The following is a 102377-nucleotide window of genomic DNA, read 5'->3' on the forward strand; positions in this document are numbered from 1 at the left end:
ATAAGAGGGTTCAGGTGGTCATTCTAATGATCAACTTTCAAGCTCGTTAGAATTGTACAAACTCCGTTCCTGCTTTATGTACGGTATCCTATGCTAACTTGCTTTCAATAATTTATGTTTAAATGTAGCCTACATGCTGTATGAATACCACACGAATAGTAAGTATAGTTTTAGAAATCACATCTAGGATAGCAATAATATGTTAATCATTTTGTGCAGAATACTGTAACTGTATCCTGTCAAGTTATGGGTTTGGCAGCTGTGTAACATTAGAGCTAAAGATATCGATTGTATCTGGCACTCTGCTGCAGAGGGCCGGAAGCCTCCTGGGAGTGAGCTGTATATGTGAGCTCTTCGTCCTTTGCTTTGCCCTCACATCCTGTTCATCCCTGCTTCACCATCCACTCTTCCTCCAACCCTCCCCACGCCCCAAACTTTCTAACTCTCGCCTCCCTCTTTACTCCCCACATTCCATTGTCTGTACATCTCCCTGTCTTTCTGCATGTTTAGCTTGTCTTTGTCTGTGAGCTCAATGAGCTCTCGATCGTGCGGCCATAGCTGTGGAGTGACCGGGGCTCACAGAATGCAAGGTAGGAAAAGAAATGTGCCGCTGCAGTTCTGTGCTGCAGTGCCTATAGCGTTGTCATGATGCAGCAAGATTTAGAAGCAAGATGGAGCAGTTGAGAAGCTTGTTCTCTATTTTTACAGGGCGGAACTACTTCAGGGGGGGAGCAACACTGGTGATTTCAGTGAACGAGTTAAATTGGCAATTTAAAACGAGATGCAGTGGCAGAGGAGTAAAACAAAGGTATTTATATACTTACTACATGTGCTATGACTGTCTGTATGAAGGCACTGGGGCTATCTGTTTATGGACTGGCTTTTGTAAAAGTCTTATAACCTGTCTTCCTCCCGAGCCCCTACACCTGTTACACAATGAGGTGTTAATTTACCCAAACAGGGCAGATTACAGGCTTTACGGCCTGCTGCATGCATGTGTTTGTGTGTGTGTGTGTGCTCTTTTAAATCCTTTACGTCACAGCTGGTGTGAGTCAGCTCCTCTCTTCCTTTCCTGAGTCACTCATCCAGTGGTTGCTTGGTTACAGCAGAGCGGTGAAAGTTTCCTATTGCGTCTTTGTGTCTGCAGATGGACAGGCTCTGATATTTATTCAGGATCAGCAGTGAGTGGCCAAACAATGTATGTGTTTGTGTGTATGGGTGCATTTGTGTGCGCTGTTCCATCCAAAATGGGCAAAGACTGACAAATCTGTTTCAGTGCATTCTGTTATTAACAGACACTTGGGGAGTAATCTTTTCAGGAAATCCCATTTGGACAAAGCCTGTGTGTCATTTTAGGTCAAAGTGCCCCAACTTCAGCTTCATCATATTGTGAGACGTAAGCAGCTTCGTGATGCAGAGGCAATATCTTAAATCAACAGTGCTGCATCTCCACACAACCCATTATGCATTATGAACAATCAATTACTCTTTGGTTCTCAACTGGTAGTAACCAGTAACTGGTTGTCTGTCATATAGAGCAATGTGAGTCCCTGTATGTACAGATTAATATCTGAATTTATCCCCTATTGTCAATTTTGAATCCTTTTGTCATATCCACGTAATGCTGATTATAATTAATGAATTTGGGAGATCTTCTCAGGCCCTCACACATTTTCTATAAAAGGTGGATACTGTATGCATTCTATGCATGCATTTTGCAGGGATGTATGATTTAGCTGAACTAAAACTAAATGAGAGTCACATCTGGAACTTGTCTGTCCATTGGGAGATATTCATATGGCCGTGTTTTCTTTTGTTCATAATTTGACCTGACAAAGATCCCAGCTGGATCTAGATACTGTCAATTAATAAATCATTTTGGCCGTACAAATATAGGCATTTCTTAATTGTAATGAGATTCTTTTAAAGCCTGGACTTTGATCTATGAGGCTTGCATGTGACGACGTCCTCTTTTTCAGCATCCAAACAAAAATATTCATGATAGGTAGGGTGAATGCTTCTAGAGTCACTGCATATTAATTGTCACCGTTTTGAAGAAATGAACCGTGTGCAGCTTAGTTCCGGTTTATTACAGCTTGGATCTTAATTTAAAGGTCTAATTGCTGATCTGTGAACACGTCAGTCATTGCGTTGAGCCGCCCTTTACAGTATGAATGTCAGTGTGGGCGTGGAAATTTACCTGTCATTTACCAGATCCACTACTTTCACCAAAATTAGACTCACCTGGAGTTTTGCAAATAAATTCTCATTGCATGTTGTAAATAAACCTTTTAACAATCTTTCTGTTGTTGGTCTTTCTCCTTGTGCCCTCCACTTCTGCCATGTAACAGTGATTAAAATCCTAATCATAAAAAATTATTATAAATTATATAAATCGTATTTAATTTTAGTTATACAGTTAAAACTGTATGGTTTGAATTTAGGTAACGATTGCAAGGAAACCATGCGAGTGCACAGCTATGGCACCGGCAGAGGGTCAAAGTAAAACCAGACTAAGTGTTGACATTTTACACTAACCTTAACCATATTCATTTAATGCCTAATTTTAATTCGGTCATTTCCATTTCAAACATCAAGAAAGTACTTTTAATGTTTCCTGAAAATTTACTGTAGTTGAGCAGGGTAATGAGGAGTGGAAGTAAAAATAAGTAGTGAAAAAGGTTTGTTGTAGTATAGTTCTAGTCACCCTACCTCCTTACACAACTCATGTTGTGTACATCCCTGCACCCATAATTTATATTTTCTTGTTGCCATTTACTTTTGGCACACCTCTCCCTGCAGAAGGATTATTGACAATGTGAAGCTGTTGTGCATTTCCCTTGTGTGTCAGAAAATGGTAGATAAAGGAGCATCCTGTGCATTTAATGATGGCTGCATTCCACTTAGGGGAAGGTCCTGTTGTTGTGCATGTTGCTTCATTGTCACAGTTTACCAGCGCATCGTCAATGTCAGTCATTGGTTCATACTGCAAGAAATCAAAGTGTCTCAGTGAAAAAAACAATTGTACATTACACAGATTTGATGTGTCTCAGGGAGTTATTGTGAATCATTCACACAGGGATGAGAACCTCCATATGTCGATGACCCCCCGTCAGATGATACAGACTGATGAGAGGCAACAGCCGGTCACCTGCTTCTGTATCCTTGACCAAAAAGGAATTGCAACTCTGAGGTCAAGGAGAAACGCTGATGGTGGATCAAACTCGCAGATAAAATCTTCATCCTTCTCTTTCTCTCCTCAACACTGTCGTTCTCTAAACGACAACATCAAACAATCAACTTTTACTTTTCTAGATCCCACTGTCAAGGATTTCCTTGAGACAAAAACTTGGACAGGTCCTCCATCACATATAAGGGACATTTTCAGTTTGATTACAAGCAATCTGAATGTGGTGACACAACAGGACAGCATCACAATGGATACCATCTATAGGTTTATCATTTGCTTTGAGGATTGTATACCTGCACAACTGTTCAGTGACACTTACCCCAGTCAGCATTGGAAGACGTTTAACGGGCATACTGATAACAAAAATATGTCAATTATAAAGCACACCACCACCCAAAGGCCCTTTGAATCCATCCCCAGCTCTGAGGATGTTGGGAGCGAAACTTCAAATACACAGAACCTTGGAAACCATCTGAAATCCCACCAAAACAACAATCCAAAAGAGGCCCTGGGCAAAGACGGGAATGTGAAAATGAGGAAGAGCGTGTCCTTCGATGAAGATGTCCTAGTCTACCTGTTTGATCAGGTACTAATCTCCAGTTATTCTCCATTTTGGTGAGCCTTAGATGTATTTTTCTAGGGAAAGTCAGGGAAGTAACCTACGTTTCCAGCTCATATTCATTCACTGTGACCTGTTAATTCGCAGGAGAGTCCCACTGTGGAGCTGCACTCTGAGCACTGCATACTTTCGCCGTGCAGCTGCTCCGGCACCCCGCCGGAGGTCCCATCAGAAGACGCTGGTAATGTTTGGAGGACTCGTACTGCTACCATTTACGTGTGTTTTATTCCATCTACCAAAAATGACCATATTCAAAAATTGAAAATGATCCTAAATAAGGGGAGCGGAGTGTTTTTTTTAATTCCACGAGAACACTCGATCACTAGATTACAGTCAAGTTGAGTACTCACTATCATCAAAACAAGTTAAACAGCATTTTCTGAACAAAAGGAGAAAAAACATCTTCATTTTTACTGGCGAACATTTGTTGGCTCTCAAGTTTCTTTGCAACAAAACATTTCTTTGAAGAGACAGGAACTGGAAAACACTGAGTTATAAAAGATTATGCAACATGCTTATTAGCTCCACTTCCCTCAGCTTCAAAAGTAAAGTGGCAAAAAGGTGTCACCTGACTCACAACTCTGCTCGCACGTAACGTGGACTGCACAGTGGACCATAATTTCATCCATCTTTACAGTTTTCTTCAAAAAAGTTTGAATAGGATAAATGAATTTGTCCCCTTGATATTGTTACATATTCCTCTTTTAAAGCATGACCATACATCGAGATTTGTTAAAAGCTTTTCGGCTTTGCTTCCTGAGTTTTCCCTGACTTACAAGTGAGGTACGTATAAATGTCGGGAAACTCAATTAGTTAATGTCCGTGGTTCATAGATTCTTTGGTAGGTCACAAAGATTCCAGTGCTGAAAAACTAATCATTTATGATGATGTTCACTTGTTATACTCCAATTCCAACAACTAGTAAGGAAGGCATGTTGAGAACAGGAATGTACCCTTTACTGATCACTGTTTTGGGCACAATCTTGTAGTGAGTCATGTGTTGAACAGACACAGATTGTTAAAACACAGTAACACAATTACACAGATAGGAACACACAGCATACGGGATTTATTAAACAGTAGTTCCACCACAAATTCTTCTTCATAACATAGTTTCTTATTACATGGTCAAAAGCTTGTATCGAGCCATGCTTCCGTGATTTCCCAAGTTACGAAAAAGTCTGCACAACCCTTTTTTTTACATTTACAGCTTGTCACACATCAAACAATACTTGTACTTTACAACAGACAAAAAAATACATAGTAAAATAAGTACTTCTACCTTTAAAGAATAAACTTAGAGATTAATTGTGTAAGATTAAAATGCAAGCAACATATTTTAACTATGTATTTACAGAGTAAGAATTTGTACTTGATTGGCTCTTACAGTCTTAATTCCTCTGTCACGTAACAGCCTCTCAAACCCTGGGCTACTGTTACCCAAGGTTTGTGTTTCTAATGGTACGGTACGGAGTATTTGTTGACAAATTGCAAATCCAAATTTCCAGAAGAACAACATTAATTACAAGTCAGATTTCCTGGTCCGGACATAAAACATTAAACAAACCACAGATGGAGCATCATTAGCTCTTTTCTTTCCTAAGTCAAGTTAGCCATGAGGTGCTGATGAGAATCTGGAGTCAGAAGCAAAAAGCAAAGGGAAAAATGTTTGATTGTCCCAAAACTGTGGTACAGCAAATGAAGCGAGATTTGAACTTAAAGTTGGGAGGGGATAAAGATGAAGAGGCTGGACAAGAATACTCTGAGCTGTGAGTGTGACATACCTTTCCCCTGCATAATTATGCACTTTTTGCTCTTGAAGTGTGTTACTGTCATATGTCCCTTATAAAGTTTGCAATTCCTACTAAACCCAGGCATTGCACATTATTACAAGTCACTAATTGCGATGTGGATTTTTTTCCCTGCAGGCCTGCAGTGGGAAGACGACTTCTGGGCATTGGACAACAATACCAGCCATTTTCAGTATGGCAGACACTCTCACACCCTTTCTTTGCCAACATGGGGCTGGTCTGCACTGTCCAGGCCAGAGCGTTGGTCTCTCTCCCAAACCTGCCTGTTCCTCACCTATGTCACCGAGTCAGACCTTGAGCTGTGAGATAAAGGGTGAGTGACACACACGCACACACACACACACACACACACACACACATACTGAGCTGCTTGTGGGGATTTTTATGACACAGCGGTGGTCAAAGCAGCCTCTCTATCACAACGTCAGCCTTCGGCCAAAAGGCCATCTCGCTGTCACCATGGCCTAATGTGACATCCACACTTGTTTTTCTTTCAGTCGGCCAGCCTTGGTCTAATGGAAAAACTGACTAATCGTCCAGATCTCGTCCTCTTCACTTCAAACTCATCTCCCCACCTCCCTCCACTTTTATGAGTCATGGATTTTAACGGTTGTTTTCCCCTCTCTCTGCTCCAAATGGATTCAAAGCACTTCATGTTCATGACATCACAGCCAAGCAGCACTGTGTGTGACACTGCATTCAGCTTTCACAGCCAGTGGCATGACATTGTCGGCAATGATGTGATTAGAGAAAAAAAAAAAAAAAGAAGCCAGTTGCGTAACAGCGCTGGTACCTTTCCAACTGAAAAACCAGACATTTTGACCAAACTTTTAAAGTTACTCTATTTGAGAATCTTTAGTGTGACGGCTGCACAACAAATTCCAGGTCGATTTCAGTGATGTTAAGCGTTTGTTTTGCTCAAAAAGAGCCTGCTTTGTGGAGACCCCATTTGCTTGACTCATTACTGAGGCAAATTCAGCCCAGAATTTATCAGCAGCTGTGGCAAAATAAACACAGCAGGCCTTTAGAGCCGATGCAGGCAGAAACTGAGCAAACTGAATGTAAAAGATAGTGTTTCCATAGACCAGCATCGGCCTGGTGCGGTTGATTAGATACAGTGTACCTGGGGAGAGATGGAAAACTGGCAGCACAGGCCTGTGTTCATAAAAAACACCCACTCTTACTTTTCCATCTCTTTAGAAGACATTACATGGATTTGCATTCATTTCTATGGGGACTTAGCTCAAGCTAGAATCAAGTCTTCACCTGAATTGGCAACTTGCAGTCGGTGCAGTGGGTCACCACAAAGTGACTGTGTAAACACATTTATGTTCCCACAACAGGAATAGTCCACGTGCACTCACCTACACCTCCCTCCACTCACACGCGCACACCCACGCGTACACACAGGCCGTTCAAGGACAGCAAAACCAAAAGTTTGAGGCATTTGCTTCGGAGAGCTGGAAGCGAGACACCTGTACGATAGTGTGCTTGTGAAATGCCAAAACAGTTAGGATTACTCTCGTTTTACTCTACTCCATTCAAACTTTTTTTTTCTTTCTTACTGTGTGCTGCTATAAAGTTTGTTTTTATCACCGCCTGAATAATCCCTCAGTTTTCAGGTGTGTTTGGTTTCCTTTTAAGCCAACTCCTCCTCGACCGGTGAACTTGGGAGAGAATATTCAATGCTTCTGATCGAGTGTAAAACCAGTTACATTTGCTACAGTTTCTGAGAATATATTTCCCTGTGTTATTTTTATACCTTGAAGAGACTGTGAGGTCTTTTCTTATTACCACTTGACATAACAAAGCATTATTTAAAGTAAAGCAGGCTCAGTGTATCTCACTGAAAATGACACTTCACTATGTGTACTTCACTATCTACAACAGTAGAAGGAGGCCAATAATCCCAACTGCCAACAGCTGCAGGCAGGTGCAACAGCCACTGTGGGATTAGTGCAGATCGCACAGCCATGCAGAGCAGGGGTGTGATGGTGAATACAACGAGGGGGTAATTATTTTAGTGATGTTTTACCACTTTGTCTGGTATGTTTGTTCAGTTCTCTAGTGGTTTGAGGGTGTACACCAGTTTGTATTGCTCTCTCAATACAGAAGTGACAGAGCGCAAGTTTAGAAAATATTTGTCTGGCTAAAAGCAAATGTTGTGTCATAGTTTAAACAAGATCAGCTCCTGTAACGTCCTCTGCAGCCGTCTCGACTGTATTCAAATGAAAGGGTGGAATGTGATAAAGCACAATGGAAATGTTGCTATCTGTTTTGACTTACCACCAGCCCCGCTGCTCACACGTGGCCAGAAAAGTTCAGGTCATCTGCTTGAAAGGGTTCCCTGACACACTGCTGCGGAATTTGACAACACAACGGTTAACATTTGGGAAATGTTAAGCATCATCATCTAATATGATGAACGTCTGTAATGTTAGCAACAAATGGAAGCGTTTTTTTTTTCTTGATTACTGTGGGAAAGAATCAGACGCTGAAAAAAAAGCATCATCCACCTGCTGTTTGGAAAGGTGCAAACACGTAAATAATTCCATACAAAACTGAAACTACTACAGTTTCTACGACCTTTAATTGTGTGCCAACTTTCATTGATGTTACCCTAGGATCAGTAGGGAATGCTAAGATTCATATTTAGGGATTATAGTGTCTTTCTTTCCACAAGCAACACACAAACATCAGCTGTCATTCATCGATAGATCATCGAGGTATCTGTACCATCTTATGAGGGTGTAAGAGCTTGTCATTCCACTGCCTGAATCTAATGGCTGTATTTGGGGGGGGGTTGAATACAAAGCATTTGATCAGTCTAAATCATAGACCACATATATAATTTCAATAATACACTGTAATGCTTATGTGAAGCATCCCTGATGGTGGAAATGATGCTTTTTACACTTTACACTTTATGTAGATCAATACTTCTGTACTTGCACAGCACATTTTGAATGGAGAACTTTTGATCTCAGTCAACTATTTTTTGGAGGCACCTTGTGTTGCTGTGACACCGGGCAGCAGCAGCAGCAGCCTGTCTTTTTTTTGCTGAGGGGCAGAGCAGGGCTGAGTGGGCTGCCTCTCTGATTGGCTGAGCAGCGCGACGTGTACATCAGTTACTTAGCCACAGGTAGCGGCACATGTGACAGATATCTGCGTGTGTCCGCCGCTCAGTGACGCTCCGCCGCTTCACTCTGCTCTCTAATTGACTTTACGGCGTTTATGATGACCGGATGCGTTTCGCTGTAAACGCCTGTTAAACTTCCACGGTAAGTCCTCTCTGTGCTGTTTCATCCACTTCTGGGGCTGCTTTGTGTGTCACCAACTGCACTGAATGAGCTACAACGCTGCCGCTGGGATGATAGAAGTAAGGTTAGGGAAATAAAGATGGGGGGGTCCCTTCTCTAATCTATGTAAAACTGCTCTATCTTGACAATTTTAATGTTGGCATACTTGGTGATATACTACAAAAACTTTTCCATTCTGTCTCAGGTAAAGTAGCTGCTGTCTGAGTAAGTTTCTGTGAAAATGATTCCCATTAAACGAGGCCAGGTCAGAAGAAAAAAAAAATGATAGGGCAGTGGTGTTGCTGCGTGCTGGCTTCTCTCTGTGTTTTTGTGAGTGTAACCTTGAAGTGGACATTATCTCAATAGTGACTGGATAAGAGAGGCGTAGATTAACAGAGCAACATCATGAAGTTTTCACACTGCAAGAGTCCGATTAGATAGGCTGCAGCAGGGTGCAAAGCTGTTTGAACTGGAGAGGAGCTTTTTTTCTTCTCCTTCCTGTAATTGGGGGGTTACTGTCTGACTGAGAGGCAGCCGTCTAAATGACAGGTTTCAGTAACACAACTTCGGCTGTTTCTCTTCCATCTTAACGGTCATTTCTCGCCCTCCAGGACTACTGAAGGTGTGACATCTGAAGGGAGGGCCAAGGGATGAAGTCTAAAGGAAAGGCTGCTAAACCCTCCAGGAGACCCTGGTCTGACCCGGAGCCAGAACTCGAACCAGACACGGAACCGGGCTCCAGTGAGCAGGAGGGCTCAGAGGCATCGGTCCGGATCGGGGGCTCCTGGAGGGGTTCTCTGAGGAGCGGGACCGGGAGGCGGCAGGGGGGAGTGGGCGGAGGCCGACGGCGCAGAGTGCATGGCTCCGGCACCAAAGAGCGCAGCACGCGGCGCCTCGAGAGCAACGAGCGGGAGCGCCAGCGCATGCACAAACTCAACAACGCCTTCCAAGCGTTGCGCGAGGCCATCCCGCACGTGAAGACAGACAAGAAGCTGTCCAAGATCGAGACTCTGACCCTGGCAAAGAATTATATCAAAGCTTTGACCACAATCGTCCTGGACATGTCAGGGGCCTGCCTGCCCGCAGGGGAGGTCCCCTCAGAGGCCAGCGCTGCCAGGCTGCTCCAGTGCTACCAACAGCACCTGCAGGAGGAGGGGGAGGACGATCTCGCCCAGTACCTCACCCAAATGCAGAGCTTAAGCCAGGAGAGCTAACACTGACACTACTGTGGTTTGGATGTCCAGAGGAACCATCAGGGAGAGCGTTGGGATGCCCTGGGATCTGTTCTCTGCTGCAGGACCTGGATTGTCTAACCCACGTTTGAACATAATGACAGGCAGGCTTTAAGAAACTTGCCCTTTTTTTGGTTTTGTTTGTTTTTTATGTTGCAAACTACAGTGATTTGATGAGCATTCATGAAGCAGACATAAAGACTGCAGTGCTAACCGTGGGGACCATGCTTAAGTGAAGTGTAATTAGAAAAGAAGGGCTCATCTTTTGCAAAACTGGCTTTTTGTTTCTCTGTTGTGCCGTGGTCAAAGCCAGGGAAGGACATTGTTCTGTTTTGTGTTATCTTGTCATCTTTTTGTGTGTCATCTGTTGGGAAACCTGCTGAGTGCAGCCTCTAGTCATAACTGCCGCACCTAGGAACCAGAGAAAGCCAAGCAGAGGGCCTATATAGTGAAATGTTGCAAGAGATCATGATGACTCATGATGATGATGATCCACCGTTAAGCTGAGAACACATATTACTTTCCTCCTTTCTGCATCCTGAGCTGAGGTATGGTGAAAAGAGAAAATATTTGAAGCGCTGTTACCAATAAACGCATTTATTTATTGACATGGACTTCTTTGTTGTATTTTGTTTGTTTATTACCATGCACAAATAGACCAGTATGTAATTACAGTAGCACTGCTGTGTTGCACAATACATTAGACAGCGCAACGTCCATTATTCACAGATAACACACAAAGAAGTCTGTACATGTTCCACATTTGCAAATGTTTGAGCAGACTGAGGCAGTAGCTCGTTACACATGTTTCATTAAACCACCATTTAAAATAAGCCAATGTCTGAAAAGATCCAAGTCACCCGGAAAACTTTCCTTCGAGTAAACTGCTGCAAGTCAAAAGTAAAAATGCTTTTCCATCTTAATACAGGATCAGTTTTAACAACAGTACCAGGTATATATATATATATTACTAATATCTTAAAAGATTTCTAACAAAAATATATATTTTTTTGTTTTTTCCTCACTGCTCAGTCATTCTGTCACCATCTGGCCAAAGGAAGTAGACAGCATGCAAATGAGAAAGCTCCCCTGAGAAAGAGGAAGGTTCAATTTAAGCACTTCAACCACAAGACTTTTACAAGCGATCCCTTCTTTTCCTCCATTTACAATGCTAATAATTGCACATGTGAAAACATACACTAGCCTAAACATATTTAAAGGGCAAAAAAAAAAAAAAAAAAAAAAAAAAAAAAAAAAATCGGAATCTTTATGGAAATTGAAGTCAAATGCTCTTATAAGCAGCCACGAGAAGAGAGAGCTGACATGAGACCTGTTCCAGCTCTAAATCCATTAAAATCATTGGCTGAACCTCAAAATTCCCTCCAGTTTGTAGATTTAATTTTCAGCTGAAGTCTCAGCTATTTGAATTTGACTCATCAGGACAGTTTAAATTTTTTAAATTTTATTTCTGGTGCTGTTTATGTTCTTAAAAAGTTCTGGATCTGTAATTGTAGGGTTGTATCCTCATTTTTTTGTCTTCTCTGAAGTGAAGTAATAGTGAGTTGGATCAGCAGACACCAGAAGCAGGTGGGAAAACATGGATAAAACCTTTACTCTGTTCTAAAGTTTTACCCTGCTGCATGCAAGTTTAACATGGTACATCATTTCCCTTTTTTATTGAATACCAGTCCTGAAGCTGGTAGTTCAGCAGAAACACAACAAAAATTCAAGTACACTTATATATTTTCCCTTGCAAAAAATAAATAATCTTGATAAAACTCTTTTACCCTCACCATGATCTGTTACATGTGGGGTTCTATACACAGAAACAACACAAAAGAAAAAAAAGCATTTAGATGAATAAATAATAAAAAGTTGCAATGAGCCCATGAAGTACAGTGTGAGTGACAAAAAGAGAAACAGCACTAGCAAAAGATAACTCAGAAATGCCCGTCCAAAGGAGATAAATGAATAGTAAAATGACAGATTCAGATAAGCCTTTAAGTGAGAAGAGATTGCTCTAACTGTAAAAAAGTTACATTGATCTGCTACAATGGCTAGGCTTACGGTAAGACGACGACCTGCCCTTAAACTGTTAAAAGTAAAAGTGGTTTTAGACCCAAAAAAAAAAAATCACTAGAAATGCAGTCCAGTTTTGGATGGCTTTGTACGGTAAATGTACACAAATGTGCGCATCTAGCTGCCCACAGCGCTGCCGTTGACCTCCGTGTTCCTGACTGAGAGCTGAGGGCTGCGAGGAGACGGAGCTGACGGGCCTGTTAAAGAGGGAAGGTGGAGGCGGGTCGGCTCCATGGAGTTTCCTCTCACTGTGATGTGGTCCCATCCACCCTAAAGAGTGGCGACACAGAGACGGGAGGGGAGGCAGCTACATTAACTTCGGTCTGTTTGGGAGTAAACTTATTTACAATGTGGCTTTTAAGCACTTAAACTCAGTTAAGCTCTTGCTCTCACAATGAAACACGCCTTCTTGTTGTTACAGTGCACAATAGGAACGAGTACACCCTAGTTCATCATCACTTCAATGATTCAAAATGGCTCCATCTCGCAGTAATTGCATCATAATTTGACTAGTAGATTATTTTCTCTTGTGATCAATCAGAAACAAATTAGTTGTGGGTGAAACTTATTCAAATAATACAAGCCCCCATTACATCAGTGAACGCTGACACTTAAGTTGAATACATCTGTGATCTCCAAAGAGCCAAACTGCACAAACAAGTTGAACCCCCCCAGAAAATGATACATATAAAAAAATCACATATGCCCACGTAGTTCATTACAAAGTTTAACATTCAGTCCAACAATAGTTAAATGTAAGGGTTTGGGTGAGACAAGTTCAATAAGACAGACAGCTTCTTTGCAGTCTTACCCCAATGCCATAGTCCCATGACTGTCCCTTTGGTTCCATGGGTTGGACTCCGAGTCGATGGCACACCGTCCCACAGCTCAGACTGTGGCTGCCCTGAACCTTGTCTGCAATGATCCACACCTAAATGCCCATTATAACGACACATTCATCATGAAAAAATACGTTACATATTTCGGTTGAAAAAAAACCAACAAACAAAAACCTCTAAAGTTGTATAAAATCATTAAATGTCTACAGGATGCTCAAGTTGTACCAAAATGGCAATAAAATAAAAGCCTTCAAATGTGACCTGCATGCTGCAGGACTAACATCCTGCTGCCTACCTGATCAAGGGGCCCAACAGAAACTCTGCGCACATTGTTGGAAATGTGTTCCCAGTAGGAGCCCTGAGGGTAGCTGGGGGTCACGCCCTGTCGGTACCACAGGTTACCTGGACAGGGAATGGCCACATCAGACACCTGATCAGAGATACTCTACCAAGAAACATCTGTAAGAGTCACTTATTAGCACCGATTCGAATGTAGATGTTTGTAAAGTTTAGATGTCGACTCGAATGCGGCGGTCTTACCGTTTTCATCAACAGTATAGACTGATGTCCTCCCAACAGACACCTGCTTCAGCTTCTGCTTAGCTGGAGAAGGGATGTGGTACCAACTGTCTCCTGCAGAGGGAGACACAGCTCACATAACAATGTAGAGGTAAAAGTCCTGTCTATATATATATATATTATATGTATATATGAAGCAGACATGCTTTATTTTTTATGAATTGAAAGGACGTTTTTTTTTTGTCTTTGACTGAGAGCTGACGTAATTAATAGTATACTGTGTTTTGCAGACTATCAAAGTTTCTCCTGCAGACCTGCTGGACTCTGTGGGGAGACAGATCCCCTGTAGAAGGCGGAACCGTCCCTGGCAATGGCCCAAACCTGGCTGGCAGCTCCGATAGAGATGGACTTAAAAGGCTGGTCTGTTCCTACGTGGAGCCACGAGGATCCCTGAGACATGAACAAGAAGATGTTACAACAGTTAAGTCTCTGATAGGATAAGGTTTTTCCACGTGTTTCCAGATCGCCAAAACGTAACGCTTCTCATTTCTGTTCTGTTCTCATCTGTTGACTAAACATTTTTCCAGCACCGTTTCAGATTGCCCTCGTGATCTTCGACAAACTGGCGGGCAGCAGCTTTTTCTTTAGAGACAACTGGTTTTGTCTTTGTATCCCTGGCATGAGCATCATTGTTGTTCAGTGTTCCCCTGATTAACTGTTCGTTCCAAGCATTCAACATATTTTTACCACTCACATATGTACAATCTTTGAACATATTCCTAAATATATCAAATGAATTGTTTTTCATCAACATTGAGGACTTTTTCTTAGGATTTCTGTGTGAAAATCTGATTTTGTACCGTCACATTTTTGCAATTCATTACCTACTTTGTGAGCATCTATAGAGGTCTTGATTCTGTAAATTTAATTAGTCATTAAGCTCCGGGGAACTCCTGGTCAAACAAGGTTTGTGCAATTAAATATGTTGTGCAATATGCAATACGCTGTGACTCCTCTGGGGGTCCAATCTTTGATTCTTTTGTCAAGACCGCTGGACCACATTTAACTTTTTTTAAATTAATATTCTTTCGCGAAAAAAAAAAAAAAAAAGGAAAACAACAGTGAAGCGCTTATGGCTGGCGCGAGAAAAAACATTCAGGGGTGTCAGCTTGCATATTATTGATGACTCACAGCAGGCGTTAGTGTGGTGACTCCCAGACGGCAGAGCACATCCCCCTTGCTGCTGATCGCCCACAGAGGAACCGTGTCCACGCTGCTCTGAGCTGCGCACGGCAGGATGGTCACATCACTCAGAGGGATGGGTGGAATTTCTTGCCATGGTCCCGTTGTGGTCAATTTACATTTCCTGTGCAACAGGACAAAAAAAAAAAAAAAAAAAAAGAGTCATCAGGAACATCTGTCATTTAGGATGCTGCAGCAAATGACCCTGATTCCACCCTAAGATATTTCACATTAGCCACATATTCACAGACATTTATTCTATCTATATCTACTGCCTACTGCATAAAAAAAAACAAAAACATCAAACTCTCATGCCCCTATTTACTGGATAACACATCCAAAGAAAAACGACAAATGTCAAGTGTTTTCTCCGGGTACTCCGGCTTCCTCCCACCGCCCAAAAACACGCCTTTAAGGTTGATTGGTGACTCTAAATTGTCCCTAGGAGTGAGTGTGAGCGTGGATGTTGTGCGTCTCGTCTTGTCTCTGTGTGGCCCTGTAATGGACTGGCAACCTGTCCAGAGTGTACCCCGCCCATCGCCCAATGACAGCTGGGATAGGCTCCAGCCCCCTTTTCAATAGTACCTGGCCCATCGCCTGCGGCGCACAAAGTCCTTCATCGTTTTGTAGCTGTGATACGACCTGCGTGGAGACATGAGGAGTTGAAAGAATGAATAAAAGGAAAAAAGAAAGAAATAAAGGGCGCAACTGAGATCATAGCGTCAGAGCCAGAGGGTTTCGAGGAATGGCAAATACGACCTACGCTGGGAAATCTGCAGCATATTGCCAGCCTTCTCTGTCAGTCCCCCCAGAGACGCTGTAGTCGACAGCCCAGTCGGACACCTGGAAACAGCAAAAACATGGAAAATGGAAGAGTAGGGATTCATTTAGAAAAAAAATGGAGCTGGTGTCAGATCACTATTCTCCCACCGTGCATGTGTGTGTGTGTGTGTGGAGCTTACCCATGTCCACTGAGGAGAAGGAGGTTTTGTATTTGTCCTTGTGCATTCATGTAATCCTGATGCATCACTCCACATATAGCGGTCTGTGGGAAGACCTCTAAAACAAAGCAGGATGGATTGAAATGAGCAACAAAGGACTCCTGCTGTACACTACTGAAAACTACACGAATACAATACACATCCCACAAAAACCAAGTGGGAGAGCAAAAAAAAAAAAAAAAAAAAAAAACAGCTTTTCAATAGTACCTGCTGGTATAGCCGGTGACGGGGTTCCATCTCTGGTTCTCATAAATGTGAACACTCTTGACATCTGTCTGGGTGTAAATGTTATCTGTGCTGTTGACCAGTCCCTGGAAGAAGCCTCCTCCGTAGCCACCGGTGCAGATCCAGGCAGTGTGGTCGTAGCCAATCCCCCACACTATCCCAACACTGTTACACTCCACTACACGTAGGTGGCCTCCGACCTGCCGCCAGAACCTGCAGAAAGAAATAAATTACAGAAAGCTAAAGTAGGGAAATACTCGTGATTTTACATCCTCCTCTATCAGACTGCTAAGAGTTTTTCTCTTTCATGTGTAGTCCAATTATGTGACGGTTATTCTTACATCTGGTCACAAGGTGTGGGGTAGGGCATGGCCTCTAGGGCAGGAGAGGGCTCACTGACAAAGATGTCCCCTTTACAGGTGATGGACCACATGGCCTGTTTGGAGGGAGGACCCTGGATTCCCCTGGAGTCACAGCATGCCATACTCAGCAATGCCAGCTGGAGAGTAAGAGAATAGAGTTAGAAAGGAAGGGAGAGACATATGAGAACTCATGTTAACAAAAGGTACATGGCAGGGAGAGTGAAATAGAACCACGCAGGCTTTTCATCAGTTGGAACAAAATAATGACAATAAAACACTGTTTCTCTTCCTATTAAAAGAACGTCTTTATGAGAGTTATTTACATCAGTAAAGGTGTAAAACTACAGACACACGACTGATACAAACGGGCTGGTGGCAAAAGATCGGTGAGCTTGATTAGTTTTGTTCTTGCATATTAGAAAACATACAAACAAAAAAGGAAAAGAAAAAAATGTCATGATAGGTCAAAATTATCACAAGGCATTGATTTGTCAAATGCTCTTTGTCCTGCTTTGCTTCTCTTTCCATACACACCCAGTCATGCATTTCCAGCTCCGTGGCAGCAGCCAATCTCATTGGCCACCTCTGTTTGGTGCGCTCAGGGGTGTAGACGGCAAAAGTGTGTTTGGAGTCGTTCAGCACAGGAACGAGGATTGTCACTTCGTTGATGAAGGCATGCAGGTACTGGTATGAGTGAAAGAAAAAAAAAGATGCAAAGAAGGGTTAGATATATAAATAAATATTCTGCTTTGGGGTTATCCGTCTGTTAGTGACACAGGTAGCATCGCAACGACAGAGAGAAGGATAGATTCTGCCGAGTTCCTGCAGAATCCTGAGAATTAAAGAAATGCACGTTAATGAACTTAAAAATCACGTTTGAAAATTTGTGAGTAGTAAGTAACTCGAAGAAGTGGGCATTTTCTTAATGTGTGATGTACATATTTTTAAGAATACTTCTTCCTCACCTTCTTCTCCTCATAGTGATTGTAGTAGATGAACAGGATGCCATCTTTGTTGCCCTCTGGTCCTGAGAACTGCTCCAGGGCAAAGTGAACATCGATCCACTTGTGCGGCTTCCAGTCTCTCCACCACTGCATGGTCCCCTTCTTCACCCACACAGACTGCCGTCGGAGGAAGAGTTCAAGTACAGGAAGTGAGTGGATACACTAATGAATGGAAACAGGGGGAAAGACGTGCGGCGTGATACTGCTTGTACCTGTTCTATGGCTTGCTCATAATGTCTGAAATTTTCCATCTCTCTTTTAGACCTTTCACTGAGTTGCTCGAAGATTTGTCTCCTCCAAGCTGCCGTTTGGGCCGGGGTGACTGACAGGCTCATAGACTGGACGGACTGGATCAAAGCTGGAAGAGGACAGGTAGAAAAACACAAGGTTTAGGTCTTCTACTGTAAAGCTTAGGTGTTTGGACATCACTAAACACCATTTTGTGCACGGACTTTGGATAAAAAAGCATCTGCAAAAATGACCGTAAATGACTGTAATGACTGTAGTTTGAGTCTAACAGCTGACACTGAACTCACATAAAGTGTTCATGGAGCTGTTAAACCAGTTGAGCTGGGAGTGACTGTCCACAGAGCAACCTCCTCCGCTGACCCAGGCCCACAGAGGGTGCTCATCTGCCCCATACGGGTCCTCCATGGCGAGGGTGTAGGTGGCTACCGATGACAAGCTGCAGGTGTCAGCTGAGTCGGGCACTGCTCCAGTATGAGCCTGCTGGATATGAGCCTGCTGGATATTTGCCTCTTCCAGGTCTACATTACTCCACTGGGGGTCAGGAGCACCACCAGACTGGCTGGGGGAAAGAGAAGCACCAGCACAGAGAACTGTGACCTCTCCTTCGCTGGCGATAACCTCCTCCTCCAAGACGGCAGGAGCTGCTGATCCAAAGTCTTTTGAGGTCTTTCCCAGTTCTCGATCTGAGACGAGCTCAGAAATGAAGCTGTCGCTTGTGACCTTGGGGATGCGGGGTTTAGGGGCGTCAACGGGCGGGTCAGAAGAGAGATCTGTGGGGGCATCGGCAAAGGTCTCCGGGGAGGTAGATGTGATGCAGCTGGCTCCATCTGCAGATCCTTTCTCAACGTCTGAGTCCACATCACTCACTACTGATTGAGCACGCACCTCGCCTGAGAAAAAACATCCCGCGCTGTGGAACCGAGGGGCAGAAAGAAGAACTTCATCAATTTGTTTGTATTCTGCAAGAAAACTTTTGAATAATTGCCTAAATCCTGACAAGTGTACGTCTGCATTTTCAGAGCATGCTCATATGTGTGTGTGTGTGTGTGTGTGTGTCCACTGGAGCCAAGCACCTCTGCAGGCTGGTTGCACTGGCGCTGGAGTGGGATCTGTCTCCATCTCGGGGAACACAGATGGCCTTCCAGGTTTTACCACTCAGTTCGCTGGAGGTCACACCCTGTCTGAAGTACACGCCTCGGTCCTCGCAGCTAATAGCCCACACCTTAACACAACAGCAAGGACTTAATGTGACTGAGTATGTGCAAAAAAACGAACAAACAAAAAAAAAATAGCAAAAACCATGATGCGAAAAAGGCCTTTTGAAGTTTTCCTTTCCCATACATGTATTTATGTTGAGTCAAGTAGCCATAAATCACCTGGTCATTTAGTCCGACGTTGATCATGATCATTTCTCCAACCATGCTAATCCAGCCGGAACCACAGGGATTGTGAGAATTTACGCCGCGCCTGAACCACACCTGGTACAGCGGGAGAGTAGACGACAGATTACCCGTTGTCATAGCTGGAAACACGACATCTCTGCAGATTTCCTTTTGCGTACATCAATAAACTGTTTTTAGCTTCACCAGCTCAAACGCTACCCCTAATACTAATTTAACAGAAGTTGACCATAGTAGTTTCTTCCTTCGTTTTTTTTTTTGCATCGTGGAATCTCCCTAGGGATGTTTATGCAACAATGCTGTTAACTCTTTGAAAGGGGTCTATTTTAAGCCAAACCACTGTCTTTTCCTTAATGTTACAAAGTAGTTGATGGTGCGTAAACCTGAGCTGTTGCCCAAGTCAACTAAGGCAATCAATGGAAGAGTGTAACATATGGGGTTTTGGTTTGAAACAGGATTCACAATTCATCTCCCAGTGCAAGACTTAAGTCTCTCTTTGTGGGTTACATTTCCAATAGCATGATAACTGAGCCAAGAAGAGGTGCAGAAGAGTGGATTTTTGGTTAGACGTGGAGAATCATGATATGCAGATTGATCTATGTGGAATTTGTGTCCTGTGATGCTAAAATAAGACCGTCTACTCAATCTGTAAGTCTTCAGTGCAGCAGATAAAACACTTTAGTTCAGACACAAAAGAATAACAATTGGTCTTCTTCATCATTGTGCTTCATCGTATCCTTTTATTTTGACCGTTATCTGCATGATAGCGTTGGTTAGTTGCAAAAAGGCTTTTAAATGACAGTGTCCCATCTGAGTTTTTGTTTATCTGTTTAATACATTGACAGACAAATACATATGTGTACTTCCATCACTGCCCCATAGCCCCTGACATTTTCTTACTTTACTGTCCTTGGTCACAGCCCAGACAACATTGGTTCCCACAGCTACATGTATGACCCCCACGTCAGGGCTCGGAGAGTCCACCACTGCCCAGGAAGTACCTGGATCGGAGGAAACATTATTCTCGAACAAAAAAAAAACAACAAAAAAAACCCCCACAATTTCCCACACACACGCAACATCCTCCTTTCACTCGTGGGGCTGCGTGTACCTTTAGGGCAGTCTCGGCTGATGCCCTCCCTAACAATGAGCTGGCCCTCCCAAAGCGCCGCCCAGACCAGGTCCCCCGGGCCACAAGTGATCTGAACCACCTCTCCAGGCAGAGAAACGTCCTCCCACAAAGAGCCCTCAGGGTTGTGGTGGCAGATTCCCTCTCTGAACCAAACCTGAATGGACATAAATACTACCAAGTGACCAAATAACATGTGAGGAGTTGTTTGCCGGATGCAACTGTGTGTGACTCTCTTTGTGTGATATTGCCATGGAAATTAAGAGGAAAACAATGCGACATCACACTTGACACAGTTATTAAAGGTTTTGCTATACAAAGGAGGAAATGTTTCATGAGCTTCATGCAGCAAATGTCAAGTTGGAACTGCATCATATGCCTGCTTACTATTGTTCTGTCGTGCGATTACTTCTTCTTTTACAGTGTGCACAAAAGGCCAGTAAAATACAGTTTATTCTACTTCATTTGTGCAAATAAGGTAGCCAAGACCTGGAATACATTGCCATGGATACCTGGAACAAGGTAGGTATTGAATGAGAGTGTGTGTGCCTGTGAGAGAGCTATACCTTGCCCTGAAGGGACACAGCCCACAGGGACAGCCGGCCCCTTGGCTCCTCACTGATCTCCCAACCTCCGCAGCTGATGTCGCTGAAGGGATCTGGTAGAGTCGTCTTTTGTGAGGGGATCTGTCAACACACAAAGATTAATGCAGAGGATACAAGGCGAGATTAACAGCTCGGTAAACTGTGTTGAGCTAAAACGGCTGAGGAAGGTTTCCTTCAACCTGGTTAGATCACCACCGTGACTTAGGCTGAACTCAGAGCCTGCTCAGCAGCATATATTATATTCAAAAGTTAAGATTAATTTGCCTGAAAAAAACAAACAAGATTAACAATGTAGATTGTCTGCTGAAGGAATGGACCATCTTAAACACCCTAACCTGTTGAGCCCGACACATTGAGCCACTAAAGATGCTCAGATGCTTACAGTATAACTAAATATAGGTTGTGCATCGTGTTATCATGGCAACCAGGATTTCAGTTGAAGATGCTAAATATAGTGTTCATATCTTAAGAGGTCCCCTCTCTGTTGATATCAGATCTAACAGATGTTAGAAAATGAGCTTAGTCCTATATATTGGAGAATATTCAATTAATAAAATGTTTGGTTTGAATTTGGTCAACAAGCACCAGTGTTTTTCTGTAAGGATCTTAATATTCCTCACATTTCTGCATTCATACAACCAGCTCTTCTGATGAATGAAGTGCCATGTGATCAATGCATTTTGTGTGCAAGAAGCATCAAATGTCAAAAATGTCAAAAAACAGTCCTCTTTATGTGTGCGTGCAGAGCGCCATGGAGAAGAAGAACGTCTGATTTAACAAAGAAAGACCAAAAACACAATCCCTGAGAAGGGATTTAGGTTTAGTTGAGCCACAGTTGCCTGTGTTGAATTTGCTTTGTTCGCTCTTTAACACGGCCTGTAGGAATGATGTAACACACACCTTAGCCCAGGTGTCCATGGCTTTGTACCTCCTGTAGCGGAGCCATCGCCTGCGACGGACGCAGGAGTTCCACTTCTTGTCTTTGGTGTAGAAGGCAGGGAAATCGATGGCGTAAGTCCACCCCTGCCAGTACAAACATCTAAATCATTAAATACAAGACAAGGAGAGTAGCACGGAAGCTGATGCTGAGGTCGGGAGGGTGCATGCATGAGAAAAACAAAACAAAACAAAAAACAAACATCAAACACTCACCCATTTCTCAGTGGGCTCCCCCTCAAAGTTTTCATCAATATACCAGTCGCCCTCCCACTCCCAGCTGCTGGAGGGGAGCTGGAAGCTGTCCAGAGGTTGGTGTTGCAGACCTGTGACATCACTCCACTGCCAGCGGTCGCTCGGCAGCAGGCGCTCCGAGAAACCGTCAACAGGATTCCAACGCTGGCACAAAAACAGGAAGATAGGGTCAACAAATTTTAGTTCCAAGTCGTCTGCCTCGATGGTAAATAAATAACACGCTGTCTTGGACTGGTCCTGGTAAGATTCTGCATCAGCTTTGCAAACAGATCTGTTCCATACATGGCTGCCTATTGGGGGCAGTGTCAAAAATACGAGCCACAATCTGAGATGTGGGCTGCTCTTGTTTGTGTTGAATCAAATCAAATCAAATTTATTTGTACAGCACATTTCATGTACAAAACAATTTAAAGTGCTTAAGACAAAATAAAAGCATTGCAGCAGGGAGTGGAAGAAGCATTAAAAATACATAAAAGAATATAAAGTAAAATAAAATGATTTGAATGAATTTAAAAACAAGCAACAGTCCAGATAAATTAAAAGATATCGTGCAGATTTCATGCATAGACACATGAGAAAAGAAATGTTTTAGCAATCTGCAAAAACAGATTGCTAAATAGAATTAATGAGTACAACAAAAAGTGGTCCCATTATTTTTCATATGTGGGTTAAATGGCATCTCCAGCTCAAACTTAATTTGATGATCTGAATATACTGTAATGCTATAATTATTTAAATGTTTCTGTGGGTAGGGCATTTTTTAAGTTAATTTATATACGTAGATTTTTGGTTAGTGGTAGTTGATGTTATTGTCTTTTATTTTATTTAGTTATTATTATTATTTTTTTTTTTTCCTCTTTTTATTTTTATTAAGTAATTTTCTTTCTATTAAGTAATCTTAATTATCGTATTGGCACATGTTATGGAGAGTCCAGAAGATTTTCCAATGCCAAAGTTTGTGTTATGTTAATCTGGAACTGTTGTGTATTTTTCTTTATGGAAAACTAATAGTCATAAAAAGTCATAAAAAAAAAAAGAAATGTTTTTAACCTGGATTTAAAAATGTCTACATTTGGTGAAAGTTTAATCTCCACTGGCAGTTTGTTCCACTTATTTGCAGCATAACAGCTAAATGCTGCTTGTCCATGTTTAGTCTGGACTCTGGACTGGACCAGCTGACCTGAGTCCTTGGATCTAAGAGCTCTGCTGGGTTTATATTCTCTGAACATATCACAGATGTATTTTGGGCCTAAACCGTTGTGGGATTTGTAAACCATCAGCAGGCTTTTAAAATCTATTCTGTGACTGAAGCGGAGGTTGGTCGTTTAACCTGCAGTGTAAAAGACAGAAGTAATATCAGAGAAAGATCTGCGATGTGGTGGAGAGAAAATAATCGTAAAACACAATTTAAATGTTTTTTCCCCCCCCCATTATTCTTGGTTCTTTGTGGTCGTTGACGCCCTTTTCATCCACAGTCAAAATCTGTTGCCTTCATCCCCTTTTCAGCTCGAAATAACTTTCAAACCACTCGGCGTTTAACTTATTTGTATCATCATCTCTGAGGGCTACTGACTGTTAGCTTTTTTAGGACTGTACACAAGCCAGTCTGTGCTTGTTGAATGCTCATAATCTGCGTGGCGTGAGAGCAATACAAAAGATTATAAACGACACCAATCTAAATGCTCCTTTTTTCCCAAAATTTACAGTCATCGAAGCTATGCTTCAACAGAGCTCTTTTTGTGTGACGTTTCCTGGGAAAGAAGTCACAAATAGAGACACTACAAATTATTGTCCAAATGCGCATAAGGTGAGATACATGCAGCAAAGTCCTTGAAAGACTGACACTTGAATCATGCACTAAGACAATAAATTTAAAAAGATGTATTTCTATTGCCGTTTAAGTTCCCAAAGACAGAAACTTTACACTATTTTTAAAAAGGGTTAGGGTGCTTCTGGTGTTTGTTAGTAAATGGCACACAGCTGGGCGGGTTAGCAACTGAGAACAGACTAAATGGGATAAAAATGTATTCTAAACTTGCTTACGGGGGAGAAAACATTGGCTTCTTCGTTTGCTTGCATAATTTGTAGCCTTAACTTAACGAGACTTATTCTATTCAAGAACGGAACACGACCGGGAAAAGAGACCCACTTGGTTCTCGTAGGTCTCCTCTTTATAGCGGACGGGCAGATCGGAGGCGTGGAGATTCAGGTAGATGCTGTTGTCACAAGCGATGCCCCAGCAGCACTGCTGAGCCGCAGTCACCCGCTTGAATTCCATCTGGGCATCCCGGCACTGCTCCCACTGCTGTCCCACTGTGGACAGGCTGTAGACCCGCCCGTACACATCCACCGCCCACAGCAGGGACACAGGCATGGCTATAACGGGAACCTGAGAAGAAAGAGGGAAGAAGAAGTCGCTTTGAAATTGGATTTTTTTTTTTGTCCCCCAAATGAATGATGATATGAGGTATATAAAGGTTAAGAACCCACAAACGTTCAGTACAACATGGCCACTAAATGGCAAAAGAATTAATTGGCACACATTCTGATAAATCTTTTCTCGGAGCAGCTGTATCAAAAAATACTTTATCACACATCCACTGTAAATTACACTGAATTACAGTGAATTCATGAGATCGCAAGGACATATAGCCAGGGTTGAGATTCTCAAAATGTGTGTTGTGTCCAAATTTGACCTACCTGAGGACAACAGTGCCGAGTTTGTCTAGAAAAAGTCAGGAGGAACGCAAATAGTAGCACCTTATGTTTATGTTTATGCATTTGGCAGACGCTTTTATCCAAAGCGACTTACAAATGAGGGTATAACATTACAGCTTACATCAAAGCTAACAATAAGCTACGTAGAAGGAAACCACGAGTCAGACTCTGTCAGAGGTGACAGTGTAGAGATAGAGTGCAGTTATAGAGGGAAGTACAGGGTAAGTGCCAGGACACTTACAGGGACAGGGACGCCCCTGTTCTGGTAGCGCTCAGCAGGTCATTCCACCATCGTGGAACGCCACACGGAAAGAGTCTGGATTGTCTTGAGCGTGCTGTAGGCACAGCTAGACGACAGTCCTTTGACGACCGGAGTGACCGAGTCGTCAAAGCCTTTGCGAGAGCACCTTATGATGGAAAACGTCAAATATGTACAGTCATACGAAAGTTTTACGTATCGGTACATCAAATCAGGACATTCAATGAATGCAATGTTTGTGCTGATGGGCTGTATCTGTTTTCACGCTAACCCCTAACCCCTCCAAATGTGATGCTGTGCATTACTCCACTTAGGTCCCTTCTGAACAAAGGACAATGTTCCAGGAGTCTTGCGGTCTGTCCAGGTGCAAACCTAAATGTTGTTTTTAGAGACAAGAGGCTTTCTCCTGGCAGTTCTTCGAAACAAGAATGGGACAACTCTGGAAATATTTTGTTCCAGCAACAGTAAGACTCTAGAACTGATACTGATCAAGGCTAGAATTATGCCTGAGTATCAAGTTATTGTACTTTCTCTGTTATGTGAAGTCTGTGCCGTCTCCCCTGCAGGGATTAATAAAGCTCTCTTATCTTATCGGAGACACCAGGCTGAGCCTGGCAGAGCTTAAGGTGGGCAAGCGTTCATCTTTCTAGTGAAAGAGTGAGCGGATCAGAAGTTCCTCACTTTAAAAAAGTACTTCTCGACATCATCTTCAGCGCATAAGAATTACTAAAAAGGTTCAAATAATCTAGAGAGACCTCTGTATGCAATGGACAATTTAGTGTAAAGACCAGTTTGGACATATTACACAAATTAGTTAAGGCAACAGTGCAACAACGAATAGAGTGTGTGCAAAGACAAATCTCAGAGCAGAGCTGTACGCATTAATCGGGGTCATGTGTTGGTCCCTGTTCACTGTTGTTTGTTTGCACCGCTTTTTGCTTTGACCCAAATTGCCCCAAATGAACTGACCTCCATTCTACACGCTGGACGCATAGCCTTCACAATAAATTAGCCTGTATCAGTACACATGGCAGCACGTCCTTGTTGTAATGCTCGTCGTAAGAGATGCACTTCACACGAACCAGATGGGACATTTTTGCTACTAAGGCACCCAGAGAGGCATACTGTACATCCACCCCATGCATTACCGATAATGAAATCAAAAGTCTCAGAGCTCTACATATACCTTGATAGTGATGACAATATGACGTCGATACGACAAAATTGCCACCTGTTTGTTTACGTGTGACCTTTGTTACTGTGTAACAAGCTCGCCGAATATTAACACCGTGTCAACGAAGCTTTCATGAGGAGCCAAGCTGTAATACTTCAAACAGCGATAGATAGACTGTACGATAAAACCAGCTTCAGGCTTTTGCGACACCAGGCTTGTTTTTGGTACAGGCTTACAGGCTTAGCTCTCTAGAAATAGCAGAAATAACACAGTTCAAACACACCAACCTTCAGGTTCCTCTCATATAGCGTTTACTGGTGCAGGTGGTACGTTAGACAAGTGGAAACGAATGGTCAGCTTTCTAAATCATAATGCCCACAGTGCCTGCTGATATGCACATCCCACTTCTCCCCTCCCTGAATGAAACAGGAAGTGATAAGACTTCTCCATTCCCATTGGCTGTTCCCGTAGCGGCAGACGCACAGATCTCCAACAGATGGCGCTAAAGTCACAGGCTGCACCATAAAATCAGACATTAAATAAGAAATTTGATTTAGAAATTTGTTTTTAGAAATATCTTCTGCATAGATTAGACATCCACGAAAAGATACTTACAAAGTAATTGTTTTAATTATTTATAGCCTGCATGTTGTAATGGATTTTGTTTACCATCCATATGAATACATTTACTTGAAAAATGTGTAAAATCTTAAATTTTTGAGTGTCACAACATTTTAGCCTTTTTTTTCTGTAAACATATTTTAAAATATACATTCAGTTAAAACATTTTTACACATGTGAAGAAATTACACCCTCATTTATTTTCAAACTTCTATGCAACAGGATATATTTTTTTCAATCATGCGGTCCTCGGCAGCTCTTAAATTTTGATAATAAGAACCTCAGGTGTTCAATATTTACTGAACAAAGACTAAACCAAAATGCATAAGCAGTGTTTGAAAATCTAAGTATATCATATCATCAATGCGTCTTCTATAGGAAGTAGAAGGTAAGTAACAAACATACGCTGCTAATCAAACACATCTGATTAAGTGATCATGTGAGCACCTCTATAAAAGCAGTTTTAGGCAGTTTGCATGTTTGGAGCGTTTAGGTGTACAATGCAAAGAAGGAAAGGACATAGAGAAGCAATTGTTGCAGCCCATTAATCTGGGAAGGGTGAAGAGGTCATTTCCAAACTATTTGGGTCCATCATGCAGTAAGAAACATTATTCGATTGTTGAGGAAGCTGCCAATCATCCTGTGGAGTGGACATTCCAGCGAGTTCTTCACAAAGTCAAACTGTGCTGCTGAGTTACATCTCAGACGATAGGCACAGTTGGCCAGGAAAGTTGTCAGGGTTAGGATTAGGGGTTATAAAGACTCTTCATCTCTTCAGCACAACTTAGGTTTACAAAGTATATTTGCATCTAAACAACCTACAAGACTTGGACATCTTGGAGGTACTGAGTTGACCATGAACTCCTCTGTATATCAGAATATTCGAGAGTAATTCTGTCTGAAAGCTGCAGCTTAGCTGAAATCATGTCATGCAACAGGACAATTATAAAAAATAAATAAAAGGGTCAAATAAAAATCCTCCATGAAGCCAACTTTCAGATTGGTGGGAGGAAACCAGAGAAAAGACCCCATGCAAGCACGGGGAAAACATACAAACTCCTCACAGAAAGGCCTCGGCGGAGATCTGAAACAGGGATCTTCTTGCTGTGAGATGACCAACCACCACACCACTGTGCAGCCCTTAATGTTTCATTTTGACCATATTTCACAGCTGAACGTGTCTGTTTTGGAGAGCTCAAAGTGACAAAATTGAGACTGAGACTTCACTTTGGGGTAAACTGTTGTGAAAAAATGCCATGTAGCTACACCCAAATTTGTATTACTGTGATATGCTAAGAGATACTGAAGGTACCCTGTCTACAAAATATGCAGTAAATCAATAGATTTTATTATTATTATTTTATTATTTAGCAATATAAGTATTTTGGCAAAACTACAAATTAAAAGTTCTTTAAGATGTGATGAGTTTAATTTGAGCTTAATTTAATCTTCATTGGCCACAGGACATACTTATGACGACCTGTTTGAAGAGCATGTGATTATCAGAAAAACAGGAAAAAAACTTTTCAAAATCTTCACAATTTTTTTTTATTATATTATTTTTTTATTATTATTATACTATGCTTATAGTTCATAAAAGCACAAGAAACTGACGTTTTTGAGCCTGTGAGTTTTTAGTCACTTAAACGTATTTGGAAAAATATACACAATTTAATGATCGTTTGACACACATGTGAATAAATTATATTTCTCTCCGACTTCATTTGATAAAACACTTTCAAGAACAGGTTTCCGAATTAGAATTTGGAGAATAAAACCATGGCTTCCAGAACGCGTTCTGTAGCTCTGTGTCATTGTGACGTTGGCTTCTCAAGCCGACCGTGTCATCACTCATTCTTCTCTTGAGTTCCACATTAGATGCAAGCAGTTCATTTGTGCTACTCCTTTCGTACAAACTTCACTTTACTTCCTGATTTCTTGAAAATTTCGCGGTACTGCGTGTTAAAGAGAAACTCCCGTCTGTCAGCCAGTGTAAGTGATTCTGTTGGAGCGGGTGGGAAGAAACAGCTGCTGTTTCTGACGAGAAAACCTGCCCTGCTTGCTAAATTAACCTGGGGATTTTTGTTTCCATCATTAAGTACTTTTAGTGATGAACGTTATGGAAAATAATCACATTTCATAATATGGTAGTTGAGAACAAGTGGTAACTTTTTTTTTCTTATGTTTGATACTTTTAAGTAAATCATAAGATACCAACAAGCATCTGTCAGCAAATGAGAAGATCATTTAGTATTTAAATCCAAGCTTTTAACTGTGAAGTGTTGATCACTTTTCTTTTAAAAGTTAATCATTTGATGCAACATTGTATTTGTGACCTTATGGAAATTTAAATATAGATGGTGTGAAACTGGCAAATCTATATACTATAATGCATGCAACTGAATTGATGAAGTTAGTTGCTGTAATCCAACATAATTTTATGTTATCGAAATGAGTGATGGGTCAGATTTTTTTGTCTGAAATTCTATTGTATATTTGTATAGCTTATTTCAAAGTGATATTGGGCAAATTAGACCTTGTAATTGTCTTTCTTTTCATAAAGTTGTGCATTGCTGTGTCTCTGTCCATAACGCAGTTGAACAATGGCCGTAACTGACAGAGCTTCAGAAAAGTCTGACCACGAGTCGGTCGGATTTAATCGATCTTCCTTCACCTATGGAGACGTGGGGATGGACAGTAGTATTTCCAGCAGTCGGACAGAAGATAACCGTCTCACCCTAAAGTGGCCCCAGGTTCACCCCATTGGTGCTGGCCTGCAAAACATGGGGAACACCTGCTTCCTCAACTCAGCCCTGCAGTGTCTCACCTACACTCCTCCACTGGCCAACTACATGCTGGCACGGATGCACTCCAAAACGTGTAAGTTTGTGTTTTGTGGTGCATTTTTTATAGCAACAAGGAGGGTCTCATTTAATGATACAATCATGAAGTAATTATCAAATCATTCAGCTATAATTTAGCATTATATCTGAGCCGCTTTCTTGCCTGAATCTAGTTTTATTTATTAATCTTATGTTCATTTGTTCCTGCTGCAGGCCATGAACCAAGTATTTGTATAATGTGCTCCATGGAAAACCACATCAATCAAGTTTTTGCTAACTCTGGAAATGTAATTTTCCCCATGGATATTCTTACCAATCTCACAAGTAAGTAGATATCTTCATGTCTACAAATCTGAAGCTGTGCCCTGTACAGAGGGTCTACTTGAAATGAGAGACAGGAGGTGCTGTGTGACTGTTTACCTTGTTATTTTCAGAGGGAAGTTTTCTTTATGGAGTTTGTATTTCGTTGTGAAAAGAAGCATATATATATATATATGTATATATATATATATATTGGTTTTCCCACACAGTTATTGCGGAGCACTTCAGCTATGGAAGCCAAGAAGATGCTCATGAGTTCCTGCGGTACACAGTGGAAGCTATGCAAAGGTCCTGTTTACCTGAAATCACGTGAGTGTGATTTTAATTTGTCAGAGGTGGTTTAACAGGGTTGTTCAAAGCAAACATCTTCCACACCTGGATAAAATCTGTACTAGCTGGTGTGGGAAAGGGTGAAGGGTATCAGTAGGGACACAATCCTCTCAGGTCGAAAGTATTGGACTGAAGGAGAGTTTTCATCCACAAACATTAAGAATTACTGCCTGTGACACAATAACTTTTGTCTTTGCCCCAATGAGTTGATTTTCATCCTCTTCTATGCTGGTGACAGAATGGACAGGCAAACCCAGAGGACCACTTTCATTGATCAAGTATTTGGCGGGTGCCTCAGGTCCCGAGGTAAGTATTCAGTAAATCCTTTTTTTGTGTGTGTGAAGTCCCATTTTAATATTTCCAGCTTTCCTGCACTAAGAACTTAACATTTTCTCATCTTTTCTAGTGAAATGTTCAAACTGTAAAGCAGTCTCCGATACATTTGAGCCTTTTCTGGATCTTGCTCTGGACGTTACGGTAATTACACCTCATCCATTCGTGGAGCTAACATGTTCTGTATTTCTGTTGCTGTAAAAGCATAAGATTTGGTCAGAGCTCCTAAAAACAACACATTAAACTTCTGAATTGATTTTTCTCTCCGTGCAGGAAGCTTCCAGTGTCTCCAAGGCCCTGAAACACTTTGTCAAGTCAGAAAAGCTGGGTGGTGAAAATTCCTACAAATGCTCAAAGTAATTTCTAAAGATGAAGTCTTTTTTTTTTTCCTTTTCATATTTCCTTTGTCATGTATCACTTTTCTAACTAATTAAGCGATCTTTGCCTCAGGTGTAATACAATGGTCACAGCCAAAAAGGGATTTAAAATCCACCGCAGCCCCAATGTGCTCACCCTCTCACTTAAACGATTCACAAACTTCTCTAACAGAAAAATCACAAAGGTACCGTGACACCCATATTTTGATATTTACTGTATAGGAACAATTATAGGAACAATTCACATGCGTTTGAATTATCAACCACATATATTTGAATGGTATTTTGAAATCAATCCTCTCTTCTGTGTTGACCAGGATGTGAAGTATCCAGAGTTCCTGGACCTGCAGCGCTACATGTCTCAGTCTGAAGGGGAGCCCCAGATCTACGGGCTGTACGCTGTACTGGTTCACTCTGGAGCCCACTGTCACTCTGGACACTACTTCTGCTACACTAAGGTACTGATTATCCCACAAATAACGATTTCAATGTATCAGAACTCTGCCTCATACACTCACACATACACATTTTCCTCAACACTTCACCAAGAACTCACTTCAGCAGAGATTAATGGAGAACTCCTTCATATAGTGGTCTTAACAGACTGAGGTCTTAACTGAAAAGTACAATCAATAAATGTACTAAATGAAACTCAGGAAGGTACATGAACACAACATTATTCAGAAATGGAATCTATGACAGCACATGTATATGATGTTGTTTGTACTTACCTTTAAGCAGGTTTTATTGTATTTAAGACTTTAAATCCATTTCAGAAACTAAATCTACAGAGTGAAACCTAACAAATCTCTTGTTGCGTCTCACAGGCCAGCGACGGACAGTGGTACAAGATGAATGATTCTACTGTGTCTGTGAGCGACATCCATACGGTCCTCAAAGAAGAAGCTTATCTTCTTTTCTACATCAAGTAAGAAAAACATCATGCAGGGAGTCAGAACGTTGACAATTCCACAGAAAAAGAGTAGTAACACGACTGTCTTTCAAAAAAAAAACAGTTGGAATGCTCTTTGAAATGGAAACACAATGCATGAATGTAATCATTTCCAGATCATTAAAAACTGTTTTATTTAGGGTAATGATTGTATACCAGGGTAAAGGTTCATGAAATTTTGCCAAAATCTCTACTTTTTGTTGTTGTTGTTGGAAAAACTACTTTAAGTAGTTAAACCCAATAATTTCACCGTACATTTGCTTCTGGCAATAAAATGTTTCAGTTTGCTGATGTCATTTGTCATCACATTGTTAGATCCCCGGATATGACAGAAGTTGGGGACTATAGCCCAGGAAACTCCGGTCAGTTGTCTCCACAGCCGGCGGCGACGCCTCAAATCAGCACCACCCTCCACAAATACAACAATGGCTACATAGATCCCCAGCTGACACCAAACACGACAAAGGTGATGCTCAGTCTTTTCACATTAGGGATCCTTTTTCTAGTGTACTATAATTTGCTTTGACGGAAGTTTGATGATCTCATTGAGACATATTTTAATGTCTGTGTTCCTCAGATCTCCAGCACTAATCACGGCAGTTCTTCCTCTGTGACTGCTGCTGCTAATGGACAAGACACTGACCACAGTCTACCAAAGTAAGTTTAATATTCAGTTTAGAAAGAACATTTCTGCCATTGCTGTTTCATCCAAATCTTCTTTTGGGTATGAAAATGACTATAATTTATGCACATCTACTTTGTTGTATTGATATTTGCATTATTTTTTTCTTCTGACACTCTATAAACGTGTTACTTCAGCATAAAGTTTTGATCAGTCGCTTGTATTCTTTGTGTTTGCAGCAAAGTGTACCGTGGTTCCTCTGCTGTTACCTCTTTACCTTCAGCTACTGCTACAAAACGGGAGAGTCAGGGTCACAAAAGGACTGCTGATCATCTGAGAAAGGAGAGTGACAGCTCAGAGTTCCAGCACTTTAAAAGATTTAAACAAAGCTCGACAATGCACCACAAGAACAGGTTAGTATTGGTGTCTTTGACTTTGTGCTGACTGAAAGTCCTGCCTCTACTCAGAAATGTGTTCACATAAATGTTAGATCACTTAGATGTTTGAACTTCACAGCACAGACAGATGTACATTCTTACTTTAAGATCTGTACCTGCCAGCAGGGTATGCATCACTGCAACTTATTTAGAAGTCTTTTAGAAATCTGGAGGCATGTACCCTGAAGCAGCTTTAGTGGCTCATTGAGGTAACTTCAGCTCCAGGTTTGCAGAGGTTCCTGCTCTTGAGCAGGTTAGGTTTGTGATATGAGAGCAATACATGTCAACACCTTACACTCAATCAATGGCCATAGAAAAAATACAAAACTGTGAGAGGGTCTCCTCTGTCCAAGACTCAGACTGACTCATAGTAGCACTTTAGATGATCAGGCTAAACAAGAAATGGATCAAATAAGAAAACAGATACGAGATATGAGTACACAAGAAATACAAAACAAGTTGACATTTCTAAAACAGCGCTATTACGAGGTAGGGGGGAAAGCAACAAAACTTTTAGCATATAAACTAAGGAAGCAGCAGGCAGAGAATACTATACACAAGATACGATATCCAGAGTTGGGAACAATAGACCATGGATTAAAGAACATTCAAGAACATTTTGAAAACTATTACAGAACCCTCTACTCTCAACCACAAATTGATAATACATTAGAAATTGAGACATTCCCCGCTTCATTGCATTTACTCTCAGTGTCAGAAGAAGAAAATAAAACTTTAACATCCGAAATAACAATTGAAGAACTGAACTCTGCTATCTCCAAACTGAAGGCCACTAAGTCACCAGGCACAGATGGATTTACTGCTGAGTGGTATAAAACACTACGTGAACAACTAGCCCCAATACTACTTAGGACTTACAATTGGATCTTACAGAAAAACAAATTCCACCCTCCTGGAGAGAAGCGATAATTTCCCTGATTCCTAAAGAAGGAAAAGATAAACTTGAATGTAGCAATTATCGCCCCATCAGTATTCTTAATATAGATTATAAATTGTTCACATCAATATTGACACGTAGGATAGACAAGATTTTGCCTAGACTTATCCATACAGACCAGACAGGCTTTATCAAACAGAGACAGACACACGACAATTTGAGAAGAACCCTACATATTGTTAACCTTATTACTCAACAGAATACAGAAGCAATTCTCATTAGCCTAGACGCCGAGAAAGCGTTAGATTCGGTGAGATTATCCTTTCTATATAGGGTGCTAGCAAAATTTGGCTTCCAAAAATCTCTCATAGCAATATTCCAAACCCTCAATGATTTGTCCCACAGCAAGAATTAAAGTAAATGGTGCCTTATTTAGACCCATTACTCTGGAACGAGGGACAAGACAAGGATGCCCTGCCTCCCCTCTCCTTTTCGCCCTGTTTATTGAACCACTGAGTCAGTGGATTAGGCAAAATGGCAATATTAAAGGGATAAGAATGGATGATGACGAACATAAGCTTGCACTATTCGCAGACGATGTCTTAGTCTATTTATCACAACCCACATCAACATTCCCCAAATTGATGGACACACTACACAGATACGGGACATTTTCAGGATATAAACTAAATGTGCAAAAAACCCAAGTGCTCACCTTTAACTATACCCCACCTGACCATTTATTAAGGAAGTATTACCTGAGATGGGACGCAGATTACATATAATACTTGGGAGTTAATATTCCTAAGGACATTAGAAAATTGGTTGATCTGAATTATACTCATTTAAACACCAACATTAGAGCAGACCTGCAAAGATGGACACTCATCCCTTTCCTAAGTTTAAATTCTAAAGTTGAATCCATTGGAATGAACATACTTCCAAGATTATTGTACCTTTTTCAAGAACTTCCAATTGAGGTGCCTACGAATCAGTTTATTGAATGGGATAAGTTAATTTCAAGGTTTCTGTGGCAAGGCAAGAAACCTAGGACTAGATATAAAACTTTGCAGTTAGACAAGGGAAAAGGAGGTCTAAACCTTCCCTGCCTGCGTGACTACTTTTACGCAGCCCAGTTAAGACCCTTGGTGTGCTGGTTCAGCCCCTTTTATTCAGCCAGGTGGAAGGATATTGAAAATGCTATCTCTGGTGAGATGCCTCTAGCAGCAATAATTGCGGATGGTGAATTACGGAAGAACATGCTAAATCAAAACAACCCCTGGATAAACACAGGCTTGAAGACTTGGCAGAAGATAATAAAATTTTGTAACGTTGAAAAGCCACTCAGAAAGCTGAAATGGTGCGTATATGCCAGATTTAAAATGTGGAATGAAAAGGGCTTAACAACTTATACCACCTTTGCACCGAGAGGGAATCTGAAAAGTTTTGAAGCAATGCAGAATGACCATGGCCTGCAGCGTCAAGACTTTTATAGATACCTCCAGGTCAGACATCATTACAACCAAAATATAGCTGGAACTTTAGAGGCTGGGGAAAAGGGGGTATTAGAAGTGTTTGAGAAAGCAATTAGCTCACAAATGTGTTTGAAAGTCGTTTCTACTTTTTGTTGTTGTTGTTGGAAAAAGTACTTTCAGTAGTTAAACCCAACAACTTCCCCATACATTTGCTTCTGGCAATGAAATGTTTCAGTTTGCTGATGTCATTTTTCACCACATTGTTAGATCCCCGGATATGACAGAAGTTGGGGACTATAGCCCAGGAAACTCCGGTCAGTTGTCTCCACAGCCGGCGGCGACGCCTCAAATCAGCACCACCCTCCACAAATACAACGATGGCTTCATAGATCCCCAGCTGACACCAAACACGACAAAGGTGATGCTCAATCTTTTCACATTAGGGATCCTTTTTCTAGTGTACTATAATTTGTTTTGACGGAAGTTTGATGATCTCATTGAGACATATTTTAATGTCTGTGTTCCTCAGATTTCCAGCAGTAATCACGGCAGTTCTTCCTCTGTGACTGCTGCTGCTAATGGACAAGACACTGACCACAGTCTACCAAAGTAAGTTTAATATTCAGTTTAGAAAGAACATTTCTGCCATTGCTGTTCCATCCAAATCTTCTTTTGGGTATGAAAATGACTATAATGTATGCACATCTACTTTGTTGTATTGACATTTGCATTATTTTTTTCTTTTGACACTCTATAAACGTGTTACTTCAGCATAAAGTTTTGATCAGTCGCTTGTATTCTTTGTGTTTGCAGCAAAGTGTACCGTGGTTCCTCTGCTGTTACCTCTTTACCTTCAGCTACTGCTACAAAACGGGAGAGTCAGGGTCACAAAAGGACTGCTGATCATCTGAGAAAGGAGAGTGACAGCTCAGAGTTCCAGCACTTTAAAAGATTTAAACAAAGCTTGACAATGCACCACAAGAACAGGTTAGTATTGGTGTCTTTGACTTTGTGCTGACTGAAAGTCCTGCCTCTACTCAGAAATGTGTTCACATTAATGTTAGATCACTTAGATGTTTGAACTTCACAGCACAGACAGATGTACATTCTTACTTTAAGATCTGTACCTGCCAGCAGGGTATGCATCACTGCAACTTATTTAGAAGTCTTTTAGAAATCTGGAGGCATGTACCCTGAAGCAGCTTTAGTGGCTCATTGTGAATCGAGTTTTTCAGTGTTTATTGACATGTTCTGATGGTTAATCTCATGTTCAGTTTTGGAATTGATGGTGTTCACGGTGTTTTCTGTCCATCCCTTGAAGCTCTAACATGGACTCAGACGGATTCACGGATCCAAGAACATTAAAGAAGAGGAAGCGCACGGACATGGACCCTGAACAGTATACAAGCAGAGAAGAAAGGCAGAGCTGTAAACGATGTTACTTGGACAGTAAAGACAATCTACAACTGAGTGTGCGCCAGCCGGTCGAGGCAGATGGCCGTCCGTCCTGAGTCTGGTTCTGCTGGAGGTTTCTTCCTGTTAAAAGGAAGTTTTCCTCTCCACTGTCGCCTCGTGCATGCTCAGGATGGGGGATTGAATTGAAGACGATTTTCAATGAGATCCGTTGGTTTTCTTAGGAAGGCAACTTTTATTTTTTATTTGGCATTGTATGAATTGGAACACCTCTGTCTACGTCAATTTTATCGACTTTGAAAAGGCATTTGACAGTGTAGACCGTAAGCTGTTATGGAGTTTAATGGCACACTATGGAATACCCACTAAATACATAAACATCATCAAGAGCTCATATCAGGACATGCAGTGCCAAGTGCTCCACCAGGGACAAACACAGAAAACATTCACCGTGCTCACTGGAGTGAAACAGGGATGCTTACTTTCTCCTTTCCTATTCCTCCTATGCATTGACTGGATCATGAAACAAACAACCCACAATAAAAAGACAGGCATCCAATGGAGTCTGACAGAACAACTAGAAGACCTGGATTTCGCCGATGACATTGCTCTACTCTCACACAATCACCAACAGATGCAGGAGAAAACCCAACTGCTTGAAAAGAACGCAGCAGGACTGGGGCTCAAAATAAATGGAGGGAAAACCAAAATAATGCGAGTAAACAACAAAAGCACAAGTCCCATAAACATCAGGGACAGCCCTTTAGAAGAGGTAGACAAATTCACATACCTAGGAAGTGTAATTGCAGTGGATGGTGGAACAGAAGAAGATGTGAAATCAAGAATAGGGAAGGCAAGAACAGCATTCAACATATTAAATAAGATCTGGAAAGCCAAAAACATTTCACTCAACACCAAGCTCAAAATCTTCAACTCCAACGTCAAAACAGTGCTGCTATATGGATCAGAAACCTGGAGGACCACCAAACAAATCACCAATAAGCTGCAGACCTTCACCAACCACTGCCTAAGACGCATCCCCAGGATCTTCTGGCCCAACTGCATCAGCAACACCAGCCTGTGGGAACGCACCAAGCAGGAAAAAATAGAGGCACAGCTCATGAGGAGGAAGTGGAGCTGGATTGGACATACCCTGCGAAAAAACAACACAGCTATAACCAAACAGGCATTAACATGGAACCCACAAGGCAAAAGAAGCAGAGGGAGACCCAAGAACAACTGGAGAAGGAGCACAGAGATGGATGTAAAGAAGAGGGGACTGTCGTGGAAACAGCTGGAGAAAATGGCACAAGACAGACGAGGGTGGAAAGTCATCATTAATGACCTATGTTCCGAAAGGAATATAAAGGCCTAAGAAGAAGAAGAAGAAGATGAATTGGACTTGACTGCTGGGATAGGCTCCAGCCCGCCCACGACCCAATTGACGGATTCAACGGTATAGAAAATGGATGGATGAATTGGACTTATTTAGTTTGAATGAATTTGATTTAATTGGATTACAATGAATAGGATTTTAATTGGCTTAATCTGGACTGTATCTTTTGAATTCCCACAAGATGATATTTATTACTCTTATTTCTACGGAGAAATCCTCCATCCAGATTCTCATGTGTTTTGTTGTTTTTGCTTTATAGTTAGGGGTGTGCAAAATAATCGTCATGACGATGCATCATGATTCTAATTTTCGCGATCTACTGCATCGATTCTTTAGCCTGGCGACGCCATCCTACGTACTTCCGCCCAAAGATTTTGGCTCCGCACATAGTCTGGCCAAATCCCCCTACCTCGGTTCGCTCAGTGTTTTGCCAATCAGCAAACAGTTGCGAGTGGTGACGCAGAACTCACGCGCGGAGTCCATTGTAGTCCATATAATTGTAGTTCAACCGCAGCGGAAATAAACATGGCGACGGAAGAACGCTAGAAGCTATCCATGAAGTTGTCTCAACTCTGGAGAGCATTACACAATTAAAACAAGAGCAAGAGGAATGCCTCGTCAATTTTGTTAGTGGCAAGGATGTCGAAGCTCTCCTTCCAACTGGCTTTGGGAAAAGTTTGATTTATCAAATGGTACCGGTATAATGAAAGCGGATGTGGGAAGCGTGATTCGCGAGCTAGAGCCTCGCGAGAGTAAGCATGAACCTCGGCGCATAACCAACGTCATTTCTAAACATTATGATTGGTTAAGGGAACTCCGTTACTCCAATGAATTTAAGTTGCTGGGTAAGGTCAGTTGGAATGCTCTTTGAAATGGAAACACAATGCATGAATGTAATCATTTCCAGATCATTAAAAACTGTTTTATTTAGGGTAATGATTGTATACCAGGGTAAAGGTTCATGAAATTTTGCCAAAATCTCTACTTTATTATGTTGTTGTTGGAAAAACTACTTTAAGTAGTTAAACCCAATAATTTCACCGTACATTTGCTTCTGGCAATAAAATGTTTCAGTTTGCTGATGTCATTTTTCATCACATTGTTAGATCCCCGGATATGACAGAAGTTGGGGACTATAGCCCAGGAAACTCCGGTCAGTTGTCTCCACAGCCGGCGGCGACGCCTCAAATCAGCACCACCCTCCACAAATACAACAATGGCTTCATAGATCCCCAGCTGACACCAAACACGACAAAGGTGATGCTCAGTCTTTTCACATTAGGGATCCTTTTTCTAGTGTACTATAATTTGCTTTGACGGAAGTTTGATGATCTCATTGAGACATATTTTAATGTCTGTGTTCCTCAGATTTCCAGCAGTAATCACGGCAGTTCTTCCTCTGTGACTGCTGCTGCTAATGGACAAGACACTGACCACAGTCTACCAAAGTAAGTTTAATATTCAGTTTAGAAAGAACATTTCTGCCATTGCTGTTTCATCCAAATCTTCTTTTGGGTATGAAAATGACTATAATTTATGCACATCTACTTTGTTGTATTGATATTTGCATTATTTTTTTCTTCTGACACTCTATAAACGTGTTACTTCAGCATAAAGTTTTGATCAGTCGCTTGTATTCTTTGTGTTTGCAGCAAAGTGTACCGTGGTTCCTCTGCTGTTACCTCTTTACCTTCAGCTACTGCTACAAAACGGGAGAGTCAGGGTCACAAAAGGACTGCTGATCATCTGAGAAAGGAGAGAGGTCACAGCTCAGAGTTCCAGCACTTTAAAAGATTTAAACAAAGCTCGACAATGCACCACAAGAACAGGTTAGTATTGGTGTCTTTGACTTTGTGCTGACTGAAAGTCCTGCCTCTACTCAGAAATGTGTTCACATAAATGTTAGATCACTTAGATGTTTGAACTTCACAGCACAGACAGATGTACATTCTTACTTTAAGATCTGTACCTGCCAGCAGGGCATGCATCACTGCAACTTATTTAGAAGTCTTTTAGAAATCTGGAGGCATGTACCCTGAAGCAGCTTTAGTGGCTCATTGTGAATCGAGTTTTTCAGTGTTTATTGACATGTTCTGATGGTTAATCTCATGTTCAGTTTTGGAATTGATGGTGTTCACGGTGTTTTCTGTCCATCCCTTGAAGCTCTAACATGGACTCAGACGGATTCACGGATCCAAGAACATTAAAGAAGAGGAAGCGCACGGACATGGACCCTGAACAGTATACAAGCAGAGAAGAAAGGCAGAGCTGTAAACGATGTTACTTGGACAGTAAAGACAATCTACAACTGAGTGCGCGCCAGCCGGTCGAGGCAGATGGCCGTCCGTCCTGAGTCTGGTTCTGCTGGAGGTTTCTTCCTGTTAAAAGGAAGTTTTCCTCTCCACTGTCGCCTCGTGCATGCTCAGGATGGGGGATTGAATTGAAGACGATTTTCAATGAGATCCGTTGGTTTTCTTAGCTAGGCAACTTTTATTTTTTATTTGGCATTGTATGAATTGGAACACCTCTGTCTACGTCAATTTTATCGACTTTGAAAAGGCATTTGACAGTGTAGACCGTAAGCTGTTATGGAGTTTAATGGCACACTATGGAATACCCACTAAATACATAAACATCATCAAGAGCTCATATCAGGACATGCAGTGCCAAGTGCTCCACCAGGGACAAACACAGAAAACATTCACCGTGCTCACTGGAGTGAAACAGGGATGCTTACTTTCTCCTTTCCTATTCCTCCTATGCATTGACTGGATCATGAAACAAACAACCCACAATAAAAAGACAGGCATCCAATGGAGTCTGACAGAACAACTAGAAGACCTGGATTTCGCCGATGACATTGCTCTACTCTCACACAATCACCAACAGATGCAGGAGAAAACCCAACTGCTTGAAAAGAACGCAGCAGGACTGGGGCTCAAAATAAATGGAGGGAAAACCAAAATAATGCGAGTAAACAACAAAAGCACAAGTCCCATAAACATCAGGGACAGCCCTTTAGAAGAGGTCGACAAATTCACATACCGAGGAAGTGTAATTGCAGTGGATGGTGGAACAGAAGAAGATGTGAAATCAAGAATAGGGAAGGCAAGAACAGCATTCAACATATTAAATAAGATCTGGAAAGCCAAAAACATTTCACTCAACACCAAGCTCAAAATCTTCAACTCCAACGTCAAAACAGTGCTGCTATATGGATCAGAAACCTGGAGGACCACCAAACAAATCACCAATAAGCTGCAGACCTTCACCAACCACTGCCTAAGACGCATCCCCAGGATCTTCTGGCCCAACTGCATCAGCAACACCAGCCTGTGGGAACGCACCAAGCAGGAAAAAATAGAGGCACAGCTCATGAGGAGGAAGTGGAGCTGGATTGGACATACCCTGCGAAAAAACAACACAGCTATAACCAAACAGGCATTAACATGGAACCCACAAGGCAAAAGAAGCAGAGGGAGACCCAAGAACAACTGGAGAAGGAGCACAGAGATGGATGTAAAGAAGAGGGGACTGTCGTGGAAACAGCTGGAGAAAATGGCACAAGACAGACGAGGGTGGAAAGTCATCATTAATGACCTATGTACCGAAAGGAATATAAAGGCCTAAGAAGAAGAAGAAGAAGATGAATTGGACTTGGCTGCTGGGATAGGCTCCAGCCCGCCCACGACCCAATCGACGGATTCAACGGTATAGATAATGGATGGATGAATTGGACTTATTTAGTTTGAATGAATTTGATTTAATTGGATTACAATGAATAGGATTTTAATTGGCTTAATCTGGACTGTATCTTTTGAATTCCCACAAGATGATATTTATTACTCTTATTTCTACGGAGAAATCCTCCATCCAGATTCTCATGTGTTTTGTTGTTTTTGCTTTATAGTTAGGGGTGTGCAAAATAATCGTCATGACGATGCATCATGATTCTAATTTTCGCGATCTACTGCATCGATTCTTTAGCCTGGCGACGCCATCCTACGTACTTCCGCCCAAAGATTTTGGCTCCGCACATAGTCTGGCCAAATCCCCCTACCTCGGTTCGCTCAGTGTTTTGCCAATCAGCAAACAGTTGCGAGTGGTGACGCAGAACTCACGCGCGGAGTCTATTGTAGTCTATATAATTGTAGTTCAACCGCAGCGGAAATAAACATGGCGACGGAAGAACGCTAGAAGCTATCCATGAAGTTGTCTCAACTCTGGAGAGCATTACACAATTAAAACAAGAGCAAGAGGAATGCCTCGTCAATTTTGTTAGTGGCAAGGATGTCGAAGCTCTCCTTCCAACTGGCTTTGGGAAAAGTTTGATTTATCAAATGGTACCGGTATAATGAAAGCGGATGTGGGAAGCGTGATTCGCGAGCTAGAGCCTCGCGAGAGTAAGCATGAACCTCGGCGCATAACCAACGTCATTTCTAAACATTATGATTGGTTAAGGGAACTCCGTTACTCCAATGAATTTAAGTTGCTGGGTAAGGTCAGTTGGAATGCTCTTTGAAATGGAAACACAATGCATAAATGTAATCATTTCCAGATCATTAAAAACTGTTTTATTTAGGGTAATGATTGTATACCAGGGTAAAGGTTCATGAAATTTTGCCAAAATCTCTACTTTATTATGTTGTTGTTGGAAAAACTACTTTAAGTAGTTAAACCCAATAATTTCACCGTACATTTGCTTCTGGCAATAAAATGTTTCAGTTTGCTGATGTCATTTTTCATCACATTGTTAGATCCCCGGATATGACAGAAGTTGGGGACTATAGCCCAGGAAACTCCGGTCAGTTGTCTCCACAGCCGGCGGCGACGCCTCAAATCAGCACCACCCTCCACAAATACAACAATGGCTTCATAGATCCCCAGCTGACACCAAACACAACAAAGGTGATGCTCAATCTTTTCACATTAGGGATCCTTTTTCTAGTGTACTATAATTTGTTTTGACGGAAGTTTGATGATCTCATTGAGACATATTTTAATGTCTGTGTTCCTCAGATCTCCAGCAGTAATCACAGCAGTTCTTCCTCTGTGACTGCTGCTGCTAATGGACAAGACACTGACCACAGTCTACCAAAGTAAGTTTAATATTCAGTTTAGAAAGAACATTTCTGCCATTGCTGTTTCATCCAAATCTTCTTTTGGGTATGAAAATGACTATAATTTATGCACATCTACTTTGTTGTATTGATATTTGCATTATTTTTTTCTTCTGACACTCTATAAACGTGTTACTTCAGCATAAAGTTTTGATCAGTCGCTTGTATTCTTTATGTTTGCAGCAAAGTGTACCGTGGTTCCTCTGCTGTTACCTCTTTACCTTCAGCTACTGCTACAAAACGGGAGAGTCAGGGTCACAAAAGGACTGCTGATCATCTGAGAAAGGAGAGTGACAGCTCAGAGTTCCAGCACTTTAAAAGATTTAAACAAAGCTCGACAATGCACCACAAGAACAGGTTAGTATTGGTGTCTTTGACTTTGTGCTGACTGAAAGTCCTGCCTCTACTCAGAAATGTGTTCACATAAATGTTAGATCACTTAGATGTTTGAACTTCACAGCACAGACAGATGTACATTCTTACTTTAAGATCTGTACCTGCCAGCAGGGCATGCATCACTGCAACTTATTTAGAAGTCTTTTAGAAATCTGGAGGCATGTACCCTGAAGCAGCTTTAGTGGCTCATTGTGAATCGAGTTTATCAGTGTTTATTGACATGTTCTGATGGTTAATCTCATGTTCAGTTTTGGAATTGATGGTGTTCACGGTGTTTTCTGTCCATCCCTTGAAGCTCTAACATGGACTCAGACGGATTCACGGATCCAAGAACATTAAAGAAGAGGAAGCGCACGGACATGGACCCTGAACAGTATACAAGCAGAGAAGAAAGGCAGAGCTGTAAACGATGTTACTTGGACAGTAAAGACAATCTACAACTGAGTGCGCGCCAGCCGGTCGAGGCAGATGGCCGTCCGTCCTGAGTCTGGTTCTGCTGGAGGTTTCTTCCTGTTAAAAGGGAGTTTTCCTCTCCACTGTCGCCTCGTGCATGCTCAGGATGGGGGATTGAATTGAAGACGATTTTCAGTGAGATCCGTTGGTTTTCTTAGCTAGGCAACTTTTATTTTTTATTTGGCATTGTATGAATTGGAACACCTCTGTCTACGTCAATTTTATCGACTTTGAAAAGGCATTTGACAGTGTAGACCGTAAGCTGTTATGGAGTTTAATGGCACACTATGGAATACCCACTAAATACATAAACATCATCAAGAGCTCATATCAGGACATGCAGTGCCAAGTGCTCCACCAGGGACAAACACAGAAAACATTCACCGTGCTCACTGGAGTGAAACAGGGATGCTTACTTTCTCCTTTCCTATTCCTCCTATGCATTGACTGGATCATGAAACAAACAACCCACAATAAAAAGACAGGCATCCAATGGAGTCTGACAGAACAACTAGAAGACCTGGATTTCGCCGATGACATTGCTCTACTCTCACACAATCACCAACAGATGCAGGAGAAAACCCAACTGCTTGAAAAGAACGCAGCAGGACTGGGGCTCAAAATAAATGGAGGGAAAACCAAAATAATGCGAGTAAACAACAAAAGCACAAGTCCCATAAACATCAGGGACAGCCCTTTAGAAGAGGTCGACAAATTCACATACCTAGGAAGTGTAATTGCAGTGGATGGTGGAACAGAAGAAGATGTGAAATCAAGAATAGGGAAGGCAAGAACAGCATTCAACATATTAAATAAGATCTGGAAAGCCAAAAACATTTCACTCAACACCAAGCTCAAAATCTTTAACTCCAACGTCAAAACAGTGCTGCTATATGGATCAGAAACCTGGAGGACCACCAAACAAATCATCAATAAGCTGCAGACCTTCACCAACCACTGCCTAAGACGCATCCCCAGGATCTTCTGGCCCAACTGCATCAGCAACACCAGCCTGTGGGAACGCACCAAGCAGGAAACAATAGAGGCACAGCTCATGAGGACGAAGTGCAGCTGGATTGGACATACCCTGCGAAAAAACAACACAGCTATAACCAAACAGGCATTAACATGGAACCCACAAGGCAAAAGAAGCAGAGGGAGACCCAAGAACAACTGGAGAAGGAGCACAGAGATGGATGTAAAGAAGAGGGGACTGTCGTGGAAACAGCTGGAGAAAATGGCACAAGACAGACGAGGGTGGAAAGTCATCATTAATGACCTATGTTCCGAAAGGAATATAAAGGGCTAAGAAGAAGAAGAAGAAGATGAATTGGACTTGACTGCTGGGATAGGCTCCAGCCCGCCCACGACCCAATCGACGGATTCAACGGTATAGATAATGGATGGATGAATTGGACTTATTTAGTTTGAATGAATTTGATTTAATTGGATTACAATGAATAGGATTTTAATTGGCTTAATCTGGACTGTATCTTTTGAATTCCCACAAGATGATATTTATTACTCTTATTTCTACGGAGAAATCCTCCATCCAGATTCTCATGTGTTTTGTTGTTTTTGCTTTATAGTTAGGGGTGTGCAAAATAATCGTCATGACGATGCATCATGATTCTAATTTTCGCGATCTACTGCATCGATTCTTTAGCCTGGCGACGCCATCCTACGTACTTCCGCCCAAAGATTTTGGCTCCACACATAGTCTGGCCAAATCCCCCTACCTCGGTTCGCTCAGTGTTTTGCCAATCAGCAAACAGTTGCGAGTGGTGACGCAGAACTCACGCGCGGAGTCCATTGTAGTCCATATAATTGTAGTTCAACCGCAGCGGAAATAAACATGGCGACGGAAGAACGCTAGAAGCTATCCATGAAGTTGTCTCAACTCTGGAGAGCATTACACAATTAAAACAAGAGCAAGAGGAATGCCTCGTCAATTTTGTTAGTGGCAAGGATGTCGAAGCTCTCCTTCCAACTGGCTTTGGGAAAAGTTTGATTTATCAAATGGTACCGGTATAATGAAAGCGGATGTGGGAAGCGTGATTCGCGAGCTAGAGCCTCGCGAGAGTAAGCATGAACCTCGGCGCATAACCAACGTCATTTCTAAACATTATGATTGGTTAAGGGAACTCCGTTACTCCAATGAATTTAAGTTGCTGGGTAAGGTCAGTTGGAATGCTCTTTGAAATGGAAACACAATGCATAAATGTAATCATTTCCAGATCATTAAAAACTGTTTTATTTAGGGTAATGATTGTATACCAGGGTAAAGGTTCATGAAATTTTGCCAAAATCTCTACTTTATTATGTTGTTGTTGGAAAAACTACTTTAAGTAGTTAAACCCAATAATTTCACCGTACATTTGCTTCTGGCAATAAAATGTTTCAGTTTGCTGATGTCATTTTTCATCACATTGTTAGATCCCCGGATATGACAGAAGTTGGGGACTATAGCCCAGGAAACTCCGGTCAGTTGTCTCCACAGCCGGCGGCGACGCCTCAAATCAGCACCACCCTCCACAAATACAACAATGGCTTCATAGATCCCCAGCTGACACCAAACACGACAAAGGTGATGCTCAATCTTTTCACATTAGGGATCCTTTTTCTAGTGTACTATAATTTGCTTTGACGGAAGTTTGATGATCTCATTGAGACATATTTTAATGTCTGTGTTCCTCAGATCTCCAGCAGTAATCACAGCAGTTCTTCCTCTGTGACTGCTGCTGCTAATGGACAAGACACTGACCACAGTCTACCAAAGTAAGTTTAATATTCAGTTTAGAAAGAACATTTCTGCCATTGCTGTTTCATCCAAATCTTCTTTTGGGTATGAAAATGACTATAATTTATGCACATCTACTTTGTTGTATTGATATTTGCATTATTTTTTTCTTCTGACACTCTATAAACGTGTTACTTCAGCATAAAGTTTTGATCAGTCGCTTGTATTCTTTATGTTTGCAGCAAAGTGTACCGTGGTTCCTCTGCTGTTACCTCTTTACCTTCAGCTACTGCTACAAAACGGGAGAGTCAGGGTCACAAAAGGACTGCTGATCATCTGAGAAAGGAGAGTGACAGCTCAGAGTTCCAGCACTTTAAAAGATTTAAACAAAGCTCGACAATGCACCACAAGAACAGGTTAGTATTGGTGTCTTTGACTTTGTGCTGACTGAAAGTCCTGCCTCTACTCAGAAATGTGTTCACATAAATGTTAGATCACTTAGATGTTTGAACTTCACAGCACAGACAGATGTACATTCTTACTTTAAGATCTGTACCTGCCAGCAGGGCATGCATCACTGCAACTTATTTAGAAGTCTTTTAGAAATCTGGAGGCATGTACCCTGAAGCAGCTTTAGTGGCTCATTGTGAATCGAGTTTTTCAGTGTTTATTGACATGTTCTGATGGTTAATCTCATGTTCAGTTTTGGAATTGATGGTGTTCACGGTGTTTTCTGTCCATCCCTTGAAGCTCTAACATGGACTCAGACGGATTCACGGATCCAAGAACATTAAAGAAGAGGAAGCGCACGGACATGGACCCTGAACAGTATACAAGCAGAGAAGAAAGGCAGAGCTGTAAACGATGTTACTTGGACAGTAAAGACAATCTACAACTGAGTGCGCGCCAGCCGGTCGAGGCAGATGGCCGTCCGTCCTGAGTCTGGTTCTGCTGGAGGTTTCTTCCTGTTAAAAGGGAGTTCTCCTCTCCACTGTCGCCTCGTGCATGCTCAGGATGGGGGATTGAATTGAAGACGATTTTCAATGAGATCCGTTGGTTTTCTTAGCTAGGCAACTTTTATTTTTTATTTGGCATTGTATGAATTGGAACACCTCTGTCTACGTCAATTTTATCGACTTTGAAAAGGCATTTGACAGTGTAGACCGTAAGCTGTTATGGAGTTTAATGGCACACTATGGAATACCCACTAAATACATAAACATCATCAAGAGCTCATATCAGGACATGCAGTGCCAAGTGCTCCACCAGGGACAAACACAGAAAACATTCACCGTGCTCACTGGAGTGAAACAGGGATGCTTACTTTCTCCTTTCCTATTCCTCCTATGCATTGACTGGATCATGAAACAAACAACCCACAATAAAAAGACAGGCATCCAATGGAGTCTGACAGAACAACTAGAAGACCTGGATTTCGCCGATGACATTGCTCTACTCTCACACAATCACCAACAGATGCAGGAGAAAACCCAACTGCTTGAAAAGAACGCAGCAGGACTGGGGCTCAAAATAAATGGAGGGAAAACCAAAATAATGCGAGTAAACAACAAAAGCACAAGTCCCATAAACATCAGGGACAGCCCTTTAGAAGAGGTCGACAAATTCACATACCTAGGAAGTGTAATTGCAGTGGATGGTGGAACAGAAGAAGATGTGAAATCAAGAATAGGGAAGGCAAGAACAGCATTCAACATATTAAATAAGATCTGGAAAGCCAAAAACATTTCACTCAACACCAAGCTCAAAATCTTTAACTCCAACGTCAAAACAGTGCTGCTATATGGATCAGAAACCTGGAGGACCACCAAACAAATCATCAATAAGCTGCAGACCTTCACCAACCACTGCCTAAGACGCATCCCCAGGATCTTCTGGCCCAACTGCATCAGCAACACCAGCCTGTGGGAACGCACCAAGCAGGAAACAATAGAGGCACAGCTCATGAGGACGAAGTGCAGCTGGATTGGACATACCCTGCGAAAAAACAACACAGCTATAACCAAACAGGCATTAACATGGAACCCACAAGGCAAAAGAAGCAGAGGGAGACCCAAGAACAACTGGAGAAGGAGCACAGAGATGGATGTAAAGAAGAGGGGACTGTCGTGGAAACAGCTGGAGAAAATGGCACAAGACAGACGAGGGTGGAAAGTCATCATTAATGACCTATGTTCCGAAAGGAATATAAAGGGCTAAGAAGAAGAAGAAGAAGATGAATTGGACTTGACTGCTGGGATAGGCTCCAGCCCGCCCACGACCCAATCGACGGATTCAACGGTATAGATAATGGATGGATGAATTGGACTTATTTAGTTTGAATGAATTTGATTTAATTGGATTACAATGAATAGGATTTTAATTGGCTTAATCTGGACTGTATCTTTTGAATTCCCACAAGATGATATTTATTACTCTTATTTCTACGGAGAAATCCTCCATCCAGATTCTCATGTGTTTTGTTGTTTTTGCTTTATAGTTAGGGGTGTGCAAAATAATCGTCATGACGATGCATCATGATTCTAATTTTCGCGATCTACTGCATCGATTCTTTAGCCTGGCGACGCCATCCTACGTACTTCCGCCCAAAGATTTTGGCTCCACACATAGTCTGGCCAAATCCCCCTACCTCGGTTCGCTCAGTGTTTTGCCAATCAGCAAACAGTTGCGAGTGGTGACGCAGAACTCACGCGCGGAGTCCATTGTAGTCCATATAATTGTAGTTCAACCGCAGCGGAAATAAACATGGCGACGGAAGAACGCTAGAAGCTATCCATGAAGTTGTCTCAACTCTGGAGAGCATTACACAATTAAAACAAGAGCAAGAGGAATGCCTCGTCAATTTTGTTAGTGGCAAGGATGTCGAAGCTCTCCTTCCAACTGGCTTTGGGAAAAGTTTGATTTATCAAATGGTACCGGTATAATGAAAGCGGATGTGGGAAGCGTGATTCGCGAGCTAGAGCCTCGCGAGAGTAAGCATGAACCTCGGCGCATAACCAACGTCATTTCTAAACATTATGATTGGTTAAGGGAACTCCGTTACTCCAATGAATTTAAGTTGCTGGGTAAGGTCAGTTGGAATGCTCTTTGAAATGGAAACACAATGCATAAATGTAATCATTTCCAGATCATTAAAAACTGTTTTATTTAGGGTAATGATTGTATACCAGGGTAAAGGTTCATGAAATTTTGCCAAAATCTCTACTTTATTATGTTGTTGTTGGAAAAACTACTTTAAGTAGTTAAACCCAATAATTTCACCGTACATTTGCTTCTGGCAATAAAATGTTTCAGTTTGCTGATGTCATTTTTCATCACATTGTTAGATCCCCGGATATGACAGAAGTTGGGGACTATAGCCCAGGAAACTCCGGTCAGTTGTCTCCACAGCCGGCGGCGACGCCTCAAATCAGCACCACCCTCCACAAATACAACAATGGCTTCATAGATCCCCAGCTGACACCAAACACGACAAAGGTGATGCTCAATCTTTTCACATTAGGGATCCTTTTTCTAGTGTACTATAATTTGCTTTGACGGAAGTTTGATGATCTCATTGAGACATATTTTAATGTCTGTGTTCCTCAGATCTCCAGCAGTAATCACAGCAGTTCTTCCTCTGTGACTGCTGCTGCTAATGGACAAGACACTGACCACAGTCTACCAAAGTAAGTTTAATATTCAGTTTAGAAAGAACATTTCTGCCATTGCTGTTTCATCCAAATCTTCTTTTGGGTATGAAAATGACTATAATTTATGCACATCTACTTTGTTGTATTGATATTTGCATTATTTTTTTCTTCTGACACTCTATAAACGTGTTACTTCAGCATAAAGTTTTGATCAGTCGCTTGTATTCTTTATGTTTGCAGCAAAGTGTACCGTGGTTCCTCTGCTGTTACCTCTTTACCTTCAGCTACTGCTACAAAACGGGAGAGTCAGGGTCACAAAAGGACTGCTGATCATCTGAGAAAGGAGAGTGACAGCTCAGAGTTCCAGCACTTTAAAAGATTTAAACAAAGCTCGACAATGCACCACAAGAACAGGTTAGTATTGGTGTCTTTGACTTTGTGCTGACTGAAAGTCCTGCCTCTACTCAGAAATGTGTTCACATAAATGTTAGATCACTTAGATGTTTGAACTTCACAGCACAGACAGATGTACATTCTTACTTTAAGATCTGTACCTGCCAGCAGGGCATGCATCACTGCAACTTATTTAGAAGTCTTTTAGAAATCTGGAGGCATGTACCCTGAAGCAGCTTTAGTGGCTCATTGTGAATCGAGTTTTTCAGTGTTTATTGACATGTTCTGATGGTTAATCTCATGTTCAGTTTTGGAATTGATGGTGTTCACGGTGTTTTCTGTCCATCCCTTGAAGCTCTAACATGGACTCAGACGGATTCACGGATCCAAGAACATTAAAGAAGAGGAAGCGCACGGACATGGACCCTGAACAGTATACAAGCAGAGAAGAAAGGCAGAGCTGTAAACGATGTTACTTGGACAGTAAAGACAATCTACAACTGAGTGCGCGCCAGCCGGTCGAGGCAGATGGCCGTCCGTCCTGAGTCTGGTTCTGCTGGAGGTTTCTTCCTGTTAAAAGGGAGTTCTCCTCTCCACTGTCGCCTCGTGCATGCTCAGGATGGGGGATTGAATTGAAGACGATTTTCAATGAGATCCGTTGGTTTTCTTAGCTAGGCAACTTTTATTTTTTATTTGGCATTGTATGAATTGGAACACCTCTGTCTACGTCAATTTTATCGACTTTGAAAAGGCATTTGACAGTGTAGACCGTAAGCTGTTATGGAGTTTAATGGCACACTATGGAATACCCACTAAATACATAAACATCATCAAGAGCTCATATCAGGACATGCAGTGCCAAGTGCTCCACCAGGGACAAACACAGAAAACATTCACCGTGCTCACTGGAGTGAAACAGGGATGCTTACTTTCTCCTTTCCTATTCCTCCTATGCATTGACTGGATCATGAAACAAACAACCCACAATAAAAAGACAGGCATCCAATGGAGTCTGACAGAACAACTAGAAGACCTGGATTTCGCCGATGACATTGCTCTACTCTCACACAATCACCAACAGATGCAGGAGAAAACCCAACTGCTTGAAAAGAACGCAGCAGGACTGGGGCTCAAAATAAATGGAGGGAAAACCAAAATAATGCGAGTAAACAACAAAAGCACAAGTCCCATAAACATCAGGGACAGCCCTTTAGAAGAGGTCGACAAATTCACATACCTAGGAAGTGTAATTGCAGTGGATGGTGGAACAGAAGAAGATGTGAAATCAAGAATAGGGAAGGCAAGAACAGCATTCAACATATTAAATAAGATCTGGAAAGCCAAAAACATTTCACTCAACACCAAGCTCAAAATCTTTAACTCCAACGTCAAAACAGTGCTGCTATATGGATCAGAAACCTGGAGGACCACCAAACAAATCATCAATAAGCTGCAGACCTTCACCAACCACTGCCTAAGACGCATCCCCAGGATCTTCTGGCCCAACTGCATCAGCAACACCAGCCTGTGGGAACGCACCAAGCAGGAAACAATAGAGGCACAGCTCATGAGGACGAAGTGCAGCTGGATTGGACATACCCTGCGAAAAAACAACACAGCTATAACCAAACAGGCATTAACATGGAACCCACAAGGCAAAAGAAGCAGAGGGAGACCCAAGAACAACTGGAGAAGGAGCACAGAGATGGATGTAAAGAAGAGGGGACTGTCGTGGAAACAGCTGGAGAAAATGGCACAAGACAGACGAGGGTGGAAAGTCATCATTAATGACCTATGTTCCGAAAGGAATATAAAGGGCTAAGAAGAAGAAGAAGAAGATGAATTGGACTTGACTGCTGGGATAGGCTCCAGCCCGCCCACGACCCAATCGACGGATTCAACGGTATAGATAATGGATGGATGAATTGGACTTATTTAGTTTGAATGAATTTGATTTAATTGGATTACAATGAATAGGATTTTAATTGGCTTAATCTGGACTGTATCTTTTGAATTCCCACAAGATGATATTTATTACTCTTATTTCTACGGAGAAATCCTCCATCCAGATTCTCATGTGTTTTGTTGTTTTTGCTTTATAGTTAGGGGTGTGCAAAATAATCGTCATGACGATGCATCATGATTCTAATTTTCGCGATCTACTGCATCGATTCTTTAGCCTGGCGACGCCATCCTACGTACTTCCGCCCAAAGATTTTGGCTCCACACATAGTCTGGCCAAATCCCCCTACCTCGGTTCGCTCAGTGTTTTGCCAATCAGCAAACAGTTGCGAGTGGTGACGCAGAACTCACGCGCGGAGTCCATTGTAGTCCATATAATTGTAGTTCAACCGCAGCGGAAATAAACATGGCGACGGAAGAACGCTAGAAGCTATCCATGAAGTTGTCTCAACTCTGGAGAGCATTACACAATTAAAACAAGAGCAAGAGGAATGCCTCGTCAATTTTGTTAGTGGCAAGGATGTCGAAGCTCTCCTTCCAACTGGCTTTGGGAAAAGTTTGATTTATCAAATGGTACCGGTATAATGAAAGCGGATGTGGGAAGCGTGATTCGCGAGCTAGAGCCTCGCGAGAGTAAGCATGAACCTCGGCGCATAACCAACGTCATTTCTAAACATTATGATTGGTTAAGGGAACTCCGTTACTCCAATGAATTTAAGTTGCTGGGTAAGGTCAGTTGGAATGCTCTTTGAAATGGAAACACAATGCATAAATGTAATCATTTCCAGATCATTAAAAACTGTTTTATTTAGGGTAATGATTGTATACCAGGGTAAAGGTTCATGAAATTTTGCCAAAATCTCTACTTTATTATGTTGTTGTTGGAAAAACTACTTTAAGTAGTTAAACCCAATAATTTCACCGTACATTTGCTTCTGGCAATAAAATGTTTCAGTTTGCTGATGTCATTTTTCATCACATTGTTAGATCCCCGGATATGACAGAAGTTGGGGACTATAGCCCAGGAAACTCCGGTCAGTTGTCTCCACAGCCGGCGGCGACGCCTCAAATCAGCACCACCCTCCACAAATACAACAATGGCTTCATAGATCCCCAGCTGACACCAAACACGACAAAGGTGATGCTCAATCTTTTCACATTAGGGATCCTTTTTCTAGTGTACTATAATTTGCTTTGACGGAAGTTTGATGATCTCATTGAGACATATTTTAATGTCTGTGTTCCTCAGATCTCCAGCAGTAATCACAGCAGTTCTTCCTCTGTGACTGCTGCTGCTAATGGACAAGACACTGACCACAGTCTACCAAAGTAAGTTTAATATTCAGTTTAGAAAGAACATTTCTGCCATTGCTGTTTCATCCAAATCTTCTTTTGGGTATGAAAATGACTATAATTTATGCACATCTACTTTGTTGTATTGATATTTGCATTATTTTTTTCTTCTGACACTCTATAAACGTGTTACTTCAGCATAAAGTTTTGATCAGTCGCTTGTATTCTTTATGTTTGCAGCAAAGTGTACCGTGGTTCCTCTGCTGTTACCTCTTTACCTTCAGCTACTGCTACAAAACGGGAGAGTCAGGGTCACAAAAGGACTGCTGATCATCTGAGAAAGGAGAGTGACAGCTCAGAGTTCCAGCACTTTAAAAGATTTAAACAAAGCTCGACAATGCACCACAAGAACAGGTTAGTATTGGTGTCTTTGACTTTGTGCTGACTGAAAGTCCTGCCTCTACTCAGAAATGTGTTCACATAAATGTTAGATCACTTAGATGTTTGAACTTCACAGCACAGACAGATGTACATTCTTACTTTAAGATCTGTACCTGCCAGCAGGGCATGCATCACTGCAACTTATTTAGAAGTCTTTTAGAAATCTGGAGGCATGTACCCTGAAGCAGCTTTAGTGGCTCATTGTGAATCGAGTTTTTCAGTGTTTATTGACATGTTCTGATGGTTAATCTCATGTTCAGTTTTGGAATTGATGGTGTTCACGGTGTTTTCTGTCCATCCCTTGAAGCTCTAACATGGACTCAGACGGATTCACGGATCCAAGAACATTAAAGAAGAGGAAGCGCACGGACATGGACCCTGAACAGTATACAAGCAGAGAAGAAAGGCAGAGCTGTAAACGATGTTACTTGGACAGTAAAGACAATCTACAACTGAGTGCGCGCCAGCCGGTCGAGGCAGATGGCCGTCCGTCCTGAGTCTGGTTCTGCTGGAGGTTTCTTCCTGTTAAAAGGGAGTTCTCCTCTCCACTGTCGCCTCGTGCATGCTCAGGATGGGGGATTGAATTGAAGACGATTTTCAATGAGATCCGTTGGTTTTCTTAGCTAGGCAACTTTTATTTTTTATTTGGCATTGTATGAATTGGACTTGACTGCTGGGATAGGCTCCAGCCCGCCCACGACCCAATCGACGGATTCAGCGGTATAGATAATGGATGGATGAATTGGACTTATTTAGTTTGAATGAATTTGATTTAATTGGATTACAATGAATAGGATTTTAATTGGCTTAATCTGGACTGTATCTTTTGAATTCCCACAAGATGATATTTATTACTCTTATTTCTACGGAGAAATCCTCCATCCAGATTCTCATGTGTTTTGTTGTTTTTGCTTTATAGTTAGGGGTGTGCAAAATAATCGTCATGACGATGCATCATGATTCTAATTTTCGCGATCTACTGCATCGATTCTTGACGCCAAGTATTGATTATTATTATTATTTTTTTTTTTTATGCCTTTAATGATAGGACACATGCAATTGATGCATTTCGCTGCAATTGATGTTTGCAATATATATATATTTAATAGTTTATAAAGCCTATGCACTTTTTTTTGTCTGTACTGATCATCCCTATTTTGTTATTTTAAGTTCTTTAAATCCTATGCACTTTTTGTGATGAGTGTGTCCAGTAATAGTAATATTTGTGTCTAGTAATATTTGTTCTAATGGCAATACCTCCAAAAGTTGTTTCAATAAATTAGGGGTGTGCAAAATAATCGTCATGACGATGCATCGCGATTCTAATTTTCGTGATCTACTGCATCGATTCTTGACACCAAGTATCGATTATTATTCTTTTTTTTATGCCTTTACTGATAGGACACATGCAATTGATGCATTTCGCTGCAAGGGATGTTTGCAATATATATATATATTTTTAATAGTTTCATAACGCCTATGCACTTTTTTTTTGTCTGTACTGATCATACCTATTTTGTTATTTTAAGTTTTATAAATCCTATGCACTTATTTTTGTCTGTACTGATCATCCCTATTTTGTTATTTTAAGTTTTATAAATCCTATGCACTTTTTGTGATCAGTGTGTCCAGTAATATTTGTTTTAATGGCAATACCTCCAAAAGTTGTTTCAATAAATTAGGGGTGTGCAAAATAATCGTCATGACGATGCATCGCGATTCTAATTTTCGCGATCTACTGCATCGATTCTTGACACCAAGTATCGATTATTATTATTATTTTTTTATGTCTTTAATGATAGGACACATGCAATTGATGCATTTCGCTGCAAGGGATGTTTGCAATATATATATATTTTTTTAATAGTTTCATAACGCCTATGCACTTTTTTTTTGTCTGTACTGATCATACCTATTTTGTTATTTTAAGTTTTATAAATCCTATGCACTTATTTTTGTCTGTACTGATCATCCCTATTTTGTTATTTTAAGTTTTATAAATCCTATGCACTTTTTGTGATCAGTGTGTCCAGTAATATTTGTTTTAATGGCAATACCTCCAAAAGTTGATTCAATAAATACCGTTATGAATTGATTTGCTTTGAGTTATGTATCAATTGAAGACACTATCCAGATCATACACAGCCAGTCAGCCACTGGTATTAGCTGTATTTTGTTTTTTTAAGTATGTTCAGGGAAAATATCGCAATGCATCGCGATGCATCCCAATAATTCAAGTATCGTGATGCATCGTGATAGTATCGCATCGTGGCATGTGAATCGTGATTCGAATCGAGTCGTGACTTCTTTGCCAATACCCATCCCTATTTATAGTATAGGTCACTTTGAGGCACCAAAAAAAAAAAAACAGCATGTGCATTTAATATGATACATGCTCACTTTAGGCTTGGTGGTTCCTCTTCTGTGAATTCAATATAAACACAAGAAACTTGTGCTAAAGAAATAAAAAATAAAATAAAATAAAATAAAGGACCAGACTCAGTGAATAATTTCCTACACTCCGTATTATATGGATCAATGAGCAGTGCTGACCAACATATCATTGGGGTCATCAGGTGGAAACCTCCTTTCATCAGTGTTTCATCTAGTTGGGCCCACGACACCTCCAGGAGGCTAGACAATGACCACTGGCGTCCCAGAGTCACCCCCCTAATGCCAGCCAACACTGCCCCTCACACCACAACAACCATAATCTACCTCAGCTTCTCACCAACTGCACACCAGTTACAGCGGGGTGGGGATGCAAACCCTTGTTCGGGTAGGGGTAATGAAAATATAGAGGGTGCCAGAGGTGGAGGAAGGACAAGACACACTAGCAGATTCAGCAGACAAACTCACCTAAACAATCCTATATTCACTAACAATGCCAGCAAAAACAAATCCATACAACTCACTCCAAGCCAACTCACCCAAAATGGCCGCCTGGTTTCAAAAGGATCACATGTGCCAAACCCTCCACTTAAATAGCTTGAACTTCTTCTTTACTTTTTCAAAAGTCTGTTTACCCTAAGTGCCCCCCCCCCTGCTGGGCCCCCAGCTGCTATTGCATCTTCTAATCCAAATCCACCGGCTGGATTTTACTGCTTTATCTGAAACCTCCTGCACTATTTTTCTCGCACTCTGTCCACTTACACCCAGCTCCCTCAACAATGAGACAACAGACTTTGCAACAAATCCTCTACATCCTACTTCCACTGGACAGATTCTAACCTTCCATCCTCGCTGCTCTGCTTCTGCCCCCAACTCCACATATCTAAGCTTTTTCCTTTCATATGCTTCCTCTACTAATTCCTCCCAAGGAACAGTCAGCTCTATGAAATAGACTCTCATTCTACTCCTAGACCACAAGACTATATCAGGCCTTAGGTTTGTAGAGGCTATTTCCTGGGGAACAACAAGCTTATTTCCTAAATCTACCTGCATCTCCCAATCACAAGCATCCTCCAAGCTGCCGTGCCTCCTTATCGTCTTTTTAACTTTCTCCCCCTCTTGAACAAACTGAATTGCAACTCTCTGTACCTTGGACCCTCCTAAGTTTACCTGCCTTCGTTTATCTTCAATACCTGCTGCTAAACTTCTTAATACTTGGTCTTGTCGCCATACCGGCCTTGTGACAGACTAACCTTACAACCTGACAAAATATGCCTTAGAGTTGCAGTACCTGAACATAACGAACATAACGGGTCTCCATTTACCCAGAGTTTTAGGTTCTGGGGAGTTGGCAATACATCATATGTTGCCCCTATCAAAAATCTAATACTCCTTTCCTCCATACTCCACAGTTCTTTCCAACTAAGCTTTTTCTTTTCTACACCTTCCCAATTCACCCACCGTCCCTGCTTAGCCTGAGCCACTGCTTTTGCACCCCTTAACATTTCCTCCTGTCTACGAATCTGCTCAACAACTAGCTTTCTCTTCTCCTTGGGACCTGCTCTACTCCACACTGGTTTGCCGGGGCCAAGCCCCAAGCCTCCCCGGCCTATTTGCACATTACCCACAATCTCTGTGTGTCTCAGAGTTGCTTCTGCCTCCTGAGCTGCCAATCTTGGTTTCCACTTACTCCCCTTGGTTGGGTTTGGAACCACCTTACTGAAAATATATTTATAAAAAGAAAATCCTGAAAATTGTCAACATTAGGGTCATAAAGTGGTATCCAGCAGAGGGCGATGTATGTTAAAATAAATACATTCAAAGATTACAGATATGAATTACTTTTTCATCATAAATGTCAACTCTTTTATGATTTTCATGTGAGTGGTCTTAGAGCTGAACACTCATCCTTTAATCTTGTCTAATTTACAAAAGCTGACAAATCAGCTCAGCTCAGTGAAGTAAAGTGAACAACAACAGTCCTTAAAACGATAACAGTAATAAAGGTGAATGAACATCCAATGCAGAAGTTACTCTGTTTTATTGAGAAAAAAGAATGAATACACTGGTCAACACAATGACAAGCTACTCTGAAGAAAGCTTGTGGCAATAACTATGTTCCGCATGATGGGTGTGCTTACATCAGTAAGTCTTTAGTGGATCAACAGGCTGCTTGATTAATCCGGTCTTTACTCATAAAGTTATGTTCATTAGAGCAAACACAAAGCAAAAAGTCACTTTCAAATAATGAGCCAACATTATTCTGATACAGCAATGCACACTTAATTCTGCCATTGTGTATTGTGCACACGTTACATATAACAGTGAAACTACACGGAGTGAAATAATAAAAGGTGATTTTACCCATTTAAACTACATACAAGCAGTGCAATCTAAATCGGGGTGGGGTCCGTGGCTCAGGCCGAACACGGTGGGTGTTTTATTCAAAGGGCAAAACTAATGAGAGCCTTATTCTGTATATATATTTATTTAAATACTCCATACAAACCTCCTGAATATAAATATCCTTGTCTTTTAAAACTGCACTCACAAGACAAATCCCTTTCCAAACAGGTCACTCTTCCTTCATTCTCACCACCTGTTTATAACGATGTTTCTAATAAGACAAATATAATTAGAATAAAAATAGAAGATTTTTTTTTTTGTCCTTTTTTGGCAAGTCAGGAAGGCAGCCTGGGTGCTGGTCTGTTTCATCCGTATCATCTCACGATCGTGTCTACCTGCATTTGTTTAGTCCGTATAAAAACATGAGCGTGGTATGAGCATCCTTTACTCTTACAAGTTCTCAAAGGCACAGCTCACTCCAAAGGCTGGATGCAGGTCTTTGGCAGGTCCTCTGCAGTTGTCAATACACACAAGAAAAGTATTGTAGAAATGTGCTGAAATTTTGATTAGAAGCCAATTCTTGCTTTGGATTTTATTCCTAATGTACCTGTACTTTTTGGAAAATATGGCCCGTCAACACATCTATTCTGTAATTACATTCATATACATGGTTGGATTTTACTGTTCATGAGCAGATCTCAGATGACTATTCCCTTATTTATGCAAGGAATTCACAGGAAATGATGCAAGCATGTTATCCAGTGCTTTTCCCCCTCTACTACATACATAGTATATCACACGTTGGCTTTTATTGCATGACAGTCAAAGAAACTTTCCATGTCGCGATTAGATCATTACACAGAGGGGATAAAACAAAGCCCAAACTGTCATTTTTGGAGTGAGTTACTTAAAACACAAAATCAAACTGATCCAATCCCCATATAGTGTCTTGGTACTTAGAAGCTTTTCCCAATTCTTTCTTCTCCGTTTGTGGATTGTGCAGTGTTTCCCTATTTTGGCTTATGTCAAATGCACACTGGCCGTAGCACACACTAACATGCAGGCTGGTGAAATGTCAGGTTGAGGGGGGATTTTCGGAGTGTCGCAAAGGTTCCATGTTGTATGATTCCCCCTCAAAGGCAAAATAATGGTGAAAAAAACTCTTCGCTCTGTGTTAGATGATTGGCGCTGATCTGTCATTTGTGACAGTTGGCCTCAGCTTGACTGTGGCAAATGGATTCCCTCCTCTGCAGGAAGGAAAAAAAGGACACATTTACACACCCGATGTAACAACCAACTGGATATCCACCAAACTTTGATTGTTCTTAGAAATTTTTGAAAACTTTGAGTTTATGTTGCTCACCCAAGAAAGGGGACTTTCCCAATCCCATTCACTAAAGACACCTGTCAAAGAAATAAAACAGACATGTGAGGATCCAGAGGACAAAAAGAAATAACACAAACACAAAGACAAAGACTCGTTCCTGTGGATAAGTCAAAGTTGCCAGACTAGTTTGCAAAGATTTCTCATCAGCTGCCCCTCCACCCCTCCCTCCTTTCCAATCACTGCAGCTGAGCTGTGACACGTAGTTTTACAAGTAACTCAAACCGCAGAGTCAGGAATCTAGAAAATCTCGAAAAGCTGGCAACGGGCACGCACTCATCTCTGTCATTTACCCGAGGAGATGTTAACCTTACTGCTAAGAGAACGTAGGGGACTATCATAAGGAAGAACCTTGATTAAACACCTGATCTTTGCACCCGGTGGTATATTAAGGCCATATAAAATGATAAAATAAAACACAACACAGCTGTAAAGATAGTTTTGGAGCACTAGATCTTCTACTTTGCACATCAGAAGAAATCTTGATAAACTACATTTGTTTTTTTTAGTTTTTTTTTAGTGTATGTACATGTTGTTTTAATTTTTGATCAGATCAGATCCACTTAAACTAAGAGACACTCAATTTACTCTGCAGGTATGCCTGATAAAGGATAAAGAGCTGATAAAGAATGGCTACAGTATCTTCAGATGATCTGATAATGATCTGATAATGTGTTTACACTAAGTAACCAGAGAACAAGCATTACTCTACTCTTCCACTAGAGAGCAGACAACACACAGATACACATACAGTTACCAAACGTTGCAGGTGTATTCAACCAAATTGTGACGGTGCAGACTGTTGTCTGTACGATGTAAGCATCGTAGTGGTGTCACATTGAGTTCTGATACTCTTTCTTAATTTACAAGCAATCTTCCTTAAATGTGAGTACAGTGACCTGCTGAAAGCTTCAGTCAATACACAACTAAAACAAGCCCTGAGCCTAGCTGTCATGCAACATTTCCAAATACTTAGAGCATAATCAGCTGCCCTCAAGCAACCGATCTTTGCTAAGCTGAGTATCCCTCCGGTGAATGAAATCCAACACAACCTTGGCAGAAAATCACTCACAGCAACTACAGCACAACCCTAAAGGTTAACTTAAAGGTTAAAATTTGATCACTAACTTCACGTATTTGGTAAGCAGACAGATCTGCTTTGTGATATTTGTAACATAATGAAGGTAGTCAAATGCAGCCGTTGTCATTGCTTTTAACCCGTGCTTCTTTGCTATTTATGGTTTTTGGTGTTTTGTTCTTTTCTTGTTTTGTTATGAAGCCAGTTATTGTCGGCCCTTCCTGGCTCCAGCTAACTTTCCATCAATCAGCATTTGATCATTGTGTGGTGTTATCTCCGGGGGATATGCACTGTGCACAATTTTTGGAGGACTGCATGTCTGTGCGTCTGTGTTGACAACCTCAGAGAAGGTATTTAACAGCCCTTAGAGTGAAGGATTTAAATTTGAATGATGTCAAAGAGGCTGAACTCTGGGAACTCAAGTCCCCAGAGCAATAGTAACAAAGTTCACCCTTGCACCACAGTCACAACAACAAACAGAGAGCAAAGTCAGCCTCCTGTAGTTTCCTGGAAAAATTGTCTTGGAAATCAAACCACTCATTATTACTGTTTAATCCAAGTTGGATTACTTTCTCAAAAAAAGAGTGTAAAACTGTGAGAGTATTGGGATGGGAGGTGTATCTGGAAGGTAAATCCCCCACTGAAGTTTCCTGGAGAAACCCTGAGGCAGCAGATACAGAGGACAGTGCGGACAGTACAGTAAGAAGTGTGCCCAGGCTTGTCTGCTGGCTGGACTGATAATTCACCAGATGACACCGCTTAACGATAAAGGGAATTTGTGTCTGTACCCTCTTGTCCTTAACGCCTCCCTCTGTAACTCTGCTTATACTCTAGTCTTTCCATTTTTCGAACTAAATCTACCAGGGGGACATTTTTTCAAACTCTTCTGAAAAACGTAGGACTGAAAACTCTCTTCTGCTGTTTGTCTTGATATTGTAATTTGTGTCTGCGTAAGTAACAACTGCAGGCGCTTCTGTGGATATAATCACTTCGAAAAATGATACAGGGACTGAGGAGTGTTCCTGGCTGAGCTGTATTTCAAGGGTGTGGAAGGGTGACTATGTATCTAAGAGCTGTTGATAAGAAATAATTAGTCAGACTTAAAGTTCAACCTGTGTGATGAAATTTCGTGGTGTGGGCGTGCCGCATGTGACAACTCAGCTCATGCACACATTTCATCACGATACATGGGACCTTTCCTATTCTAGAACATGCGATGGCCATCCTCACAGGCAGCCAGACAGCGTATCTTCCCAGCATAGCTACCGTCCTGTGCTATTGCTCACAACTGCAACCAGGGCGCAAGCGCCGAGCCTTGGAACACATCCAGAGTTGACTCTATAAAGTTAGCTTTGATAGAAGAAACTTAACTCCACAGATGATAGTAAATAAGACATCATGCGTGAGATAAGTGGCCACAGTTAGCTCTGTATCTGTGATAACAACAGGACAAAGAGAAACACCAACATTCAGACAGCTAATGATCTAATCAATTTAGAACACAGCTGAACTGTATGAAAATGGACAAAACATGTATCCTGGAGGAGAGGCTAACGAGAGCTCAATGTCACGACTTGTGGTTTTTGTGTCAACCAGCACCTCTTACTTTGGTTTATAACCAAATATAGGCAAAATAAATCACTTCCCTATCACCATCAGCTTCACTTTGTGCAGGTGCTTATTGATGAATGCCAGCACCACACAGAAATCATCAGGCATACATCACTTACTAAACCAAATGTTTTTTGCAAAGTCCAAAATGTTGGGTTAACTACATTCACATCTTCTGCACAATAAAGGATCTTGTAACAGTAATTTGTACAATTTGAGCACGTCGGCATATGTCACAGGCCCAAACCCTCAGCCTGAAGCCCGTCTTTTACTTAGCTTTTTTTTAATTTGTCCTGATTATTCTCACTAAGGCACACATTTGCGAATGTGGGTTAGAAATTTACGCGACATATTGACCACTATACTTACAATTCCTGTGAATGAAAAAAGAAACCTTACTGTCATTTACAACAGTAAGAAATACCACCTGGTTGTTCAGGTTGCCATAAATCTGTGTGGTTCAACCCATCTTAAGCCAAACCCTCAATACTGACCGTGTTCTGTGATGAAGGTGTTAACGGTACGACTGGACTAGAGGGGGCGTCGTCGCTGTAGTCTGGCGGTGGCAGCAACACAGGCTCCTGCTCGTCCTGCTCCGGCAGACTGCCCACACTCCGTCTCCGCACTGGCGTGCTCAGATTGCTGCTGAAACACATGAAAATGGAGCCTTGGCTATCAAACGCTAGTTGCGAAACAACTCCATAGATTCAGCCTCTGATGTGATGTGAGGTCATGTTTTCTTACCTATTTGATATCGCTGAGTCAGAGTAAGGTCTGCAGTAAGATGAGGGAAACCAGCCCCGTCTGATCATAGAAGCAGACACCACAACATCAGGCACGTCAGGCAACAATTTCACGTAAGGGGTTCTATCATCTTTTTTTGTTGTCCACAGAAAAATGACTAATTCTTGTTACCGAGGGACTAACAACTCTTTCAGGGGTCTATTTTGAATATATAAAATGTGCACAGATTGATCAGTAAAACGTAAAAAATAGAAACAAAGTAAATAATCCAATAATTCCATTGTCTAAAGTAATATAGCTCTCCATCTTTAATAGATTATGTACATCAATATGTCCTTTGATAGTAATAAAAAGTCGAAAGTCTATTCTACTAATAAGGCAATGGTTTTTTTTGAGCTTTTGAGAGAGCGAATGATTTATTTTTTCAGTATTTGTGAACTATAATGGTTGAAAAATCCCTGCTGCTCACAAAACACTTAAATGAGACGCACATATCAGTAACAAAATATATGAAAGAGACATTTTGTTAACACAGACTCAGAAAACGTCTCCAGGTCACATACAGAGGAAAACATGGGTTATGAGAGCAGTGCATTGGATGTGTTGCTTGGTAACAGAATGTACTGCGATTTATCCAAATATGTCTTCTTCAAGAAAAATCCTCCACTCACTACTGAGGTACAAAAAGCCACTTAATGACACTCACAGAGAGCAATCAAGGCTTTTGTTCATTTCTTTCAACGTAGGAATGACACAAGGAGCGTGATGCATTGAGTCTGATTTAGCAAGGAGCTGAAGATGATTAGTTACACAACTTGAAGGCTACCTTAGGGATCTATGCTGCTGAAGCCACATGTTAAAAAAAATACAATAAGCTATTAGTAAACATTTTCAAAGCTGTGTAAATATGACCCAGAAAGATGAAAAGGTGCTTTTTTTTTCTTGTAAAGGAGAATATTTAGCAAGGAAGAATCTGAATTAGTGCATATTAGTTTCCCTTCATGTTCATTTCAGTGAGTGAAAAACAAAGCACCAGATGTCCCCTGTTTGCGTGCATGCACCTGGATTTCCTGCATATGTGTGTGTGGTGTTTCTGAGAGGGAGCGATCGAGCTTTACGACCGTCGTGTTGAACATACCTGGCATACTCCGTGTTCCTAAGCATGATGCATTAGCGCAGCGGAACATAAAATAAAAAGGCAGAAACTTGTTCTGCCACTTGAGTTATGCGAACAACGTCTGCAAGTTAATACAACTGCATACTTATTGGAAGGAAAGTTCTTTTCCATAATGGTGGGTGTGCAAACCCTTGTGCTGTTGTAAAATTTTTGGAATTATCAGGAACTCTGAACACATTGATTGCATGATAACTTGTCCTGAGCTTCAGGTAACACATTGCTGCCCTTACATACTCCTGTAAAATATCATGAAACTGGTTCGAAACGATTGTTCCTGCAGCGTTTGCTGGAGGGAGCACCATGGTTTGATCCTTCATGGTTTGATGCTCCCTCCACCGTGCTTCGCAGTTCACAGAAGAAACCCTGTGTGTGTGTGTGTGTGTGCGTCGGTGTCTTTCTTCCCCCAATTTCGAATTTTGAAAAAAATATCTTCAGGATTACTTATTTTTTCAAGCCTGGACTGTGAGTGAGTACACTTTGTATGAATGAATGAAAACACATACACTAATTAAGACTATGACAACGCAGTTGTTCTTGCAACTGTGCTTAGGTCAAAATTATGCAAATGTGCTGGATGGATTTCACTGTAACTAATTTTGCATGTTTAAATACACAACTTCTCCTGTAAGCCTTAAAAAGCACTCAATAAATACAAAAAAAAAAGGAACTAAATAGTAAACACTTACTGCTGAGTCTTCTCCAGCTCTCCGTACAGCCAACCGTCTTTCTCCTCCTGGATGAGCAGACTGATGATGTCACCGTCATCAAAGCTGAGGAGTGTGTCGTTGTTGCCCGCGGTGTGGGGGAAGATGGTCCTGACCTTGGACTTCCTGCCCACATTGAGACCAGATGACTGGGATGTGGATCTGGACAAACTCCCCTCTCCAAGACTGCCCTGATCTGGAGGCAGATGAGGTTCACAAAACAGAGATCATGTGATTATGTCGGTTACCTGTCAAGGCTTAAAAATGGAGGAATAAGTTAGCATTTGAAGAAACAAGTATATGTATTTTTCCTTTTCGAACTGTTAACGTGAAATCAAACACAGCAACTGGCAACGACGCTGCCCCTGTCAGAAAGATGTCTGCGTCACTCTTTCAGTTTTGCTGAACCATGGATGGGTTATACATCGCATGAAAAAGGCCCCAATCATTTGTGGGAGCCTATAACTCATTCATGTATTTCAGAAAAAAGCCACCAGTACCTGAGTTGCGATCTGAGGAGGTCAGCGGAAACCTGGGCTCAGGGTTAAACATATTGGCCAGCGGACTGATCTGAGCCTTTAGTTGTGGTGCTGGAGGAGGCACCGAAGACCTCACGTTGTTCTGAGGAATAGGGGGCGTGGGTCAGCAGGTGCACAAGCATGACAATATGAGCTGTCGAAATCTGAATGTTATCAAGCAATTTGGATGAATAAAATAATATGAAAGAAGGAAATCATGACGGTAAATTAAACTTCCTCCTCCACAGCAATAGTGGACTTTGACACATTGTGACAACAACAGCACATGCAGGATTTCCTGTGGCTGGTAGCCAGGTAATAATGCCCTATGACTTCATCTGGTACAACAGATATCAGGATTATAGGTAGATAAAGTACAAGTGTCAACAAGGCAAGATAAAACTTGTTTTTTTTTCAACATGCTTTCTTCTAGTCATGTACTACTCAGTTTCCGTCATCCATAGATCTTTTCTAAAGATTCTCACAAGAGTCAAAAAATAAACCATCCTGAAGTCTTTGCCTTTCACACACAAGTCATTATGATGCCACTTTTACTCTTCAGTTAATCCAAATCTAACCAAACAAACTCACCCTGTTGTGGTGTTCAACCAGCGGTGATTGTTCCGGAGTGGTGGACAGGCCGTCTATCATGGACGCCACCGTGTCCGGCACTTTGGTGATGTCGCTGCATTTTTCCTGCCAGGTGGGCAGCTTAGCAGACAGAATCTCTTTGGCCTGAAAAACACCAGAGGGTTATGAGAGCCTGGTTTGAAAAGACAGCGCACATGAGAGGGTTGTGGCTGTGCCGTCTCCGGCCTTGCTCACCTTCTCGTAGAAGTTGCTAAATTGGTAAGAGAACATGCAGTGTTTGTCTGCCAGGAAACAGAAGCGTCTCTTTTCTTCGAATAAGGCCTCTCTGCAGCCGTCGGCGATGAACTTCTGCATGTCCATCTGGCGGCATGAGATGGTCTCCAAATACTACAGACAGAGGTAAGAGGACAGCAAAAATGCCACAGAAATATTACTCATTCAATTATTAACAATACCAGTATCATGAGTGATGGATTGTACTGCAATGCATTTAGTTTAGTTTCAACAAGTATACGCCAACAGCACCAAAATAAGCATGGTTGTGACTGCTCTAGTCAGAGCGAGGTGATTTAATCTGTGTTCCATCAGGCTCATTTAAAAGTACAAAAGGGAACCTTTTTAAAACGCTGTTATTATTTTTTTCTTTTCCCAATGCTGGGTTTACTTCCTCTTTTCAATAATCTTCTTGTCCAATGTATTTTCATCAGTTTTTCTCTATTCCACTTTTGATGATGAATTTGTTTTATCTTATTTAGTTCCTTCTGGTTGACAACCAGTTGCACACACCTGTTTAAGTCAACAACTTGGACATAAACGGTTGCCCTGGTGTATTTAGTGCAAGGCTTTGGCTTAACGTTGAGATGTTATCAGCCTCCATGAAAAGAAATGTTTTAAAATCCTTGCTCTTTGATTTTACTGGGTACTTCCGCAAACATGAGGTATTCTATTGCTCTTGTGAGTGTATTTTCCGCTGAGGGATTGTGCTTCTTTCCCATGCTGACCAACCTGAGAGAGGTGAAAACAGGCTCTTGAAGGCTCCCTCTGAGTAAAAACAAACTCAGTGGGGTACAACCTAATATCTACCTATGTGCTCAGGCCAAATTCACAAATCAAGGCACTGATGAGCTTTGTAATCAGAGTCTCTACGCTTAAGTTTGTTTGGGTTTCCTGCTGCTCCTGAATCAATCTTTGCCCAGTGGGAGACCAAATCAGACGGCAGAAAGATGCATCTTAGCCACTGAGAAAAATTGCATTCTGCAGATGAGCAAGTGAACCTGACATAAGGAGTCCCAAATCTTTTAAAATTACTTCTAAATCTTCCCTTTATTAATTTTTTTTTCTCTGTGTCCACCCTGCGATCTCTCTCATTTTCCCCAGGTTGTCATGGTGATGGGAAAGCAGCCTGTCTCTAGGGGATCCATAAAAGCCCCTTTCCAACTGTCTGGTCTCATTTTCTCAGACGCTGAATCAAGTCTCTTCATTTTCCATTTTCACCACAAACAATTGCCCAGACTCTTAGTGAGAGGTGGAAGACGAGACAGACCGTGCTCATTACTGGCAGCTTACTCATGCCCTACTCTTGATTATTAGAAAGCAGGCATCTTGTAGTCCATTGGTGTCATTTTGATCAGATAATGAAAAAGTGGGGCCCCCAGTTTCAGCTCAGCTTGAGAAACAGGATCCGGCTATCAGACTCCACCCAGAGAGGACTACTTATTATGAAAGTGTTATTCACAAGGTGCCATTCAGCTGCAAAGATAAATAGAAGGCTAACACTTAACACACATGGGATTCTTAGTCTAAACACCAATATCCCAACACACTTTTCGACAGTTCAATTAAAGGATTTGTATAATTCTCTATAAACAAGCCAGGCTTACACACCATTCATCAACAGTGAGGCTGTGAAAACAGTCAATAAATTAAAAGACAGGAGTCATTACTCAGGCCTTGCAGTCCTTCCTTTATCTCACCAAACTGATTTACAAAGCAAATCTCTGTTTCAAATGTTAAGACTGCTCGTCAGGAGAGGACAGCACGACGTAAACAGCAAACAATGTGTGAGATTTTACTTTAACCAATATATACAGAGGGCCACTGAACAGCATGAAACAACCCCACTCATGCGTGGCAATGTAAGCACACACGAGTGCAACTTCAAAGTTTGTGTACCTTTGCTCTCAGAGCAGCGACGCAGCTATGTTTACGATGCGATTTCTGAGATTACTTCCTGTGAGGGGCACACTGCAGCTCACCCGCAGCTGCTTGTAAATAGCTGTTATGCTTGTGCTATGTCTTGTGGATAATTGCCAGAAAGCGCACGGTGTTGCAGCAAAAGAACATTCGAATCCCACATCAGCTCAGTGGATGCATTCTTTTATCTGCTTTGTCTTTCCTTTATCAGTTTGCAGCTTAGTTTTCAGTCACAGAAAACACCTTTTCTAATCCACCATAATACACAAATCAACACACGTTTAAAGCAGTATTTTCGCTGCGTCTAAGGGCTCAATGTATAACAAGACTTGAAACAAGTTCTGCGGGGTCACTGTGTGACGTTTATTCTCAAAATGCAGGATGTTTTCTTTTTTTTTTTCTTTTTTAAAAAGACAGAAACTTAGTTAAAAGATGGTTGTCTTGAGGTACACCGCAGATTTCACTGAAATGCTTCTTCGTTTGTTTTATTTTCTCTACAGTCCACATTGTTGCAACAACAGGCATACTTCAGTCAGTAACCCAATTCTGCTCCTGAGCATGTATACCGTTACAAGGACCGTGGTCCAAATAACTGGCCAAGTGGAGCTGGAACTAACCCAATTCAAATGTGCATGACCCCTAGCAGGCTAACCCTAACCCTGACCCTAACCCATACTCTTCCCAAGCATTAGAACATATACATTTAACAGCTTCGTGCTTTGGAAACCCATCCAAAATAATTTTGCTGGTAAGGAAAGGCACAGCAGTCGGTTTGGTTTCAATCTCACCTCATTCTCTTTGATGTCATACTTGGATGAGTGTTTTGCATGGCTTTTCCTCCTGAGCTTCTTCAGATCTGTCTGAGAACGCTCCAGGACGTCCTGTTTCACTTTGTGCTCTGACTGATAGCGCTTGAAGGTGACCTACAGACAGACATTTGGCAAGATGACGCATGAGACAGAGAAGAGTGCTGTTTTCAACGAGAAAAAAGTTCCTCAGATACGAAGATGCTGAATTATTGTCAATGTTTGAAACCATATATGGGGACACTTACGTTCATGTACTTAACATCCATCTCTGTCTTCTTCTCCAGCTCTAGAATAACATCTCTGTGAAATATCTTAAACTGCAGGGGGGGAAATATTCACGTTACATTCATTGCAACACACGCAATCTCACATGTGTTTTGCTCCAAGCACAATGTAAAGTTCAGTCACATAAAAGAGTGCAGTGACCTTGTAGAATATATGGTAATGGCTTTCTGATAGGATGACACTGACACCCTAGGGCTTTCTTATCAGCTTATTAGTGTTAAAGATTTACAAGTTTCAGCTTTTTCAAAGATCGTGATTTAACAATCAGACTGATGTGAAATGCTTTGAATGAATACAGCATGTCTATGACATTTTTACCCAAACATTCTTACATGAGACTGATTGTTGCGTTTGAGATGTTGCCATTTTCAAAACGGCGACGCTTGAATTCAACTAAGTTTTTGAAGTGCTGCAGGGCCAGGAATGATGATGGGGCTTTTCTACTCCTGTAAACTTTCTTTCGCCACTTGTTACAATGACGTCAACCTAAAATGAACGGATTGAGCTAGAAAGGTTGTAGAGGTGACATGTCCTTAAAATGACAGTGCTACAAATGGCCACTCTCTTTGTGTTTTGTAAAGATAAGTTGAGCATTCGTGGCCACAAAACAAGTTTTACAAATGTCAGTTGTTCACTCCAAGAAGGTCGATCATCAAGCTCGTGTTGTATCTCACATCCAGCAGAGCAAGCAGCATATCCAACAACCTCGATCATATGATTCATCCAAACATGACTGTTTGGATGCCACACAAAACAGTAGCATATAATGAACAAATTAAGTCAGTGAGTCTTCTGAATATGGTCTATTTCAGGCTGTGTATTAAGCAAAAAAATTATTGCTGATGAAAAAAAAAAGGAAAAAAAAAAGTTTTCCCTGTGATACACTTATCTTGTCAAAGATTATTGACACAATAAATCTTGATGGCTCTCACAGACCATGGTTGTTTTAAAGTTAACACCTTCTCGAGTCTGGAAACACATTTCCCTCCATTTAAGAGTCCATTTAACTCCTCTCTGACTGCTTGTCATCACTTCTCCTCGGCTCATACATCAGCAAAGAGAAAACTGCAGCTGTGTAGTGTTGCTTTTTGCTTTCCCTATAAATTGCTGTTTAGAGGGAAGACTTCTGTGCTGACAGTTTATCCATCCAACGACCAATGCATCAGAAATGACTGCAGCTTTACAATTCCAATCATAGCGGAAACAGACTCAATAAACAGTGTCAGCATTGCAGTTAGGGTTACAGCTATGACATAGAGTATCTTATTACTCTTTAAAGCTACTTACGTTCTGTTCCAGTTCATTATGGACCTTCCGCTGGGCTTCTGAAATCTCCATCAGAACAACACCTGCAAGATACCAGGAACAACCTTTTAGTATTTTGGAAAAAAATATGGATTGAATGTGTTTTATGGTGACATAATAAAACACATGTACACCATGCTGGTGGACATGTTTTTGTTTGTTGTTTTGAGAGCCTGATAGCTGATAGCCAGATAGCTGTTCCTCCCTGTTTCCAGTCTTTAAACCTGGCTGAGCTGCTTGTTGTGGCTTCATATTTATATTTATGACAATGGTGTCCGTTCTTATATGGAAGCTAAACAACTAAAAGCATTAGAAAACCTGAAAGCACAGACTTCACCATGGGTAACAAAAAATGCAAATTATTTTCGTGAAAGGGACCCATAAACAATTCCCATAGAATCAAGCTTTGCATATACTTTTGCAGCCCATATTTTCCAGATGACTTATCTCCTTTAAATATTTGAACAGCTGTCAATAAGTAATCTCTATGAAACGTTCAGGTATTGTGCAGTCGGATACAGAACAGTCTCCATTCACAGACAGGCTACAGCATAGACAGAGCAGCATATGACATGAAACAATAGAAGTGAGTCAATACTGTAAACACAAGTGGGCAGTCATAGCTAAGCAGATTATAGTGCAATCACTATCACAATGGGGCAAAATCTAGACTCATGGCTGACTATAGGACACAATGTTCTGGTGAAACCTGAAAGCTTTTCTTTTTTTCTTTTTAATTCTGAACATTAAATCTGTCACACGTGACAGTGTCAGTGTTTATGGAAAAGAGCAAAAGTTAAAGAGCCACATGTTTCACCCCCATAAAGGTAAAAAAGCAAAAAAAAAAAAAAAAAAGCACAGATGTCATTTACACTTTGTGAATTTATGCGAGTTGCCCTTGCAGGCACACCCCATCTAAGCATTTATGCACACTCGACCCAAAACCTCACATTCCTCCGCGCACGCCTTCATCTAGAGCAAACAAATGTAATGAACCACTGATACGAGGCTGTAATTCTGTGATGCAGCAGGCAGCACCCAGCTATAACAACATTGCCCTCTGAAGGTCACCAGAACGTACTGGTAAAGGCTGCCTTTGTGTTTGAATGTGGGGGTGGCACTGGACCTAGAGCTGTTTGTACAGCCTCGACAACAGACTGACCGGGGTGGAAGGGGAAAGCTGAGAAAGGCTGGGTGGGGGGTTCAAAGAGGCCATTGTACACCTGCAGGTTTCACCTTTGGGGCGTACAAGGTGTGAAAACCTACCCGAGGGAGGGTAAAGGCTACAGAAACTCATCACAAGATGCACAGATCTGTGACCAACTGAGAGGTGTATTGGAGTTGAGAAAGACACAGTTGAACGTTGCTTCTGCTTTTTCTCACAAAGACTAAGTTGTTTTTTTTTGTTTTTTTCAAAAGATACTATTCAAGTTCAACACCCTAAAAAGGAAGCTATTTATCTTCTAATCTCTGTCTTATCTCTAATCTCTGCCTTTCTGTGCCCCCCCCCCCTCACCTTTTGCAGATTTTAAGCAGCATGACGATCACGTCTCCCTTCAGCGATTTCAGATCAACGATATGCTCACACATTTACTTTTAACACAGGTTGACACAAGTTTGAGAAAAGACCATTGTGGAAAACTACACCATCCGTGATTCACATTTGTGGCTAGTGATTCAGTATTATGACTACTCCTTCAGTTTGTATGCCACCTATCCCACTCTCCAAAAATTTACACTGCACTTTCTATTGCAAAAGTTGCACAAACCAACTATATAACAATAACTCTGACCTTTCAATTAAACGCCTGCGCTTGCTAGTGTAAATGTAAAGCTCAGAGGATATGAAGATAAGGGTGATGTCACTTCCTGTCCCCTCCTCACTTCAGGGAGATGGCAGCACTCCCTAAGTCTGATTTTGCCTGAAAAAAGGTTTTTCTTTCTTCACACTGTCGCCAAGTGCTTTTGCTGTTATGTGGCGTAATACAAATACAGTTGAACTGAATCTGATCGTTGTCGGGCACGGCTCAAAGAAAAGGCTGTAACTTACAGATAAAAATACATTTCTTTGAGTGGTGTAATAGCAAAGTTGGGAGTTCAAAACTGGTCCTGTCAAGATCATTTGTTTCCATGTTCTTTGTTGTCTCGAATGCATCTTTTACAAGACTTTTATAAGACAAAGAGCCTGCCTTTTACATTTTCAACAGATGATGTGTTTTATGAGGCAGAAACACCTTGTGCCAACACAAATCCCACCTGTTTGCCGTTAGATTAGGAAAGTGTAAAGTGGCTGGCACAGTTTCCCTTCCGTTCTACCCCTTTGTGTGCCACCCCTTTTCTTTCAACTAATCTTGAACTTGACCATAGTTATCATCTGGTAACACAATTACCTCATTGGGATGCATTGTCGATTATTCATCACGCAGGCCTGCAGTGTCTGTGATAAAACATGGCCACCTCCTACGTGAGTCAGGATCAAATAGAATCTCGATTGTACTCATCCCTGCGTCGTTGGGGAAAAAACTGTTTGGCTATTACCACAGATGAGCTACTCCCTTCGTGTTATCATTATGACGCCACTGTCATCAATGACTGTCACTAACCTCCCTTTGGACCTTCTTATGGCAGATATTGCTCAAAAAGGATTAAGAGCTTAATTACATCTATGTCATCGATTGCGAGGAGAGAAAAAGATCTGGTCTGAAATATCAGTGCCAATGTTAAAACTTAAGTTCTTCACTCTTAAGGTACTAACGGTAGAAAGAGGTAACCACATTTGTGAATCATTGCATAGATTACGATATGAATGAAAGCTGTTAATAAACAGAGCTTGAGGTGAGATCCCCTGACACAACAGATGGCTGGTTTAGCAGATCCATCTGGAAAGTCCTCCTTTAAAAACAGTCCGGAAAGGGTCTGAATCTTACAATAAATATTCTGCTTAGAAAGTGATTGGATAGGGCATTTATCCACTGAAATCACTGCCTTTAACCAGTCAAATGAGCCATGCAGAGCTATATTGAACCTGTCAGTGAATAGGAGCGACCGTTGTTGATTGTCATCACAATTCTGAAGCCATCACTATAGAAGGCTTAATGGTCCAAACATTTGTGTTTTGGCCTCAAATGGATAGCTTGGAGCCTGCCAAGAAGGATTCTCTCATGACTGCGATCGTGTGAATCTCGCATGAATCCAGCTGCTTCCAAAAAGGAGAGAATGTTTAGTATTTAAGTTAAAAAAAAAAAGTCTCATATTGACAAAGAAAATATGGTAGCTTTGCAAACTGCATTTGCTGATGAAGATCTTGTAACATGATCCAAAGAACAACTAATAAAAATGGACGCTGAGGTTAAATTGCTCAGTCAACAAGCACCACCTGAACTGAAACACATACTGTAAAGTTGACTTTTTCGATATAGTCATAGTCTTGCAAATTGCACTGGCTGCAATTTACAGTTTGTACCGATAAAAATCACTACATCCTACACACTGGACTGTTAATGGAGATATGCCATATTTAGAAAGTTCAGCAAGGGAGATCTGATCCAATAAGTTTATTCTTTCTTGCCTCTTGGGCTTTTCCACTGCATTCCTGTTACTTCCTTCTTTCCCACACTGTCAAACCGTCCACTTTCTGGTCCAATGGTCTTCCTGCCTCCTTTCTCACCCAGACAATCGGCCCCTTTTTTCGTTCTTTTTTTAAATCTCATTTTTTCCCATCGTTCTCCTTCAAGACCCTGCATTGCGCATTCCACCACCTCCCCAACTCAATCTTCTCCAGCTGCCGAAGATGACGCGTCAACAGATGCCCAGCACCAGTGTCGGGACTCTGGGCCTTTCTCACCATCTATCGTGTCACGTTCTGCCTCGATGCAGCATCGAGTCTGAACACCAAACTTTATTCCAATTTTTTGTACACCAAACTTTCCCTGATTATTGTGCACCAATGAATCTGCGTCAATCTTTCATTTGATCTCTCCTTATTAAAATGCTCCAAGCCCCTTTGCTCGCACTCTGTAGTCATAACTACCAATTACAAATGCCAATCTTGACAAATGGTCATCAGTTTGTTCCACTAAAGATGAACAAAAGCCACATTTTCGGGGTGGTGCAATCTAATGCTCTTTAGTTTTTCAGAGCACGTTGTCTTTCAGCATATCAACTGTGTTTGGCTGTGACAGTGGCCTTACGACAGAGTAATGGCCTGCTATAATAAACAGCACATAACATAATATAATGTCCAAACACACACAACAAGCTGCAACCCTGAGCATCACTTAAATGTCACTACATATAATGCAGGATGGGTCTCCAATAGCTTTGAGGTCTTTAGAGGAGAGGCTCAGATGAGCTGGTTGCCATCTTGTAAGAAGATGGTCTTAATGTGTGTATTCAGCAAATAGGGCTTCTTGCTGTATATAATAAGGAGTAAAGCTGATACCATTTCAGGATCAGAACAATGTTGCTTTTTGGATCCTTTTTACCACTTTTTAACCACTTTTCTGTATGTTTGGTTAGCTTAGAAAAATACAATGCTCAGAAGAAAAAAACTAGGGAAGCATTATGCTGATATTCAACCTATTCTTCGGAGTGAAAAGTAAGCATTTCAAGTTTCCGCAAAGCCCAGATTCGAATCATTTGAACAGTTCTTCACCTCTGAGATAGGAATACGACATTATTTGGTTTTCAGTGACCTGCAGCAATATTTGACATTGACAGAAAAAGCTAAGACGACGTGCCTAAGACCCACAGCATATTGTACATTAGGAAGGCTTGAAAATATCTGGTTAAGCTTGGGGAAAAAAGTCATGCTCTAGTTAAAAACAACAGTAAACTCGGGATTTGTTTCTTTACAATTATTAGCAGGGATTAGCAGGAATGTAAAATGCCATCATTTTGACAAACTGTGACTTTAGAGATATGGCTGTCAGGAAAGACAGTTTGCCTATCATAAATATGCTGATGGAATAGGGAATACTGTGTATTCCACCCCAGTTCTGTCAGATAGCTGTAATCCAGTTATTTGAAATTACATCTAGCCTTATCAATCATAACATAAATCTGTCCACAGAAAATCAGTTACAAAAGCTATCAGCGGGAAACACTCAGCAGTCTTTCTATTCTCCTGAGAGTAAAAAATCACTCTGGTTGACATTACCTCTTTTTCTTTTTCTTTTTCTTTTTTTTTTAGTAGACAGTGTACTTAAATTTTTCAAACAACAACTTCAGCTGAGGCTTAACAAACAGTGCAGAGAAAAGGTGGAAGGGGTGCGGTTCATGCTATTCATTCCCTACTAACATTTTCAGGCCTTCAGTAACTGCTGCACTGCAAAGTGGAAGAGCAACTCCTTGAGGAGTTTACAAATTCTAAATACACAAGGTCACAAGGTTTTACTTGTGTGAAAAAAGAATTAATGAAACATTTGTCTGTGGCCTCTTTTCAAAGGTAAAGCCGTAAAGTTAGCAAACCATCTGCAAACGGGAAAGCTGCACATATCTTTGTTATGATAGCATACATTAGCCGCCGTGAGACTCGGTTTTTCACTTTTAACTTGTTCCAATAATCGAAACTAAACTAAATGAATTCTCTTGTATCAGTTAAACAAAATACATTTTCAGACCAGCTGACAGTGGAAAAGTGCACTGGTGATCACACAGGAAGGAGGTTTGGGACGTGGGAGACAGTCTCATTCTGGGGGATGGTCCTTATCTAACTTACCTAACTTATCCACATTATCCCTCTGATAAAGTAAATGACCTGGGAATAATAGCACTGCTTTTTCTGACGTTGATAAAAGTGACTAAGTAGCAAACCAAACACAGACACACCTTATGTGCATTAGCTCATCTGTGTGTAGTACTTAGCTTTGCTTAAGGCAACTGAAAAAAGGTATTTTCCCATTACTGGTATACTTCCATTTCAATCATGGCAACAATCTTAAATAAAAAGGATCTGAGTCTAAGTAAACGCCTCAGGTAGCTTTCCGCAAGTAGACTACCTGCCAACCTTTGTGACGCTAGTGCTTTTGCGCCACACCATTCGTGGAGAGAGAGAAAGAAAAACAATCTGTCACTTTAGAGAAAAATCTTTACAGCTGTCTGTAGCAGAAAACTGCACAGTCATACAACCGGTTTGTCATTTCTGAAAGTTTTAAGCAGATTTAAGGAGGCTCTATTAAACTGTGCACCTTAATTAAATATTCTACTATCAGAGATGGTTAAACTGTCACTCGAGGCCACGATTAACCATCACAAATTGAGTAAAAGTCGCTGCTTTCCTGTTTTCCTGAGATTGGACAGGCAGACAGATGATCAGAGAATGGGTGGATCAGTGGGAAGACAGACTCTTCTGTCTATCTGTTTGTTCAGCGTGTTTGCAAGTTTGTACGCAGCACTGGGTGAGAGAATTCACACTGTCTTGTCGTCTGTTCTGGGCGGGCAAGGAATAACTACGGAGCCTTGAGTTCAAGACTTCACATGCCCCTTGATATTGTGACAGGTGTTCAAGACTGGTGTCAAATAAGGTTTCCAAATGAGAAAAAGATTCACACATGCAGATACATTAGCACTTGCTGAACAGAGGAGAGCACAGGGTCCAGTCTAAAAGACATGCTGCAAGTGATAACAAATTTCCAACACGCGTAGGTCACGCATTACCTACTGTGGGAATGTAATGTCTTTCAATTTTAAGCAACAACTTCCTTCACTGTCTTGACTGTAGGAGTGACAAGACCCTATGTCGGACTTGTCTAGTTTTAATAAGCCAAACTAGATGCGCATTGACAAAACTGCTGCTGATGACGACGTCCAACATGCTCGGAAAAAAATGCAAAGACAACACATATCATTTAATGAAGCGATGAAATGCTGCTTGTTCACTGATGGGTGCGGCTAAACAAACTTGATTGAGGTTTCATAACAGCACAGGACGGAATGTCTCTCATCACACTGAAAGTTTTAATGCCAGACAAATACTGAGAGTCAAATCTCGATGTGAAAATAAAGTTTTTTTTTGTTGTTTGTTTTAACTACATTGCAGCTAAATTGATCTCCTACCTAATATGGTGTTGAACATAATTCTAAGTAAGTTTTTCTTCAATGAAATCAAATATACCTGTATTGTTCTGTGATACTTTGCTATGTGCTTTTAGAATTATGAGATTTTCAGACACTGCACTGATCGGTCATGCTGTCCTGGTGCTTTGTTGCCCTCCTCACTGCTTTGTTTAGATTTTAACAGAACGTGACAGGCAACAAAATCCCTTCGTCTAACATTTCGGGAAGTTTTTTCAGATAAAACATAATGGTATTATTTTCCCCTTTTGAGCTGACCTGCTCTTCTTTCCTGCCTGTTTACATATAGCTCAGCTTACAAGAGTCCAATTAGTAAAACCCATGCATTAGGAGTGATGCAGCAGAATCCAGAAAGCAGCGTGATGAACGGTAATAGTGCATAATTATGAACCCCTAAAAACAGTAGGCCTGCTCTGAATTTTAGCTCAGATAGAATAATTGGAGATGACTCACAGGACGAGTCAAACACAGAAGCAGCTTCTGAGAGGAGACAGAGGAAGCACTTCAATCAGGGTTAGCAAAATGATAATTCATTTTTACTGCTACTGTGCCTTGAGAGCTTAATTATTGTTTGTTTTTCCCCCCAGATGTCTGAGTAATTGATTTGCTTTCGGGAGGTGAAATACGTCACAATGTTGAGGTTGGATGAAAGCAGCACTTTGACTGTGCCCAGCTTTCATTATCACTGGATATTTTGGTGAAAGAAAGCAGCTAATTTCAGTAAAACTGCTAATTTGATTTATTTTTTTTGAGAGCTCTGTCATTAAGCATACCCTCTGTTATCATCTATTTTACTCTAAACAGGACAGTAATTTACTGAACTAACATAAGGCTGTATTTAAGAAGACCTCGTGAGAAAAATGTTTACTGACATAGTCAGACTTCTTTTTGCAACCAGAGGGGCTACTGCCTGCTGACCATTAGAAGGACTGCAGGTTCAGTGATGCCAGTGAGGAAGAACCTTGAAAAGATTACATCCATCTTTTATATACCCTGCTATGGCAGTGCATTAACATGTATACACAGACATGACCGTATGCAAAGAGAAAAAGGGAAATTCCCATTATATCAAATGACTCTTTCATGCATATTTAAGCATAGGTGTAAGTTAGAGGTTATTGTTTCTTTTAAAGCTCTACCCTCTCGCAGCATTGGCATTTTGGCATAGTTATCAGCAAGACCCCCCTTGAGATTTTGCTCACTGCAGGTAAACTGAAACTGGATTTGCATGAAACTCACCAAGCTCTCTGGAGACCGGAGACACAAAAGCACTTTCTCCAATCTTCGACACCGCATCAAAGTAGGCTTTTCCAGCAAGAGTCATTGCTGGGGAGCAAAAGAAAGAGACAAACATCCCTGAGTTTAAGAAGACTCCCGGGATCATTTGCATTTCTGGTTAAGTATGTGAAGTGGTACTACTGTAATGCCAAGTATGTGAGCCACTTTTAGCATTGAGGTGCTGCAAAAATAACTATATGTAGCCTCCTCTTTTAACTAGGGTGAAGGTGAAAACTGTGTTTACCTGTGACTGATTTTTCATAGCTCTTCCCGAGGTTGACTAGGTTCCTCAGACCTGGGTTTAACTGCTCCATCACATTCTGGAACAAAGAGAAGAGAGATATGACTGGAGAAGAGCGCAAGAAAAACAACCATACAATCTCCCAGTTCTTTCCACTTTTGGTTACGAACAAACCTGCAATTTTATTAAAGAACAGCGAGACCTTGCCACGCATAATAAAACTCGAGGCTATTTTAGTTGGCGTGGGAGGAGAAAACATGAAAGCAAGTGTAAGTGTTTGCACTGTTGCTCTATAAATATGACCACATGAGAACAATAAAAACTTTCAATCTTTAACTTGACCTCTCACGTATGCAGTGCAACTCCCTAAAAAGAGCGAAGTCCCACACAAAGTCGGAGCTATTTGCAGCCTGTACCACATCACTCCCCAGCCACCTCCTTCTCACTTTATTGAAAAGTCTCAACAATCCAGTGCTGCCCCCCCCCCCCCTCCCATATACACTTCCATTCCCCTGGCACACCCTCAATAGAACAATGAAGGGGGCAGGTATGAAAAAAGAAAAAGAAAAAACAGAGGGGAGGGAAACAGGTTCCTTGATTTCTTTTTCTCTTCCTCCCAGCTGAAACTGACAGATTGCAACCCCACAGGTGTGACTCTGAGACGCTGACGTTGTATCTCTACCCCTGAGAGGACATTCCACTGGCAGAAGAGAGAAAGTTGAACTAGAACCCTACCATCCATCCAGTAAAATAACCTTCTAACCATTATCAGTCACTTTACATCCATGTTTTGAATAATGTGACACTCTCTCGCCGAAATGACAAGCACAGGCACACAGCTTATCGCATGTGAGAGGCAGAGGTGTAAAATTGATTAGATTAATTCCCATGACAAAGCAAAGATTACCCTAATGATCAAACGACTGGTTAGATGACTTAAAGTGTGTTGATGAACAAGAGCAGGTTGACCGACAGGCTGGGACAACTTGCCTTTCCCTCATCCCATCACAGACACCGAGTGGCTTTAAAAACATTTATGTATAATAAAAAAAAAAAACAGGGTGTTGCCTTGATGTTGGTTTTGATTTCGCACCCATCTGAACTACAGTTTCAGCCGTCCCTGTTAAACATGTTTTTACAAGCAAACTATGGGATCCTGTGTTCAGAAGAGTCCAAAACTTCGATAAAATGCGACACTTTACCATCAAATTAAAAGCACACGCAAGGCAACTTTTACCTCCAGAGATTGTCACTGAGCTCTGATCCCCAAACACGCTTAACTGCAAATAATTCTATCCCCTTCTCACGCTTCATTTCTTTCTAACAATATCACAAATGTCATTGATTTCTTTACTTTCCAGATGTATGACTCACCTTGTATGTACTTTCAGTCAGCCTGCTCACACCATCGGGAGTCCGAGACATGATGGCAGGTTGTTTCTCAAGACCAGATAGTTGCGGGGGTGAAAAAAGAAAAGAAAATATATATCAAAATGATGTCTGGAAATCCAGATTTTTTTACTCCACAAGCCAAAAAATAAATCCAAAAGTCGGTTGTGGTCCCTGTCTGCACCTGGACCCCGTGCATGTGGGCAGAGAGACGCTCAGATGCCGTGTGCGGCGGACTCGCTCACTGGGACTCAGAGACGCTTCCCAGTGCGTTTAGGGTCGGGAGCGCGCGGGTGAGGGGAGGGCGCTGTGTGACGTAACGAAAGGTGTGACACAAAGTAAAGTTATCAACAGAACTCCATGAAATGCTCGTGAGACGGCAACTCTTGTGAAAAGAAACAAAAAAAGCCCGACTGACTTACGAAGCCTGGACGCGTTTTCACGGCAGGCTTCTCTCCGGCGCTCAGGCAGAATACTCCCACCGGCCAAGAGGAGGCGCTACAACACCACTATTCGCGCAGCTACGTATGCGGTGGTGAAACTTGCATCTAAAAGTATAGTTACAAGTGAGAGGGATGCATTCAAAGTTTCGCATTGTTTGCAAGTAAATGTTAGAAAATGAATTCCCAAGGGGAACAGCCCCATTATAAGTGTGAAGATAAAGGATTGTTATTCCTGATTGAAGGATTAACATAGCAGCCTATGAACTTATTACACCCCACATATACGATGCATTGTATAAAAAAAATCCGTCAAACACTCTAGAGCGCATAGCAACGGATTACATCTAAAGGAGACGATAGATTAGATTATACACTTGTTACACTGTCACTGATAAGGCTTTTTAATTTAAAATGCATCTGTAAACGTCTCACCCAGCATGTTTTTGTGACGTTCATTTATTTGACAGTGTGACAATGTGAAAATGGTGCTGATGTTGTTGATGCTGAGTGACTTCAATAATCCTTGTTTCTATCTAATGATGATGATTCATTGATAATGGAGTTTGCATTCTTTTGTTATAATGTGGCCTCAATGTATCTGGGCTTTGATTGAGACGAGACGCGACAAAAAACTTGCATCCTACATGTTGAAGAATACACATCAGGTTTGTACCAATATATGCCTTACAGCATCTCACACTACATTTTCTTTACAACCTAATGAATGCAGTTTATGTGCAGTAACTGAATAGATTTCAGAGAAATCTGAGGCATTACCCTCTGAAATTTCAGTGAAACGGGGGAACAAAGTGTTTTATTAGGAAATTTGAATGAAAGTCTAAGAACCTTAAAGCTATAACTTAAATTAATGTGCTATCCAAAACTGCGTGCATGGTGAAGCAAAGCTTTAAGTGGCTACACTTTGCTGCTTTAACACTGCCTGAAAGAATATATCCAGGCTAGAGTAAAATGTCCCATTTTTCAATTAAGGCGGATCATTTTTGTAACTCGTCCAAGCTTTAAAATGTTTTTGTCCATGGCCTGATGGGGGCAGTCTAGCCCAGCAGCTGGTATGATATATGCAGAGTGAGCTGAAGTTCTGTCCTTGCATTTTCTATCCCTGCTTCATGAGGAGCTGTGACCTGTGGGGCATCCTGAGACAAATGAGACTAACAAGCATGCATGCTCACACTCATATCTATTGTAAATTTGAATTCACAAATTAACCTGATATTTCTGTTTAGAAATGGGATTTGATTAACTTTTCATTTATCATTGATTTGGAAGGGAGTCGGGTTACCCGGGTAAAACCTACAGTGCCACGGGGAGAGCATTCAAAGTCATCACAGAGCAACTGGCCCTAGTGGAGACAGGAACAGTGAGGCAACAGGGCTAAAATCTATACCACTGTGCTGCCTTGGGCCAGGTTCACACTCTCACTGTGAAAGTAAAAAAAAAAAAGTATTCTCCTGTTGTGTACATTTCACATATCAGCATAACCTGGTACCATGTACAGCCAGCACCATGCAGAGATGTTTATGCAGCCATGGCTGGATTGACTCAGTTGGGGCACTTGGAAAAATAAAAAATAGAAGAAGTGATCCCCACTGATACACTTTTCTATTGCATATACATGCCTACAGAATATATTTTTTTCAAATTTACATTTTAGCACTGTATATTTACTCACTCAAGGACATGCTGAACAACCACAAGACGGCAAGTTAATTCTAGCGAAAGAGTCATGGTGTAGCTTAGCAATACACATTTGCAAATACATTTTGGCACCCTCACGGATGATATACTTTGTTTTTAACATGTCCTTCCAATTTTTGGCATTGTGTGGGTTTTAAGTGCATCATTTGCAACCTTAGGAAAAGACTCTTAAGCGCATGAGTAACAGCAGGATCAAAGCAAAAGAGTCAAATCTGCTTAGGTTCACAGGTCTGAGTGGTCACTGCTCACCATTCCTCAGGAGGTTTGCTGGTGTCTTTGACTGAATTCATTACGAAGTGGGGGATGTAGAGCAAAAAAAAGCATTTTATCCCAATCAAAACTAACAAACAACCCAAGCAGAGGATGAGTCATCAACATTTTGCTATCCTTTTACAGGAGATGGCAGGCTCTGAGATAAGATCTATATATGGATTTTTCTTTTGTCATTTTTGCACAGATCTCGGTGTATAAAGTAGATGATGTATTGTGCAAGACATATGAAAACCCTTAAAATGACATAGTTTCAAAACGCACCATAACTTTTCATTTCATCAAGACTTTAGAGTGTCTTTACTTGTATGTTTTCACTGGATTTTGTTTGGTCAGCTCAACACAAGTTAACAAGTTTTTCATAAACAAAATTATTAGAAATTTTACCATAAAAAGTCCATTTGGATAACCAACTAGTTGAGTCATTCTTTGGGTCGTTAGTGATATGTAGACTGACCTCATCAAATTAGCATTTAGGTGACATTTCTCTTTAAAAGAAATAGATGAGATAAATCCGTCAACCTCTGACAGTGTATCTCCCACCATGGACAGGAATGTGACCCATGACAGAGCCTCCTACGTTGTTGTTCCTCAGCCACATGACTGAAACTCATGGTGGCGATTTCAAGCCTTTACGGCTCACATTTGCATGCCCTGAATCCCCCAGGCCAGAGGGAAGCACATTACCTCCTTCCTCCCTCATATTCGTCTACTCCGAATTAGTTTCTACTTGAAGTCCATGAGGGAGAGGACTAGCAGATATGGACAGGTAAATCAAACATCTGGCATATTCACGACATCTGGCATTTAGAAAGGTATTCTTAAAAATTTGTGTTTACAGAAAAAATCTGGCATGGACATTGGTGTTTCTTCTTCTGGTTTTCTCGGCTGTGGCATGGGCCACAGGCCCTTTGACGGATTTGGGTATGTCATCCAGCATCCAGGTGATACTTTCCTTCCAGCTGTCTTGGCTTTATAACTAAGTATTTTGTATCTCCACACCAGAAAATATTGCCGGGAAGCTAGTTTTCTATCAAATGGAGGGAAATGCCACCTATGTGAGAGACACAGGAGAACTGGCGTCGGACGTTCCCACTGAGACAATGTTTGAGCTCTTTGATCCCCAAAAGAACTTCAGCACCGCAAAGTTCACTTATACCTGGGACCTCGGGAATGGGTATAAGTCTTTACAATGTTTGAACATTTCAGAAAAGGTATAGGAATGCGTTTCCCTGTCTGACGCTGTTTTTTTTTGCTTTTGTCTTTTTTTTATATCTTTGATGCAGAGAAGTGATCCAGGGGACTGAGCCGGTTGTCCGCTATCATTACTCAGAGTCAGGAAACTACACACTGCAACTGAAAGTCGGAGTGAATGTGGCCAAATACACACCTCCAATTACTGGGGTCTACTCTATGGAGGTTCAAGTACTTGGTTTGTAGTTTCAAATCAACACATACGCTACCTGCATTGTGTTTGGTCTTTTGCTTATTCTAGTCTTGAAACTGCTTTGTTTCCTTGAAAGAATTGAAAGTGATCAGATGTTTAACTTTCGATAATGTGTCCGGTTTACAATAGTTTTTACGATGCTAAGAAAGCTCCCTCAAAAATGTCATATTTGAGTGTGAGAAATAATCTGTAGGTTACTGTTGTTTGGTGTTCAGTGTTAAATTAATTCTTAAACCTGGGAAGCTTTATGTGGTGTGTGAATGCTTATGAACCCTTTTGGATTTTCTACATTTCTGCCCAAATATGGCTGAAAATATAAGGTTTTATCATTAAAAGTTTGTAAAGAAAAAACACAATAAAACAGTGGAGATTAAAATGTGATACTGATGATTTATCAGTGGAAATGATCCAATATCATGTATCTTTGAGAGTCAGAAGTGAATGAAACCTTGCAGCAGGAACTGCAGCTAAACAGTTCCAGTAGTGGTTGATTGGTCTCGAAGAACAGCTTTGGGGAATTTTTGCCCCACTAGTGTGTTTAATCGTAGCTTTAACTCAGATTAGCCCTGGTGGTTTTCAGGTGCTCCTCTAAAATATCTCTGTGACTTGGCTTTTCCAATACATTAACTCTATTCTTCTTTGGCTTTTCTTTGGTTGAATAACTTCTTTGCTTAGGGCTGTTGTCTTGCTCCATGACCTGCTTTCTCTTGTGATTCAGTTCACAGACATTCTGTCATCTTCCTTGAGAATTGATTAGCATAACTGTGAATTCATTGTTCCACGAATTTTATGCACACCATTGTTGTTGGGTATCCTTATGATGGACTCATTGATTTAATTTGCAGATGCCATCAAAAGCATCGAACTAAAGGGGCCATCAGACTACAAGGTGTCCCAGAACACCAGTTTGGCTTTTCATGTTGATGGAAGGTAAGCTGCGTGTGATTTTAGAAGTTCACTGAAGAGAGGAAAAAGTTACATATTGTAATCGAAATGTGACATATTTGATTAGTGTAAGTGAGCTGCGGTATGGGTGAAAACAAATTCCATCCCATTTTTCTTAATTTTGAGATCAATTTCAGCCTGCTTGACCCACTGCAGCCGAGAAAAGAACATCAAAAATCAATGCTCTGCTCGCCATGTTGTCTTTAGTCCTCCAATGTGGGTGTGCTGGCGTTTCCTCACAAACTGTGTGCCTGACACGAAGGGAGGCTGCACGCTGACCATGCTTTATGAAAACACACTGCGGCTGAACCACACCTTCACCTCTGCTGGCGTCCACTGTCTGGACATCACCATTCGCAATGACATAAGCAAGCTCCAGACCTCCTTCAGCCTCTACGTCAGGAATAGCTGTGAGTTACCACCTCCCCAAACACATCCAAACATTTGCGGGCTAACGCGTTTATTCACAAAGGCTATACTAAAGGTGATGGGAAGAGATTCAATTTTCTTTCTCTTTAAGAAAACAGTCAAATAAATATGTTTTTAATTTCATTTATTCGAATCATTGTTTGAGTCTGTTGAAATTTGTAAATTCCCATGAAATACATATATTTATCTTTTTGGTAGCTTTTGAATCATCTTTATGAAAGGTTCTCTTGGCTCTCCACAGTCACAGAGTAAAGCTTCTGCTTTGATGAAATTTAAACGATTAACAGTTTATCAAGATGAACATGAATCTGTGACCTTCCAGAGGACAGGAAGGTATGGATCTAGCTTCTTAGAGCTTTGGTTGCCTTCAAACAAAATGGTTTTCGAAACCAAGAGAAGTTGTGCTGTGTCACACGGTTTTCCACATAAAATTGACCATGTGCCATCTGGCCACATTAGTTAGTTCCACAGACACAGCCGAGAGCCCAAGCAATTCAGCGAGGAGCGATCTTGACTGGTCCTCACATGTCTACTGTGCTCAATTGATTTGCTATCGCTGTGATCCATTTGATGTTGTGGTCCCACTGAGGCTGAAAATAAACAGCTTTTAATGCTCATTCCTTACTTGCTGAGAGGTAGATGAAGAGTTTGAGTTGTGCTCCTGAGAGCCTGGTGTCCCTCGATCAGGAGCTGAGTCGGACCTGCAGATCAAACAGTTTCTTTCATCATGTCACCCAGACACTAAATGACAGGCTCGTTTACGTGATGCATGTCACCGTAGACCGTCCTCGCTCTGTAACATGTTTTGTGTGTGTTACCTGCAGATAATACCCACTTGTTCTTCATCCTGTCGTGCGCTGCCATCCTCGTAGCGACTTTCTCCTTTATTATAGTCATCGCCTGTCGCCCTCGTCACCACAGCAGATCACAGGTACTGTATGTAGGGCTGTGCGTGTTGCTTATTGTCTTACAGGGAACCATATGTGTAACTCCCACTCACAAATGGGAAGTTTTACTCTGACAAATGATTTTGCATTAAGCTTTGCTCTGATAAGATAGAGGCCTGCACATACAGCAAACATTGATGATATAGAATGTTATTGTCTGGTACGGAATAGAATGGCAAAGAATGGCATGGTAAAGTATAGTCTGAGCTGGGCTCAGCCTTTTAGTGATGATTAAAATGTGCTCCAGATATTGGACTGACTTTCACTGTCTACAAAACTGCATTTCATCTGAAAGCTACTCTGAATCATGCACACGCATGTACTGACTGGTAATTGTCATATTTCAGTTTGCCACGTCCAGCAACGCCATATTTCTCAAAGACCAAGAGTCCGAGGGTCAAAGCAAAATCCTTTTTAAGTTCTCCGCTGGAGAGAGAGAAGAGAGAGAGCCGCTCATCTTGCAGCACGGGACCCAGTACAGCTCCTAATCAAACTGTGGCTAAGCATATGTGTGTGTGTGTATTTGTCTGAAGAAAATGCACAAGTAATAAAGATGGTCAACTTGCATGTCTTTCTTATGCTTTTCTAGACGTGTAAACTTGAACCTAATCTGTGCCCAACTGCTGCTGACCTGTGCCTGCGTGTATCTTTGATGTTTTTGTCACCACCGCTCAGCCAACAAAGAGACTACACTCTGTATTTCCTATGAAATAATGACGACAATGATCTATCCAAGAGTTGCACCGCTCAGGTTGACATTCAAATAGGCTCATGATAAATTCACAGCTCAAGTGAAGGTCATGTTTAAACAATGAGAGTTCATTTATGCATGCTGTGAATGGACCGAACCGTTCATCTATTTATGCTTTTGTTTTTTCAAATTGATGTGGGACTTGCTTGGTTTTTGCCTTCCAGAAAAGAATAAACAACCCAATCTCACAATGGAATGTGTGGTTTCTTCCCTCCGTGCAGTTTTTCTTACTTTATTCCCTACAGAGAAAACTTGTGTTTCCTACATTGCCATGTAAATTGCGAGGAAGAGGGGGGTGGGTGGCAGAAGGCTCTAATGTGGAAACTTTTGTGCAAGAGGTAAAGTTTTATAGTTAGATTTAGACATAAATATATATATAGACCGAATATACATACACATTATTGCATGTTTCTGGGGGGACTGAGCTGATATAAAACATATTTTCCTAAATATATATAAATATATCTATATGTACATTCCCCCAATATACTCCCAATTGAAACATCCTTCTAGGAACTACCACCTTGAAATGTGTCTATTAAGGGTGACAAGATCATCAACAAGTTGCAAACTTGCTCGCTATGCTCTCTTCCACTGCCTCCCCTCCTCTGTAGTCAGGCTTTCTTTCCTGTGTGTTTGTTAAGTACAGAAATGTGATGGTTGTGTAGGTGTCAGGCTGTCAGCTGCTTCCTATCACCACAATGTTCTGTTACATTACCGACTGTATGCTCCCCAAATTATAGGCAAATTTTTTCTGTTTGTCAAGTTTCTAAGAGCCAGTCTATCTTAAATTCAACATTTCTGTTCGATCAGGATCCTCCAGGTTGTCACTGCGTCTATCATGTCCACCAAAAACACTCATCCCTTTGTTTGGTTCTGTTCAGTTGTTTACGCCGATATATGTTCTGAAGCTTGACTAAACTACTTGGCCACATCTTCCATTTGATCTTTGATTGCTGGTCTCCTGCTTATGGATCTCTGAACCAGTTTTACAACAATGCTGAACGGTAGGAGTCTAAAGACTTTTCAGGTGTTACCCAACAGGTTGGAATCTACTGCTTACAATGGCAATGCCAACATGACGAGGCTTAGAAAGTAGTAGAGTCCTTATGTTCATGATGCAATGGCAACAGCTGACAGGCCACAGCAGTTCACCATAGCACTAGTTCAGGCAGGCAGTATAGTCATCAGCAGATTTTATCTCTCGTACAGCACGCTCTTTTAAAACTTCCCTGGCCTGACTACCTTGGCCGCTTCCCCCGCAAGCTGCTTTGCGAACCGCCCACATAATCGGTGTCTCTCTGTCACTGATGCTTTTTCTGGGATTGAAAGGTAAGCCTTAGACAGATGTCAGACTAAAAAAAAGTCTTAAGGGGCCGTTATGCTCGTCCAACCCAAATGCAAAGCAGATCATTTCTTTAATATGTCAGTGATTTACCAGAGATCAAAGATGTGTTGAAACAAAGACGCAAGTTTGTGTCAACACACCGCAGCTTGCAATTTATTGTGCTGTAATCTATAAATTTTTGTCTGTGAATTACAGTCCATGTGAGGACAACATGCTAAATGAGCACAACATGTTCAGACCAATATTATGTATAAGCATGCAGTCACACATACTTGTACAAAGCTTGCACAAATATCTATGCTATGAAAATGGATTGCTGGCTCACAGAATCTATCTGCTGGTGGATTTATTAGAATATCTGAAATCAGGGATCTGTGTGATCTGAATTTCCGTCTACTGAAACAATCTAATAGTGTGGCTAAATTTGCCCCCCCCCTAAAAAATCTAAATGACTTGAAACTGAAACCAAAAACATTATCATGTGTATATACTATTGATATTATCATAATAAACTATAACATACAATAATAAATTATTATTATTGAACATTTCTAATTATTATTAGTCATATATATTATTACATATTATTTTTGTGGAAGAAAATAATTCCACAAAATAATTTTCACTCAAAACAAAATCCTTGAATATTTCTCGACTACACTGATGTTTGTCAGTCTATTTCTTTGTTGTTTAATACCTGGATTGTATTCAATGATAGCTTGCAATGCTGCGGCACCTTTGTTAGAGGTGTCACAGCTGATGAATCCTTGTTGTTAAAGAGGCCGAGGGGAGCTTCAGTTGCTAAAAATACCATCACTTTCATCAGGAGCTAAGATAAGACTGCTGTGGTAGAAATCTGCCGCTGTTTTCAGTGACATGTCAATTAACACGTACCGATGCTCTATGATTTTTTTCCCTGCTCTGAATTAAGCTCTGAAACACTCTTTGTTAACTTATGAGGTTATGGTATGAAACGGTTAAAAAAAATAAAAATCCAGCACATGCAGCACATCGATATGTCTTTGTTTGATCGATGGTGACGTTCATTTCGTTCTGTGCCTCTTTCAATCATTTTGAATAGATACCTCACATTGAAATTTTGACTCAAATGAACCAACTAATAACCGACCAACGTTGCCTTTTCCCACATTTCTACGGCTTGTTGGATCAAAGCATACATTCTGGAATACATAAAAGATGTGGACTTGTCTGAGTTTCTTTTATGTTCACTTTCTCATCATCAGTTTACTTATTGCACTTGTTCCACTCCTCCGTTTCCTCAAGCCACGGATTGTGACAGGATTGGCCCTGTGCATTTAAAAAAAAACAATGCTGATAGTCTCAATCTGGCTCAGAACAGAGCTAATGAAAGCCTAAAACATACAGAAGAATTAGTGTTTTCAGAAAAATTGCACGTCGTGCATGAAGAAAAATGAGCACTTTACGGTATGACGTGAGCATTCTTTGCTCCTACAGTTGATGGAAAAGGTAGCCTGGGTCATTAATCATCAATAAAGGGCACAGTGAGAAAGATGTTACAACATCTTTATAACATCTTTTCAGGAATATACAGTATATATGATATAGGGATCTTTGAAGGCAGGAATATACAGTATACATATATATATATATGTATATATATATACATATACATATATATATATATATATATATATATATATAGATCCCAAAAGATCCCAAAGATCCGTACATCCCAAAGATCCCTACAGACTCTGTGATGGTCACGCCGGTGACACCAAATCTTCAGTCATGTGAAATAAAAATTTTGATAGCTTGATAATAGCTGTTATACCATTTCTAGTTGTTTTTTTTATTGTATAGGCTTCTTTGTTGTTGATATTGCTACAGAATCAAAATAATTTTTAAAAAGTTGCTCTGTAGCCTTACAAAAAGCAGGTATTTTAGGTCCTGTTTGCTTCTAAAGCAGTGAGTATTTGAAGGAGAGTTTGACGTCACCTCTGACCTTTTAGCCTCTCTCATCTGTTAAGCTTCGCTAATGCCACACCTGTTGTTGTTGCTTGACTCCGGCCAGTGGAGTCTACGATCACGCTCAGCCGGTGTTATGAACTACTCATGTCACTCCCGTTTCACCGGCTTAACAGATTCTAAAGGAAAGGTGATTCTGAACTGGCGTGGAACAGTCATTATCCTTAAACAAAGTCTACCCGATATAGACCAAATGATCCGAGATGACCCTGAGTCACACCACTGACCTATTAGTAACCGATGTACAAAGAAAAATAAAGCTGAGAAATAAACACAGTAAGAAATCAATTTAGCAACAGTTGTTTTCTTTATTTTTCTTTAATTTTTCATACATCAACAAAGCAAATCGTTTTCAGCACTTTAAAAAAAAAAAACGCATTTACTGGCACTTAAGCGTTTATAAGAAGGCCTCAGAACAAGGTGGACTATGCCTCAAACACACATTGAACTTAAAAACACAATAAAAACACATTTCCACTGGACAAGGGCAGCGAAAATTCGAAAATCATACAATGAAATCATTTCCGTTCAAAACAGTTGTTTCATGGGTTTTTACGGGGCTACTCCTATGTTTACTGAGCACTTGATGAGACAACGCACAGACATCAATATCACAAATCACTCAGTAAAAATATTTCACAACATCGAAGCTATGAATATATTTTCAAAAGGATTTATCATTTCGACAGTTTTGGTTCGCAAGAAAAAGGCCAGACAAAAAAAGCACTGTGATGGACTAAATAGTATGTATGTATGTACAGTGTGTATGTATGCATGTATACGAGCTGTCACACTAAATCAGCAGAATTTCCAAAACATAATAAGGTGTATTGCACATGTGATCCTAAGTCACTTTCACACAATATCAGAGCCTATATTTTTTCCATCATGATCCCTTTAAAAGGACTGAGCATGTCAGATATTCGATTGACAGTCAAGGATAAGATTTTACATTCGTCAGACCTTTAATCTTTACCATTGACCTTCACACTGCATGCAACACGTGTCAATGGTGAAGCCAGTCTAATGTCTGTGTTGGAGGAGAATAACAACTGTGCGTTTGCGCAGGACCACAGTTCACGACTTCAGAGTTTAATTGTACAGACAGTGACTCATGGGGATGGGTTTGTATCTTACTTCTAATCCCTGTTTGGGGCACTATGGCTGGTGTACTGAACTTAAAAATTCCTCTCTGGCAATTTGCACTTTGGTGTGTTCAAACCAGCCCGGTCTCACTAGAAAACGTGTAATACGTACACTGTCCACCTATCTATAACACTGTATTCTCGCAGTCCATGGTTGTGAATTGTGAGATGGCAACAAATCCCTAGGCTGCTGTTTTCTGTTGGGCAGCGTTCACACTACATGACAGGAGTCGCGACACATTAATATATAAAAATCCGTTAGTCATGACTTCTCAGGTGATTGTAATTATCTCACCATGTCTTTTATAACATGTAAACTTAATTATGAACAATAATTCTAAACCTAACCATCTTTAGCACCTAACCCTAACGTTTTCCTTGAGAGGGCGCCGATGAGAAGCAAAGAGTCGGCAGTTGGGAGTAGAAAGAAGCGAAGTAGAAAAGAATCATGTATGGGAGACGTACGACGTTGGCGTGCAGAAAAATCAAAACTCAAGGACAGTTTGGGTTGTTTTTTTTTAAGTGCAGTTGAATGACATATCAATGAGTTGAGGAATTTTGTTTAGACCGTTCTTTACTTAGTCACTATTTTCTTAATCAAACAATGTGACTCACAGTTCTGTCAGTCTAACCAAAACAACCACAACGAGACAGTAAAATGAGTGATTATGAAAGCAAAGACGGCAACATGGGTCTGTGCGAGCCAGGCGAAGAACTGCTGAGAAGAGATGAAGAACAGTCAATCAGAGCAGAGGTGATGCCCAGGAGGAAGATATCAAATAAGTCTGACACAACTCGTGACACGACTTACCTGCAGGTAAGGTACAAACTACTCATAAACACTTCACACAACCCCACTTTGAAAAATCCAAACTATCACTTTAAGCTGTATCTGTATGCAGAACACAGTAAGGAAAACATGGTGTTAGTACATTTTTAGTGTCTTTATAGTGAAACTGCAATGTTTTAAGCTCTGGATGTGAGCATTTCACCATCTGTCATGAGATTAGGTTTGTTCCAACATGTAATACTCCACCTGGGTTACAAATCCCAGAGACAAAAACACACAGACAAAAAAAAACCTTGTCACACATCTCTTCATAAAAGGAAGCCCACAAAGCTCCTTGCAGTAGCCTTTTTTTGCAGGAAAACATTTCGAATACTGGACAGATGGAAACACAAACTAACAAAATGAGAGGTGCACATGTTAGTTTTATGCGTTGGACAGCCGCTCCAGACACATCTCCAGAGGCCGTTTGAACGCTCCCCTCCCAAAAACTTCAACATTGCTCGCTAGCCAGGGGATCACATTCCCGGGGGTGTAAGAACTGCAGTTTGCCATTGACTGGATCTCGACCGGCTTCAGAATACGGTCCCAAATGTTCACCTGACTCAGTTCGCCCACGAAAGCCTGTCCAGCATCAAAGCGCCCACCTACCACATCCTGTGAGGGCAGTAAAAAGCAGCAGGTAAATATAAAAATCATCAGCAGCAACAGTATCCAAAGTAATTAGCTCTCTGAAGCGGAGGAGGCAGTCAGTGGGAATAAGGAAGTCATTCGACTTCCAGACTTTCTTCATGTGCGTCATTGCCTTGTTATAGTCGTGTAAGAGAATATTCAACACAGTTATGCTGCAGATTGTGAAGCTGTCACGAAATGGAATCTATTGACTTGTATCTCCCACTTTGCAGGTTTATATACATTAAAACAACAACGATCTCATAGGCAGTCTCAGCTATTTGGTGAAACAGTCAAAAAAGGAGTGTTTACTTTTGTTTACAGGTTAAAGAGTCCTTGTTGGTAGGCAGGAGGGTGTGATGCCGCCATCACACACATCACTGCCAACCTAAATGAAACAATCCAACTCAGTACATATAACGTTTTATTTAGTTTTGAACTTCAATTTTGTTTTCGCTCTCTGCTCACTTTCACTTGTACTCACTGACTATTTAAGTTTATACATGAAAACCTTCATGGCCTGGGGCAGGGAAGCATCATGGCTGGTCCTGAAACAAACCCGGTCACAAAGTTCTGAAAGCTCTACTTAGCAGGTGATAATTCCTGCCCAGTTTGCAAAAGACACAAATGTCCTTCTGCGTGTCACAAAAAAAGAGCTCATTCCCCTAGAGCTGCACAAACAAGATGTCCGTTTCATGTTTTGTGTTTATTTCTTGATATACCAACAGGCAGGGCTGAACCATCACCTAGAATTCTTAAACCAGTTCCTTATAATAATGCATGTTTAGTATTAACTTGATAAGAAACAAACAAAAGAAACACTGAGTGTATAAAACAGCTGGATAATAACTGTGACATCACCCATTGATTGTAGACCACTCTGTGTCTAGAACAGACACTGTGTGCGATTGGTGGATCTTACTAGGAACCCATCATAATTCAGACAATTTTGACAATAATTTGAGGAAATTATAATAGCAACGTCATGTTGAGTTGAACTTGAAACTAGCGATGAGATCATAAAGTCGTTCGGAGAACTAAAGCGTCTGATCCAATGCTAAGCTGGGTGCTCTTTTCATGGACTTCTTTACAATCTGACTTCTTTTTTTTTTTTTTTTTTTGTTAACACAGGTGTCACCTCCTGATAGGTGTGAAAAATAATCTAATGCACTAGTATCAGCCAATCTTTCACATACAGTGAGAGAAATGATTTGATAGACCACTATAACACAAAACTGGCACAAAAATAGATGGTGAATTGAACAATCAAAAGAAATTTAAGTCTATCCCTGCTCATCGTTAAAGGAGAACTGCGGTATTTTCAACATTAAGCCTCTTTTCTGAGTCGTCTGCAATGTTTTAGAACCCCCCTCACCGCTATTTTGAATTTTACTGCTGTCTCCGGTATTTGCCTAATTTTGATTCATCTCAACCTACTTCAGAATGGCAAGTCATATGCATGTCCAAAAAGGTCCGTAAAAGCACCATAAACGTCCGTTTTCAAAATCATCAACTCACCGGAGTGGTTACTGGTGTGCACTGGTAATCCATATCAAATTTCGTGGCGAAAAGTTGCTTCTGTCGTGTTTTATTTGACATTTTGTACTGGATGTTCGTTGATATTACTCCGCCACCGCTAAGAAAATAGTCCGAGCATGAACGAGCTGCCAAATAAAACACGACAGAAGCAACTTTTCGCAACGAAATTTGAAATGGATTACCAGTGCACACCAGTAACCACTCCGGTGAGTTGATGATTTTGAAAACGGACGTTTATGGTGCTTTTACGGACCTTTTAGGACATGCACATGACTTGCCATTCTGAAGCAGGTTGAGATGAATCAAAATTAGGCAAATACAGCCTACAGCAGTAAAATTCAAAAAAGCGGTGAGGGGGGTTCTAAAAATTGCAGACGACTCAGAAAAGAGGCTTAATGTTGAAAATACCCCAGTTCTCCTTTAAAGACACCTCAAGAGATTTTACCACGCAGCAGTCGCCCTGACCTGTGACCACACATAACCCATTAAGACAGGATACAGCACATGTTTGTATATCCCTCTCAGACCTGGATGTTTGCATGCTTCTCTCTTTCAAGCCTGATGCAACGTGAGGGAGTGTTATCGTGCATACAGCAACATTTAAGAAAGCTGAGTCTCAAACGCTGCATTGGCCATGCTTCAATCTGCCTTTGAAAATGAGACATAAAGGCTAAAAGTGAAAATTTGATCAGGTTTGTCAGAAAACCCTGGTAAAACTGCTTTGAATTCTTAATTCAAGAGCACCTCGGGTCTTAATAGTTACATGCGCTATTAACACACAGCATGCATACTACCTCCTATTGACAACAGGACATCCGGACAGGAAATCAGGACTTTTAAAGGAATTATCTAAGGATCTCAAAATTTTTGCTAATTTTCCTCAACAAACAGGATTCTACAACCATGGCTGCTGCTGTTGAGCTTTGAGCTAAACGCCAACTTTAATCTTCTAACATGCTTACAAGGATATGCCTCTGTCAGTGTGATGCCGACCTTCTTTGCCGTGGATTAATTGAGCTTTATGGCATGCTAGCACCCGCAACTTACAGTCAAATAGGACAGGAGAGGTATTTGTTTGGTAGCCTCTTGACCTGGTTATGAAAGACAAGCAAATCCCCAGAGTTTCAGTTCATCGTTATGAGGGCATGACTGCCTGTGCCAAAATTCATTGCACTCAAAGCCGTTGTTGTGGAGATATTTCAGTCTGGACCAAGGTGGTGGACCAACCATTGAGGCATAAAACATCAAATCAGTAATGCAATCGCTTGAACCATATGCTGCCTAAACAAAACATTGGGGTTTAACTTTGGTTAGAACTTTTCTTTCACACGCAAACCGTGTGATACATCTTACTCCTGCATTGTGGAGACCTCAGTGACAGTTGTTTTGCTGTTTTGTCATGGCAACACACCTGTGCCTCATTTCTGCTGCTATCAAACTGGTTTACTTGGGATAATGTGAACATGATGCACTGGATAGCTGATGATACAATGTTACCAATGCGGAAGTCATTATCAGTGTAACTCCCTCTAAAGCTGCCTCTTCTTTTGGTAATGACAAAAAAAGCTGGAGTCGTGACTAATACCAGGAAAACACTGACGTTCATCGAGGGTTTTATTGCATGTCCTTACCTGTTCCTGCCCCAGGATGATGACTCCACCAGGTTTGATGGGGTGCCACGCTGCGAGGTTCTCACCAGCTCCCAGCTTCTGCCCATCTTGGTAAGCCTCCCACTGGCCATCCCGTGTGGTCCAGGAGATGCAGATGTGGTGCCACTTACCATCACGTACCTCTAGGGGCAGCTGGGCAACCTTAAGTCAAAGGACACTGTACCTTAGGAATTGTACACTTTATTTTTCAATTAATTTTCATCAAAGAATCACAACAGTCGAATGGCTTGCCTTATCATTAATGAGTAGCTCAATTGGATTATTGCCCCACTCAATCAGCACGATCTCATTTGCTTGGCCTGGCACACCGTAAGAGAAAGGTGTCCCAATGCCAGGGCTGGCGCTGGACTTAATCCACATGCAGATTGTAAAGGCGTACATCTCTGGCAGGCTCTTGGTGAAGCGACCGTACAGGTAGTTGGTCCGCTGCGGAAGGGACAGCTTAAACTGCTCTGGGGACTTGAAGTCTCCTCCCCCTGATATGAGAAAGGTGGAAAAGAATGAGAGGAGATGGGTGCAGAGAAGGAGAGGTGACCCATGAGGCTTCTTTCTTAAACTTGTGACCTCAGGGAAACACCAACATCTTCTCTATTCATGTTTTATACATACAGAGAGATCTGCAGGTCTTTTTAATGTGATGCCCATTACTGTGTCACCCTCTTCCACCCTTGCTGATTCATCCTTGCTCAGGAACACTGTAACTCTTCAGAGTCTTCTGAAATCTTCTGGCATATTCTCTGCTTTAGTGTCGTATAGAAGCCAGCATGTACATGTACTTGAATCGATTTTTTTTCTGTGCTGTACTATATTTCTCCTATTTGCCAACTAATCACACTTATATTGCTGCATACTTTAAACACATCCACCAGTCATCTAAAAAATGTCTCATCTTTACTTTATCTGTACAGCTAAAGTAATGAATATCTGCCAGCATCTCCAGATGAGATGCTTGCTTTCCAATACCTTTCTCCAGCTCACTGATCCTCTCCACCAGTGCATTTAGAGTGCTCTCTGTCTTCAACCTGTAGGCAGCTGTGGCATTGGACAGCATGCTCTTTTCTTCCTCCAAGTTGCTGACTTTCTTTAGGAGCTGTTTCTCCAGCTCCCCCAGCCGACGCTGCAGCAGGTCGCGGAGCTCACTGGGGAACGAGGCGCCAGAAATGTTGGCCCTCATTTGCTGTTGCTACGGAAGGATGAGCAAGAGATCATGAACAGGAAGTTAATCATGGGCACTGAGCATCCTGAGGGCTGAAAGTGATGCCTTACATCACCGTGAAACAGTGACCCTTATGTATGCCATGACAGGCTTATAAAAGCTTATGAATTTACCTCTAAATTTACTTCCATGAGAAACTGGAGCATCTTATTATTAGTGTTGACAGTTGTATTGTACAGTATAGAAGCAAAATGGGGTTAGAAAGATAAAAGCGACTGACTATTTACATTTTTCAAAGCAGTTTTTGTTTAAGCCTGGTAGGAAGAATCGAGAAAATCTTTTTAATGCAAAAACAAAATAAACACCTAACACCTAATCGGTGATATGTACTCAGATCATTCTAGTGGATCTCTACTACTGGATTTTTTAAAGTTCTGTGCAGTGTCTCCACAGTTTGCCTCAATCCTATAAAGCCATTCTGTGAATCAAACTATAATTTTACGCATGGCGTTGCGCATTGGCTCTGCTTTGGTGGCACCTTACCTCCAGGTTCTCCAGACGGTCCTTGAGCCCTTGCATCGTTTTCCCAAGACTGTCAATGGAATCATTTGGATCTCTGGGGACATCTCCCATTGTATTCTGCTTGTCTTTACCCCATGAACTCCCTTTGTCGTACTTCCTATCGGTGGTGGCTGAGGCGCAGAGGGACAGCTTTGTGGTTAACTCGTTGATGGTGCCCAGTTGCTTGGAAATCGTTTCTTTCTGCTGCAAAATTGTCTCTCGTAGCTGCATAACAGTGTTTCTGAGCTCCTCTTCTTGACCCCCGACGTTAAGATCGGGTAATAATGTCACAGGGCAACTGGAATCGCCGCTGATAGCTATCGCCCGGCAGATGTACCGCTTTCCATCGTCCGCCTGGCCGCTGGTGAGTTGCCCACAACACAGCGCATAAAAGCATAGCAAAATGTACAAGAGTGAAAACATACCTGTAGCCTTATCGATTAGGACAAGCAACGAAAAAGCGACCATTAACCTTTTAATTTACTCCAATTAACTCTGGAGTTTGGCGCGTAAAAGTATAATGCGTATATCCAAACGACGCAGGTCTTACTATTTCAACAAAGTAGTGCCATGACCAAGAAGCAAAATAAAGAAAATCCAATCAAGTGTGAGTCTGTCACTGTAAGCCTGTTAATGTTGCTTGTGCTAACAGGACTATTTCTGGCACGGAGAGACCGCACAGTGTGGTGCCGATCAGACAACTCCTCTCACGAAAGCGGATTACCAAAAAAGGTGTCTAAGAAAGCACCTTGATTGGGTGTAGTTGGCTGACGTCACAGACGTCATTTGATTATTTGTAAAGTTGATTAATAAATGAAGACTCGGGTACCCACAGTTATTCCCATTTATGATAAATCTTTTTCCCCCTCCTCTGGTTTAATATGTCTTTACTTCCTTATTGCGCGCGTGATTGCTGTATGAGACATGAGCGATGACTCTGTGCTTGCTTTTGTATTTTTATACAGTCCGTTAACACCATAGGAGTCTGAGCAAGTAACTGCTTTATGCTTGTATGAACACATGTCTAAAACGTAAACCCAGATAAGGACGTCATTTGAGGCCAGAATAGGAACCGTCAAAAACATGACAATTTTCAAATGCAGGTGATAATCCTCAATAAAACAAGCAGTGACAAAACAGGATGTGGTGGTAAACAATTAGCAACTGTTGCCTGCCTTGCTGTAAAAGGTCAATAAAGCCTGGTGTGCAGACTGGAAGACATACCACTGTGCTCGGCACATGCGGCGCCATGCACTAAACCAGAAAGGCAGTCAGTTTTTTTTCTTTCTTTTTTTTTTTTCCTTAAAAAGGCAACACACCTGGTGATAGTAAAGTCAGCACAGTACATTAACTTTTCCACAATGTTTTGACACTCATTACTGTCAAAACATTTCCAAAAATATCTAAGCAGTGTGTTGAAAATCCATTTTTTCCTGTGATTAGAAGACATACAGTTGTCCTGCCTGGATCCAACATGTAGGCTCCAATAATTAAAGCATGAAAAATCCCTGCATGAGAAACCTTCCGCTGCTGCCAGTGGTTGAGATAAATCTCTTTAGTTACTGTGCTTAAAGGGCTTGAAGTTCCCAACCAAATAGCCCTTCCGTCCAGAAAGTTATTCAAGTGAACCTGTTGGAAGGAGTTGGTGGGGAAAAAGAAAGCTCTTTCACATATGGTCATTTGCTTGGACTCTTTTATTTAAGGCTAAATGACGGATGCTTTTACGATCCTACAAAAGATTGTTTTTTTTCTCAAAAATATGACAATTTCGTTGAGAAAGTGTTTTAAATTCAACATTTTTTCAAGGGGTTAAAGGCCAAAAAGTATGCAACGATTGCTTTAATTTGTTGCGTTGTACTGCATAAGCTTATCATAGTTTTTTATGTATTAAAAATGAAAAAGGAAGTTAAAAAATGGAAGGAGGCAGGATTGATTGAGATTGACGGTCAGTACTTTGGGATGGCCGTGCATAGGGTTTTGGAGCTTTGCCTGTGAAGCCTGTGACAGTGTTTGCCTGTAGTTAATGCAGAATATCATACCATGACATCACACTTATTTTCTGGCCACTACAGGACACAGACCAAAGCAGCGTGCCAGCAACTGCTCATGGAAATGGAAATCTCAACGCTGATTATAAGGGTGGCAACATTATAAAGTTGTGAATTTCAGTATCAGCCATTTTCACCTTTGATAAAAAATGTTTACCTGAGTCAAAGATAACATGTTCTCCCTCTCTCTCTCTTTTTTAAATTTTTTTTTTTTTTTTTTTTTTTACAGATTTTGGGATTGCATGTGAGTTGAAGAGTGTGAACGTAGACGAGGCCTTTAGATCCAAAAACAGAAAGCGTGGTATTGTTGACGAGTCTGACTCAGTCTCAAGGAAAGTGCAATTCTTTCTGTAGATGTAATAATTCAGAGGCGATCCGGCCTCGTCATAGCGGCATCCGCAGGAGCGGCAGGGCATGGACAAAACACAAATCTAATGGACAGATGAGTGGTTTTGGAAAGCTGCAGAATGAGTGTGTCATCCACTTTGTCCTCTCAGGATAAAGCCCCCATCAGAAAATAAAAAATTAAATAAATTAAACTAACAGGACAGTGCAATAAGCCAGAGACAAACATCTTATAGCAGATCATTATTACTTAGGGAACAGAGGGTGGGCAAGAGAATGAGAAAGTCACATTATATGTCAAATTATCACTTACATCATATGTGACATTCACTGAAAAGAATATCTCATTTGCAGTCTTTTTTATTATTATTATTTTGCCACTGGGCTCGCTCTATGGAAGGCTGTGAAGTGGAGAACTGT

General features: G+C 41.2%; 7 protein-coding genes and 1 pseudogene across 12 annotated transcripts; 5 read left to right on the forward strand and 3 right to left on the reverse strand.

Moving 5' to 3' along the window:
• The first annotated feature begins 384 nt into the window (after window positions 1-384).
• On the forward strand, window positions 385-10759 carry bhlha15 (basic helix-loop-helix family, member a15). 4 transcript variants are annotated; one of them, XM_075458112.1, is made up of 5 exons: window positions 385-590; window positions 709-808; window positions 3080-3776; window positions 3897-3990; window positions 5738-5932. In XM_075458112.1, the coding sequence occupies exons 1-5, from the start codon at window positions 503-505 to the stop codon at window positions 5923-5925; spliced, it is 1167 nt and encodes a 388-aa protein (XP_075314227.1). In that variant the 5' UTR covers window positions 385-502; the 3' UTR covers window positions 5926-5932. The 4 variants fall into 4 exon arrangements, with proteins under 4 accessions (XP_075314227.1, XP_075314229.1, XP_075314228.1 ...); XM_075458114.1 differs by adding an exon at window positions 9531-10759 and having other exon boundaries at window positions 441-590; window positions 3897-5933; XM_075458113.1 differs by lacking the exons at window positions 385-590; window positions 709-808; window positions 3080-3776; window positions 3897-3990; window positions 5738-5932 and adding exons at window positions 8758-8901; window positions 9531-10759.
• On the reverse strand, window positions 10738-26554 carry tecpr1a (tectonin beta-propeller repeat containing 1a). Of its 2 annotated transcripts, XM_075458110.1 has the most exons (24): window positions 26435-26554; window positions 24146-24385; window positions 21958-22140; window positions 21706-21828; window positions 20767-20886; window positions 20183-20357; window positions 19972-20072; window positions 19048-19149; window positions 18745-18893; window positions 17959-18581; window positions 17635-17780; window positions 17384-17539; window positions 16953-17102; window positions 16398-16555; window positions 16039-16269; window positions 15793-15889; window positions 15594-15673; window positions 15416-15472; window positions 14780-14954; window positions 13903-14038; window positions 13610-13702; window positions 13365-13471; window positions 13042-13161; window positions 10738-12500 (listed from the first exon to the last, which is right to left on the reverse strand). In XM_075458110.1, exons 2-24 carry the CDS (start codon window positions 24368-24370, stop codon window positions 12348-12350), a joined length of 3660 nt encoding a protein of 1219 aa, XP_075314225.1. In that variant the 5' UTR covers window positions 24371-24385; window positions 26435-26554; the 3' UTR covers window positions 10738-12347. The 2 variants fall into 2 exon arrangements, with proteins under 2 accessions (XP_075314225.1, XP_075314226.1); XM_075458111.1 differs by lacking the exon at window positions 26435-26554 and having other exon boundaries at window positions 21706-21844; window positions 24146-24233.
• Window positions 26555-29371: 2817 nt separating this feature from the next.
• On the forward strand, window positions 29372-39121 carry LOC142374536 (ubiquitin carboxyl-terminal hydrolase 42-like; annotated as a pseudogene).
• Window positions 39118-40529, forward strand: LOC142374375 (uncharacterized). Its single transcript, XM_075458026.1, has 4 exons — window positions 39118-39422; window positions 39534-39613; window positions 39818-39994; window positions 40329-40529. The coding sequence occupies exons 1-4, from the start codon at window positions 39231-39233 to the stop codon at window positions 40516-40518; spliced, it is 639 nt and encodes a 212-aa protein (XP_075314141.1). The 5' UTR covers window positions 39118-39230; the 3' UTR covers window positions 40519-40529.
• Window positions 40530-43188: 2659 nt separating this feature from the next.
• On the forward strand, window positions 43189-56191 carry LOC142374333 (uncharacterized). Its single transcript, XM_075457971.1, has 12 exons — window positions 43189-43264; window positions 43469-43642; window positions 46571-46721; window positions 46833-46912; window positions 47117-47290; window positions 50219-50369; window positions 50481-50560; window positions 50765-50938; window positions 53867-54017; window positions 54129-54208; window positions 54413-54586; window positions 54921-56191. The coding sequence occupies exons 2-12, from the start codon at window positions 43626-43628 to the stop codon at window positions 55108-55110; spliced, it is 1422 nt and encodes a 473-aa protein (XP_075314086.1). The 5' UTR covers window positions 43189-43264; window positions 43469-43625; the 3' UTR covers window positions 55111-56191.
• Window positions 56192-59026: 2835 nt separating this feature from the next.
• On the reverse strand, window positions 59027-82125 carry baiap2l1a (BAR/IMD domain containing adaptor protein 2 like 1a). 2 transcript variants are annotated; one of them, XM_075457471.1, is made up of 14 exons: window positions 81717-82125; window positions 80346-80421; window positions 80063-80149; window positions 71732-71793; window positions 70405-70476; window positions 70139-70273; window positions 67392-67544; window positions 67158-67301; window positions 66549-66669; window positions 66031-66244; window positions 64168-64227; window positions 63918-64065; window positions 60714-60754; window positions 59027-60597 (listed from the first exon to the last, which is right to left on the reverse strand). In XM_075457471.1, the coding sequence occupies exons 1-14, from the start codon at window positions 81765-81767 to the stop codon at window positions 60525-60527; spliced, it is 1437 nt and encodes a 478-aa protein (XP_075313586.1). In that variant the 5' UTR covers window positions 81768-82125; the 3' UTR covers window positions 59027-60524. The 2 variants fall into 2 exon arrangements, with proteins under 2 accessions (XP_075313586.1, XP_075313585.1); XM_075457470.1 differs by having other exon boundaries at window positions 63918-64068; window positions 81717-82124.
• Window positions 82126-85013: 2888 nt separating this feature from the next.
• tmem130 (transmembrane protein 130) lies at window positions 85014-88416 on the forward strand. The gene is made up of 7 exons (XM_075458253.1): window positions 85014-85104; window positions 85166-85337; window positions 85447-85592; window positions 86453-86537; window positions 86760-86959; window positions 87806-87912; window positions 88276-88416. The coding sequence occupies exons 1-7, from the start codon at window positions 85014-85016 to the stop codon at window positions 88414-88416; spliced, it is 942 nt and encodes a 313-aa protein (XP_075314368.1).
• Window positions 88417-92340: 3924 nt separating this feature from the next.
• Window positions 92341-100250, reverse strand: nptx2b (neuronal pentraxin IIb). Its single transcript, XM_075457849.1, has 5 exons — window positions 99547-100250; window positions 98811-99030; window positions 98079-98323; window positions 97809-97988; window positions 92341-94623 (listed from the first exon to the last, which is right to left on the reverse strand). Exons 1-5 carry the CDS (start codon window positions 100030-100032, stop codon window positions 94393-94395), a joined length of 1362 nt encoding a protein of 453 aa, XP_075313964.1. The 5' UTR covers window positions 100033-100250; the 3' UTR covers window positions 92341-94392.
• Window positions 100251-102377: the final 2127 nt, after the last annotated feature.

This window comes from Odontesthes bonariensis, chromosome 23 (assembly GCF_027942865.1).
Source record: "Odontesthes bonariensis isolate fOdoBon6 chromosome 23, fOdoBon6.hap1, whole genome shotgun sequence".
In the NCBI taxonomy this organism is placed as follows: domain Eukaryota; kingdom Metazoa; phylum Chordata; class Actinopteri; order Atheriniformes; family Atherinopsidae; genus Odontesthes; species Odontesthes bonariensis.

Excerpts from the sequence above, each read along its gene's own strand:
- bhlha15 (XM_075458112.1), top strand. The coding sequence starts at position 503 with ATGTTTAGCTTGTCTTTGTCTGTGAGCTCAATGAGCTCTCGATCGTGC. Across the intron at positions 591-708 it reads CGGGGCTCACAGAATGCAAG|GGCGGAACTACTTCAGGGGG; the intron begins GTAGGAAAAGAA and ends CTATTTTTACAG. Across the intron at positions 3,991-5,737 it reads GGTCCCATCAGAAGACGCTG|GCCTGCAGTGGGAAGACGAC; the intron begins GTAATGTTTGGA and ends TTTTCCCTGCAG.
- tecpr1a (XM_075458110.1), bottom strand. The coding sequence starts at position 24,370 with ATGCCTGTGTCCCTGCTGTGGGCGGTGGATGTGTACGGGCGGGTCTAC. Across the intron at positions 18,582-18,744 it reads AGTGCAACCAGCCTGCAGAG|CGCGGGATGTTTTTTCTCAG; the intron begins GTGCTTGGCTCC and ends TCGGTTCCACAG. Across the intron at positions 15,890-16,038 it reads GTCACCGGCTATACCAGCAG|AGGTCTTCCCACAGACCGCT; the intron begins GTACTATTGAAA and ends GCTTTGTTTTAG.
- LOC142374375 (XM_075458026.1), top strand. The coding sequence starts at position 39,231 with ATGTTTCAGTTTGCTGATGTCATTTTTCATCACATTGTTAGATCCCCG. Across the intron at positions 39,614-39,817 it reads ACTGACCACAGTCTACCAAA|CAAAGTGTACCGTGGTTCCT; the intron begins GTAAGTTTAATA and ends TTGTGTTTGCAG. Across the intron at positions 39,995-40,328 it reads ACAATGCACCACAAGAACAG|CTCTAACATGGACTCAGACG; the intron begins GTTAGTATTGGT and ends CATCCCTTGAAG.
- LOC142374333 (XM_075457971.1), top strand. Across the intron at positions 50,561-50,764 it reads ACTGACCACAGTCTACCAAA|CAAAGTGTACCGTGGTTCCT; the intron begins GTAAGTTTAATA and ends TTATGTTTGCAG. Across the intron at positions 54,018-54,128 it reads TGACACCAAACACGACAAAG|ATCTCCAGCAGTAATCACAG; the intron begins GTGATGCTCAAT and ends TGTGTTCCTCAG.
- baiap2l1a (XM_075457470.1), bottom strand. The coding sequence starts at position 81,767 with ATGTCTCGGACTCCCGATGGTGTGAGCAGGCTGACTGAAAGTACATAC. Across the intron at positions 67,302-67,391 it reads TTAGCAACTTCTACGAGAAG|GCCAAAGAGATTCTGTCTGC; the intron begins GTGAGCAAGGCC and ends GGTGTTTTTCAG. Across the intron at positions 66,245-66,548 it reads CTCCTCAGATCGCAACTCAG|ATCAGGGCAGTCTTGGAGAG; the intron begins GTACTGGTGGCT and ends ATCTGCCTCCAG.
- tmem130 (XM_075458253.1), top strand. The coding sequence starts at position 85,014 with ATGGACATTGGTGTTTCTTCTTCTGGTTTTCTCGGCTGTGGCATGGGC. Across the intron at positions 85,105-85,165 it reads GTATGTCATCCAGCATCCAG|AAAATATTGCCGGGAAGCTA; the intron begins GTGATACTTTCC and ends TCTCCACACCAG. Across the intron at positions 87,913-88,275 it reads GTCACCACAGCAGATCACAG|TTTGCCACGTCCAGCAACGC; the intron begins GTACTGTATGTA and ends GTCATATTTCAG.
- nptx2b (XM_075457849.1), bottom strand. The coding sequence starts at position 100,032 with ATGGTCGCTTTTTCGTTGCTTGTCCTAATCGATAAGGCTACAGGTATG. Across the intron at positions 97,989-98,078 it reads AGCTACTCATTAATGATAAG|GTTGCCCAGCTGCCCCTAGA; the intron begins GCAAGCCATTCG and ends CTTTGACTTAAG. Across the intron at positions 94,624-97,808 it reads TCATCCTGGGGCAGGAACAG|GATGTGGTAGGTGGGCGCTT; the intron begins GTAAGGACATGC and ends CTGCCCTCACAG.